The sequence below is a fragment of the Tamandua tetradactyla genome, chromosome 3 (genome assembly GCF_023851605.1).
Source record: "Tamandua tetradactyla isolate mTamTet1 chromosome 3, mTamTet1.pri, whole genome shotgun sequence".
NCBI classification, from domain to species: Eukaryota; Metazoa; Chordata; class Mammalia; order Pilosa; family Myrmecophagidae; genus Tamandua; species Tamandua tetradactyla.
In genome coordinates, this window is record NC_135329.1 from 85,271,925 (window position 1) to 85,393,820 (window position 121,896).

General features: G+C 37.1%; 2 protein-coding genes and 1 pseudogene across 6 annotated transcripts; 1 reads left to right on the plus strand and 2 right to left on the minus strand.

Moving 5' to 3' along the window:
* Window positions 1-7,029: 7,029 nt before the first annotated feature.
* On the plus strand, window positions 7,030-118,730 carry WDR33 (WD repeat domain 33). 5 transcript variants are annotated; one of them, XM_077153465.1, is made up of 22 exons: window positions 7,030-7,215; window positions 49,683-49,909; window positions 50,905-50,973; window positions 51,531-51,635; window positions 53,234-53,329; window positions 53,518-53,669; window positions 55,345-55,442; window positions 94,685-94,811; window positions 95,828-95,982; window positions 96,111-96,189; window positions 97,132-97,242; window positions 97,599-97,693; window positions 97,879-97,965; window positions 98,200-98,339; window positions 98,979-99,131; window positions 100,119-101,207; window positions 104,267-104,375; window positions 107,026-107,464; window positions 111,968-112,131; window positions 112,248-112,340; window positions 113,058-113,273; window positions 114,632-118,730. In XM_077153465.1, the coding sequence occupies exons 2-22, from the start codon at window positions 49,706-49,708 to the stop codon at window positions 114,859-114,861; spliced, it is 4,011 nt and encodes a 1,336-aa protein (XP_077009580.1). In that variant the 5' UTR covers window positions 7,030-7,215; window positions 49,683-49,705; the 3' UTR covers window positions 114,862-118,730. The 5 variants fall into 5 exon arrangements, with proteins under 5 accessions (XP_077009580.1, XP_077009581.1, XP_077009583.1 ...); XM_077153466.1 differs by lacking the exons at window positions 94,685-94,811; window positions 95,828-95,982; window positions 96,111-96,189; ... (10 more) ...; window positions 113,058-113,273; window positions 114,632-118,730 and adding an exon at window positions 76,374-77,175 and having other exon boundaries at window positions 7,034-7,215; XM_077153468.1 differs by lacking the exons at window positions 94,685-94,811; window positions 95,828-95,982; window positions 96,111-96,189; ... (10 more) ...; window positions 113,058-113,273; window positions 114,632-118,730 and adding an exon at window positions 74,861-76,361 and having other exon boundaries at window positions 7,035-7,215.
* LOC143675698 (N-myc-interactor pseudogene) lies at window positions 7,190-16,159 on the minus strand (annotated as a pseudogene).
* On the minus strand, window positions 115,170-119,838 carry SFT2D3 (SFT2 domain containing 3). The gene has a single exon (XM_077153470.1). The coding sequence runs from the start codon at window positions 119,372-119,374 to the stop codon at window positions 118,730-118,732; it is 645 nt and encodes a 214-aa protein (XP_077009585.1). The 5' UTR covers window positions 119,375-119,838; the 3' UTR covers window positions 115,170-118,729.
* Between the last annotated feature and the right edge of the window lie 2,058 nt (window positions 119,839-121,896).

Consider the following 121,896-nt stretch of genomic DNA (forward strand, 5'->3'; position numbering starts at 1 on the left):
TAGCAATATTTATCTTAAGCTTGCATAAGAGTAGCCTCCGGAATATCCTCTCAACTCTATTTGAAATCTCTTAGTCACTGACAGCTTATTTTGCTACATTTCTGTTTCCCCCTTTGGTCAGGAAAGCATTGTTGATCCCATGGTGTCAGGGCCAGTCTCATCCCTGGGGAGTCATGTCCCATGTTGCCAGGGAGACTTGCACCCCTGGACATCATGTCCCATGTAGTGGGGGAGGGTAATGATTTTACTTGCACAGTTGGGCTTAGAGAGAGAGAAGGATTACATCTGAACAACAAAGAGGTTTCCTGGAAGTAACTCTTAGGCATAATTATAGTTAGGCTTAGCTTCTCTGCTACAGAAATAAGTTTCATAAGAGCAAGTCTCAAGATCAAAGCCTTGGCCTACTGACTTGGGAGTTCCTAATGTTTGAGAGGGTAACTGAGGTTTCCATGTTGGGAAAGTTTAATAGTCACATATTTTTTCTCCAGTCCCTCAAGAGACTTTGCCAATACTTCTAAAAAAATTTTTTTATTGACAAATCTTCACACACATACAGTCCATACCTGGTATACAATCAGTGGCTCACAATATCATCACATAGTTGTGCATTCATCACCATGATCATTTTTAGAACATTCTTTGCCAATATTTTTTTAATTATCTGTCCAACATACTCTGGGATGTATCCAGGTATTATATTAAGCTATGTAGAATTACAAGCCCTTGTTCCCATTCTGGGCTCCATATGTTTGTGTTGTTTAAATGAACTGTCCAGACAGGTTGAGTTAAATTGTTTGTACATAAACTTTAGGTTTTGGATAAAATAAAGCTCTCCTTGATTAGGGCATGAGATTTTGTAAGTTTGTCCAGAGGAATGTCCAGATAAATCCCAGAGTGATACCCTGATAAATCCCAATGTAATTTGAACAGTGAATGAAAAAAGTATTTGCAGAGTCCCCTTGGGGGAATGGTGAGAAAGGGGGAAAATTCAACTTCCCCATTTGGAAAACACCTAATATTCTAGCAAGCAGTGGGACAACCAAATCAAGAGGCTGAGCCCTCAATCCTGGGGTTTGTTTCTTTGAAACTTATCCCCGTAAAGAGTAGACTAAGCCTACTTAAAGTTAGACATAAGAGTCACCCCAGAGAACCTCTTTTGTTGCTCAGATGTGGCCTATCTCTCCCTCAGCCAGCACGGCAAGCAAACTCACCACCCTACCCCTTTCTACATGGGACATGACTCTCAGATATAAACCACCCTGGCAAAGTGGGACAGAAATCCTAGAATGAGCTGGGACTCAGCATCAAGGGATTGAGAAAGCCTTCTTGATTGAAAGCGGGAAGAGAGAAATGAGACACAATAAAGTGTCAGTGGCTGAGAGATTTCAGAGTTGAGAGATTATCCTGGAGATTATTCTTACACATTATATAGATATCCCCTTTTTAGATTAAGGTGTATTAGGCCAGAGGGAAGTGCCTGAAACTGTAGAGCTGTGTTCCAGTAGCCATGTTTCTTGAAGATGACTGTATTATGATATAGCTTTCACAATGTGACTGTATGATTGTGAAAACCTTGTGTCTGATGCTCCTTTTATCTATGGTATGGACAGATGAGTAAAACATGTGGATTAAAAATAAATAAATAATGGTGGGACAAAAAAAAGAGAGGGAGAAAAAATAAAGTTCTCTTCCTTTGGTCTCATACATTAGGTGAAGTTCTAAAATAAAGACTAACTGTCATCCTTTATGTATTCTGATTCATCTTATTCCCAACCAGATCAGCTTTGTTTTACGTTTAATTGAAGCCTGATCTCTTTTTTGGTTTCTTTAACAGTTCTATGTAGCAGTGGTGACTTTTAGAGCTGCAGAACGCCAACTCAGAGTCTTAGGTGTTACACTGGCACCCAAAATTCCAGGGAAAAACCAGGTTATACATATATAGCACAACAGCTCAGAACCTAGAAATAATACTTAAAGTTCAGGAATAAATGTGACTGCTATAAGAACTTACAGTCTAGACCCCAAGTTTCTTTTAAGTATTTACTAAAGGGATACAATATTAATCCTTTTGTTTCTGGCTTATTTTGCACAACATAATGTCCTCAAGGTTTATTCACCTCGTTGCATGCCTCATGACTTCATTTCTTTCTGTAGCCGCACAATATTCCATCATATGTATACACTACAGTTTGCTTTACTGCTTCTCAGTCATTGTACTCTTTGGTCACCTCCATCCATTGGGCATTGTGAATAATGTCCAAAATAAACAATCCATGTCTCACAGTATCCTCACTTAGTTGTGCAATCATCATCACTCTCAATTTTAGGCAATTTTCATTTCTCCAAAGAGGAAAACTAATAAATAAACACACACTCACCAAACTCCCTTTAACTCTTGTCCCTCCCCACCCCACCCCCAATTATTTACCCCCGATATTGCTGTAGTACTGTTGATGTCTTTCTGTTAACTGTAGGCCATAGACTGCAATAGTGCTTTTTCCCTATACCCCTCCATTATTAACTCTTTGTACAAGATTCCATACTTTTGTAGTTCATACAAGAACTTGTTTATATTTGTAGTGTTAATTGGTGAGATACATGGCTCTATCCAACCCCCTTTCAATCATATTCATCTTCAATATGGCAATTCAATCATATTTGCCTTCAATATGGCAATATTATTTATAAATCCACTAATGAACTACCTCATGCCTATCCATTCTCATACATTTAAGTCCAATCTTATTAGGCAACCATTCACCAATCTCTAGCTTCTGTGTATCTCTAGGTCCCCTATATTCTACATTTTAACACTCTGCATTTACTTTTACCAAGGTCATATTAGAGAAATCGTACAGTGTCTATCCTTCTTTGTCTGGCTTATTTCTCTCAGCCTTATGTCCTCTAGGTTTATTTGTGTTGTCATATACTTCGGGACCTCATTTTGTCTACTGCTGCATAATATTTCATTGTATGTATATACCATATTTTGTTTACCCATTCATCTGTTGATGGACACTAGGATTGTTTCCATCTTTTGGAAATTGCGAATAATGTCGCTATGAACATTAATGTACAAATGTCTCTTAGTGTCATTGCTTTCAGCTCTTCTGGGTATACTGAGTAGGTATTGCCAGGTTGTAGGGCTACTCGATATTTAGTTTTCTGAGGAATCCCCAAGCTGTCTTTCACACTGGCTGTACCACTAGACATTCCCACCAGCTGTGAATAAGTATTGCAATTTCTCCACATCCTGTCCAACATTTTTAGTTTCCTGTTGGTTTAATGGTATCTGTTCTTGTAGGCATGAGATAATATTTCATTATGGTTTTGATTTGCATTTCCCTTATAGCTAATCAAAATTAACATCTCTTCATGTGTTTTTTAGCCATTTTTATTAGCTCTTTGGAAAACTATCTATTCATATCTTTTGCCCATTTTAGAATTGGGTTATTTGTTGTTTTGTTGTTGAGTTGCATGATTTCTTTATATATACATCAAGCCCTTATCTGAGATGTGGTTTCCAAATATTTTCTCCCACTGAGTTGGCTACCTCTTCACCTTTTTGACAAAGTCTTTTGAGTCACAGAAGCATTTGATTTTGAGGAGTTCTCTTTCCTCCATCTCCTAATCAATTTTAAAAACAATCTCCAGGCAGGGAGCCATGAGATTAGAGGTGTGACCAGTCTTTGCTTTGATAAGATCGCCCTTCCAATTCAGCACATTTTGAGGACTTTCAAGTATCAGGATACTCTCTATGCCTTAATGACTTTCACACAGCCACTTGTAGCTATAATTTCTAGAAACAGACCACTTGCTTATTCTTTTTTCTACCTTACCATCAGAACTCAACTTAAGGACTCCTTAGGGTCACCTTCCTGACCCCATTCAGGCACAAAAACTGGGTGACTTTCATCCTGGCCGTCCTATTCTATACTTACCACATGGCACCACAATTGTCTGTCTCTTCTCCTGGACAATGAATTTGAGATCCAGTTTATTTGGTGCCCAGAAGTTAGTAGAAATGCAAGGCTGTAGCCATTTGTTGCATCAATAAATGGTCTTTTATCTAAGTTATGGGTTCTTCCATATCAGCCATCCCAGCTCCCATGACCCACAGTATACGGGTTTTTTTTTTTGCATGGCAGCCACCAGGAGCCAAACACAATATACTTTCTTAGAAATACACACACTCACACTCTAGCCTGGAGTAAAATTTTTACTTCCCCAAGTCTTTGCTTGTTGCTTTCCAGTTTAATCATCCTTGACTTCCTGCAATAGAAGGCATGAAAACTAAACTCTTGACACCTGGGAAGGTGTGGGGTTCTGGCGGATTCCCAAATGATGTGTGATAAGATGTTAAATAATCAACAGGGAACAGTAAATTCTTACTGGTCCCAGAAGTGTTTAATAACATAAATATCATAGAACATTGGTATTCTGGTACTGCTTTAAAACAAACACCCTTTCCTGTGATTACAAAAATAAAACATCTGCATTTGAAGGAAACAGTCATCTCTAATCCCGCTACTTGGTACAAACATCTTAATATATTTCCTTGGATATTTCTAGGCACTATACACTTGTTTATATTCACATTCCACTAAAATTAGATTATAAGCATTCCCAATGTCATCATAAAAAATTCTTACAGAGTAAAGATACTCTGTATTGGCTGCATAATATTCTATTGTATGGATGTGGCAATATATAACCATTCTCTGCTATTTATGTAACATCTCAGTTGCTTCCCTTTTTTTTTTTTGCTATCATCAGTAATAACTCAATGAATGGTTCCGACGCAAGCCTTCGTCCCTTTTCTGAGACTATCCTTATAATAGATTTTTTTTAAATTAACTTTTAAAGTTTAAAAAAATACCAAAAAACACCAAATGCAAACATTCTTAAGTTTTGGTCATTCTGTTCTACACATATAATCAGTAATTCACAAAGTCACCACATAGTTGCATATTCATCATCATGATCATTTCTTGGAACATTTGCATCTATTCAGATAAAGAAATAAAAAGAAAACAGAAAAAAATTCATTCATACCATACCCCTTACCCCTTCCTTTCATTGATCACTAGCATTTCAATCTAAATTTACTTTAACATTTGTTCCCCCTATTATTTATTTTTATTCCATATGTTTTACTCATCTGTTGATAAGGTAGATAAAAGGAGCATCAGACCCAAGCTTTTCACAATCACACAGTCACGTTGGGAAAGCTCTGTCATTATACAATCGTCTTCAAGAAACATGGCTACTAGAACATAGCTCTACATTTTCAGGCAGTTTCCTCCAGCCTCTCCAGTTACATCTTGGCTAACAAGGTGATATCTACTTAATGGGTAAGAATAACCTCCAGGATAACCTCTGGACTCTGTTTGGAATCTCTCAGCCATTGACACTTTGTCTCATTTCACTCTTCCCCCTTTTGGTCTAGAAGGTTTTCTCAATTCCTTGATGCTGAGTTTCAGCTCATTCTACGGTTTTTCTCAATCCTTTTGATGCTGAGTCTCAGCTCATTCTAAGGGTTTTCTCAATCCCTTGATGCTGAGTCTCAGGTTATTCTAGGATTTCTGTCCCACGTTGCCAGGAAGGTCCACACCCCTGGGAGTCATGTCCCACATAGACAGGGGGAGGGTGGTGAGTTTGCTTGTTGCATTGGCTGGAGAGAGAGGCCACATCTGAGCAAGAAAAGAGGTTCTCTTGGGGGTGACTCTTAGGCCTAAATTTTAAGTAGACTTGACCTAGCCTTTGTGGGGTTAAGTTTCATATGAACAACCCCCAAGATTGGGGGCTCAACCTATAATTTTGGTTGTCCACATTGCTTGTGAGAATATCAAGAATTCAACTTCGGGAAGTTGAATTTTCCTCCTTTTTCACCACTCCCCGAAGGGGACTTTGCAAATACTTTTTTATTCACTGGTCAAATCACTCTGGGATTTATCAGGGCATCACTCTGGACAAACCAACAAAATCTCAGGTCCTATTCAAGGTTCCATGTACATACGGTGTTCAATTAGCCTGTCTACATAAGTTATTTTAGGAAATGCACTAGCAAAATACAAATTTTGTACCAAAGAAACATTTTTTGGTTTAGTCTCACACATAAGTTAAAATTTTAAAATATTAACTATCATCTATTTTCAGCACCCTGCAGTAATGACATTCCTTTGTTCTTCCCCATGCAAAAACATTTTAAAATTTTGTACATTTAGTCACTATACAATAGACTTTTTAGAAAAGGGATTATGGAGTCAAAATTTTAAAGTATTTTTAAGTTTCTTCACTCATATTGCCAAATTATTTTCTCAAAACCTGGAGGACAACTCTCTTGTTTTGATGCTGTATTCTAAATTTCATACAGGATATCCTCTTTTGTGTCTGGCTTATCACTGTAATATCCGAAATTCATCCAGGTTGTTATATTTGTCAGCACTTAATTATTTCCTATTGCTATGCTGTAGTCCATTCTATGACTGTGCTCCTCTCGGGGCAGACTAGACTTGCTGGGTCCTATGATGAGCCCTGAGGCAGTTTCCCTAAAAGTGGTTGTACTTTAGTGCTGTACCAGTTCTCGTAACTGGTCTGTAGAATAACCTGAAGGCTTGAACCCTTGTGGCGCGCTAGACTCTGCTGGGTGCTTTCATTTGAACACCCCAAAACCCGTGAGGTGGGACTCTCCCCGTTACACAGGTGAACAAATTCTCAGTGGAGTCCAAGAGCCCTGCCCACAGTTGGATTTTCCTCGGCTTGGCCACAGCCTGCTATAACAACCTCGCCGCTCGGGAACAAGTTTCTTATTCAAAGTTTGGAAAATGGGTGTTTTTGAGAATGTCAAGGTTAGCTCCCAATGTGAATAAACGCCCGCCGGGAAGTAGTCATACCCCCTCACAGCGGGAACAAAGAAAGCACTCAGCTGACCGCGCGGAACGGCCGCGCGAAGCCCAGCCCCTTACCTAGGAGCATGCGCGGCAGACGTATGGACGCCCTTGTCCCCGGGGCGCGTGACGTATCTTAGAGAACGCCGGTGCGTGGTGACGCAACGTCGTGCGCTCGGTGGCTCAGAGGGGAAGATGGCGGCTGCTTCCTCGGCGGAGAGGGATTGAGAAGGGCGAAGGAGTAGGCTAAAGAGGAGAGACATTCCTTAATAGAGTGAAGACGAGCACTTCTTTCGCCGTTAGGAGCTCTGCCCAGAGCCAAACGGTGAGTGGGACGGCAGCATGGGGCCAATCGCAGGCAGCAGGCGGCAACACTCTCCGCCATTTTCAGGCTCGGCCGTTGCGTGCTTTGGGGGCCTGGAGGGGCTCATGGGGACAGGTCGGAGGAGCAAGGAAAACCGACATTCAGGAGTGTTCGTTGAGGCAGGGTTGAGCCTCTGGGGAGGAGACTGGGATGAGGGAGGCCAGTAAAGGAGGGCAGGGTAGGACCAGGCCTGGCTGTGGACTGTTGGCGACCAAAAGACGGATTCTGGCAGGCCGCAAATAGGACGTGAAGTTTAGAGGAGAGAAGCGCTTTTAAACTGAGATTTGGGGCGGGAGTGAAAGGGGATGGGCCGAGAGGTGCGTGGCGTGTGGCTTTGAGTGGTTGGTTAAGGTGTTCACGGGAAGCTAAGCGAAACCTGTAAAACACCAGAAGATTTTGTTTTGACGTTAACGTGTCTTGAAATCGGTATTTGTAGCCGGGGTTAAGTCCACAGCTTGGTAAGCCTTCCTCTTTTGGAATAGTTAAATGCGCAGTGGTTTGCTTTAGGCCGTGATCCCTACAAGTGTGTTTAATAACTCCCTTCCTCCATGCCTCGAATTTTAAGTTTATCTCTGGTAGCTTGATATTTAGGATCTTAAAAGCATTGTTTTTTTTAAAGCAAAGAAAAAAAATGTTGGTAACTGCTTGTGATCCTTGGGGCTAGTGACCCTTCTGCAGAAATGAGGCAGCGGGTTGATAGGGAATTCCGAAACCGGATTTGTTTAAATCAAATAAAAGAGCATGCCTTACCTGTAGAATACCTGTCAGGAATGATTTGACGTAATCAGTACGCAGATGACATTAAGTTAACTGTTCGAATACTTTGGAACATATTAGAGCATGAATAAAAAAACCTTTGTTTAAAGGAACACCCTTTGGGAACTGAGTTGACTTTTAAATACCCTTTGGAGACCTAGTGTATGCGGTATTTTTGCCTGTCAAACGTGATACTGTGGTAGATCTACTTAATTCAAACAGTGAAACTTTTAAAAGGCTATTTGGTGAAGGAAAACATGTTAATTTCCCCCTGGTGGCATTTTTCTGCTTCAGATCTTAGTAATTGCTTTTTGACATCCATTTTTTAAGGTATTTTTTGCACTTTTTAATTGGTCTCCTTACATTGAAGGTAAAATATTGTATCGATTTGAGTTTGTGTTGAGGCTCTAAGTTCCTTAGTCTGTTTTCTTAACATTTATCTTTCCCAAAGATAGGAATAATTTTATCTTTCCTCGTGGTGAAAATTTTGGTAGAAAGTTGGTTTTACATCACAGATTTTTAGGGGAAGAATACAAATGTTATCTATGATGCCAGTGGCTTATTTTACGTTCTTTGTGAAAAATACTCAAAACAAATTTTGCCATCACAGATTTATCTTGATTAGGCCTTTAATTACATTTTTGGTGACTGCGTAAAGTGATTATTTAGAACTCTCCTTGTTAAGAAGTAAGTCCATCTATGTTTCACATTGTTTGGGGGGTGGATTTTATTTGTGGCTGAAGTTTTTAAATGGTTCCATACCTCAGATGAAGAGAGTGAGTGGAAAGCTTTATAATTGTGACAAATAAATTGACAAAGATATTAATGGAAGTTTTGCACTTGTGAAAGTATTTCTGTAATCCTTTCGAGATTATTAATCAAAAATTAGGAATTATATGAGTGCTTTAGAACTTGTAGATTAGAAATCTTCATTATCAATGTATGTTTACCTAAATGTTACTGGTACATTGTTGTTTAAGCAAGGATTCCAGATTGCCCTGATTTTCTACAAAACCTTATTCTGAGATTTCATTTGCATTGAAACTTTTGCTGGTAAGAGCTGTTAACTCTTTTTTTTTGCTATGATGAAATTCTCCCTGTTGTTCTCAGGGTTCTGTTAAGTCACTGGATTGTAGTGTCAGTAAGTAAAAGTATTTTGTATTTCGTCTTCGGCAGTTATTTAGGATCAAAGCTTTTCTATTTGAACACCCTTTTTTATTGGTAACCTTTTCCTCCCATTGTAAAAAACAAGGGGAACTAGCTACACTAGTTCTAGATTCACAGGGTCTTCTCTGTGCTAGAAAATCAAACCCACAGTACTTTCATAATTTCTGTCCCTTGAGCCTTTTATTAATTTCCTCGTGGAGCGACTGATTACATAAAGTTTTTTCTACCTTAGATTCATAATTTGCATGCTTATAAATCTCCAGAATTGGGAAGTATTGGAAAGGGCATGCATGGTTTTCATTAGCATTCAGATCCTAGGTTTGAATGCCCGCTGACCACTAACTAGCTTTTTTTATGTTGGATCATATAGTTTCAGTATATCTAAAAGTGTTAATTATAATACTTATCTTAAAGTTTGTCAGTAGTCAGCATTCAATAAATATTGACATTTTTCTTTTTCTGCTTTGAATTTACTTGGTGAAACTTTTTTCCATTTTTAAGGATGAATTCATGTCATCTTTTCTTTGTTAAAAACTAATACAGTGTCATTTCTCTTATAAATTGATCACTCCTTTCTCTGTTGTTATTAAAGGATTTTGTATTTATTATTGTAATATATTTTGACTCTATATTAAGCACTTTGTGAGCTCCTTGAAGGCAGATTCTTCAGTGCCTTATATTTTTTATTCCTAAAAGCTGGATGTTATAAAGATTGAGATATTATCTTCATGACTCTACTGGGATCTGTATTTCACACAGACCTTGTTTATTTCTCTCTCTTGTCTTTGCTCATGACCTCTTTGCCTGGATTTCTTTCTCACCTCTTTCAGCTATTCACGTATTGTCTATCCTCAAAATCCAGCCATATCTTACCACATTCATGAGGCCTTTACATGTAACTTGTCTCTCAGTTAACCTAAGGTCTATGTGACTCTGCTTTGTGTTGCTTTAGTCCCATGCAGTATCTGGCACTGCACCATAACCATTTTTAGCAGGAACTTAGCTGGGATAATAAATGCAGAGCTGTGCTTTAGGTTGAGTTCTGTTATAGGTACCTGCTCTCTACTCTATTTACTCTCCTTAATAGGATACTTTTAAGGAGTAATTTTTTTTTCTGGTAAGTTTTTTCTAACATTGTGTGTTACGAAAATTTCAGATATCCGTAAAGTTGAAAGAATAATACAGTGAACACCCATATACCTCTTAGATTTAACTGTTTGTAACATTTAACCATTTTGCATTAGCTCTCTGTATACATTTTTTCATGTGTTCGTCTAGAGATATGAATGAAGCTGATCTGTATAGGACTAACGTAAATCAGAATACCAGGTAAAGGGTGCTGTGGTCCATATTTTAAAACTTCAAACTCTTTCTTGTGCGAGACCAAAGAAAGAATGTTTATTTGGTGCAAAATTTATATTTTGGGTAGCATATTATCTAATTTAATTTGTATTGTCAGTTTACTTGAACACCATAATTACATGGAATCTTGAATAGGGTGTGAGATCTTGTTGGTTTCTACAGGTTAGCATGATTCCCCAGTATATCCCAGAGTAATTGGGGCAGAGAATAAAAAAGTATTTGTAAAGTCCCCGTGGGAGACTGGGGAGAAAGGAGGAAATATTCAACTTCCCCATCTGGGTAATTCCTGATATTCTCACAAGCAGAGGGGACAACCAGTTCAGTAGGCTGAGCCCTCAATATTGGGACTTGTTGCTATGAAGCTTATTCCTGCAAAGGAGATGCTAAGCATACTGGCAGTTATGCCTAAGAGTCAACCCCAGAGTACCTCTTTTGTTGCTCAAATGTGGTCTCTTTCTCTAAGCCAACTTGGCAGGTGAACTCAGACCCTCCCCCCTACATGGGATGTGACTCCTAGGGGTGTAAATCTCTTTGGCAATGTGGGATAGAACTCCTAAGGATGAGCTGGGGCCCAGCATCATGGAAATGAGAATGCTTTCTTGACCAAAAGAAGGAAGAGAGAGGTGAGACAAAATAGTCTAAGTTGCTGAGATTTCAAACAGCCGAGAGGTTATCTTGGAGGTTATTCTTATGCATTATATAGATATCCCTTTTTAGTTTATGGTGTATTGCAGTGGCTAGAGGGAAAAACCTGAAACTGTTGACATGTGTTCTAGTAGCCTTGATTCTTTTACTCTATTTATTTTTTTGGCATGGGAAGGCTTTGGGAATCGAACCTGGGTCTCTAGCTTGACAGGCGAGAATTCTTGCCACTAAGCCACCGTTGCACCATTCCCAGTAGCCTTGATTCTTGAAGAAGACTGTGTAACTATATTACTTTTATGATGTGACTATGATTGTGAAAACCTTGTGTTTGATGCTCCTTTTATCCAGAGTGTGGACAAATGAGTAAAAAAATAAGGATAAAAAAATAAATAATGGGGAAGAGAAAGGGTAAAAACTGGGTAGATTGTAATACTGTGGGTCAGTGAGAGGGAAAGGTAAGGACTATGGAATGTATGAGTTCTTTTTCTTTTTCTGGAGTGATGCAAATGTTCTAAAAATCGTCATGGTGAAGAATACGCAACTATGTGATGATATTGTTGATTGTATAATATGGTTGGACTGTATGTGTGTGGATATTTCTCAGTAAAAATACTAAGAAAAAAAAGTAAGTTGTAGCCGTCATGCTACTTCTCAGTTAAATACTTCAGGTTGCATTTCTTTAAAATAATGCCACTTTCCTACACCTTTTATTCATTTTAGTTTCAAACTGGGCTCCAACTAAGAATATACAAAACCCCAATATCATTATCATGGTTAGGTAATTAACATTGTGGCGTTGACTTTCTAAAGAACGTTCTGTAATTTGAAATTTTCTCATTGTGTGCTTTTAACTTATTTCTCTCTTCCGTTTATCTCCTATAAATTTGAGGTTAGGCCAGAGAGGTTTGATTAAATTTGGGTTAAAAAGTTTTGGCAAAATATTTCATAAGTTATGATATATGATTTGTATGGCATTACATCAGAAGGGACCAAATGGCTGGTTCTCCCCCTTCTGATAATGATTCCCTAATATGTTGGTGGTGACTGCTGGATGTTAGTTTGCCCCATTAGTACAGTGTTGTTTAGTTAGTGTGATGTTCACCAGTTTTCTCCAGTGAAGAAGTACACTTCCCTCTTTGAATTATTTTTTTTATCTGTGAGGCGATACCCATGTGAGTGTCTTGTTCTTCAGAAATCTTTCATGTAATGGTTTTGACATCCACTGATGCCTGTTGACCAAATCACTTCTTTAAGTGATGTATAAAGGTGGTTTTCTGATTCTGTTATTTATTTACATTTACGTTACTCGCTGGCTTCTGTTAAAAAAAAGTTTTTGCTTTTTCCCCTTTTTTTAAACTTTTAAATTTTGAAATAATTATGAACTTACCCAAGAGTTAGAAGAATAGTACAAAGAACTCCCATACACTTTTCATTCCAGTTTACCAGTTGTTAATATTTGTCGCATTTGCTTTATCCTTCACTCTCAGTTTTATTTTTCTGACCCCTTTAGAGTCATTGCTAGACATTGTGCCCTTTTTCTCTCTTAAAGCACTCACATGAACAAATTGTGGACATCTAACTTTCATACTGTATCTGATAAACAGTTCATACTCAAATTTCTCTCGTTTAAGCTGGCTCCCATGTTCTTTTTGACCCCCATTCATCTTTGAGTGCTTTTTGTTTTTTGTATTTTCCTGTTTCTCCAAGGAGCAAGGTTTCTTTTGATAGAAAATGGTATTTGTAAAGCAAGATTTAGGTGCTAGGTGGTAGGCATATTGCTACTGGGTTGTCTTTGCTTCTAGGGCCTTTTCAGTGGGCAGAGCTGTTTAAAAATATTAAAAAAATCTGAAGTTTATATTGCATTTTAAATTGCATTTTAAAGTTAACAGTGGCATTTCCTACAAATGGAATTGATTCAAATTTACAATACCAGTACTAACAAACCTACTCAGTATGATTGATTCCTTTTTTTCTCTCTTCGTAGAATATATCCCATTTAAGGTAAAGTCATAAAATTTATTTAAAATAACTTTTTTTGCTTAGTTATTTTATCAGTTTGAATTAAAGTTTGATTAGTTTTTATTTGTGCTCATCATTATGTTTGCTGTTTTCTTTTTTGATTGAAGTATGTATTTTTAATATGGTAAATACTTATATGATTTAAAATTTAGAAGTATTGAAAGAGTACTCAGGTTCTGTTTCCATTTCTAAACCCTATGTCCTTGTTCTCACTTACCCTATATATGTAAGTGGATGTGTATACACACTCGCACACATGAATTCATTCATATTTTCCCTTTCTAACAAAAATGGTGATGTACATTAAAACAAGTCTATAGAAATGTACATTAAAAGACATCCAAGAAAAGATTCCTTGGCTCAAGAAGGCCAGTGAAGTTCAGGGTCTCTCTCTCAAGTGAGAAGGCACATGGTGAACACAGTCACGGTTTCTCTCTCAGCTGGAAGAGCACGTGGCGAGCACAGCATCAAGTGCTCACTTTCTCTCCTGGCTTCCTGTTTCATGAAGGCATTTTCCTTCGTTTCCAAAGGTCTCTGGCTTGTGGATTCTCTGCTTCGTGGTGCTGCAGCATTCTTTGCTCTCTCCGAATCTTTTTCATTCTCCAAAATGTTTCCTTTCTTATAGGACTCCAGAAACTTATCAAGACCCACCCATATGGGTGGAGATATGTTGTCACCTGATCCAGTTTCACAACCACTCTTGATTCAATCACATCTCCAGGGAGATGATCTGATTACAGTTTCAAACATACAGTATTGAATAGGGATTATTCTGCCTTTATGAAATGGGATGTAGATTAAAACATGGCTTTTCTAGGGGACATACATCCTTTCAAACCAGCACAATCTCTTTAGTTGCTCTTTCCTTTTTTTTTAAATTGTGGGAACATTTATACATTCCCTCCCAAGCATATCATTCAGTGGAATAACTCCCATTCAGAATATTGCAATATGTTTGCCACCTTTCTTTACTACAGCTTTCACATCTCCCAAGACAAAAACCCTACATCCATTATGCATAACTCCTCATTCTCTCTACCTGCCCTTCCCCAACTTTAATTTTTGTCTCTGTGAGCTTGTACGTTCTCTGATACTCTTTGTAATTACCATGAGGATTAAATTTAGCATCCTAAATCTCTAAGTCTTTTTTACTTTGATACCAAGTTAACTTCAGTGGTATACACAAACTATGTTCCTATACTACCCCATCCTCCTACCTTTATGTAGTTGTCACAAATTACATTTTTATACGTTATGAGTCTAAACCACTGATTTGTCATTACATTTTATGCATTTGCCTTTTAGATCCTGTAGGAGGTAAAAAAAAAAAAAAAGTGACATTCTAAACCCAAAATACAGTGGTACTGGTATTTATAAAAAATTATCCATTGTCATTAACTTCACTGGAAATCTTTATTTCTTCATGTGGTTTTGATCTGTTATCTGTTGACCTGTTCCTTTTCAACCTGAAGAACTCCCTTTAGCATCTCTTGTAGGGCAGATCTAGTGGTGATGAACTCCCTTAGCTTTTGTTTATCTGGGAGCAGCTTAATCTCTCTTTTTTTTTTCCTTCCTCATTTTAAAAATATTTCTGCCAGTTCTTGCTGCTGTTCAGAGATTCTTTGGGGGATCTGGAGTCCTGAATTGTCTCACTCTACCATGCTGATCCTCATTTTAAAAAAATTGCGTATTAGTAAAATATGCAAATTTACTTTTGTAATCTACTAATAGTAATATTCTAGCACTACATGTATTCACTTTCAAATATTAGAAGCTCAAGGTTTTGCTAAAGTGTGCAAATGGTAGGTAGGGTTTTAAATGCATTAACCAGTTGGATGTGGATATAGTCTGTATATGGTCCTAATTATTTTTCAGTAGAAGGTAGGGAATTCCTTAAGTAATTTAAAAAGCTTTAAACAAAATTTTCAGTTTCATATACAGTAATAGAGTCTAAATTAAACTCATCTTGTATTGTGCCAAGTTAAATTTACAAAATAAGTTTTATGAATTCTTTGGTCCAAAAACAGAGACACAGAAGAACTGGGATAGCCGCTTTAAAAATTTTTTTTTAAGAAAAAGGATTTTTATTTTTGTTAAACATTTATAGTAATTTAGGCTAAGAAACTTTAATTTTCATAAGATTCACTCTGTTCTTCAAAATATGCTGTTTGTGGTTGACTTAGTGAACACTTGACTGTATCTACTTCTCCACCTTCCTTTTCTTCCATCGAAAATGAATGTTCACTAAATCCTGTGCAGTTTCTTTTGTATATCTCTGATTCTAGTTGGAAATACAGTCCTAAATTAGATATTCCTGGAAATTCCTGCAACATACCAAGTTGATTTATATTAAGAGGCTATTCTTTCTTTTTCATAATCTTGTCAGCAGCTCCAGTTTCCACAATTGTGATGACATTGCTTTGGGACTGTTGTACTCCACACTTTCTTTCTCTCCACATCTGCTTCAGGATTTGGAAAAGCTCAAAATAGCATCTCTAATCTGGTCTTCAGGCAGTTTGTCAGGAATTTCATTAACATTGATTTTTATCTTAGAAACTTCTACATGAACCCGAAATCTGACTCCTGAGTTTAGTGGAATTACCTTGGCCATAACCTCCACTACTTCGTCCTCTCTCTGCCCTTGATGTTTCCCCATTGTTAATGCATTTGGGGACGACTTCTTTTTTCAAAGGTGATGAGTGCTTTCCCATTTTGTAGTTCATAAAGAACTTGCAAGCTTACTTGAAATGAGCAGGAGACATTTAAAAATTGGCCGTCTTTCTCAGGATTTTCTGTGGATGATGGATTTCATCTTTGTTTCAGGAGTATCCTCTTTAATCTCGAATTCTGTGGATTCAGCTTCAGTCTCAGGCAGGCTCAGGAACTCAGCTTCAATTTGTGAATCTTTTTCTTTAGTTGAATATTTTCCTTTTGTGATTTCATTAATTAATCTCATGTTTTCATATTGCATGAATTGCTCATTTGAGCAACGCTCCTTAAGCGCTTGTTTTATATGTATATTTTTTATCAAGCTGTGTTGCTCCCCAGGCTGCTTCCCACACCCACATGCTCTCCACAATTAAACTTTTATTTTTTATTTCCAGGCAGTTGAATTTTAATGAAATAGAAGGCAGAACATAACTAGGCTGACCTTTTTGACACTGCACTGGTTAGCCTTTCTGGGCCTAGTGAGAAATTAGTCATTCTACTGCCCTTTAAATCCAAAATACTTTGGAATCTGATATGACTGCTAAGTATCTCATATTACGATCATGATGTTGATGTTTAGTTTTGTCAGAGATGTACTTTTGTAGATAGTTTTACAGTTTTTAAAGTAAAAGTTAAAATTTTTTGAACCTTCAAGTCATGTATTCCCTATAACCATTGTACTTTAGAAATCCAAACTGGCACGTTTGGAGAGAAATGGCAAACTGGGATAGTATGTGTCATAAGATAATTTAAAGGCACCATAAATTCCAGTTACTGAGCAGTTAGTTAGGCTTTCAGGCCAATTCAGATAATAGAACTATAAACTGAGAACCACTTCCAGAATCAGATCTCTCAGATCCTTAAATTTGTCATTTGATCTGTCTGACCTAAATAGGAATTCACAGATTTGAAATACGCAGGACCAACTCTTTAGGATTGTCCTTTTGAGTATGATCATTATTTTTCACAGATTTCTTGTGAAATCTTGAAATTTTAGAGTTTTTCTCCTGGAGATTGTCTAGATCCCTTAATTTGAAGATAGGAAACAGGACTGAAGAGATCAAGTTCTTTCCTAGTCACGTATTTAATTAGTAGCAGAATCCACGTCAGCTGAATTCTGGTTTAGTGTTCTTTTCTCCACTTTTACAAAGCAAAATGAAACATTACATAGCAGAATTATGGAAGGGTTTTTTTGGGGTTCATTGTCTTTTGGAAGGAGCTAACATTATACCTGTTATATAGCTAGCAAACTCTAAAATAAGAAAATATTCCATCAGGAATCAAGTGATAGCATAATATTATTTTGTGGTTTTAGAATTGTCGTGTCTAACTTTGTTCAAAATTGATTGCCAACTAGGGCTTTGGTTCATTTTTATTTTAGTAGTCTTAGATTTAATTACTTGCAATCTTTAACAATGCCAGGTAATCACGGAATTTAGCAGAATTTTTCTTTGTAGACTTGTAGGATTGTTTTAAGGATAAGTTTATCTACCAAGTGTCTAGCCCATTGTCTCTCTTACATGTATCAGGTACTGAGGTACTTGTACTTGGTATTATTAGAGAATTTTTCTTAACCACATTTTCTACCCGCAGTGTTTGTTTCCAACTCTGTTTTTTATATTTCTTCTGTGTAAACATTTCCAGTTCTGGTCTGAATGTGCGCTACATTTTTTTCCCTTAAGCCTTTTATTTTGAAATAATTCAAACTTGCAGGATAGTTGCGAAAATAAAATAAAACCCATACAGAGAACACCAACATATACCCCCTCCCCCGCACCAAATACTGAGATGCACCAATTTAAAATTTTTGAGTGGTGTTACTTTTTTTTGTTTGTTTTGAAGGTGAATGTATTTTTTTTTTTTTAGAAAATACTTTTATTGAGATATCTTTACACACATACAGTTCATCCAAGGAATACAATCAGTGATTCACAGTACCATCATATAGTTGTGTATTCATCACCATGATCATTTTTAGAACATTTGCATCACTTCAGAAAGAGAAATAAGAAAAAAAACTCATGCATTCCATACCCCTTAATACTCCGTCTCATTGACCACTAGTATTTCAGTCTACCCCCCCCCCCCCTTTTTTTTTACCCTGTATCCTGGCCTCTCTATTATTTATTTATTTTTGGTCTTTTTTTTTTTTAACTCATCTGTCCATACGCTGGATAAGGGGAGCATCAGACGCAAGGTTTTCACAATCACACAGTCATACTGTCTTCAAGAATCAAGGCTACTGGAATACAGTTCAGCAGTTTTAAGTACTTCCCTCTAGTCACTCCAATACACCATAAACTAAAAAGAGATATCTATATAATGCATATGAATGACCTCCAGGATAATCTCTTGATTGTGTTTGAAATCTCTCAGCCACTGAAACTTTATTTTGTTTTATTTCTCTCTTCCCCCTTTTGATGAAGAAGACTTTCTTAATCCCATGATGCTGGGTCCCAGCTCATCTCTGGGAGTTCTGTCCCACCTTGCCAGGGAAATTTGTACCACTGGGAGTCATGCTGTACGTAGTGGGGAGAGCAGAGAGTTCATCTGCCTCGTTGGCTTAGAGAGAGAGGCCACATCTGAGCAACAAGAGAGGTTCTCTGGGTGTGACTTAATTGTAAGTAGGTTTAGCTTCTCCTTTTCAGGAATAAGTTTCATAGGATTGAACCCCAAGATTGAGAGCTCAGCCTATTGAATTTGTTGTCCCCACTGCTTGTGAGAATTTCAGCAATTCCCCAGGTGGGGAAGTTTAGTATTTCCTTCTTTCTCCCCAGTCCTCCAAAGTTGCTTTGCAAATACTTTCTTATTCTCTGCCCCAATTACTCTGCGTGTATCCAGGCATCACACTAACCTAGTGGAAATCAACAAGATCTCATGCCCTATTTAAGATTCCATGTAAATAATCTTCAAATAAATCGACCATACAAGTTAAATTAGGTAATGTGCTAAACAAAAGACAAAATTTGCACCAAATAAGCATCTCTTCCTTTGGTCTTACACAGAAGTTGAAGTTTCTGAATATGGGCCATATCATCCTTTATCCTGTATTCTGATTTACCTTAATCCTATCCAGAACAGCTTCATTCATATTTCTGGTTGAAGTCTGATCACTTTTTCAACTTTTTTGACAGTTGCTTTATGAGGTAATGCTGACTTTCATAGCATCAGAGCTCTAACTCTTAGTTGCAGGTATCACATAAATACCTAAAGTTTTAGGGAAGGAAAGGTTATAAACAAATAGCTCAGTATATAAGAATTTAGAAGTAACAGTTACAACTCCAGAATAGCTGTGACTGCTGTAAAAGCTTACAATCTGAATGTATTTTTTTTTAAACAAGTATGTAGATACCATTTATTTGGTACATAAGTATAGTATAGTTGTATTTAAGTTTTACAAACATCAAGAATAAATAACCTGAAAATTGGTTTCTTACAGAGGCATACCAGTCAGTACAAGCTGAAAACTTGAGTAAATTGACATTGTTTTACAGTAATATACACTGAGTGGTGTTACTTTTTAGTTATTCATTCATTCATTTAAATAGGTACTGTATTTTTTAAAATGTAAAAGGTACAGTGATCTTTTTTCTTTCTGTCTGTGGCTTTCCTCCAGGCCTCCTTTTGTCCATCCAGTAGCCACTGTTAATCAGTTTCTTGTGAATTCTTCCAGAGAGATTTTGGGCTATTTTAGCAAATGTATATACTACAAATGTATATATATATATATCCATTTTGTGTGGCTTTTTACATAAATGGTAATATTCTGTATTTTGTTTTGCAGTTTACTTTTTTTACTTAGCAGATCTATGATCTTATATTTTATATCTTATGATCTTATCTAAGATTTATAATCTTAGAGATCATAAATAGAACAGCTTCCTATTTATAATGGTTCTGTAATATAGATTATATGAATATTTCATGTGTTTTAAGTAGTCTTCTGCTGATAGACATTGGGTGGTTTCCATCTTTTGTTACTACAGAGCAGATTCCTTTGAGTAATCTTACGTGTATGTGTTTATATGTAGGGATAAATTCATTTAAGTGTAACTGCAGGGTTGGAGTAGGTTTACTCAGTGTATGAATATGATTGTTTTTTCTCACACCTTATTGACACTGTTTCTACATTATTTGCTTTTTTGAGTAGTATTGCATCTTAGTATGTATTGAAATTGTTCTTTAGTGTTGAGTGACAAAGGAAATTTAAATTCATTTTGTCCCTTTTTGATAATTTTCATGTTATGCATTTCTGTGGAGTAAAATGCTATGCAGCTTGATGCATATATTATGTGAGGTAGCTTCTGAAAACTAGTAATTTAGAGCCTATTCTGTTTATAGATCAACATTTTATGAGGAAATACAGTTTTTAGTAAAAAAAGAAAGTTGCCCTTCTACCTGGATTATTGTAGTGGACGAAATAACTTTCTCGCTTATCCCTTCCCTATATTGCATACGATAATTTATCTTACTGAAATTTAAATTTTAATTTCACTTTCCTGGAAAAATTTGCCACTGCCTACAACAGTGGGTTTTTATACATGTTGGACCTCTTGGGAATCTCTTGAAAGCTGAGTATTTTTTCCCCAGAAAAAATGTAAATATCCATACGTGTGTAAAGTTTTACATGAAATTTTTCTAGGGCAGGATGGGTGTATGTATGCTTTCAATCTCCTTTTACCCATCTCTGTATCTGCAGACCCCAGTTGAGGTCTCCTGCTTTAATTGACAGAATTAAGCTCTAGCATGACAAGGTTGGCATGACAGGCATATTAGGTTCCAGCTCCAATGTATCAACCTAAGTTTCCAGCTTCATCCTCTGCTGCTCATTCTTCACCCCTCACAGTACATGAACCACTTAAAAAATTCAGCATTTCCCTTTTTTTCCTGCTTGCTATTTCCTCTACCTAGGATTGCCCCCCTTTCTGTTTTCCAACTGAAATACCCTTCTTTTGTCACATCTCAGCTGAAGGTTTTCCATTGTACATCCGTGTCCCCATCATATATAATACAAAGTTTGCCATTTAACCATTTTTAAATGTACGGTTCACTGGCAGTAATTATATTCACAATGTTGTGCTACTTTCACCACTACCCATTATCAAAACTTTTTCATTACCCAAAACAGAAAATCTGAACCCATTGAGTATTAACCCCATATTCGCTTCTCCCCCTAGCCCCTGTATTTTCTGCTTCTAATTCAGGTGTTTGTTGAAAGTAATAAAGAAAAATGCTTTAGGGAGATTAATCTGGTATAAATATCAGAGTGATTAGGAGAAACTGAGATGAGGCTTTTCTGTTAATCAGTTTCTTGTGAATTCTTCCAGAGAGAATTGCTTATTTGTTGCACTAGGTATTATTATTTTTTTTATAAAACAGTATAAAAACAAACCAGTGTTGGTAAATAGAACAGTAAAAAGAAGAGAAAGTTAAATTTTTTTATTTTGAAAATTTCAAATATACTTACAGAAGTAGAGAGAATACTATAATGATACTCCCATATACCTGTTACCCTCCTTTAACTCTCAGGGCAGATCTTCTGTCTATGCCCCTGCCCCCCCTCCGTTATTTTGAAGCAGATCTTACAATCATATCATTTCATCTGAAATGAGAAATTAATTTTAATGGTATTATCAAACAATTTAAGAAAAATGCACCCACCCCCATTGTAACAATGATGATTTAAAACATTTAGTGACTATAGAAAAATTGAAAGGGCTTAAAAAAAAAATAGAAGTCACCTATACTTCGACCTCCCTTCCCTTTTGTTATATATTTCCTTACAGTCCTTTTTGTGTACACATACTTTGTTCCAAACAGAAGTAGGAGATATATACTGTCTTACCCATTTTACTTACTATTTTACCATTTTCCAACATCATGAAGCACTTTTAAAACAACCAACTTTTGGTATTAAATTAGATATTAAAAATGTAAAAATTAAGCAAAGCTTTTTTCACAGATAAGTATCATCTGTGTATATTAGATGAGTGTTTACTAGAGAACAGGATATTCAGTCTGATTCTGATATTTACCTAAGTTATTTACCTTAAGGTATTACAAATTTTAGACAATCAGAAAAGTTAAAATGATAGTACATTCAACAACATGTACTTACCACTTAGGTTCAGTATTTGTAAAAATTTGCTGTATTTGCTTTCTCTTTTTATGTGCATACATATACATGTATGTACATACATATGCATGTGTATATATATGTATATATATGAACAATTTGAAGGCGAATTGGAGACATGACACATGTAATAGTACATCTAAAAATTTAGATTTCTAATAGTTAACATTTGCTTTATATGCAAAAGGTTTTTTAATAGCTGGTTTTGTCAAAGCAGGGTCTAATCAAGGCTCACATGTTTCATTTGGTTATATCTTTTTAAAATGGGACAATTTTCTTAACATTTTTGATTTTCATACTTTTGAGGAGTTTGGCCATTTGCCTTACAGAATATTCCATATTCTAGATATTTTAAATTGTTTCCTAGTGCTGTTTAGCCTTTCTCTATCCTGTTTTTCCTGTGAATTGAAGTTAAATTCAGATCAAACTTTTTGGCAAAAATATATCACAAGTGATGTGAATTTACTTCATACTGTTTCACATCAGGAGGCACATAAGGTTAGAATGCTTAGTGATGCAAAGTTTGGTCACTTGATAACAACCAGATCTCACCACTGTAGATTGAGAAGGATTATCACAGGTTGCCTTTTTGATAATACCTTAGAATTCTTGCTCAACAGCAGCCACTTATCCAGTGGGCATTGATGATGCTTACCTGAGAAAAAAGGAGTTGTGTGTGTTGCATTTTCAATTGGAAAGTGGCATTTAGAAAAATTGACATTTGGGAAAAATATTTTCCCTAAGCCCTTTTTTTAAACCTAGCTTTGATGAATTAGTCGAGCAATTCTACTTTGATCTTTTTCTTGGGAAATATAACAGTTTTCATTCTTTTTTTAAAATTTTTTTACACTCCCCCCCCCCCCCCAGTTGATTCAGACTTAAACTCTAGGTTTTCCCTAGAATTCTAGTCTCCTGACTCAAGAACAGTGCTACTCAAAATGTGATCCACAGACTTACCCTAGAAATACTAAGTCAAAATCTTGAGGGGTGGAGCCTAGGAGGCAGTGTTCCAACTAGTTTTTCAGGTGATTCTTTTGCATTTGAAATGCATTGCTCTATGTATCACTCCCCCACAACCCGCCCCATTTTATCTAGACTAAGTCTGAGAATCTGCTACATGTAATTAGCTAAATAAACTTTTTGTTGTTTATAAGAGACTATTTCCAAGCTAATTAGATGATAGAACACGTGTTTTTACAGAGTGATTCTTTTCTAAAAATTCAGGTTGTTACACAGAACTTCCCAGTTTTTATTAATACAGTGACTTCTTCCACTTTTTAGTTTCATAGTTATGGATTTTCATTTTGATGGTGTATCTAGATTCAGAAGTAGATTCATGGTTTATTTCTTTTTCTGCACAGTTTATTATTTATTTAAAACTAGCCAGCCTCTGGCCAATGTTTGGGTATGGGACTGTCTTTAAATAAATGAATTCCATTGCTTTTAACCTTGGGGCATTTTTACAGAGTTGCCCACAGGAGAAGTTTTTCAATAGGACATCAGGCCTGTTTGAAGTCATCATTTGCCTTCTCTGTCTTATACATAAACCATATCTTTTTTTTTTTTTGGCTTTTATAAAGGGAATTTATTAACTTACAAGTTTACAGTTCTAAGGCCATAAAAATGTCCAAGCTAAGGCATCCACAAAAAGATAGCTTAACTCAAGAAAGGCAGATCTGGGAAGGCACACAGCTTACGTACCCAGGTCCTTTGGCTCCTGGTTTCAGACAGCTTCCCTGGGGGACATTTTCTTTCTGCATCTCCATATGTCTCTCTCTGTATCGGTGCTAAAACTTTTTCCAAAATAGCTCTCTCTCTCTTTTTTTTTGTGATTATTTTTTGAATTTATGATACATAGCCACATACAAACACAAACTTTCTTACCATATGATCATTCCATTTTTGTTATATAATCAATAACTCACAATATCATCACATAGTTGTGTATTCATCATCATGATAATTTCTTAGAACATTTCCATCAATTCAGAAAAAGAAATAAAAAGAAAACAGAAAAAAATTCATACATACCATACTCCTTACCCTTCCCTTTCAATGATCACTAGCATTTCAGTTTACTAAATTTATTTTAACATTTTTCCCCCTATTATTTATTTATTTTTAATCCATATGTTTTACTTGTCTGTCAATAAGGTAGATAAAAGGAACATCAGACACAAGGTTTTCACAGTCACACAGTCACGTTGCAAAAGCTGTATATCATTGTACAATCATCTTCAAGAAATATGGCCATTGTAGCTCAGCTCTACATTATCAGGCAGTTCCCTTCAGCCTCTCCATTACACCTTAATTAAACAGATGATATCTATTTAATGCATAAGAATAACTTCCAGAATAACCTCTTGACTCTGTTTGGAATCTCTCAGCCATTGATACTTTATTTTGTCTCATTTCATTCTTCCCCCTTTTGGTCGAGAAGATTTTCTTAATCCCTTGATGCTGAGTTCCAGCCCATTCTAGGATTTCTGTCCCATGTTGCCAGGAAGGTCCACACCCCTGGGAGTCATGTCCCACGTAGAGAGGTGGAGGGCAGTGAATTTGCTTGTCTTTTTGACTGAGAGGGAGAGGCCACATCTGAGCAACAAAAGAGGTTCTCTTGGGGGGTGACTCTCAGGTCTAATTTTGAGTAGGCTTAGCCTATCCTTTGCAGGGTTAAGTTTCATATGAACGGCCCCCAAGATTGGGGGCTCAGCCTATTGCTTTGGTTGTCCCCACTGCCTGTGAGAATATCAAGACTTTTCCACTTAGGGAAGTTGAATTTTCCCCCTTACTCACCATTTCCCCGAGGGGACTTTGCGGATACTTTTTTATTCATTGTTCAAATCACTCTGGGATTTATCGGGGCATCACTCTGGACAAATGTACAAAATCTCATGTGGTACTCAAGGTTCCAAGTACTATGGTGCTCGATTAAACTGTCCACATAAGTTATATAAGGAAATGCACTAGTCAAAGTACAAATTTTGTCTCAAATAAACATTTTTTGCTTTAGTCTCACGCATAAGTTCAAGTTTTAAAATATTAATTACCATCTGTTTTCAACACCCTGCATTATTGACATTCCTTTGTTCTTCCTCATGCAAAAACATTTTTAAATTTGCACATTTAGTCACTATCATTATATACTCTAGACATTCCTAGATTATACCATCTCAGTCTTTATCGTCTATCTTTCCTTCTGATTTCATTTCTGCCCCCAGGCCTCCTCCGTCTATCATTCTCACATTCAGCTTCATTCAGTGTTCTAACATTATTGTGGGAAGTATTGTGTGATCCATTTCTGGATTTTTACAAACAGTCGTGTTACACAATCTGTATGCCTTCAGCTCCAGTTACCCAGTATCTACCCTATTTCTATCTCCTGATGATCTCTGTTAACAACTGAAATTCTCCAAGTTCATTAGTTAAAGCATATCTCTTGATGGACAGTTAAGAGGACTGTTATCTTCAGGTTGTTTTTTTTTGGTATAGCTGTTCTAGGAAGGACTGCATCTCCTAGTGAGTCTCATGGGTTGTTCTCCCACCCGAAAATGTTGATTTTAGTACATGCCACAAATATTCTGTATTTTAAGTTAGACTGTCACAAACATTTAAGCCTCCTCACATTTAAGCCTCTTAGTTCATTCCTTGTGATGCAGAAGCAGACAAATGTTGCTATTCTGTGAACAAATATTCTCATCGAATTTGCATAGATTACTCTTTTAAAAATTTTTTTATTGTGAAATACGACATGTGAAATATGGCATATATAAGAGCAATAAATTTGCAAGTACATTTTAACAAGTAGTTATAGAACAGATTTCAGAGTTTGGTATGGGTGGGTTCCAGTTCCACAATTTCAGGTTTTTCCTTCTGGTAGCTCCAAGACAGTGGAAACTAAATGAATGATTCAGTAGTCATTCTCATTTGCTAAATCCTGTCTTCTCTGTTATACTTCCCACTTCTCCTTTGATCTTTCTCCCAATTTTTAGGGATATTTGGGTTATGCCCATTTTAACTTCCTCATGTTGAAAGGGGTATTGACAGTATAGGATAGTGGAATAAAACTAGTTGATGTTCTTGGAGAGGCTGGCCTCTCTGTGTTTCAGGATTTACTTGGCCTAGGAAGCATCTGGAGGTTATAGGTTTCTGGAAAGTAAGGTTAGTGTGTGCAACTTTTTTAGAATCTCAGAGCCCTAGATGTTCTTCAAGGTTAACAGGAATGATGTTAGTTGGAGTTTGGTAAACTGGCAATTAGCAACATCTGTCTGAAGCTTGCATAGGAGTAACCTCCGGAATAGCCTCTTGACTATTTGAACTCTCTTAGCCACTGATACCTTATTTTGTTACATTTCTTTCCCACCTTTTGGTCAGGAAGGCATTGTTGATTCCATAGTGCCAGGGCCAGGCTCATCCCTGGGAGTCATGTCCCATGTTGCCAGTGAGACTTTCAACCCTGGATGTCATGTCCCCTTTAGGGGGGAGGGTAGGATTTTCCTTGCAGAGTTGGGCTTAGAAAGACAGAGGCTACATCTGAACAACAAAGAGGTTTTCTGGAAATAATTCTTAGGCATAATTATAGGCTTAGTTTTCCAATGCAGAAATAAGTTTCATAAGCGTAGATTACTGTTCTAGTTTGCTAGCTGCCGGAATGCAATATACCAGAAACAGAATGGCTTTTAAAAAGGGGAATTTAATAAGTTGGTAGTTTACAGTTCTAAGGCCGAGGAAATGTCCCAATTAAAACAAGTCTATAGAAATGTCCAATCTAAGGCATCCAGGGAAAGATACCTTGGTTCAAGAAGGTCGATGAAGTTCAGGGTTTCTCTCTCAGTTGGAAGGGCACATGGCGAACACAGTCGAGTTTCTCATCTCGAAAGGCACACGGTGAACACGGTCAGGGTTCCTTTCCTATCTGGAAGGGCACATGGCGAGCACAGTGTCATCTGCTAGCTTCTTCTCCTTGCTTCCTGTTTCATGAATTTCCCCTGGAGGCATTTTCCTTCTTCATCTCCAAAGGTCACTGCTTGGTGGACTCGGCTTCTTCTGGTTATGTCGTTCTGCTCTGCTCTCTTTGAATCTCTCCTTCTCCAAAATGTGTCCTCTTTTATAGGACTTGAGAAACTAATCAAGACCCATCCAGATGGGTGGAGACACATTTTCCCCAATCCAGCTTAACAACAACTCTTGATTGGGTTACATCTCCAGGAAGATGATCTAATTACAGATTCAAGCATACAGTATTGAATAGGGATTATTCTGCCTTTACAAAATGGGATTTAGATTAAAACATGGCTTTTCTAGAGTACACGCATCATTTCAAACCAGTATAATTACTTTTTAATTATTTTTTTATTTTGAAATAATTTTAGATTTACAGAAGGTTTGCAAAGTTAGTACAAAGTTCCTTTATACCTTCCATCCAGCTTTCGCTAATGTTAATGTTTTTACATAGCCAGAGTGCAGTTATCAAATCAAGGCATTAACATATGCACAATATTGCAGACTTTATTCAGAGTTCACGTTTTTTTCACTAATGTCCTTTTTCTGATCAAGGATCTAAACCATGATCCCCCACCGCATTTAAGATTTTCACCAGTAATAAACCTACTAATATCATGAGCTAGGAAGGGTGAGGAATTATCAGCAGTTAATGAAGCTAAATCTTTTTTTGTGTTTCATTATCTTGACACTTTTGGAGGATGCTACTTTGTAGAATATCCCTCAACTTGAAGCTGCCCTGTTTCCTTGGTTAGATTAAATTTATGCGTTTTTTGGCAGAAATATCACAGTAATGATAGGTCTTATTGTGATGGGAACCTTGATCACCTAGTTAAGATGATGTCTGCTAGGGTTCTCTTTTGAATAATTGCTAGTTTTTCTTTGTAATTAATAAATATCTTGGGAGAGATACTGCAAAAATAAATATCCTGTTTCTTCTCAAATGTTGGCACACCAATTTTAGCATCCGTAGATGGAGCCTGCCTGTGATATTCTAGTGGTGATTTTCAGTTAGCGTAATTTTAACATATATTTATTGCAATTTTCATATGTATCTGGCTCTGTATAGGCATTGGGAATATAGAGATTAAAAACATCCAGTCCTTTCTTACTGGAAGTTTGTAGTTTGAATAGAAGGAAAGACATATAGCTTTTACCAGTGCAGTATATGCTTTTCTGGGATTATATATAGTATTTTTAAGAAGTACAAAGACTGCTGATAAACAAGTATAAGCTTCCCAAAATAATGGAGAACATTGAATACCAATGAAGGTGGTGAGAGTACGTCACAATTGAAGTTACAGATTTCAGGTGAGCTTTTTAAAAAAAAAACACCACTCACACCTCATTGTAAAAGTAATCCGTATTTGTTGTGGACAACTTGGAAAATACCTAAACGTCTAAAGAAGGCAAGATTTTTACCATAATCCCTTGATTTCTTGTGTGTTGTCTTATTTTTTTTTTTTTTTTACTTTTGCGCACAATTACGCAGTTCTTTTAAAATAATTATAATTACTTTGAAATCTGATTTTTACCATTTAATGTTAGGTTCTGTAATTTCTAGTTTATTAAAAATTTTTAAACTTTTTTTTAACATTGAGAATTAAAATTTATTTCTTTGTAGAAAATTTATCAAGAGTGTTTTAACAGTGCTTGCCTTCTCATCATATATCTTATGATATGGTACTACCATCTTTTCTATGACGTGGTAAATTGTCATACTCCTAAGTTTGGATGAACATCCAAAATTTTATCCCTTGCACTTTCAGTGTCATCAAGAATTCCTTTAATATGAAGCTTCTTGCCAGAATCACTTCCTCTGAGACATCTTCAACCTTTTTTAGCACAACCACTTTCCTCATTTTTGTTGATGTCACCTCCATTCCATTTGAATCCTGCAAAAATTTTTGTGTAGTACTACCCTGCATTACTATGTAAAACAAGGACCAACTGTAATTCTTGGAATCTGGGGATGAACTTCATCACAGCATCTTTTTCTGAACAGCTTCACCAGATAATTTAATATTAATCAATTCATGCTGACTTCTGAAACAATGAACCCAGCCTACTAACAGTAAAGTGTTCTTTTTCAGTTTCCTTGTAATAAAACATTTTCTTTCTATGTCGCAACTAACTTCAGCGCTTTAACCTGAATGCTAGTCAGACTGATTGGGAGTTTTTTTTTTTTTTTTACTGCAGTCTTTAGTCTAAAGTTGAAGTAAACCAAGAGGCTTCCTGTTCATAGTGCAATTTGTGTTAAAAGATGTTAAGGTTGCTTTACCTTGTTTTTTGTATTTATCAGACTTTTTCGTTGTGGTTTGTATTGTAGCTTCATGCAGGCCTAGGTCTCATCCTATCTTGGCTCTGCTGTCACATTTTCAAATCTTCTAATCACATACAATTTCACTTCTAGCATTATTACTTTGCATTTTTCTTCACTGCCCCATCATCTTTATTGACCAATTCCCTGTTTCTTTATCCATTTTTGTAAAATGTCACATGAAAAATCCCTGGGAAACAATGAGGCTACACACTTTGTTGTTTGTACATGAGCTGGGTAACAGATGCTTGGTGACCAAAACAGACTTTGAAGGAATTATTTGATTCATGATGCTCATTTGTTATTTGCATAATGATTTATGGACAAAAGAGCTAGCAGCAAAGTCTGTACTTTATGCAACTGTTCATAGCACTGTGGTAACTGAAATTTTGACTGCGTTTTTGGCAGGCTAGTGTTATTTAACCTAACTGTAGCAACTGATGTTCATGCATGTTGGAACTGTGCAAAGCAAGGACTCCCTTCTTAAGTAAATCTTCAAATTCTTGGTCAGATAAATCTGACAAATGATAGTTTTCTAAGAAAAGTACCTTTCAGTTTTATTCCTTCACTTAAGAAAGGCCGATGAAGTTTCTCTCTCAACTAGAAAGGCACATGGCAGACATGATGACCTCTGTTAGCTCTCTCTCCAGCCTCTTTGATTCATGAAACTCCCCTAGGCATTTTCCTTCTTCATCTCCAAAGGTCTCTGGCTGCATGGTTCACGTGGCTCTCTGGATTCTGCAGCTTTTTCCAAAATGGTTCCTCTTTTAAGGATTCCAAACTAATCACTGATCAAGACCTACCTTCGTATGGATCTTTTTGGTTGGAATCTTAACCCCTCAATTCCATTGCAGCAAAGTGTCTTGGTGAAAAGAGTCCATGTATCTTCATATTAGAATTTCAAACTCCTCTGAGGTCACATACCTTTGGTCAGCCTTACTGAAATCTCCATTATCTCCACATCAGAGAGTGTCTGCTTCACATTCTTAGCTTTGGCCTCGAAACAGGGTGGGTGGCATTGGGTTGAGCCAGGACAGCTGAAAGCAAAGCGTGAACTCTCAAACATTTTTAATGATTCTATCAAAATCCATTATTTAGATGTGCCAGGGTAATTTGCTTAGTCATTCTCATAGTTCATATTATGACCCTTTTTTAAAACAAAAAATTTTTTGGCTGCCTACATGGATCTCTATGAAATCATAGAATGGCATTTTGAAATTTAGAGATATATTAAAGATCCTTCTGGAAATCATAACAGTTTTCACATGGTTTAAAAGCAGCAAATGGGTTCTTGAATGTTAAATACAAGATTTTAAGTTATAATCACCATCTGTGATTTACAACTTTTAAACATTGGGTGATATTGAAAGGTCTTTAATCTTGTTCCTTCATTTTAGAGATTGAGTAAAGAAAGACCCAGAGATGTCAAAAGATCACTCCAAAGTAGGGAAATATGAATAGTCTCAGACTCTGTGGTGTATTCTGTGCACTCCAGTTGTGTCTATACTGCTTTTCTGTTCCAGATTTAAGGGTTCTGTGAAAGGGATCATGAGTAGTAGTGAGAATGTCACAGCTTTGCTGTGTACCTTGAACTTGCTTCTGAGATGTAACTTGAAGGAGTTCTACAGCTGAAGGAGATTAAAAAGAGACAATCTTTGCACTGTCCCATTCAGTTCTGTTATTCTCCTTGTGAATACTAAGTGCTGTCTACTATTTTGAGCACATGGAAAGAATAAACAGGTTTTAAGCTTGTTTTGGTTGTTAACTTCAGGGGTATAGGAAGTATTCCTTTTAACTCACAATGCAAGCAACCAAAATGTGTATAATTTGATTTCAAATTGAAATCAGTGCAATTTGAATTTTAGTAGGATATATAAAAACAATTCAAAATGTCTGACTGGAAGACATTTTATGAAATCATGGCATACCCACTTAATGGAATATTAGGAAGCTAGTAATAAACTTAACCAAGGACATAAAATTCCTGAACATAGAAACTACAAAATTGCTAAAATAAATCAAGAAGACCTAAATACGTGGAAAGACATTCTGTGTTCATGGATAGGAAGGCTAAATGTCGTTGTGTTAGTTTGCAATCTACTGGAATGTGATATACCAGTACTGGGATGGCTTTTAAAAAGGGGAATTTAATAAGTTATAAGTTTACAGTTCTAAGAGAGTGAAAGTGTCCAATTTAAGGCACCAATAGGAGGTTATCTTACACTCAAGAAAAGGCCAATGGATCAGGAACACCTGTGTCAGCTGGGTAGTCAAGTGGCTGGCATCTGCCTGCCCTTTGTTTCTGGGCTTCCTTGCTTTCAGCCTTTGTTCCTGTGGAGGTTTCTCATTTTACTTCTCCAGTGCTGTCTTTCGTCTCTAGGCTTCTCTTGGATCTCTCCATGTTGTGGTTTGCTTAACATCTCATGGCAACGTCTGCTGGGCTCCAAACATCTCCTAATATCCGTCTGTTTTCCACGTGTCACCACTGTGTCAGCTCTGTTGTGAAGTTTCTGTCATCTCTGAGGCTTCTGTCATTTCTCTAGGCTCTGTCTGCTCTGAGTGCTCGCAAATGTTTCCCCTTTTAAAGGACTTTAATAAACTAATCAAGACCCACCCGAAATGTTTGGAGTCACATCTCTGTGGAACTATTAAACCTTACCATAGGAGAATCCCCTGATACTGTGTCAAACTTTAGGGACACCCAAATCAACAGGCCATGCCCTTGATCCTGAGGCTTACTCTTGTGAAGCTTATGTTGGTAGTGAAGAAGTTTAGACTACCTCTAGGTATGCCTAAGAGTTACTTTTGGAGGACCTCTTTTGTTGCTCAGATGTGGTCTCACTGAGCCCAACTCTGCAAATGAAATCATTGCCCTACCCCTACGTGGAACATGACATCCAAGGGTAAAAGTCTCCCTGGTGACGTGGGAGAGGACACCCAGGAATGAATCTGGCTCTGGCACTGTGGGATCAACAATTCCATCCTGACAAAAAGGGGGAAAAGAAGTGTAACTAATAAAGTAACAGTGGCAGAAAGAGTTCAAATAGAATCAAGAGGCTACTTTGGAGGTTACTCTTATGCGAGCTTCAGTTAGACATTGCTGCCTATCGTAACCTGTCAAACCCCAATCAGGACCATTCCAGACAATCCTAAAGAACACCTAGGGCAATATATAAGATTCCACATGGGTTCCAAGCACTAGAGCAACTTTCCAGAAACATACAACCTCCACATGGGTTCCTGGACTAGATAAATTCTGAAACCTGAGGGCCCAACCTCTCCAAAACATCAGCTAGTTCCATCTACCTACCCCATATTATTGATAGATCCTTCCAACATGAAAAAGTTAGAATGGCCATAGCCCAAACACCCCTAAAGAGAGGGATGGAAAGATCAGTGGTGGTGGTGCAGTTATACAGAGAAGATAGGATTAACAAATGAATATGAATGTTGAATCATTAAATTGATATCTCTTTTATACTCCAGTATCTTAGAGCAACTGTAAGTATAAACCTAAAATTGTGGAATTGTAGTCCAAGTCAAACTCTGAAATATGTTCTACAACTAATTGTGGTGCTGTGCTTTGAAATTTATTGGGCTTTTTTGTATATGTGTTATTTTTCACAAAAAAAGGAAAGAAAGTTGATTGTGATGATAAAAAATATATATTTATTCCTTCTAGCCTCTTATATTCTGGAGTAGCTAGAAGGAAAAATGTGAGAGTATTGTATGGTAACCCATGACAGACTCTGGGCTCTGTCCTGTAACCACTTGTTGAAGAGTGCTTTGAAAACGATTGCTTTTTTCTTTCTTTGCTTTGTATATATGTTATACTATATAATAAAAAAATTAATTAAAAAAAGTTAACACCCATGGTTGGGCACGCCACATCTTATGGAAATAATCTAATTAAAAGATTCCAGCTTGCATTAAATCAGGATTAAAAGAAACCACTGCCTCCAAAAGATGGAATCAGAATTAAAACACAGCTTTTCTAGGGTACGTAATACTTTCAAACCAGCACAATGTTAAGATGTCAGTTCTACACAAATTGATCTACAGATTCAATGCAATACCAATCAAAATTCCATCAAGCGACTTTGCAGATTGAAAAATTAGCTATCAAATTTATTTGGAAGGGAAAGGAGTCTCACATATCCAAAAACAACATGATAAAGAAGAATCAAGTGGTAGGACTCACACTCATTTTAAAGCTTATTATAGAGTAACAGTGGTCAAAACAGCATGGTATTGACTTAAAGATGGACATGTTGATCAATGAAAATCGAATTGAGAGTTCAGAAATGGATGCTTAGACCTGTGGTCAATTGATTTTTCACAAGGTCTCCAGATCCACTAAACTAGAACAGAGTAATCTATTCAATAAATGGTTTTGGTAGAGCTGTATATGCTTATCCACAAGAAAAAAAGAGGACCCTTCCCTCACACACGACACAAATGAACTCAAAATGCTTGAAAGACCTGACTATAAAAGCCAGGACTTAGAATAAAATATAGGGAAACGTCTTCAAGGTATTTTGGTTGGTGGTGATTTCTTAGACTTTATACCCGAAACACAAGGAACGAAAGAAAAAAATAGACAAATGGGACCTCCTCAAAGCCGAAGTTATTTTGTCAAAAAGGTTAAAAGTCAGCCCCCTCAGCGGGATAAAATATTTAGAAACCACATGTTCGATAATATCCAGAATACATTAAAAAATCCTACAACTCAACAATAAAAAGATGAACAACCCAATTATAAAATGAGCAAAAGACATGAATAGACATTTCTCCTAAGAGGAATACAAATGGAGGAGAGAGAAATGAGACAAAATGAAGTTACAGTGGCTGAGAAATTTCAAACAACCGAGAGGTTACCCTGGAGTTTATTCTTACACATTATATAAATATCCCTTTTCAGTTTATGATATATTGGAGTGACTAGAGGGAAGTATCTGAAGCAGTTGAGCTGTGTTCAGTAGCCTTGATTCTTGAAGACGATTATATGATGACATAGCTTTTGTAGTTTGACTGTATGATTGTGAAAACCTTGTGTCTCATATTCTTTTTGAACATTTGTATCACTCCAGAAAAAGTAAAAAAGGAGAAACTCATACATACCATACACTTCACCCCTCCCTCTCATTGACCGCTAGGTATTTCCATCTACCTAATTTATTTTAACCTTTGTTCTCCCCTCTTGTTTATTTTTTTATCCATGTATTTTTTTTCTCATCTGTACATACTCTAGTTTAAAGGAGCCACAAGGTTTTCATGATCACACAGTCACGATGTAAAAGCTGTATCATTACAATCATCTTGAAGAAACGAGGCTATTGGAACACAGCTCTACAGTTCAGGTGCTTCCATCCAACCACTCTAATACACCATAAATTAAAAAGGGGATATCTATATAGTGCATAAGAATAACCTCCAGGATAACCTCTCAGTTCTGTTTGAAATCAGTTCTCTCAGCCACTGGCACTTTATTTTGTCTCGTTTCTCTCTTCCCCCTTTGGCCAAGAAGATTTTCTCAATCTCTTGATGCCTGGTCCCATCTTATCCCAGGATTTCTGTCCCACTTTGCCAGGGAGGTTTACTCCTCTGGGAGTCATATTCCACGTAAAGGGGGAGGGCAATGAATTCACTTGCTGTGTCGGCTCAGAGAGAGAGAGCCCATATCTGAGCAACAAGATAGGTTCTCTGGGGGTGACTCTTAGGCATAATTTTAAGTGGGCTTAGCCTATCTTTTGAAAGAATAAGTTTCATTGGGGCGACCCTCATGATTGAGGGCTCAGCCTATTGATTTGGTTGTCCCCATTGCTTGCCAGAATACCAGAAATTCTCCAGATGGGGACGTTGAATATTGCCCCCATTCTTGGCGTTCCCCTAAGGGAACTGTACAAATACTTCTTTATTCACTGTCTACATCTCTCTGTGATTTATCAGGGCATCACACTAACCTGGACAAACCAACAAAATCTCCTGCACTATTCAAGTTTCCATGTACTTACGGTGCTAACTAAACTGACCATACAGGTTAAATTAGGAAATGCACTACCTAAATTATACATTTTTTACCAAATAAACATCTCTCCTTTTAATCTTACACAGAAGTTGAAGTTTTAAAACCTGGATGATATCATCCTTTACCCAGTCTTCTGATATACCTTACTCCTTTCTAGATCAGTTTCATTCATGCCTCTACTTGATGACTGATCATTTTTTCAGCTTTTAAAATGGTTCCTCTGTGGGGTAGTGCTGACTTTCATAGCTTTAGAGCTCTAACTCTAAGTCTTAGGTGTCACATAAATACCCACAGTTTTTGGGAAAGACCATGTTATGTACAAACAGCTCAGTATCTCAGAATTTAGAATTAACAGTTACATCTCTTGAATATATGTAACTGCTATAAGAGCTTACAATCTAGGACCCTTTACAGTAAGCCCCAACCTGATAATCCATGCTCTTGACTTTAATTTACGAATTTTTATATTATAGTTAGTTCATATAATTGAGGCATGATGGTAGTTGTCTTTTTGTTTCTGCCATTTCATTCGACATAGGCTCTTAAGGTTCATTCATCTAGTTGCATGCCTGCCAACTTCTTTCCTTCTTGTGGCCACTCTGCAATCCATTGTATATATATATGCCATAGTTCCCCTTGATGTTCTTTTTATCTAGGGTGTGGACAGATGAGTAAAAAATATGGATAAAAAATAAATAGTAGGGGGGACAAAGGTTAAAATAAATTGGGTAGATGGAAATACTAGTGGTCAGTGAGAGGGAGGGGTAAGGGGTATGGGATGTATGAATTTTTTTTCTTTTATTTTTCTGGAGTGATGCAACTGTTGTAAAAATGATCATAGTGATGAATACACAACTATATGATGATATTGAGAGCCATTGATTGTACACCATATATGGAATATTTGTATAAGATTTATCAATAAAAATATTGTTTAAAAAAAGCACATGAGGGCGGGCCATGGTGACTCAGCAGGCAGAGTTCTCGCCTGCCATGCTGGAGACCTGGGTTTGATTCCCAGTACCTGCCCATGTAGAAAAAATGAAAATGCACATGAAAAGATGCTCAACTTCTCCAGCTATTAGGGAAATACAGACTCAAACCACAATGATGTATCATCACATGCCTATTAGAATGGCCTCTATAAACAAACAGTAAACTACAAGTACTGGAGAGGAATGTGGAGAAATTGGGACACTTATTCACTGCTGGTGGGGATGTAAATTGGCACAGCTGCTGTGGAAGACAGTTTGGCAGTTCCTCAGAAAACAAAATATTGAGTTGCCCTATAACCTGGCAGTTCCACTACAGGGCATATACCCAAAAGATCTGAAAGCAGGGAAACAATCAGACATTTCACACCAATGTTCATAGCAGCATTATTCACAGCTACATACATATGACGGAGTATTACTCAGCAGTAAGAAGGAATGAAGTCCTGAACCATGTGACAGTATGGATGCACCTTGAGGACATGATGCTGTGTGAAATAAGTCAGACATAAAAGGACAAATGTTGTATGATTTCACTAATATGAACGAACTATAGAATATGTAAGCTCATATTATAAAACTTTGAATATAAGTTATCAAGAGAGAATGAGGCTAAAGAATAGGGTGTGGTTGCCTAATTGTGCAGTTGTTTTTTTTTTTTAGATTATACCATCTCAGTCTTTATTGTCTATATTTCCTTCTGATTTCATTTGTGCCCCCAGGCCTCCTCCCTCTGTCATTCTCACATTCAGCTTCATTCAGTGTTCTGTCTAACATTATTGTATTTATGTGCAGAATTTTTAAGGTTGACCTTAAATGTGTGGGAAGTGGATAGAGAAGAGGTTATCTTGTTATTGGGACTATAAGTAATAGTTATTAAACAAAATCAGAATACACATCATGCATAGAGTCCAGAGTTGTACAGATAGTTAACTTACGGTGGTATACTTCCTTCCTTCACCTTCTCTTTACTTTCTTCTTTTTCCAGAGATTCTATCATGTGTTGCTTTTACAATGGACCAAGGCTTTAAAAATATGCAAATTATGAATAGGCAATACAAATTGGGCTCATAGTGTATACAATATGTGATAATCAGTGTCCGTAATATTGTAACACTGAGATAAAACAGTCTTCAGTACTTTCTAGCAGAGAGACTAAATTATATACAGCATGTTTTTCACTTACTCAGCAAATATTTTGGTATTTACTGTGGACTGGTCACAAAATGAACAGTCCTTGCTTATATTCAAGCGTGAATATAAGCCGGAAGTGTTTGAGAAGTGCTATACGAGTGAAAAAGGGGGTTACCTACTTGGTGGTCCTGAAAGGGATAGTTAACAGAGACCTAAGGATGAGAGTGAGCCATTAAAAGAACCTAGCCTTTTGAAGGTGGGACAGGTGATAGCTTGATAATGGGTTTAAGGAAAGGAAAAGGGTGCCTGTTTGAGTGGAGCATGGTGAGCAACGAAGGGTAACACAAAATGAAGCTGGAGAGATTGAATTTTATTGTAAATAAGTTTTATTTTGTTTCCATATCTTGAAGACTAGTGGTATATATGGGTTTTCAGTCCAATTATTTACTTAACCAGAATACTTCATTATATAATTTTCATCTAGCTTTAGGATAAAAGTTTTCAAAAACACAGAAAAAATGAGAGAGTGCTATAGTATAGTGAACGCCTATATACTCTTCACCTACTAACATTCTGCCTTAATTGTGTTATATGTATGTCTATTTTTTTCTGATCTGTTTAAAAGGTGTAGACTCCTAAAAATGTCATTGTGCATCTCTAAGAATAGACATTTTCTTAAATACTCAAAATGCCATTATCACATACATATGAGGAAATTAACAATAATTATCGGATATTAACTAATATTTATTCTGTATTACCTAATTGTTCAAAATTATCTTGATAATTAAAAAAAAAATTAGGATTCCATCAAGTCTGGTTCTCTGTTTAGTCTCTTAATCTAATTGTCCCACCTCCATAGCTTTTCATTCAATTGACTTTTTGAATTTTCTAGGCTAATTTTTTAATAGAATGTCTTCTGTGTATGCTGTGGGTTTGTTGACTTGTTCTGTGTCTTCTCTAATTTCTTTAAACTGAAGGGTAGTACTAGTGACCCGACTAATTTTTTACATTTTTATGGATTAAGGAATGTATTACAAGTTTGCCTCCCTGATAGGTCGATACCCTTGTTTTAGAAATTGGACTCTCTGAGTATCAGAGCCCAATGGGTGTTAAAAGACCTCATTATATAACTAACTCCTTTGGTACTGATACCATATTCGCCATCATTCTCCAGAGGATTCTGAATTATTAGTAGTGTACATTTTGGAAATGGAAATATTTGCTTAAGTACATGTGAAAGGACAGCTATCCTGTGGTAGTTTTATATTTGCCATTTAAAATTGCTTGTGGTTCAGAGTATTTCAAATAGACCCTAAATATTACACTTTTTTTGTTTTGTTGTTTTTTTCCCCAGACAGTGCAGTAGTGAACCTGATTTTCAGTTAGTCTCTACAAATGTACTGGACTAATTTCTCCATTTGACCTGTATGCTGTTTTTCAGGCTTACAGAGCACCCAGATAGAAACTGTTCCAGGTTTTTGGTTGACAGCTTAATCCACTGTAGGATTAGCAACTAAATTTCTCTTTTAACCAGTTATGAATTAATATTACCTAATCATTAAAGGATATTTATTAGGTCCCCAGTTACTTTAGGAAGACCACAAATATTCTGTATATGTGAATGGAAAAATATTTTCTTTAAAAAAAACTTCTGATTCTGCCTTCTATATCCCAAAGTGATTGAAAGGGTGAAATTTCAGTATTTCAGTTGGGTTTTTAATACCCAAAATCATTAACTACTATTTGTGAAACACATTTCATTTGTTTTTATAATATGTGTATAAAATTCCAAAGGTATGCAATTAAATTTCTTTTTCCCACCCTAAGTTATCCATTTTCTTTCTCAGCAGCAGTAGCTGGTACTATTTGTGGTTTATCTTATCTTTTTTGGAAATTTTGTAAACATATACAACCATGTCTGTGTTTACAGCATACCACTGACTGGCCTGTTTACTTGCTTTCTTCCTTCCTTCTTCCCTTTTCTCCATTCCTTCAGTTGTTTGATCATAACCAAGGTATTTTTTTTTTCCAGGTTCCATCTAAGATTTAGATTTATAAAGTGAAAAGCATGGCCTGACCATTTTCAGCCGTGAATTTGGAAAGTTTGGGAATGATCAAGCTTTAATTTGTGAATAATTTTTAATACTTCCTTCCTGGAGTTTGTAACATTTTTTTTTGTGCTAATTATAAGAACTTAACTGTTTAAGGAAGCAGTTCTCAAAATGAGGTCAGAACTATTTTCATATTAATACCAAAACACAGCCATTTTTATTGCATTTGCATTTATACTTTAAAAAAACAATTGATACACCTTCATGCATTGCTGGTGAGAATATAAAAAACTTCAGAGGTTCTGGACAAGTTTGGTGGTTCCTCAAAAAGATAAACATGGAATTACCATATGACCTGGCAGTTCCACTCCTAAGTATGTACCGTAAATATATGAAAACAAGGACTCAAACATATACTTTTACATCAGTGTTTGTAGCCAGCAGCATTCACAAAAACCACAACGTAGAAACAACCCAGGTGTCCACGGATAGATCAGTGGATTAACAAAATATCATATGTCCACACAGTGGGACATTATTCGGTCATAAAAAGGAATGCAATTCTGGTACATGCTACAGTGTGGATGATCTTTGAAAACATTATAGTAACTGAAAAAGCCAGTCAATAAGGATAAATGTTGCATAATTCCATTTATATGCAATACCTAGAATAAGCAAATTTGAAGAAGCAGAAGGTAGGTTATAGTCTACCAGGACTGGGGGAGAAGGGAATGGGGAGTTGTTGCTTAATGAATATATAGTTTCTATTTGTCATATATAAAATGTTTTAGTAATGGATGGTAGTGATGGTAGCACAACATTGTAATTAATGTCACAGGATGGTATTCTTAAAAAAATGGTTAAAATGTCAAATATTTTGTTATGTTACCACAAAATAAAATAAAGGAAGAAGAATGAACTGAAACTGGAGTTCTAAAAGCTGAAGGTGGAAATAAGGGTCTCAACAAAAAAACAAAGTAAAAAAAAAGCAGACAAAGTAGTAATGGGTAAAACTACTGCCTCCTTTACATGATTTGGGGCAGCGGCACTGAACTGTATCGGTTGTCATTTTGTTTTACTACCTTAATGCAGTAGTAGTTGTATAAAAATGCAGCTAAAACCAGTTTCACTTAATGCCTTTGGTGAAGTGGTAAAAATAGTTTTACTAGATGTCAGCCTTTGAGTACATGTTTTTTTAATATAATGTGTGACAAATTGGGAAGCATGGATAAAGCACTTCTGCTATGTACAGAAGTATGGCAGTTCACTTGAGGAAAAGCACTTAAGTAATTGAATTGTGAGTTGGATTAGGTAATTTTTACATGGAACTTGATTTTTATTTGGAAGAATAGGGCTGGCTTTTTCTTAAAAAGAGAAAAAACCTAAGTTAACATCGGGAACATAAAAAGGAATATCACTACAGAGTCTACAGCCATTAAAATGATGATAAAATATCATGAAGAACTCTAAATAAATTTGACAACATGGGTGAAATTGATCAGTTCCTTCAAAGATACTATAAAAACGTGCTCAAGAAGAAATAGATAACCTGAATAGTCATGTAAATCTTTAAGGAAATTGGATTCATAGGTATAAATTTCCCTACAAAGGAAACTTGAGAAACAGATAGTTTCACTGGTTAATCCTATGAAACATTTAAGAAGAATAATACTACATCCACACGATCTTTTCCAGAAAATATTAGAAGGGGGCACAATTCTCAACTTTCATGATGCCCAATACAAAACCACATAGAGATATTACAGAAAACTACAGACCCGTATCCCTCATGTGTCTAGATGCAAATATCTCAGCAAAATAACTGTAACTCAAATTCAGCTATATATATATATAAAACGCAATTCCATTTATGACTTTACAACTTAGAATTTAAAAGATTTTATGCATGCATCACATTTTATCAACTTATTAGTTAATATACAAGATTTTTATTAGGTTCCACAGAGAGTCATCACATAGTCTTTCCCATCAAGACACTGCAGTGTTCCGCTCTTTGCAGCTGGAGCTCAGTTTGTTTCCTCTTATTCAAATGGGTATTTCCCAAAATTTCACAGCCGTGAATCTCCGTGTTTATTTGCTAGCCTGTAGCACCCTTTCCTTTTTGGTCTCTCAGAGTCACTTTCCCACAAGCTGCGTGATGTTCACTTGTACTTCGCTCCTTTGACCAAGTAGGAGGTAATGAAGCTCAGCAATATTTTAAAAAGATCATGACCAGTTGAAGTTTATCCTCGGGATTCATGGGTAGTTCAATATTTGAAAAATCAGTTAGGGTAATTTTCCAGGTTAAAGAACTAAATTAAAAAAAACTGTATGATCATCTCTGTAAATGGAGAAGAAACATTTGACAAAATTCAACATGCTTTTTTCATGATAAAATTTCTTAGAAATTAGTAATAGAATGGATTTTCTTAAACCTGATAAAGGACATTTACAAAAATTTACAGCTAATATACTTAATAGTGCAAGATTGAATGCTTTCTATAGGGAATGGCACAATAAAGCAAGGAAAAGAAAAGGCTTTCAGAATAGAAAGGGTGTGATAAAACTGTCCCTATTTGCAGATGACATGATTTTGTAGAAAATCCTAAGCAATCTATGAGAAAGCTCCTGGAACTAATGAGCTATTAGCAAGGTTCCAGGATGTTGTCTTTAGGCAATATATGAAAATCAGTTGTATTTCTGTATACTAACACTGAAGAATTGGAAATGGCAAGGGAAACACAGTACCATTTAAATAGCACCAAAGCTAAAATGCTGAGGTATAAATTTACAAAGTGTGTGTAGGATCTGTGTGCTGAAAACTACAAAACACTGATGAGAGGAATCAAAGACCTAAATAATTGGAGAGATACACTGTGTTCATAGTTTTGAAGACTCAGTATTGTTAAGGTGTCAGTGCTCCTGAAGCTGATTCATGCCAACCACACTACAGGCAGCATTTTTGGAAATAATGATAAACTGATTTTAAAAATTATATGGAATGACAAAGGAACAAGAACAGCCAAAACACTTTCGGTAAAGAAAAACAAAGTTGAGGAGTTCACACTACTTGATTTCAAGAACTTCTATAAGCTTAAAATTTTAAGACAGTGTGGCATTGGTGAGATAGATAGAGACACATAGATGAATGAAAATGGAATAGTCTGGAGACACACCCATGCAAGTATAGTCAACCAACTTTTGACAGAGGTCTTAAGGCAATTTAGTAGAAAACAGGTAGTATTTTTCAACAAATGATGCTGGTACCACTGGATACCATGTGCAGAAAAAAACAATGAAAAAAATGTATATATATATGAACTTCAGCTCATACTGTAAATCTATATAGAAATCAATTCAAAATGGATCATAGACCTAAATGTAAAATGTGCAACGATATACTAAAAAATCTTTTGAACTTAGTTTAGAGGTAAAGATTTCTTAAATATGACCCAAAGCACAAGATAACAAACTTATAAGCTCTATTTCATTAAATTGAAAACTCAACTCTTTGAAAGAGGGGTATACAGCAGATATTTTTCTTGAAAATGAATGAAGGGAGTCTGTTGCTTCAAGAAAATTGTCAGTGTTGTCAGTGATAAAAGTCAGAATTTTCAGGCAGAAATTAGAATTTTGAGACACTCATATCTGCCACCGTGAGGTTAACAGTTTCTCGATTCTTAATAACTTTTATAAGATCAATGGTGATATTATGAAAGTGATTGTTTTATATTGTGTAATGAAATGTGACACAATTGGATGATATGCACAATTCTGTAGAATCTATTTTCCAAATGATCAATGCATGATGTTACAAAATCATGCATGGGTAAAAGGTAAACCGATGGACTCTCTGTGTGCCCCCTATTTTAACCATTTTCATGTGTACAGTTTAGTGATACAAATGAATTGAGCTACCATCATCACTATCCACTGCCACAACTTTTTCATAACCCCGAATAAACTGTACCTATTAACAACTCACCATTCAAACCAGTTTTTTAAAAAATATTTTTATTGTCAAATCTTCACACACATACAGTCCATACATGATATAATCAGTGGCTTATGATATCATCACATAGTTGTATGTTCATCACCATGATCATTTTTAGAACATTTGTATCACTCCAGAAAAAGAAATAAAAAGAAAAAAGAAAAAACTCATATATTCCATACCCCTTACCCCTCCCTTTCATTGACCACTAGTGTTTCAGTCTACCCAGTTTATTTTATCCCATATCCCCCCTATTATTTATTTATTTTTTGTCCTTATTTTTTCTATTCATCTGTCCATATCCTGGATAGAAGGAGCATCAGACATAAGGTCTTCACAATCACAGTCACATTGTAAAAGTTATATTGTTATACAATTGTCTTCAAGAGTCAAGGCTACTGGAACACAGCTCAACAGTTTCAGGTACTTCTAGCCCTCCAATACATCAACTAAAAAATGTTGTCTATATAATGCATAAGGATAATCTTTCGACTCTACGTGAAATCTTTCAGTATTGAAACTTTATTTTGTTTCTTTTCTCTCTTCCCCCTTTTGGTCAAGAAGACTTTCTCGGTCCCATGATGCCACGTCCTGGCTTATCCCGGGAGTTCTGTCCCACATTGCCAGGGAGATTTACACCCCTGGGAATCATGTCCCATGTAGGGGGTGGGAATGGCAGTGAGTTTACCTGCTGAATTGGCTTAGAGAGGGAGGCTGCATCTGAGTAACAAGAGAGGTTCTCTGGGGGTGACTTAGGCATAATTTATAAGTAGGCTTGGCCTATCCTTTACAGGAATAAGTTCCATAGGTATGAGCCCCAATATTGAGAGCTCAGCCTAATGATTTGGTTGTCCCCACCAAACCAGTCGATTTTAACATAGCAGAGTACAGAAAGTTTATTGACATAATTTGTAATGGATATCACATTGCAGTTAACCTTTAATAAATTACTACTTGTCACGTTTTGTTGTAGCATCAAAGAAGAATATACATAATTATCTGAAAGGTGTTCCCTTTTCTAAATATATATTTGTGCAAGTCTGTATATTTTCATTAATTTCAACCACAAAAACATATAGCAACAGATAAGTCACCTAGTCCATTAATGATGTGTTCTTAGCATGGGTGGTTTGTTTTACCAACTAGTGAATTGTTCATGTTAACTTTTTTTAACTGAAATTTTTATTGAAATGATTGTAGAACCAGAAGCACTTGTAAGAAATAATACAAAGAGATCCCTTGTACTTACCTACTTGCAAAACTGTAATACAGTCTAGGCATACTTTACTTTATTGGGTTGTACAGATACTGTTTTATTTATTTTTTACAAACTGAAGATTTGTGGCAACACTGTGTCAAGCAAGTCTGTGGGTGCTGTTTTTTCCAGCAGCATGTGCTCTTGAGTCTTTGTGTCATATTTTGATAGTTTTCCTAATATTTCAAATATTTTCATTATTACTATATCTTTTATGGTGGTCTGTGATCTCTGCTGTTACTGTTGTAATGTAATTGTTTGGGGGTACCACGAACTGCACCTATATAAGTTGGCGGGCTTAATTGATAAATGTGTGTGTTCTGACTGCTCCACAGACTGGGTATTTCCCATCTTTCTCTCTCTCTCCTTAGGCCTTCCTATTCCCAGAGACACAGCAGTGTTGAAATTAGGCCACTTAATAGCCCTTTAATGACCTCTAAGTATTTAAGTAAAAGGGAGAATCATACTTCTTTTACTTGAAATTAAAAGCTAGAAATGATTAAGCTTAGTTAAGGAAGGCATAATGAAAGCCAAGATAGGCCAAAAGCTAGGCTTCTTGCACCAAACAGTTCTCCAGGTCAAGGAGCAAAAGAAAAGTTCTTGAAGGAAATTAAAGTGCTACTCCAGTGAACATACAAATGGTAAGAAATTGAAAACAGCCTTATTGCTAATGTGGAAGAAAAGTCTTAGTGGTCTGGATAAAAGATCAAATCAGCCACAGTATTCCCTTAAGTCAAATCTAGAGAAAGGCCTTAACTCTTTGCCTCTCTGAGGGATAAGACAGGTGAAGAAACTGCAGAAGAAAAGTTTGACTCTAGCAGAGGTTAGTTCATGAGGTTAGTTCATGATGGTTAAGCAAAGAAACCATCTCTATATCATAAAAGTGGAAGGTGAAGCAGCAAGTGCTGATGGAGAATATGCAGCAACTTATCCAAAGGATCTTAACTAAGATAACTGTGAGGAGGTTTCACTAAACAACAGATTTTCAATGTAAACGAAACTGTAGCCTTCTTTTACAAGAAGAGGCTTTCTAGGACTTTCCCAGCTAGACCAGAGAAGTCATTACCTGGCTTCAAAATGTCAAAGGATAGGCTGACTCTTGTTAGGGACTGCATTAGTTACGTTAACTGGTTGTGACTTTAAGTTGAAGCCATGCTCATGTACCATTCTGAAAATCCTAGGGCCCTTAGGAATTTGTGATAAATCTACCGTGTCTGGGTTCTGTAAATGAAACAAAAAAACCTTGATAACAGCACATCTGTTTATGATGTGGTTTAGTGAATATTTTAAGCCCACTGTTGACACCTACTGCTCAGAAAAAATTTTTTTTTCAAAATATTAGTGCTCTTTGACAGTGAGCTTATTGAATGGTCACCCAGGAGCTCTGTAGGAGATACACACTGAGGTTAATGTTTTCATGCCCGCTAACACAGCATTTATTCTACAGTCCCTGGATCCAAGAGTCTTTTGACCTTCAGGTGTTATTATTTAGGAAACACATTTTGTAAGTGTATAGCCGTCATAGATAGTGATTCTTCTGATGGATCTGCGCAAAGTCAGTTGAAAACCTTCTGGAAAGGGTTCACCATTCTTGATGCTGTTAAGAACATTTCATGATTCATGGGAGGAGATCAAATATCAACATTTATAGGAGTTTGGAAGAAGTTGGTACAACCCTCATGGATGACCTTGAGGGGTTCAAGACTTCAGTGGAGGAAGTAACTGCAGATGTGGAAATAGCAAGAGAAGAAGAGTTGGTAGTGGGGCCTGAAGAATTGACTGACATGCTGCAGTCTCATGATAAAACTTGAACAGATGAGGAGTTGCTTCTTAACAATGAGCAAAGAAAGTGGTTTCTTGAGATGGAATCTATCTATTCTTGGTGTAGGTGCTGTGAACATTGTTGAAATGACAACAAAGGATTTAGAATATTACATTAACTTAGTTAATAAAGCAGTAGCAATGTTTGAGAGAATTGACTCCAACTTTCGATGAAGTTCTGTGGGTAAAATGTTATCAAGCAGCATCACATAAGAGAAATTTCATATGAAAGAAAGAGTCAATTGATATTTCACTGTTGACTTTAAGAAATTGGCACAGCCATCCTGTCCTTCAGCAATCACCACTCTGATCAGTCAGCAGCCGTCAACATCCAGGGAAGACCCTCCACCAGCAAAAAAGTTTACAACATGCTGAAGGCTTAGATGGTGATTAGCATTTCTTTTTTTTTGCATGGTCAAGCACCGGGAATTGAACCGGGGTCTCTGGCATCGCAGGCGAGAACTCTGCCAGCTGAGCCACCGTGGCCTGCCCTTGATTAGTATTTTTAGCAGTAAATTATTTTTTAAAGTATGTACATTGTGTTTTTAGACAATGCTATTGCATGTTTTTTTATTAATTAAAAAAATTAACAAACAAAACATTTAAATATCATTCCATTCTACATATACAATCAGTAATTCTTCATATATCACATAGTTGCATATTCATCATTTCTTAGTACATTTGCATCGATTTGGTTTATTGCATGTTTAATAATACACCGTAGTATAATTTATGCATAACTTTTATATGTACTAAGAAACAAAAAAATCATGTGACTTGCTTTATTGCTCTGGTCTGGAGCTGAACCTATTTATTGTCCTACATTAATCTTTGCTTTTATTTTCCAATTTAAGTCTTTCTTTCCTAGTGAATCACTTCCTGTTCATTCTATGGTTTTTGTTACTTTTCTTTAAGAGAAATATTTATATATTTTCTATCCACTATTTTATCTTCAACTGTAATTAATTTCACATGACTAAGATTATAAAAGAAATTGTGTGTGAGCAATTGGGACAAGTAGAATTATATAAATATAACAGTTTTCTAATACTGGTATGGACTTGCACACACAAACAATGGACAAATAAGGCTGGGTATTTCAGTTCGTTCAACAGGCTAATCACTAGATTCGTTAAAGGAATAATAATATTTCACAGCATATATGAGCAAAAAGGATCTTCATTATTATGTATTCTAACGTCATTACAGGTTGAGAAAACATGCCTTGCCTAAGTTTTCCTCGAAGGCGAAGGGCATGCTCCAAACTTTTGTGTGCTCAGGAATCTTGGTATTTGCTAAAAATAGAGATGGGGTCCAGGCATACCAAAGTTTGAATTCTACTTTTTATGAACTTAGAAGTTACAGTCTCTAAATTGGAATGAAATGCAGTTACCTCATGCAGTATATTGTGTAAAGGAGACACTTGACAAAAGTGTATTAATTACTTGAAACGTAAGTGTGTGTCTAAGAGAAAGGCATAATCAATTCATATTTCAGGTGGACTTTCATCCTTGGCAATTTGGGTCTGTTAGTATGTATTGAATATATAGGCAAATTACGTCTTCTCTGTACTTCAGTTTCTCTCTCTTCCCTGAGTTTCTCTTCAGACCCTCCATTTCCCTCCCATGCCTTCCAGCCCAGAAAAGAGATGAACATCCTTTGTAGGCACACCTGAATTCTAGCTTAAATGGTAGTGTTCTCTTACTGTACCTTAAGTGAATATTGCAGCAAGTAGCAATCCAACGGTTATTTCTAGAAAGGATAAAGCTATTCTTTTTTTGGCTAAGCTGTTTTTTAAAGCAGTTGTAAGGTTTACAGAAAAATTGCACAGAAAGTACTCTCTTCCCTTCCTTATAGTTCATTTTCCCTATTATTACCATTCTGCATTAGTGTGTGGTACATTTGTTATAATTGATGAACCAATATTACTATAGTTATATTAGCTGTAGTTCTTAGTTTGCATTTAAGGTGCTCTCTCTCTCTCTCTGTCTCCCTCCCTCCCTCCCTCCCTCCCTCCCTCCTCCCTTCTTTACTTCCTCCTCCTCATTATTATGGTTTTTCAGGAGAGACTAAACTGACAAGGATGAATGAATTAGTGCTAAGAATATTTCTGCCCAAAGAAAATTATGCATTTTTTTCAGGCCCTTTATTTAGTACCTTGAGAGTAGATGTAACAATACAGAAAAATAGTGGGGAATGCAATCTTCCTGCTTTTAGAATAAAAATAATTGTGGAAATTCTTCTAACTTCTGTGAACCTTTCTGTATTTTTAATGGTCTGATTAAAAAAATATATGCTTTAAAATCTTTAGAAAAGCATGTACATTTGTATTATTGGAATACAAGTTTAATTATAGTGTTGAAATTGAATAAACAATAAGCTTTTAGTATTTTTCTGTTTGAATGTTAGCTTAATTAGTCTTCCATAAACATACACATACACATGCCAAAAATGGGATTTTTTTGTGTTGGTACTTTGAGCCTAAAATTAGATATGGGAGTTTTTGCCTTTGCTATAAATACGAAATGGTGTAGTTTTTCCCTCTTTCTACACGTCCTAAGAAATGTAAATGGAGAAAAATAAAGTAAAAAAATAAAATTCTCAATTTTTTATTATATAGGGTCATAGGATAAACTTAAAAATTATTCGTTTTGCTGTCAAACATCTAAATGAAAATTTCATTTAAAAAATGTGGAGTTCCCAGTAATTTTATTTTCCTTTTCTTTCCCCCAAATATCCACATATGCATACACATATATAATCACAATATTAAACCCAAGCTGTTATAAATTGTTTTTCCTTCCAACAGTCTGAATTTTACAGCAAATGCTTATCAGTACTTAATTCTGTTGTTTTTAAAACATGTAATTGATCCCTGACATTAATCATTTATTTCCTAAGGAGGCTGCTCGGAAGGTAGAAATGATGCTTATTAGAAAAGAGAAGTGTAAGAAGTATTCATTTAAAAATAGTTTTAGATAGTTTTGCATTGCTGATAATTGTAATAAAATTATTTTTTTCCACCCCAGTGCCCTAGAAAGAAAACTTCACCATGGCTACAGAAATTGGTTCTCCTCCACGATTTTTCCATATGCCAAGGTTCCAACACCAGGCACCTCGACAGCTGTTTTATAAGCGACCTGATTTTGCACAACAGCAAGCAATGCAACAGCTTACCTTTGATGGAAAACGAATGAGAAAAGCTGTAAACCGAAAAACCATAGACTACAATCCATCTGTAATTAAATATTTGGAGGTAAGTCAAATTAATATGCTTCAGAAGACCAACTTTTGATTTATAAAGAAGAATATCTTCTCAAAGCAGGGTGATAAGTATTCTTGTGTTGCTTGGGATGAAGTGGAATTTCAAATAAGGGTACTTAAGGAGGGATTCAAGTCACCAGTACTTTTTTTTCTTTCTTTCTGTGCATAAATCTTCTCAAAATTATTAGATTTCAATTTAGAAATTGGCTTTGTTTTAAAAGTTCACAACAAATCTCAAAATAGGATACTTACATTCCTAGATCAGCATTAAAATACTTGTTGAACGCACAGTGTATATGAAATAATAAGAGACAACATTCCTCTGTTGTCTCCTACATAAATAAGCTTCACAAGAGCAAGCCTCAGGGTCAGGGACTTTGGCCTCGTAAATTGGGTGTCCCTAATGTTTGGCACAGTACCAGGGGTTTCTCCGATGGTAAAATTTAATAGTTCCAAATTTTTACACCCCCATTCCTCAGAGAACTTTGCCAGTCCTTTTTTATTATCTGCTTAATATACTCTCTTCATTAGTTTTTAATCTTCCCTGGCCTCCTGTGAAAAATTTTCTGGTTTTATAACCTTAGACCTGTTGTTAAAGACCTATTTGTATTATGGGCATAATTGGTATATTTCAGGCACACAGAGGAGGAAAAGAGTCATTCAGCAGTAAAAACTGATTTAGGCATTTCTGGTATTTTAGTTGGGAAACTGGACTAGTAATAGTATTGGGTTTGTGAGGAATTAAGAAAACCGAGGGCAAGATAAAGAAGAATGGTGCTGTGCTAAAGATTTTGGAGGAATTGGGAATGGCCTGTGTATCTCTACCCTCTTTACTTTCATTATAGGACTTTGTGATATTTAATGAGCATTGTTGAAGTCTGTTTTCTCCCCATTTCATAAGCTTACATTTTGTTAATAATTAATTTCAAGTTGAATATAATTAGGCCTTATGTTAATTAATCAATTTATTCCTTTGTTTTTTAACAGAATAGAATATGGCAAAGAGACCAGAGAGATATGCGGGCAATTCAGCCTGATGCTGGTTATTATAATGATGTAAGTATGTGTCATATCAGCTTAATGAAAACCTCTGTCTTTGACACTTAACCTTAAACTTATGTGAATTTAAATTCAAATGTAGACTTTTCTTTTTATTTTTTATAGTTAAAACATTCTGAAAGGGGATAATATGACATATCTGGGTTAGGTTTTATCTCAATTAAAATTTTCCTTTTAAGCTAAATTTTGATGAACTTTGATTTAAGAATTAAAACAGTGTCAAATAAATGGTTGAACTTCAAAATCTGCAATATAGAAAAGCTTATTTCACCTTGGCTTACCATTATTATGTTAATTGTTGGCTTTTGAAACACATTCAGTACTTGATTTTGCTGTTTGTTTAGTAATAATGGGTATTTAACTTCCCTGTCTCACCTTTCTTCATTTAATTGACAGACTAATAGTACTCTATTATAATAATTTTTAATTATACTATTTTTTGAAAATCCCTTATAGTCCTGAATTTGCTTTTAAATGTTTAAATCTCGCATTTCACTTGTTTTTGCTTTGTGTTAAATAAGGAGCTCTATAAACTCTATTTTCTTTTTTTGTAGTTGGTCCCACCTATAGGCATGTTGAATAATCCTATGAATGCAGTAACGACAAAATTTGTTCGAACGTCAACAAATAAAGTAAAGTGTCCAGTATTTGTTGTTAGGGTAAGTATTCTGTTGAATATTTATTGAAAGTAATGTTAATCCTGAGTTAGTCTGCAAATGTATTTGACAGGTAAGAGGAAATTAAGCATTTGAAATGATATCTGGGATAAAACGTAGTATTATTAATAACTTTATTATGAAATTCCCAGTCATTTATCCACTTTATCCACATTTAGTCAGAGATTAACTTTGGTTTGTTTTTCTTCATGTTGCAATTTCCATAAATTTCTCTCTGAGTTGGCCGCACACGCATATTTCAGTGGATCTCAGACTTTGCCTTTGAGTAGGAATGCTTTTTTTTTATCTTGAATGCTGTGTGGTGGGGTCACATTTCATTATTTTTCCATGTGAGTATCCTGTTATTGCAGCACCATTTGTTGAATTTTTTGTATTGCGTGTTTGTTTTTTGTTTTTTTTTTTGAGAAGTGCATGGACCAGGAATTGAACCTGGGTCTCCTGCATGGCTAGGAATATCTTTGTATCTCGTTGTCATTCTGTGGCCTCAGCTGTTTAGAAAGAAGAATGTTATATGTATAGATGAATGAAAGGCTGCCAGGTGGTATCTGTGTGACAACATATTTGTCAGCTCAGTGAAGGCATGTAGTGGACCCTCAATATGTTCATTGAAATTTTTCAAATTTATTTTTCAAATAAATAGGACATTCACAAAGTTCAGAATTTTTTAATTTGAAAGGTCTTCAAACCCTTGATTCCGGCATCTTGTTAAATTTCCATAGATATTAGTCTTATCATTTTCTGTGTGCTAAGAATGCACGCATTGATGAATAGAATCTAGAAGAGTGAGAGTTAAGAAATGAAGACTTTTAGTCCTCTTCAGTTTGGCTGTCTGCAGTTTTTACTAGGTTGCGTTCCATCACAGATAATAGAATCTAGAAAATTAGGAGGAGGCTTTTAGTCGTAATAATCAAAGTGATGATCTGTAGGTAAGCAATAAAAAGCCATATTGACACATAAATGTATAATTTGCCAAGTAGTCCTCATTTTAAGTTTCTTATCTTGGTGTTCCTATTGTACTTTTCAACTGGGTGTCACAGTTTTTCTTTTGGGAAATAGCATTGTTATGTTAACATTTTGTGTATTTACATCTTCAAAGGAAAATGAGTGTTTTGTGTTTTTTAATTGACCAGGTAACCTGATAGTTCTTAAATTGGTTCTTACTATTAAATTGCTTTTTCATGAAATTCTGATAACTTTTTGCCCAAATTGATCTGTGAGAAACTGGTGCCTGACCACCTTACTTACGTTAGTCTACCTTATATTCTAAGAATATGAATTCTTTGCATACCTTGTTTTAAAATGCTCATAAGAGTGTTTTTCACTACTATGTTTTCATAATTGCACTGTTTATTCTTAATCTGGTCAGTGAGCTAAAGTGTTAGAATTTTCTTTGTACCATGTTAATATAAGCTCTTTTTTGACAAAAGTACTTGCTTACAAGCCTGAGTGACACTTAAGCAAAAGCTAGTTAATGCTGATTACTGGATTGTTTTAGAAGTAAAGACCTTCCAAATGTTTTTAAAATTAGTTGTGTTTGAGAATTTGTCACCTTGTACAAGCTGTCTTTTTACCTCCTCTAGTGGACTCCGGAAGGAAGACGGTTGGTTACCGGAGCTTCTAGTGGAGAGTTCACCTTGTGGAATGGACTCACTTTCAATTTTGAAACAATATTGCAGGTAACAGTAATCTTCAGATGGTAGCATCATCCTGTGGCTCTGTAGAGAACCTCAGATATATTCATTTTATTGGCATTGTTAAACTCCTAATTGGACGTATCATTGCTGTGAGTTCATTTATGCTCATGTAAGACTTCTGTCATACATTCTTTGAAGCTGTACCTTACAGATGTTTATTGTTTTCACAGGCTCACGATAGCCCAGTGAGGGCCATGACTTGGTCACATAATGACATGTGGATGTTGACAGCAGACCATGGAGGATATGTGAAATATTGGCAGTCGAATATGAACAACGTCAAGATGTTCCAGGCACATAAGGAGGCGATTAGAGAGGCCAGGTTTATACACAATATACCATTTTCTGTAGTCCCTATTGTCATGGTTAAACTATTCTCTAAGTGTATTTTGGGTGCAGAGATGCATGGGATTCTGGGAAACTTTCTGCACCCTATAAACACAATATTTTTCTTTGTTTTCACATATTCACCATTTTGCTGGCACTTTTCTGAAGTAGTGTTGTTTGGTATCAGCCTTTGCAATATGTTAGAGATGTATTGTCTGCCGCATTTTGCACTGGTTTTCTCTTTTCATATATGGTTAATAATGTGTATACGCTATTCCTTTTTATTACTACTGTGTAAGACAAGAATATTTCATTCTAAATAAAGAATTCAGTCTTTAATTATATAACTGAATAAAATCTAAAGCCTACAGAAACACCTCAGAGTTCACACAAAATACAAGAAAAAGGGCTTAAGTGAAGAACTGGTTGGCTTGGTTGTGCCACAACTTCAAAAGGAAAGCATAGTAGAACTATAAACTCTCACAGGTAACTCTCTGGATGTGGCAAACATTAATGGATTAATGAATGGGTTCTTCAAACTTTGACGCTGTAAGACCATTGTCAAGAAGACTCTAGGACATTTCTGATTCACTGTTGCTAACATCAGTTATGCAAATGTATAATAAGGAGAGTTAAAAATACTTGCAGTGAGTTGTATATCTTTGTATACCAGTGAGATATGTATAGAAAAATTGCAAAATAAGTTTCCTGAAGAATTGCTGCAGCCTCAGAATAAAGCGAAGCAGCATTCTTGAAGGTCATGATGCTACCCGTGTGTGGGAGGAGGTTCACATCTTTATGGAAACATCACCCACCACAGTCACTTTTTTCCACTTTGAGACTCTTAACAAAAAATGTTGGACAAACATGCTTGCGCTTTGTGGACTTTGCTCTAGTGTCATGCTCATACGTTGAGTTCCCACGTTTGGTGTTTTCTTAGTCATACTATTGAAAAGTTTGAGGTAGTTCTTAGAATTAGCTGGGACACTTGATGATCCTGTACAACACGGAGGAGAAAATGACTCCCTCCGTTGCAGCAGATGCTTTGTCTTTAAACACAAGTCTGAACATCACTATCTTAGAGTTTTCTTCAGAAGGAGCAACGTTCGTGAATAGCTTGCCAGGAAGAAGGTGTGAATGTTTTCCACAGACCTTTTAAATAAATGAGAAACATCATAGGTAGTTTTTTTAGCAACCAGTCTTTTAGTCTGCCTGAATTTTTTCAGCTGGGTTTCATAAAGTATCGGAGGCAGAAGGTGATGCTAATTTTTTGAGCAGTATTCCTATGTAATTTTTGAAAGACTGTTTGCAGGAATATTGCAAAATTTGAGTTATTTAGTTTGAACACTACAATCAACTCCATGTGTTATGCTGGCCCGGCAGGAAATACTCTACTGGGGAAGCGTGGGTAGTATTAGTCCTGGAATACATTGGCAAAACTCTCTGAATTGTGATGATTGAAAACTAAAAATCAACGACTTTACTGAATTCTTTTGATGAGATGTGTTATGTTAGCTGACACCATTCTCTTTTAAGGGCTTCTTCATGGTTGGATACTTCCCCCTCCTGTTTATAACGCAGCACAGTGTTTTTTTTTTTCCCTGTCTGAGAAGCACAGATAATCTGTTAAATGCTGACTTCTTTCCCCGCTGTGTGTCTTCATGTAACAGTTTCTCACCCACGGATAATAAATTTGCTACATGCTCTGATGACGGCACTGTTAGAATCTGGGACTTTCTTCGTTGCCATGAGGAAAGAATTCTCCGAGGTATGTGTACTAACAGTACTGGTTGGAATATTTAAATAGGGAAGGCATTTGTGGTGCAATCATCCTAATACCACAATGCCAGCTTTTTATCTCCATTCAATTTTTTTACATAATCCCTGACTCAGTTAGGCTCTTTAAAGAAACCCAGACAGTCATTACTTGGATTTTTACTACTAATACTGTCTTTGAATACTTCTAGCTAAAAAATAAATATGTACCTATCCCCCCCTTGTATTCCCAATTATCTGCCTATTTGTATGCATCTTTAGGGCTGTAGTCAGATACCTTTCCCCAGATATTGACACAATAGTTTTGCACATGGCCTGCTTGCTGCTAAATTTGGAAGGGATTGCTCCTTTACTAGTATTGATTTCACAGTTATAAATTAACCTCTATGAATTATTCCATCCTACTAAAGAAATCTGTATTTTCACTTGGATCCAGCTTAGTTTTAGATTTCATAAAATGGAGATGTTCAAGCATTAACAGTGTACCGACACTCATTTAAATGAATTCAGTGGTGTTAGAATGAGGGGACTAATTAGGTCTTAAACACATATGCAGCACAAATACTGAAACAGAAACGTACATTTCCAACTAAATCTCATTAGTTTGTCATTAATTAGGAAGTTAGTTTTCTCAAGTGCTTAAGTTGAACCTGTACTGAATTAACAGAACAGTGCATTCAGCCCCGTGCTCTTAATTCTAAACATAAAATCTTCTACAAAAGTAAGATCTTACTCTGACATATAAGTACTGGATAAGAAAGTGGACTACAGATACTGGATTTCAAGAAATTATTATTCAGAAATTTCCCTTTCTCTTCAAGTATCAGCAGAATTAGTTGTCTTGGTTGAATTGTGCCTTACAGTTTTTTTGTAGCTTTATGAAAAACTGAGATACAGCACCAATATTTCAAGCCAGTGTCTTTGATCGCGGTTGCTTTAACATTCCTGGTTTTGCACATTTTATATGGGTTTCACTTTTCACTTCCGATGCTGTGGGACTGTAGCTGGCATGGACTCCTCTTGTCTTGCCTAGGGGAGAGGGGCACGTGCGTACACCTCTGGAACTCGGAGTAGCCTGACATCATCTGGTCTAAGTCACTTATGGGTGAGCATGATGCCTCAGAAGGCTGGAGTGACACATTTAAGCTGTGGAATAGATTCAGAGCTAGGACTAGACTCTTACTCTTTGACTCTCAGCCCAGTGCCATCCTGATCTTACATTTTGCCATGCTAATCTTAACATTTTTTCTTCTCTACTAGTTGAAACTTCGCTGTTTAGCAGAGATAAGATAAACAACCGTCACTAGGCTTTAAAAAGCCTTATAAATATATAGAGGAGAAAACAATTTATTAAAATTCTAAGCTGTCGAAACAGTTTATTTTTACAAAGGACTTTAATTGCAGTTTGATATAAAACCACTATGCATTTTGGATTAAAAAAAAAGAGAAAACCTGCTACCTGATAACATTTTTTAGTTCCAAGTTCCAATTGAATTTGATAATCAAACTGTTTGTAAATAGTGCTTTAGAACTTTTCCTGTGAAATTGAGTGTACTTGAATTATTAACTAGCAGTTAAACATTTCCATATTTGAATCTAAGTGAATTTGGATAAAGTTCAGTTGATGCTGAATTATTACCTGTTCTTCCTATAGCTTTGAAAACACTCCAGTATCATCATGTCTATATTAAATTGAGAATTGAATTTATTTTTTACGTGGTTTCTTTTTATTGAAAATTTTAACTATGAAATTTCCAGACATACACAAAAGTGTAATGAACCTCCATCTACAGACAGGGTTTGCATTTTGCCCTATGTCTTTTGCTGCTATTAAAAAATAACTTTGCTTGTTCAATAGTTACCATTCTTTCTTAGTACCTCTTTCAATATTTGGAACAAATATGAATATATTAACCTAATTTAATTATACCATCCAAGCAGTAGTTCCCATAACAAGTTTCTGTTAATAGACTATAACTATTTAGTAAAGTTATTAGATTCCAATTATCCACTTCCTGTCATTCCTTACTTCTCTCAATTTCTATGAATTTGAGATGACTGTAATAAAACAAAACTATTCGTGGCTATAATATCCAATCTTCCACTTGGTAGGTTAGGAATTAGGGGAGTGGTATATCTTCAGTTTTCTCAATGGATGATGTGAAAGTCTTCAAATAAAATTTGAAGTGAAATCAATTCATTTAGCTCTGTGTATAAAGAGCAGATTGGATCAGAAAGTCAAACAGATAGAGTTAGGAGGGCTTACCCTCTAAAATGACAGTTCCTCTGTTAAGAGGCAATGTTCACACTGCCCAATAGCTATGTAGTATTTGACAAGTAAACTTACACCTACCACAGTGGTAGCATTCTGCAGCAGGCCGTCATTTGGGGGATTAAGTATTAAGAAAATCTGAAAACATTTTAATTGAAGAGGAGCTTGTGATCATATAGTCTGCTCTATTAGGAGCTTACTTTTCCTACATCATTTCTGAAAGTCAGTCTGCTACTCATCAGCATTTTTAGCAGTATAGTGTTCATTGCCCCATGCAAATTAGGCTGCTTTAATTTTCAGTGGGTCCCTTCCTCAAGGCAGAATTCTGTTTCTCTAAAACTTGTCTTGCCTTTGGGATCACCAAATATTAAATTGGTTCTGTCTTCTACATAGACCACCTTCGTGTGTTTTCAACCTAGTTGCTCAACTTTAAGTATTCTGAGTCCTTGCACGTGCCAGAAGCCATGATACTATATATATATTTTTTATGTTTAAATATTTATATATTAATGTTTAAAATACTTTTATTTAAAGATGACTTTAAAATAGCAATAAAAATTCAATGTCAGCATAAATATTTTTATGAAAAATAATTGTTTTCCAAAACAAAAGGATTAGTGGCAAGAACGGCATTGTTTGACCATTTTTGTAACTTTTTTAAAAGCAGTTTTATTAAGATATAGTCATATACCATACGTCCATCTAAAGTGTAAAATCAGTGGTTTGCAGTGTAATCATACAGTTGTTTTGTAACTCTTTTTAATATCTGGCTTACTAGAAGACAGCTGGGTTCTCATATCTGCATTCATTATATTACGTTTTGGTTGCAGTATGTGAAGAACATTCTGCCTCACTCATATGTAGTTGGAAAAGAGAGGAGTACTAGTTTTTCATGTAATTGTGGATATTCTTCTTTGATGTTACACCAAAACTCTGAGAGTGGCTATTTCTTAAAATTTAGCTATGATGTGGGATCTGAAACTATATCAATTAATTTTTTTGAATTTTGTGACATAAAATCCACGGGTCTACCTTGCAGTTTGAATGGTTCTTTCACTCATGCAACTTTGGAGCATGATACATGGATCATTTGGAAAATATTGGTTCACTGAACCGTGCAGAACTTTGCAAATGTTGACAGTATAAAAAAAATCACACTAATGTAGATCACCACTGATTTCAACAGAAAATTCTTTAAGTGTTAGAAAAGAAGCTCATGGTGGTGGATACAAGTTTTCCAAAATTCTAATTTTCCTTTGAAAGCTTGACTTTTTAACTTTGGCAACAAGTGCTGTCAATTTTTCTTTTCTTCTTTTTTTTTACCCCCCCCAAACATTTTTTATTGTAAAATATAACATACGTACAAAAAAAGGATAAATTTCAAAGTGCATTTTTTTTTGGTATTGAAGAGAGCAACTTATTTGGTTTTTTTAGTTTTTTTTTATTGTATAACATATATAAAAGCAAAGAAATAAAAAAGCAATAGTTTTCAAAGCGCTCTTCAACAAGTAGTTACAGGAGAGATCCTGGAGTTTGTCATGGGCTACTATACAGTCCTCTCAGATTTTTCCTTCTAGCTGCTCCAGAATATAGGAGGCTAAAAGGCATAAATATTTTTTTATCATCATGATCACTTTCTTTTTTCTTTTTTGTGAAAAATGACATATTCAAAGTACATTTTAACGAGTAGTTGTAGAACAAATTTCAAAGTGTGGTATGGGTTACAGTTTCACCATATCACTGGAAATATCAATATAATGATTCAGTAGTCATACTCATTTGTTAAATCCTGTCTTCTCTGATACAGCTTTTATCCTTCTCCCACTCTTCAAGGATATTTGTCACCCTTTTTTTTACTGCAGTGCGATTTTATATAATCCATCCATAGTATGCAATCATTGGTTCACAGTATCATCATACAGTTGTGCACTCATCACCACAATCAATTTTAGAACATTTTCATTACTCAAAAAAATAAAAATAAAGAAATCATCCAAGACAACCCATCTCCCCACCCCATTATTTATTCATTTATTTATTTTATTGCTCATCTGCCCATTGGGTAATGGGAATGTGTTAGTCACGAGTTTTTCACAGTCACATGGTCACACCATAAAAGCTATGTAGTTATACAATCATGTTACCATATTTTTGACTGTAGAATTAGTTGTCTTCTGCCTCTTGAAAAAGGAAGACGTTGTTACACAAGAGAAACCTAATCAATATTTTTAAGGTTTAAAATGGGCACAGAGGAGAGTTGCTTTGGCAAGGGTTATATTGTAGAACAATACGTAGGTAGAAAAGTAAACATCATAAAATTAAATACACTGCAGTGTTGGGAAATACCCTGTAATAATATGTCCATCCATTACAAGAGAATGTGTGAATCAGCATCATTTTACATATGTCCCTTTTTTTATCTAGCATTGATTAGAGCACTCAGTTTATGGGCTGGAATGAAAATAACATTTTAAATGTCAGGAGTTTATGAATTTGAGTCAGCCACTAGGTTATTGATGTCTATGCAGCTTACTCCAAGTGAAATTGACCCATTAAAATAATTTATTGGGCGGGCCGCGGTGGCTCAGCGGGCAAGAGTGCTTGCCTGCCGTGCCGGAGGACCCCGGTTCGATTCCCGGCCCCAGCCCATGTAAAAAACAAACAAACAAACAAAATATAATAAAACAAGAAAATGTTTAAAAATGTTTCCTTTTCTTCCTCCCTTCCTTCCTTCCATCCTTCCTTCCTTCTCTGTCTTTAAAAAAAAAAAATAATAATAATTTATTCAGGGTGGTATGACGGTGGCTCAGTGGCAGAATTCTTGCCTGTCATGCCGGAGACCTGGGTTTAATTCCCAGTGCCTGCACATGCCAAGAAATACAAAAATTTCAGTAAATACTGAACATAAACTATATGCATGTAAATATAGGTAGAAGCATTTCTTAAAACGTGTGACCCCTATCTTTATGCTTCTTAAAGTTGGGTAAGGAAGATAACATGTTTACCCAAACTTTGTGAGGCTTTAGATAATAAGAGAGAAGAGGCATGTGGGTGGCAAAAGTATAGTTTTACTGGCCTAGTATTAGGAGATCACTTGCAACTGGCTAGTAAGTGGGAAAGGTTAAATAAAAGGAATCTATAAGAATACTGAAATAACTTTTTTTTTTTTTTTTTTTTTAAAGGAAAGACAGAGAGAAGGAAGGAAGGAAGGAAGAAAGGGAAACATTTTTAAACATTTTCTTGTTTTATTGTATTCTGTTTCTCCGTTTTTGTTACATGGGCTGGGGCCGGGAATCGAACCGAGGTCCTCCGGCATAGCAGGCAAGCACTTTGCCCGCTGAGCCACCGCGGCCCGCCCCTGAAATAACTTTTAGTGTGTGAGGTATATTATACTTTAAATGAATCGAGTTTGCAAGTGTCAGCATGTTTCAATTTTGTTTTACCGTCTTGAATTTAACAATATTGTTTATCTGATATGTCCTAAGTACTGTATTTACTCTTTCCCATTATCCTTTGAGATAAGTGCTGTTTATTCTCCATTTCACAAGTAAACCACTGTGGCAGAAATTTAACCACTGCACCAAAAAGTTAAATAAAGTTGTGAGTTGAGTGTTCCACAAACTCTGACCCTTTTAATTGGAAATAACTTGTACTATTAAAGGTAAAATCCACTATTCACATAGCTTATAATAATGCATCTAATTTATTTCTACAGAGTTTCGCAAAACATTACACAGAATCCTGTCCCCCCGAAAGCAAAAAATGAAAGCAGTCAGCTTCCTTTTAAGCCTGTAGCAGAATAATGCTTTCCACTAACGGCATGTTTTAATATTAAAAGCATTTCAGGAACATCTCATTTAATCATCCAAACAACCACGTGGCTGCATTTTATATATGAATACCTATTTTCTCTATTTGTCACTCTCTGTTTTAAGGAACAGTGTAAGACTCTTTTCATTGTGCTATCTTGGAAAGACTAGTTCATATAGATTCAATGATAATTTCTCCTATGTAAATAATTACCTGTTTATTATCAGAGAGGGGAAAAACTTAATACTTTATTTCTAAGGCATGTTATATGAAGAAATTAATGGAGTAGGACCCTGAGATACTCATTTTACCTAACGTATTTTTACAGGAATTGTTTTTATTCTTAAACTGGACTTCGTGCTTTCCATCTCTATGCTTATTTAAAATATTGAACATAATGTGGCAAAAACTGGCCAAAAATAAATCTGTAGCTTTCAATGGTGAGAGAGACTCTGCTGCTATCTTTTTTCTTTTTTTTTTACTTTTTATTGTAACATGTATGCTGGTGTCATTTTTAATGCTTTGAGTAAAAGTCAAGAAGTTTCCAAATACTCTTTGTATTTAAAGATTCCAGTTTTTGACAATGTCAAATCCCTATAATTAATAATTTAGGCTGTCAATTTTCAGAAGAAGCCTTCATGTCTTTGCATTTATAAATGCTCTTAAAAATTACTTTTTTCAGGAATTCTTTATAATGAATTGTGAAGACTATTGACCCTGTCTTATGGTAATATTAAAAATGATGCATTTACCTGCTTGATGAACTTTTGTGTTTCAATTTATTTTGAACAAGGCTTAGATCTCCATTTAGTTGATAAATTAGTTAACTTGTTATATTATTGCAGAGCTTCCTGTCTAAGAAAGTCTTTGATAGTTTTTAGAGTTAAAATTTTGAGTTTTGGAAAGGGCTGATGGAATTAGATAAATATATATAATATGCATGTGACTTTTTCTTCAACTGTACATTTTTAGCTGGTAGACTCTTTAATAAGATATGATTAAAGTTTGTATTCTTAAAGATAAAATTAGTTATTTGGCAACAGGGGAATAAATTATCAAAACAATTACTGTTTTTTTTTTTCACAAGTCATCCTTGTGCATTAACTCTCTTTTTAAAAATAGTCCAGAAATCACTTTAAAGTTTGACTTAAATCATGTCTCAGGCATTGTTAAGGAGTATCTAAAGTACATTTTGTTTTACTAAACAATTTTGTTTTACTAAAGCAGCATGATCTGCTGCTGCTTTATTGTAGGCCTTCTGTCACTCATGCTTGTCACTCATGCTTGCTCACCGAGAATACCTTAAACTGGTGAAAGTGTGGATATCATTTAGAAACCAGCTTAGGGTGCATACCTTAAAAGTGGTTAAGTTGCTGTTTTCAGGTTCTGTACATGTTTTTTTATGTTTTTTTCCTATTTTTATTGTCTGATTAAAGGTTGAGCTCGAATTATCCTCTGTACTAGCGTCACCATCTCTCTTTGCCGTCAGAGTTTGTGGGAGTCTCCATTCATTTTCCAAGTTTATTTCTCAAAAGTGGAAACTAAGTATGCTACCATATTAAAGCAGCTAGGAAGTAATGAGGGAAAGCAATAAGAATGCAAGACCAATGATTACAAATTTTTAAAAATTTTGGTAAAATGTAACAAAATTTGCCATTTTAACAGTTTTTAAGTTTACAATTCGGAGACATTAATTACATTCAGTGTTCAGCTGTCACGACTATTTATTTCCAAAATTTTCTTCACTTCAAATAGAAGCTCTGCATGGAATCCATACCTCTTTACTTCTGGTTTCATATGTGTCCCAGCCCTTCTCCCCCAACCATACTCATATTCAGCTTCATTTATTGTATTTGTATTATTGTGCTACTGTCAGGTAGTAAGTATTGTGCTACCCATCTGTGAATTTTTACCATCAATCCTGTGGCCTAATCTGTATTCCTTCAGCAGCAAATACTCAATCTTGACACTCTTTTTCTCCTGATAACTTGTGTTCTTAACTTTAACTCTCAAAGTTCACTCATTAATAGTTCATATTAGTGAGACCATAAAGTATTTGTCTTTTTGTTTCTGGCTAATATTACTCAACATAATGTTTTCAAGGCTCTTCTCTGTTTCAGCATATATCAGAACTAAATTACTTAAACATTTTTTTAAATACATATATTTTTTGTTAGGGAAGTTGTAAGGTTTGCAGAAAAATCATGCAGAAAATACAGAGTTCTCATATTATCCCCACCCTCAGTGATAACACTTTGCATTAGAGTACTTTTGTTACCATTGATTAAAGAATATTATTATAGTTATACTATTATTGTCCATAGTTATACAGTCCTATTATTTTTATATTTTTATTATAGTAACATATAAACAACTTAAAATTTTCCCTTTCAGCCACATTAAAATATATAATTCAGTGATGTTAAAGATTCCCAATCACCACCATCCGTTACTAAAAGTTTTCTAACACCCCAAATGGAAGCTACCAATTAAACATTAACTCTTCAGACCTTACCCCTCCCCAGCTCCTGATAAACTTTATCCTAGTTTATGACTCTGTTTACTTTATTTCATATCAGTGAGATCATACAATATTTGTCCTTTTGTGTCTGACATATCTCATTCAGCATGTCTATGTTATCAAGTATATCCAGACTTCATTCATTTTTAGGGCTGAATAATATTCCAGCGTGTGTATGCACCACATTTTGTTTATCCATTCATCAGTTTATAGGACACTTGGGTTGCTTCCATCCCTTGGCAGTTGTGAAGAATAACACATTAGTGTTCCAATATCTGTTCGAGTCCCTGCTTTCAATTCTTTTGGGTATATACCGAAGTGGGGTTGCTGGGCCATATTGTAATTCAATGTCTAACTTTTGAAAAACCTCCAATAGAACATTCTGTAATCAGATTTCCAACCTCAGTTCTTAAGTGCATTATATTGGACTATTAGAATTTGTTAAAAAGTGATGCTGGGCTTAGATGATTAGTGTGAAGTGTTAAGTTGTTGTGTGCTCCCTCAGTAAATTGAGATAGTGGTTCAGAATGGTGGAGCATCATTGTTGTGTTAAAATCAGTTGTGAGTAACAATAAAGGAAAGAGTTGTGTTCAATTCGGATAAAAGAGACTTCAGAGCAGGTTATGGTCATTTTTAAAGATTTAAGGCATTTTGAAAAAGGTGTGATTGTATTTATTTTATAGGTCTAGAATATAGGGAGTGAGAAAGATATATGACATCTATTGGATTTAATTTGGGAAAATTTTTCGTGTAGTTTAAGCTGTTAATGAATAACAGAATGGGCTATTGTGTGAGATTTTGGGCTTCCTTCATTGAAATTGTCAAGTTGAGCTTACTGTCAGGGAAATTATAGGTAACTTTTCCTTTTTAGGTGGGTGGTTTGTTAACCCAAGTTTCATGTTTTAGAGCAGACCCAAAAGCCTGAAAGTCAAGTTTGTGGATTCATTCTTTAAGAAGGAATAGAATATCCCATGAGGTAGATCAGCCTCTGCTCTATGATTTTTTCGAGGCATTAATCATTAAATGAAGGTTAATATTAGTACTGACATTATTGCATAATTGTGAGATTAAATGAGTTAATTCTTGGGAAGCACTGAACTGGGGTGCCTGACAAAAGGAACCTCCAGTCAGTATCAGCCATGCTTCTGCATTTTTTACTATTTCCATAGCTAATTTCACAGTCTGCCTCCATATCTCTGGCCTACTTAAGGGTAAAAATGCTTATTTCAAAAGTGCATTTATTTTTTCTTGTTCAGATGTTTTTCAGTAGTTCCTACTTATTCTAGTAGTACAAGCTTTTTGTTTTCAGGTAATCCACACTTATATATTATTTGTCTAACTAAAGTTGTCACATTTTCCTGATTTTTCAAATGTACAAAATTCAGATAAGAGTTTAGAATTGGCCCTTTTTTAAGGTCTTTTATGGAAGCATTTAACAATTCTGTTTTAAGTGTTAGATGAATCAAATATTTAATAATTGCCCACATTGATCAACGTGCTGTTCTTGGGTCTTTGGCTGATACAAACTTACAAGATCTGGCCTCTTCCATTAAGCCCCGTTCCCAACGTTGTCATCATTCTTTCACTTCTTCAAATGTGCTTTATTAGAGAACAGGAAGGCGGAATACCCTGAAAATGGTTAGACCCCACAGTCCCTCACCTTTCAGCAGAGTGTGGTCTTTGGTGTCCAGATTATTTCATCATGATAACATTTATTTTTCTTCAGGGGGAAGAACAGGTGTTTTCCTGTTGACTAAATTTAATCACAGGAATTAATTTCAAGCCCCATTTAATAATAAGAAAGATGGATGAGCAAGTCCTAGCTCTGGTAAAATGTCATTTCTCTCAGCCTTCTTAGATGAGTATTGTGATCAGTTAAGTTAGGAATTGGGGAAAGTGTTTTCTACATTTTTTTTTTTTTGTAGCAGTAGATAAGATTTAAAGACAGAATCCCATGCCATCTCCTTTGGCCTTTGGCTCACCTTCTGCATTCTGCAGCACTGGCTGTGGTATAACCTGTTCTCTTCCCAAAAGCTTTGGTGGAGTTTGTGCAGGGAGCTAAATCCTTACCCAAAATAAGGCAACTAATGGATCTGACCGATTGAGTCTAAGAGTAAGTGGAATAATACTAAAGGAGCCCTCAGAAACTAAAGAGCCTAGGAACTTTAGAGCTTTCTGACTTGAATCCTGCCTCACTTGGGATTGACTTCTAATTGGGCAGCCCCAGCTTTAATGTTCTTTTTTTTGGCATGGACAGGCTTCGGGAACTGAACCTGGGTCTCTAGCTTGGCAGGTGAGAATTCTTGCCACTGAGCCACCGTTGTACCACCCCTTAATGTTCTTTTGTAGGTCCTAAATGATGAGTATATCAGAAGTTTGGAGTTATTAATATATTACCTGTGACACTAAATTCTCTTTATTAAAATAACGAGGACTTTGTTAGCAGCAGTGAGGTTCACCTTGCACAAAGCACACTGGTAGCACTCAGGGCCGCATATTTGGAAACAGTTTTCCATTAATCTGTTGGTCAGGAATCCAATTTAGAGAGGTCCAGATTAGCAGTTTTTAAAAAGAAATAGAATACAATGAGTTAGAAAATATCAAGAATGCATTAGATGGTAGAAATAAGTACTCTTTAATGAATATATCGTTACTATCCTTGGTCACAGCATAGCATGCCTTTCTTAGTGTCGGTCTTGGTCAGCAAGACTGCTATAGCCCCCCAAAATCCCCATACATCACTCTGGGCAGCATGTTCCACAGTAGACCAACTCATCTGGGTGTGCAAAAGGAGAAATAAATATATGCCACATATATGTTTTTATAGTTCATGAGTAATGCTCATCGTTATATGAATATTTATCAAGCACCCATTAGATCTCAAACACTATTTTAGGTGGTGTTATTAATGTTTTATATATTGTTTTCAAGTCAGTTCATTTCCTTTTCTAGAAATTTATGGAAATTTCCATTTACATCTTTTTCAAGTGTATGATCAAGCTGAGTTTTGAGAACAATTTTAGTTTTACAGATTTAATGTGCTGTGCATATGTATATAAACTACAGTCTTGAGGGTAAAATAAAATGTTATGAAAACAAAAATTCTTGAAGAGCATTTACTAGTCTGCGCTGAGGCTTTTGGTTTATTAGACTCTTACAGAGAAATAATTAAATTAGTTATAAAATTTCTTAGTTTTGAAAATGCGCCTATATATTTTCTTTTTCTTTATGTTTTGGACTTTTTTGGTGCACATCTGCTGTTCATCCTCAGTGAGAAAAGAAGGGAATGTTAAGGATTATTCTAAGAAAAAAAGGCATTTCTAATTTAGGTATCAGATATTAAAAATTAAACATGAAATGATAGATATTTGAAAGACTTAGTGTGAGAGAGGAGAATTTCAGTCCATGATGAGAAGACGTGCTATGGACTGATCCTTGTAAAGAACAAGGTTTGGCATTGTTCTTGGAGTCTGTACTTTTGAAGAGAGAGTGGTCAATGTTGTGTGTGGTCTTTTCTTGATCATTAGTTTAGAATCACATTGGAGAATTGAACATGCACTAAAATTCACCTGGCAAAAAAATTCGGAACAAAGCTAGTATAGTAGTAGATGGTTTTTAGTGGGAAGGTCAGCCTGGCTGTTGAAAAATATATAGGTGAAAGTGCATAAACCCTGTATAGTGGAGCTTATGAAAATGTAACACATTATATAATAACACCTCATTCACCATATGAGCTCAGGTGGACCATGGACCTCATTTTCTACTATGAGTTTCACAGGTATTACATGATTTAATTTATCTTGTTTGAGTAAGCCTTTAAAGATACTTTAAAAAAAATGGTTCTCATTTTTAAGTTGAAGTCATGGTTTAGAACTGCATGTTTATGTCACAAGATGGGTTTAAATTACTGCTCCTTGTCAAGAAACTGTTTTCATCATCCATAAAAAGTAAGTGTTAGTACCTGTCTAGTGTGAGATCGGTTTCTAATTATGTATGCATCACTTCAGTGTACAATACAGACATAGGAGAGTGGTGGTGAAAATTTTCTGTTTCTCAACTCAAACTCTTAAACGATGCAGATTCCTAAGAAATGATGCGCTTCTGAGGAAGAATGACATTTATGTTTGGAATTTCAGACTATAGCTCCAAACTTTTATCTTCCAGGGCTAAACAAAAAACAATAGGAACTTAAAGAATTGAAGTTAACTTACACCACCCTTACCCCCATAGACAGTAGAATCTTCCAGTTTTGTCTGGAAGGTAGATAATGGGTGATTTTTCTTTCCTATGATTTTCTTAAACATTTTTTATGAAATATAACAAAATAACAAATTTTGAAGTACATTGTAACAAGTAGTTATAGAACAGATTTCAGAGTTTGGTATGTGTTATTGTTCTACAAATTGAGGTTTTTCCATCTAGCTGTTCGAAGACACTTGAGGCTAAAAGAAATATCAGTATAATGATTCAGCAGTCATACTCATTTGTTAAATCTTGTCTTCTCTGTTATAACTCCTTCTTCTTCGCTCCTCCCAATTTTTAGGGAGTATTTGGGCTCTGCTCTTTCTCACATTTTCATGTTGGAAAGGGGTGTTGATAATAGGGGATGGAAGGTGGAACTAGTTAATGTTCTTGGCGAGGCTGGCCCCTATGTGTTTCAAGAATTAATCTGTACTAGGAACCCATCTGGAGGCTATAGGTTTCTGGAAAGTTGTCTTAGTTTGTGAAACTTTTGGAGAATCTCAGATAAAGCCTAGGTGTTCTCTAGGGTTGATAAGAATGGTTTTGGTTGGGTTTTGGCAAACCCTGGTAATTAGTAATATTTAGCTGAAGCTAGCCTAAGAGTAGCCTCCAGAATAGCTTCTCGACCCTATTTGAATTCTCTTAGCCACTAATACTGTTTTTTTATTTTTGGTGTATGGTCCGGAAATTGAACTGGGTTTCTCGCTTAGAAGGTGAGCATTCTACCACTGAACCGTCCGTGTACCTAAATAAACAATGTACTTTTTAATTTATTTTTCTTTTTTGGCATGAGCAGGCACCAGGAATTGAACTCAGGTCTCCGGCATGGCAGGCAAGAATTCTGCCGCTGAGCCACCATCGCACCACCCCCAACATCTTTTTTTGTTACATTTCTTTTCCCCATTTTGGTTAGGAAGGCATTGTTGATTCCATGGTGCCAGGGCCACATTCATCCCTGGAAGTCATGTCCCATTTTGCCAGGGGGACTTTTACCCCTAGATGTCATGTCCCATGTAGGGGAAGGGTAATAATTTTTCTTGCAGTGTTAGGCTTAGAAAGAGAGAGACTACAACTGAGCAATAAAAGAGGTTTTCTGGAAGTAACTCTTAGGCATAACTGTAGGTAGACTTAGCTGCTTCGCTGCAAAGATAGCCTTCACAAGAGCAAACCTCAAGATCAAACCTATTGACTTGGGAGTCCCCACTGTTTGGGACAATGTAAGGGATTTTCCCTGTTGGTAAAGCTTAATTGTTCCATATTTTTTTCTCCCATCCCTCAAGGGACTTTGCCAGTACATTTTCATTATCTGCTCAGCGTACTCTGGGATATGTCCAGGTATTAACTTAAACTATACAGAGTTATTGGCCCTCATTCCCATTCTGAGCTCCATGTGTTTGGGTTGTTTAAACGAGCTATCCAGGCAGGTTAAGTTAGATGATGTGCTACGGAAAATTTGGGTTTTAGACAAAATAAACCTCTCTTTTTTCAGTCTCATACAGTAGGTGACGTTCTAAAATATAGCAATGTCATCCTTACCCTTGTATTCTGATTCACCTTAGGCCTGACCCAGTCGACTTTGTTCTTATCTCTAATCAAAGCCTGTTCTCTTTTTTCGGTTTCTTTACCAGTTGTTGTATCTAGCAGTGCTGACTTTCAGAGCTGCAGAACCCCAACTCTGAGTCTTAGGTAGTTAAATTTCTAGGGAGATGTTGGTATCTCAAACTCTAGAAATAACATTAACAGCTCTGGACTAAATGTAACTAGTATAAGAGCTTACAGTCTAGACCCTAATTTTCTTATAGGTATTTTCCAAAAGAAACCATACAATATTTATTCTTTTGTTTCTGGCTTAGTATTATTTTAAATATTTTTTCTTGTTCAATATAACATATTTATAAACAAAAGAGCAAAAAAGTAGTGATTTTCAAAGTACACTTCAGTAAGTACATACCTAACAAATTTCACAGTTTATTATGTGTTACCATTCCACTATTTCAGATTTTTCCTTCTAGCTGCTCCAAAACACAGGCTGGGAAAAACTTTTTTTTCTTTTTTTCTGAAAAATTAGTGTATTAAAAAGCAGTACCTTTCAGAGCACATTGCAACATTTAGTTGTAGAACTGATTTCAGAGTTTGATACGGCTTCCAGTTCCACCATTTTAGGTATTTACTGTATCTTAGCTGCTCTAAGGTCCTGGAGACTAAAGGAAATATCAAGGTAATGATTCAGCAGTCATACTTGTTTGTTAAACCCTACCTTCTTTGAATAATTCCACCATCACCTTGGTGTTTCTCCCACTCTTTAGGGATATTTGGGCTATGGCCATTCTAACTTTTTCATGTTAGATGTTGGGGATGGAACTAGTTGATGTTCTGGAGTGGCTGGCCCCTCTACATTTCAGGACTTAATCGGGTCCAGGGACCCATCTGGAATTTGTAGGTTTTGGAGAGTTGCCCTAGTACGTGGAGCCTTTGTAGAATCCTTTATAATGCCCTAGGTGTTCTTTAAGATTGGCAGAATTGGTTTTGGTTGGGGTTGGCTTTTTTTTTTTAATGTGAAGTTTTTAATTATATATACAAAGCAGAGAAAAAAGCCATAATTTTCAAAGCACACTTCAAGAAGTAGTTACATAACAGATCCCAGAAGTTGTCATTGGGTACTACTCCACCATCTCAAATATTTCTTTTTAGCTGCTCCTAAACACTTGAGGCTGGAAGGAGTATTAATATAGTGATTCGACAGTCATAGTCATTTGCCAAATTCTGTTCTGTCTGTTATACTGCCTCCTCCCCTTTGGTCCTTCTTCTGATCTATAGGGATCTTTGGGTAATGCCCATTCTGACTGTTTCATGTTGAGAAGGGGTGTCAACAGTAAAGGATAGGGGTTATAATTAATTGATACTCTTGGAGAGGCTGGTCCTTCTGGGTTTCAGAATTCATCTGACCTAGGAACCCTCCAGGAATTACAGGTTCCAGGAAAGCAAACTTAGTGCATGAAACCTTTGTAGAGGCTCAGTTCAAGCCCTAGGTATTCTCAAGAGTCAACAGGAGTGATGTTTTTGAGGGTTAGCAAATTATGGCAAAAGGCACTATCTAACTGAAACTTGCATAAAAGTCATGTTTCTGGCTTATTTTGCAACACATAATGTCCCCACGGTTCGTTTATTCACTTTGTTGTGTGTCTCATGACTTCATTTTTTTCTGTAGCAGCACAATATTCCATCACATATACTCACAGTTTGCTGTTCTACTTCTCAGTCAGTGTATCCTTCAGCCAGCTCCATCCATTGGGCATCATGTACAATGTCCAGTGTCAACAACCCATGTTTTACATTATCCTCACTTGGTTGTACAGTCTTCAACGCTCTCATTTTTAGACAATTTTCATTGCTCCAGAGAGCAAAAAATAACCTATAAACACATCCTCACCAAATAGAAAGTTCAAACCTCCCCTTAACTCTTGCCCGCCCCCCCAATTATTTACCCGTTATCGTTGTGGCACTGTTGGTGTCTTCCTGTTAAATATAGACGATAGCCTGCAGTAGTACTTCTCCCCATGCCCCCCTATTATTGACTCTTTGTAAGAATTCATACTTTTTAAGTAGTTCATGCAAAAATGATGTTTATGTTTGGGATTTTAGACTGTAGCTCCAAACTTCTCTTTTCCAGGACTAAGTAAGAAACAATAGAAACTTACAGAACTGGAGTTTATTTACCCCCACAAACAGTAAAATCTACCCGTTTTATCTGGAAGGTAGGTAATGGGTGATTTTTCTTTCCTGTGATATTTAAAATATATATATTTTTAAAACCTGTAGTTGACAATTTAAAAAGGTGTATTCTGGCCTTTTTTTGGGTGGCAGGAGTGGCAGAGAGAACCTTTTAATTATTATTATTCCCCTGAAATTCTGAAAGAGATTTCTAGTTTTTTACTTTTGTGTTAACCATATGATTATGACTAGATTAGCTTTAAAAAATATTTTTTGAGAAAATACTTGCTTAGTGTCTATAGTAAATATGTTAGTGCTACAGAAACTTATTTTGTGCTGTTGATTTTCCTACCTCTGAATATGATTAATGGTTACAAAAGCAATATTCAGTTGCAAAGTGGAGGTATTACTAAAAGAAATCATTCAGTGAAAGAGTATATGTGAAAAAGGTGCTTCATATTTTCTTCTCATAGTTAACTTATTTCCAAATTTTACAGTAGTTTAACGTGAGCACTTCTGTTTCAAAAGTTACCTTTTGCCACTTTTTCTTTGCAGCCTCTGCTTTTTTATTGTGTGGTTTTTTCCTGCAGTCTTTGTTTGAAAGTGACCTCTGAACCTGGGTATCACTCAGATACTTGGGCCTCTTTCTGATTGAAATAACCCTTGATAAATTCCTGTTTATTCTCCTAATCAGCTTGGCCAGATGGGCTTTTCTATACCTTAAAAGTTCTCAATACGATGGTCAGTAATACTTTGTACTTTATCTGAACCCCTAAGGACATTTTAGCATGGTCTTGGCATTGACAAAAAAATGGAAGTCTTATTCCAAAATACTATTGTTGTTCCAATGAAACTGCCCTCTCTTCGTGGTTTAGAATCATCTTATAACTCTAGAACATTTACTCTGGTTTCATTCCATAATCAGTTATTCACAAGTGTCAGTGCCCTTCAGACAGTGATTACCAAGAACACACTTGAACACATTGGATTTATAACTCATGTTCTTGAAGAAAAATGCACACCCACGGGACCACGGACTACTTCATAAGAGGGTGTTAAAAAGAACCTTATTGTAGAATTTGGGCTTTGGCTGGGCAATTCTGGGGGAGGGGAGGTCTAAAGAAGTGGGGTCTTTCTGTGGATTCGGTGTTATCACAAACAGTAATAATTCCACTGATTAGGTATCTCAGTGACTTTTAAAAGGAGGGCAGCCTGCTGTAATTGGTAAAAAATTACATCACTCATTTAGAAAAAGAGAAGGATGCTTTCTATTTTGTGGGTCCTGCAGTGACCTTGTTTTTGTCTCAGTTTAACATGGTCTCAGTGACTTGTTTAATACACATTTTCAATGAGATTATTTATGTTCAACGGAAGAAGAAAATGGTTTCGCTCTAAGTGTCAGATTAGGTGGTAATGACATTACTGTGGGCATCAGGTTAGTTCTTGGAGGTCAGGGGATTTTTTTTTTTCCTTCTTACAAACATTTAAAGCCATCTGGCCTTGTTCTCACTGTGCAGGGATCACTGGGGGAGATGAGAATTTAGTAGCAGTGACATTTTGGTTATGAATACTTGAGAAGAAATCTCAGTGAAGTTTAGTTAGATTTTTGCAAAATTGAGAGCAATTGGGAAGGTTGTGGTGACATATTAACCAGCACATGCCATTTCTCAGCTAATTAGAAAAAGCAGTCAGTAGGTAAAATATGAACATGTTCTTGTTTTTCTTTCTTTTTTTAAATAATTTTTTAATTTTATTTTTTTAAATAACATAAAAACACCAAAAAAATGCAAACATTCCTGCTTTGATCATTCCATTCTACATATATAATCAGTAATTCACATCATCATCACATAGTTGCATATTCATCATCATGAACATTTGCATCTATTCAGAAAAAGAAATAAAACGAAAACAGAAAAAACATTTATACATACCATACCCCCTTAACCCCCCCTTTCATTGATCACTAGATTTCAAACTAAATTTATTTTAACATTTGTTCCCCTATTATTTATTTTTATTCCATATGTTCTCATCTGTTGACAAGGTAGATAAAAGGAGCATCAGACACAAGGTTTTCACGATCACACAGCCACATTGTGAAAGCTATATCATTATACAATCATCTTCAAGAAGCATGGCTACTGGAACACAGCTCTACATTTTCAGGCGGTTCCCTCCAGCCTCCATTACATCTTGAATGACAAGGTGATATCTACTGAACATGTGCTTTTTGAGCTATAAGTTAAGTGACTTTTTCTGCATTAATCTCAGGAATCCAAGGGTTTTCCCACTAGGTTTTCATATCTAAGAATATGTTTTTAGTGCCTCAAGAGTTGTTTCTTTATAGATGGAAAGAGTCAACTTCATTTTCTGTATGGTCTATGTTAGTACACATAATAAATATCAAAGGGATTTTCAAAGTTAAAACTGAAGAACTTTACATACCTCATAATAGTATAATTATAAGATTCCTTATATATGTTAGGTTGACCTTAGACAAAGAAAAGACCATGTTGTCACAGTTTCACTGCCTAGCTTAGTTATATGCATCAAAGATTAATGAAAGGAACTTTGTACTTTTATTTACATTTATTCACATAATTACTGTATGTCCATGTATGACAAGGTGCCAGGCACTGGGGGTGAGGACCAAGCAGTCATTCCTATCTTCATAAGCAGTGTTGATGATGACTGAAGACTGGGTTTGGAAGCAAAACTTTTAATGGTATCTGAATCTCACATAGCGTATACTCTGAAATAACCACTGCATTAAAAAAATCCCTATGATAGTGAGGTAATTTTCATAAATGACTTTAAAAACTAACATTAAAAAATTTTTTTTCTTTATTAGAGAAGTTGTAAGTTTCCAGAACAATTACGCATAAGATACTGGATTCCCATGCACCACCCTACCACCAACACCTTACATTGATAAAAGCATGTTGTTATAATTGTACTATTAACTATAGTTCATGGTTTAACCTAAGGTCCACTGTTTGTGTATTGTAGTTCCATGGATTATTTTATTTTTATTTTTATTATTTTACCATATATGCAATGCAACATTTCCCCTTTTTAATCACATTCAGATGTGTATTTCAGTGCTGTTAAATATGTTCACAGTGTTCTGCTACCACCACCACCACCAAATAAAAACAGTAATTTTTAAAACTGAGATATTTGTTGAGTCTGCTAAATGCAAATGTAGAAATACCTCTAAAACATGGTAGTCTTCAGAACAGAATTTCTCCTAGTCAATGGCAAGGTAGGCTTCTTTTGTTCCTTCATGCTTTTATGAAGGGTATTATCCTTAATGCTGAATCCTTTTATTGTTTGGCAAAAATTGAGTAAGTTTTAACGCTATAGAAGAGTTAGGTTAACAGTTAATACTTTACCTTGAATATTTATTAGGTATCTAAAACACACAGTAGTATCACATAATTAGAGAATTCAAGATGTGTAGCTTCATTATACAAGCAAGGTATTCTAGGCAGAACCAGCCTTTATAGGTGGTACATTATTTCTACCATTGGTTGACAGAATTTTCCTCTAGAAATAAAAGAAAACGAATCACATTTTGTCATTAAAATCTTCAAAGCTTCTTTCCTAATAATTTTGAATACTTAGGAGATCTTCAAAAGCTTCTAAGAAAGGAGTTAGATGGCAGATGTTTTCATAGCTTGGTGCTTTCTAGAGCAGTAGTAGCTTTAGATTATTGTTGATTTGTCAAACTAAGGATGAAAACTTTTCAGAACAAAAAGTCAATCCACATTAAAACTTGTTCATTTTAAATTTTAAACAACCATATAATGAATCCACACAAATTTTATTTGCTAAGTACACTGCATAATTTTACATTGTAGACGGTATTAACATATTCCATGGTTCCCACAGATTTCAGTTTTGGGAGGGAAATAATTATATAATCATTTGTATGTATGTCTAAAGGATATGTACATGACAAAATACATCTTCATATGATTTAGGTAGCCAGCTCATAGGTTTGTGGTACATTCTTGGCTAAAGTGCCACCAAAGTTCTGTAATTATCTATTTTAAGACAAAACCTGCTTGAGTATAGGAACAATCTTCTCTGATCTACACAAAATTCACTGTCATATACTACAATTTATACATTTACATTATGTCTTCTATATAAATTGTCCAAAAAAATGTAGAAGAGTACCAGTTTGTCTCTTTTGATAGTAGAGTGAAAGTCTGTAATGTCAAATTTTTCCTATGACTAATAGTCTCTCCCATTTGAGTATTGTTACCTTTAGAATTTAATAGTTGGGGAATATAGTGTAAAGTGTAAGGAAGGAGAGATTATTATTGAACCTCTTTTCCTCTGCCCCCAAATTCTAGGTACTGTCATAGTTTATCCTTGTGTCACCCTTGGTTCTTCCTCTGCAGTACTTGAAACATACCTCCAGGGTACTTGGAACTGGGGTTGAGAGTGATTGAGAACCAGCAAGTCTGGCTTTGAAACTTGGTGCTGCCATTGGGCAAGTCAGTCTTTCTTGTAAAATGGAATGATGACACCTACCTCACAGGGTTGTTGTGAGGGTCAAAGTAAGAAGCAGGTGTGAAATAAATGCTGTTTGTTAATTCTTATATAGGTGCAAGGAAAGCTGCTTGCACTTTTGGAGCAAAAAAAGTAACAATTTGTTTTTTAGAAAGAAGTTGGAATTGAGTAGGAAGGCTGTTGAAGGGTTTTTTTTAAGGGAAGAGATTATTGGGTCAAGAGTTGGGATTGGATATCATGATTATTATATCTTCAGAGGTAATTCTTAGTTTTAGAAGTGTCATTAATAAAATTATATTGTAAGCCATATTTAAATAAATAACATTATATTGAAATGGAACTATGACTTTTACAGCATTATTTCTAGAAGTCTTTATATTTCCTCTCCTGTTTCCAAGCCTCAGTATTGCCTCAAGGAAATGCTTCACCCCTACCATTCCCGGTGCACCAACCCCCATTCTTTTCTTTTTTGTTTGTTTGCTCCTTTGTTTTTTGAGTAGGCAATATATTTGAGTCTTTCTAGAGAACCGCTTAGGCTACTTTTTGAGTTCTAGTTAGGTCAATTTTATTTGATGAATGTAAGGTATACAATGTCTTTCTGTAGGTTTATAGCAGAATATTCTTTCCATTGCTTTTTTTTTTTTTTTTACTACGTTTACAATATTTTGAAAAATGTAACCAAAAAAAGCAGAGTTGTTTATTTAACCATTTTAATAGATATTTTAAGTTAGGTCAAAATTGGATACTTTAATTGTTAAAAATATTTCCATGACTAGAACTATAGGCACATGATGACTCCTCTTTTATTTTTTCTATTTTTCTTCAGCTTTGATTTTCTTCCTTTATTTTTGACTTTTCAAAAAATAAGTGATGAAGGAACATTCATTCTTCAAGCACAGTTAAGGGTGAGAAATCTGCACTCTGGCACAATGCTTTCATTTTGTGTTATAAGATTCCATTAGTTTGCTGCAGTTGATGGCAGAAGATGAGTTCAAGACCAGAAAATGGGAACTTCCTGGTCCATGTTACCCTCCCACACACACCCTTTTTTAGGTCTTCCTAATCTCACACTGCTCCCATAGAGCACAGGGAGATGGTGCTCCTGCAGATGTCTTGTTAACCAGGGTACATATATTATTGATTGGTAGTGCGAGTAAGTAATTTATTTGTTGACGGGCAAAGAAAATTTGTAAGTTGTGGTCCTACATTAACATAATTGTCTTCTTCAGAATAAAACAATGCGACTGAACCCCATTACCAGTATGTATTTTTAAGAAGTGTTCCCACTAATTAAAATGGGTTTACCTTGATTCTTCCAAATTTTGTCCTGTCCCTGACCAGGAAGATGACAAGTGATAAATACAAGGCAGGCTGTCTACATAACAATCTCCAACCTATGTGGGCTCTAACCTGCAATCTTGGCTTCATTAGCAGTGCCATACATACCCTAACCAACTAGGCTGAAGATCATATGCCATGTTGCGATGCATTTTCCTCGTCAGCCGTGCATAGCAACAAGTGTATTTTGTGTCTCTCATGGAAGTAAGGATGGGAGTGGCTTGAAAGGTCTGGATTCACAGATTCACACCATGTGCCATTGGGAAGGTGGAGACGTGTGGTGCAACAAGTGTTGGGAGGAGGAAGGGGTGGAAAGGTAAGACAAGAACTGGGTTGCATTAATGGGGAAGTGGTTTTTCTTGAGAATTTTCCATTTGTTACAAATGTAATAAATATTAATAAAAAGTTCAAAAAATTAGAAGCAAGAAGTCAGTCTTCCCCTTCCCTTTCTCAGTCTCACATCCAAAGATAAGCATTATTCTGTTCATAGTTTGGTATGTATTTTTCCCAGAATTCCTATACATATTACAAAATGTTATTTTTTTTTTAATTATTTGAAATGGGATTAGACTGTGCTATTCCTTTGCAATTTATCTTCTTCACTACACAATATATTATGGTCACCGTATCGTTATTACCCCCCTCTTTTTAGCTGCTTTATAGTATTCCAGAGTATGTGTCTGCCAGAATTTATTTAACCACTCATTGATAGACATTTAGGATTTGCAGAACATGTTGTACACTTAGCTTCATTGTATCTTTAAATTTTTGTCCACTTATACAAATTTTTCATGAGTAGATTTCTAATAATAAATTTATGGATCAAAGAGTATGAACATTTAAACTTCTGGAAGATACTTTTGAGTTGTCCTCAATTTCCTTGAAGTCATTAATGATGTTTAAGAATGTCATGTGGTCTCATCAGATTCTAAAGATAATACAGAAATTTTGGAAAATCGCTACCAATTAAATTTTTTGCCTTATTTTTAAAAAATTATAAATATACACATGGTAAAATCTTTTCTCCAATACAGAAGAGAGATGAAATTTGAAATGTAAAAATTTGCCAATTCTTTACCACTTTCCAGAGATAATTTTTAAACAGTTTGTTTTTAATTATTCTTTTGGTTACTGTCATAATTTTAAATAGTACATTTCTTGGCATAGCTGCCTGACACAGTATCTCTTTATTTTTCTGCCGTGGAAGATGAGAAATTTGGTGTAATTATGCCACCAGCGATGTCTGCCTCCTTGTTTTTGTTATAATGAATGATAGTTGTTTTAATGGTTTTCTTTATAATTTTAAATGTTCAAAGCCTTTTATTTTGGGGGCCACCAACTTGAGGCAGTATCTCTTGAGTTGCCATTGTTACGAAAGGAAATCTGTGTCACTCAATGTCTTTGCACTTCTCTTCCTTTTATCTCCTTTTACTTGAATATTGTCAAGAATTTTTAATCATTTTCTTTTTCTTCTTCACCTACAATTGACTTTTTTCTTTGCCTATAGTATGGTTGATTCTAAAAATGAAAACCAGTAAATAGCATTTATACTATGAATGATACTTTTGATTGCAGAACAGAGTAGCATAATTAGGCCCTAGAGAAGGAATGATAGTCCTGTTGCTGTTAAACCAAAAAGTTGGTTTGTTTGAAGAATGTCAAGATCAAATGAGATTCTTTTTTTCTAAACCTGTCATCCTGTCAGCTGTTAATGCTACATTTTAGTTTACTTTATTTTTTCTAGCAATTTCTAATTATGTTTCCTTTTTCTTAATGTCATTAAAACGTTTTTCATATCGATTTTGTAAGGTTTTTAATTTGGCAATTTGAGTAAATGGATTTCTTTTTTTTCCTAAACATGTGCGTCACCAACTTCTGTTATCATTTGGATTATTCGTTTTCTGTGCCTGTCCTGGTACCATAGTTATAGGGGATTGGTTTGATCTCCTTTCTTAGGGCCACTCATTTTCTTTTCTTTTTCCTTTTTTTAGCTCATGAGCAGGCTCTGGGAATTGAACCCAGGTCTCTGGCATGGCAGGCTAGAATTCTGCCACCGAGCTAGTTGCACCACCCCCATTCATCTTCTTTTGGTTGAAAATATGTTTTCAAAAATTTTTTCCAGAAATTGTACTTAGGAGAGAAATTTCAAAATTTGTGCCTGGAAATGTCTTTGCTGTCATAATTGACTTACAGTTTGTCTGGGTTGTGAGTTCTTGGTTTCAATTCCTTTTCCCTCAGAATTTTGAAAACCTCCATTATCTTCCAATATCAGTTTTGCTGATGAGATGTAGAACGCTATTCTCATTCTCATTATTATTTTATGTATGTAACCTGGTTTTCCTGTCTGAAAGTTCTTTCTTTGTAAACTTTTATTATTCTAGGTATGATTTAGAAACTTAAAATCTCATCTTTCTAGGCACACTTTAATCTGCAGTCTCAGGACTATTCACTTATGAAAATTTTTCTTCTGTTCTTTGCTTACTGTTTCTCATTGTTTCTGCTTGTTTCGTGGAATTCTTATAGATGAATGTTGGACCTCTTGGATCTACCTATCTTTTATTTTTCTTTCCTATTTTCTGGTTCTGTCCTTTTCTCTAAGTATTGGGGAGATCACTTCAACTTTACCTCACAGAATATTAGTTTCATTTTCAATATGCCCAATCTGTTATTCAGCCCTTCTGATGAAATTTTTTTTTCTAATTTCCAAGAACTCCTAATAGTTCGCTGGTCTTTCCATTTTTCATAGTGGCCTGCCGTTGTCTGTTTTTAATGAATGCACCCCTTAAAACTTTTAGCAATGTAATTTTGGTTTCTTTGTCTGCTTTGGTCTATTGTTCCTTTTTGTTTTTCCTAGGGTTGCTTATTCTATTTCTTTTTCCTAGTCTTTCCCTTTCTTGCTGTTTCATTTTTCTCAAATGTCCAGTGATCTTGATTGGCTGTATATTTTAATTGCAGTTTTTATTGCCCAGTGTAAGAAGCTCTGCTGGGTTTCTTCTGCAGTTGAGCAAGTCCATTTATCCGAAAGGTTTCTTCGCTGAAAGGGAGGCCTCACTGTGGTTGTGCACATGTTTAGGGGCTGGAGTAAACAGTACCTGCCACAATTTTCAAAGTAAGTCGAATGTCCTCTGAGTTCTAGTGCTTTCATTTAGTTCTTAGGTGTGCTTGCCATTCCTCCTTCTCCCTCCCTTCCCACTCTGCCCCCCATTCCCTCTCTCTCTCTTACCCTTCTCTCCTTTTTTTTAATTCTCTTCCTGTTTCACTCTTTCCTTCCCCTCTCTTTCATATTCCTATTCCTCCGCCCCCTGCTTATCCTTTGGTCTTTTAGGGTCTTAATAATGGCATTTCCACAAACTTTTTGCCATTTAACTCTCCATCCTCAGTTCTTGCTCTGTGGTTCCTTCCAGACTTAGTTTTGCTTGGTTTAGAAAGCACTTATCTGCCTTTAGCTGAGAGCAGCTCTTCTACATAATGGAGAAGTCAGGAGGGGCCACCTGAACTATAGACTGTTCAGTTACCCTCATTACTGCTTTATAGCCTTTGTCACTGAGCTCAGAGCCTTTCTGAGGCTCTAATAACTGCAGCCTCCTGTGTACTTTGATTTCATTTTTTTCTGTGCCAGTTTATTCATCGGTATGATTCCATTTATTTTGAGAGAATGCCCACATTTGGGTTGAAGCTTTTTAAAATTCTCATAAAATTTGTGTTTGTGGTATATTAGTCTTGGGAAAGAATTGCATTATCTACAAACCTTTAAAAATAATTTAGTAAGGGCTTCTAATACCAGTATTTCACTTAGTACTAAACTATGATTTGAGTCCATGGTACATTTCCTTTTTCACATTAATGACCTTGAAACTATTTCCCTCACTTCCCTCCTGGTATCCTCGTTACTTCATCATTTCTCCATTTCTCAAGAAATCTGACATATTTAAATTTTTATTGTATTTTTGCAATTTTAAGATAATCCATGCCACTAGGGGATTTAGAGGTAAGTGATCACTGAAAGTCACTTGAGTTAATCTTAATATTTTTACTGCAGTTTTTTTCCCCTCTAGAAATGAGCTAATATCTGTTAAAAGTAGAGAAAATGTGGAAAGAATCATCAAATCCTTCCTTAATACCAAAAATATGGAGGGTGGTGGTGGCTGGTATCACCTCAGAAGTTGACACTACATTAGTGGGATCAGTTACATCAAAATAATTACCTGTCTGTCTTAGTTATTTAAAAGATAGAGTCAAAATAAGAATGATAATGGTAGTTTTCCATTTTAGGTTTTCTAATTCTGACAGATAAATGGCATTGATATATATGGTTTGGGTCTTTTAAATTAGAACTCAAGGTTCTTTTTTCAGGGGTCGTTTGAAAACTGAAATCTAGCAAAGTCTTCTGGAAGTATCTTTTGGGGGAAATACTCCCACGTGCACTGCTTACCCCTACTCTGTTCATACTGATCATAGCTTTTACTCTAGAGAAAGCCTGGAGATAGAAATATCCCCTTGGTGAGCTTTTTCAGGCCAGAGATTGGATCAAAATAAGAGCTTTTATTTATTGAGTGTTCAAAATATGTACCTGGCCTGACGCTAAGTGCTTCACATATTTCATTCATTCCTGAAACTACTCAGTAATTGAGTAATTATCCCATTTTTTAATATATGAAAATATTAAGGCATAATGAGGGTTAAGTAAATTATGCAACGACATAACTTGTGACATCTGGTGTTTAAACAGATCTATCTGTTTTACTCTACATTCTTTTACCTTTAACTATTATGTAGCTTGAGCACTGAACAGAATACCTATTTGAATTAAATTGCATTTTAGCATGTCCTTTCCTTGATTACAAATAAAATTGTTTTGGTGCTATACTTGTCCTTCTACTGGGCAATACTAATTTCATCGCTTGAGTATTCCCTTTCAATGAGAAGAAAAAATAGTGGATTGTAAGAGGAAATGAGGATTCTTATGTTTCACACTGACATTGCTTAGAGAAGAGGGCTGAATTAAACATTAATCTACTTTCCCCAAGAACAGAGTTTTGGTTTTGAATACACTATATATGGATTTTTTTATTGTTGTTCCCTTGGCTTTTCATCATTCTTTCATTCATTCATTCCTCAGTAAAGTACAAAATGGCAAATTTTAAACTTGTACATGGGAAAATCTGGTTTTGTTTAATAGCATATTAAGTTTAACTTGATCTCGTTTGGATTTTTACAGAAAATTATAGAATGTTAAGATTTTTTTACCCCTCTGAGATTTATGGGAGTAATTTTTAAATTTTTTTCTGTGTGTTTATTCTGTGATTGCATTTATAATGAGGCTTTGGCTAGATGGAGAATTCTAGAGTCAAGTTTTCTGCCCCCATTATTGCTATGAAGATTTTGTTCCACTGTCATTTCCGGCCAGTGTGTTGATAAGAAATCTGATGGTATTTTTTTTGAATGCCTGTCAATTGGAATTTGTCTGATTTTATTCCCATGGTTAGACTGGGGTTACAGGTTTTGAGGTGAAAGGCCACAGAGGTAATATACCATTTAATCACATTCTCTCAAGGTTATATACTGTCAACATGACTTATCACTGTTCATATTGAACTTGATCACTATCAAGGTTATGGCCAAAGCTGTGTTTGTCAGGTATCTATAGACTTACTTGTATTTTCCCTCTTTCCACACTACTCTTTGGAAGAAAGCCAGTATGCACAACCCACACTTAAGGGTTGATTGGGAACTTACGTTCCACTTCACTGAAGGGACAATAAGTTATTTGGAATCCTTGAGCATGGGAGATTTGTCTGTTGCCACCTATTTATTTATTCTATCATTTATATAATATAGACTCAGGAGTGTTATGTTATTGGAATATATTTTTAATATTATGGAAATTAGGTAAAGAACCAAACATTCCAAAAGAGATTTTCTCACTTATCTTATTTGTACACTGAAACAGAAATGGAAATAGATACCAGGACCCAACTGTAGGGTTTGTCATCTCAGATCATTTATTTATAGAAAAAACCTTAGTAATAACTAGAAATTACAAAATCTGCTGGGGGTCATGAGATAGGCAGTGACCTCCAGCCATTTTTAGGGTTCATGTAGCACTCCCATTCTGGTATAGAATACATTTTTATAACTTTGCCATTGTTTTCCTTTTTCTTCCAAGATGTGAGGGAGAAGTAGGTGGACAGGATTACAGGGAGCCATGTTGTACCCCAAACGTGCACGTGTGCCCAGGAGGATTCTGGCAATAACTAATGCCAGGTTGTGATTCCTGTGGGGGTGATGAGCTAGTTGGTGCTTTCTGGCATCTTAAAGTGGCAGCCTTTAAAACTGAGGGATCAATTCACCTTTCCATCTTTCTTTCAGAAGAAGGCCGACCTAGAAGTGCCCTGAAGCATCATTTCAAACCTTTTGTTTTCCTTCTGGGTTCTTCCTTTTCTTTGTTATTGGGGTTTCCAACTTAGCTTTTCTTCTCTATCTGCTGTCACTATTCATTCCCTTATTTATGTGGCATCGATGTTCTTTCTGGTGGTCTGGGAATTGCCAGGCCCTTTTTAATCTTTTAAGTGTTTCTTGCCTTTCTCATTTTCTTTCTACTTTCTTCAAGTGATGACATTTTTTTTTCTTGACCTTTTAAAAGAATATTATGCTGTCTGTATATTGCTATTGAATTCTGAATACCTGCAGAAATGTTTACCAGAGAACCTTTGACTATCTAGGTATACACACCCCTTTCTTAGAAAGAACTTGGTTGCTATCCACTGCGTTGTATGTGTGTCACCAGTATCTACTCAGACAGATGGCTGAGGTGCTTTCTGATACTGGAGGTAACTCCAAGCAATGGGAAGAGTACAACAGCAAAGAGGTTGAAAGAATATTTGGCTCTATACCCCTTCTCTCTTAGCTTCTTTGGTGTGTACTTTCCAAAATAGCCTTGTGTTCTTTTGAAAACTTACAAAGAAAAAAAGAAAAAAGCTCACAAAGGGAAATTAACCAGTTGGCCCCCTATAGGTTGCAGAATTGCTTCTTTCAGGTTACCATAACTGAAGAATATAGAGGATTGGTGTATACTCTACTACATCCTCAGGAGGATGTTTTAAGGGAAATATGTGGATTTTTACCTGATTATTTTCCTCCATTTCATAAACCTCAAGATTTTTCTAAATACATCCTTTAAACTTGAGCTAAAATGGAAATTATGCTCTCCCTACTTAAATCCTTCTCTCATGTTATTATATAAAAGTTTAATAGCAGTCTTACATGTAAATTTCAACAAATTAAGCCTGTATATGTTGTTATTAGAATCAAAAACTATATATTTGGTTAGGACTTCATAAGAATTTTTTTGCTTTGATGCCAGAAATAGATACATGGCATTAATCTTAGGGGAGTTGTAGGCTTAATTAAAATTTCTAATACACATGACAATTTCTTGTCTAGTCTTCCATGTAAATACATAATTGGTAGCAATAATAAAAACTGTTTATCTGCATATGCTAATTAAATATGTAATTTAAATAGGGGTTAGTAAATTTATATGGATTTACCTCCTTACTCCATTTGAATTTTATGTTTGTACATTGGTTGCTTTTCTGACAACATACATTTTCAAAATTGTTATAATGTGAAAAACACTCCTCTGCTTCCACTCGGCTCTATCAGACCTTACATTTTGCCAAGAAATAAAACATTGGAGATAAAGGTTTAAGGCCCCTTTGTGGGCCCCTCCCCAATTTCTTCCTTCTCCAGAGGTTTCCACTCTGCTGAATTCAGGCCCAGTCTTTGCCAGGCAACATAGGCTAGCACTGCAACATTTCCCAAATTGGTCTCCTCTGGGATTAAAGTGACCTGAAAAAAGAAGACTCATGGTCAAACACTCCTCACCTTGAAATTTATAATATATGTTGAAGGCACTGAAGGCTCTCAGACATACTCCTGGAAAGAAATTTATACTTTTTAGATATTCAGCCTTACCCAGCTTATTTTATCACAGAATCCTTTCACTCCAGATTCTGAACACTGTCGTTGCTTGGGACATACTTTGTGAAAACACCATCTTGAATTACTACCATTCCGGAACTCACTTTCCAGTTTTCACTAATGTAACTTTCTAGATTTGGGTGACTAAGGTACTAATAGTAATCACTCTGAGTTGATGTTGACTATTAGATTGTGGTTAAAATCACATTTTACAAAATAGGAAGGCAAAATGTTAATAAATTGCATATTCACTGACCAGTGCACAAGTTACTTCAGCCGCTTTATTTTTTTGATTCTCGACTCATCCAGTCTCCTGAAGAGTCTGACTATAGACCATGGCTTCACACAACCTTGGTCTTAAACTCATCTGTTACAGTTCATGTTCTTGTGGCTGGAAGTAGCCTGAGTTTGTTAATGTTTCACACATTCTCGTGATAACAGTTTCTCAACTGTTAATATTGTACAAGATGGTACTTGAATTCTTTGTTTGCTTTTTTCCTTCCTGTATCATGTAAGAAGTTATGTATAAAGAAGTGACATTTTTCTTAAAATTTGTTCATATAGTGGTTTGATCCAGGAAAAATAAAATGGGAAAATGGACACTATTTCTGACTTTCAAATAAAACTCATTATGTATTGGTTTTCAGACTGTTCACCGAGCCTTGGGTCATACACATTATCTTTAAAGCAAGGCTTTGTTTGTGTCTATCGACAGATTCCCTAGAATCTGATGACGTTGTGGAGGATGGGTGAGGTCCTGAGAAAAATTCACAAAGTTTATATGCAATTTCATGGAACAGACCTTCCCGTACTGGCTTATAGCCTTCACTGCACCACACTTTACAGTTCTAAGATGGAAAATAATGAACCAAAGGGCTCCACTGTCTACAAAAGCATAGGCTAGAACATGTGTTAACTAAATATTGAAATTCTGAACCATCTACACTGTTATTCTTAGAATTTTAAGGTTTCTTAGGAAGTCTCTTCATTGCTCTTCTAGAACCTCCTTTAAAAACAAAAAAAATTTTTTTTTGTTAGAAAGATTTTCTTTTTGGATTCTGTATATTACTACTTCAGGCATATTTCTATACCATTTATCTGGAAGAGTGATTTTTCTGTTTTTATTTTGTGGAGAAAGGTCTCTTAGCTACTTCAGTTTTGTTTTTTAGCTTAATTTTGCTATTACAACTTTTTATTCTAAGTTTCAACTTTCTTGAAAATGATTACTAGGATAATACTATTTTTACACATACTCCCTCCCAACGTGCAAGCCATGTTTCATTTGGTTATCACATGTATCAGAGATTGAGCATCCCTTGGAAGACCCCAATAAATGATGGTGCTGTGCACATTTATTCTGAATTAATGAGCAAGGGTAAAGAGTTTATGAACAAATGTGTGAATGATCAAGTGGAATAAATGAAGTTTTTTGCCCCCTGTTAGGTGTAAATTTTAATGCACGATTAACGGTTGTTTTTTGCAGATAACTATTATAAAGTAATATATTAATCAATTTCTGACATGTCAGATACAGGTCAGTCTAGAAAGCAGCGTACTTGTCACAGGTGCTACGTTTATCGCTTTCATTTAGTTAGGAACCTGAGAGAATGCTTAGCTAATATCTTTCTGTTTTTCTGATGAATTTATAGGTCGACTAAGAAGCAATGCAGAATTCACTGCCTACAGAACTTGACCTCTAAGAATAACCCAATATGGTTAGATTAACTTAGAATTTCTTTTGTGGAGCTAAATTATCAGTGCCACTTTAATAATTCTTAATAAGACCCTGGTCTTCAAAGTCAATACCTTACACATAATTAAAAGAAGTAATTCTTAATTATTTGCTTTTAGATTTTATTCTAAACTCTTTTCTAGTACAGCTCTGAGAAATGGAAAGGGAGAAAAAGTTATCTAGTAATCCTTCTTAACAGCTGGGAAAGTGAAAGCTGATTTATAAATGAAGGAAGCTAAAGGAACTATTCTGCCACTTCTTTTGGATGTTATATCAGTAAGGTAACAGGTACCGGACAGGAAAGAGAATGACTTGGGCTGTCTCAGTCCACTGGCCTCTTTTAAAGCCTCAGTTTTCTGATATGTGAAAAAACAGGCCTTGGTAATTTTGCTGGTCTGCCTTAGCTCTAGCCTCAATTATAGATAATTTTTGTTTGTCTGTCATTGTTTAGTGAAGATAGTGAATAAAAACAGTATGATTATGAAAGTTTGAGAACCTTTCTTTGCTATTGTTTAGCGAAGATAGTGAGTAAAAACAATATGATTATGAAAGTTTAAGGAGATCCGCATTATCTAATAGAGCATTTTGCAGTGATGGGAGATGTTCTATATCTGCTCTGATAGACACATGGTATCACATGAGCACTTGAAATGTGGCTGGCATGACTTGAGGGACTACAATTTTAACATTAAAGTTAATAGCTACTGTATTGGCCAATGCTAATTGAATTCTTAATTCTTTGTTTCCCAAGGGAATTACACACATAGATTTATGACAGTCTTGTTCTTTATGTAAAGATTCGCAACTGGAATCTCTTTAGTTTTAGAATTTGGTAAGTGTACCTCAAGTCTCCTTACTGAAATCTCTCTTCAAGAATATCTTCTATTTCCAGTGGCAGTCAAGCATGGATAAGGTCTTAAACGAAATTTTCCCAGGCACCCTAGAGTGTTTTTGTTGTTAAGCACATGCCTCTGCCCATGACTTTTTGAAACTCTGCCCTCCTGTGGCTGGGACAACTTTACCAAAGCCTGCGGAGCCCCCTGCCAGCCCCAGCAGTGCTTAGCATTGCTCGGCATTGTTCTTGCGCTAGACCTCCTGGTATCTTGAGCAGGTTGGGAGTCGTCAAGATTCTTCTCTTCATTTTGTTTTAGAAGCTAGATTTTAGGAAGTTTAATTGCTAAAATTACTTGAGAAAATTTTTGGTTTTTTGTTGACAAAGTATTATTCCAAAAATTTAGACATTAACATGATGGTTATAGTACTAAAATATCTAGGTCAGTAGGTTATAACAGTTGCCATGTGAATGAATTTCCCATTAAAATCTGTTCTAATTGCTTCAGCATTGGATTTACCATGCTTAGGGATCAAAAAGAGCCTTGAATGATTGTGTCCTGAGATTCTGGGCCTCTAGAAATGAAATTATCAAAATTAGTGTAGAGGCATTCTTTATGTATAATGATTGAAACTGGTAAGCTTCCTGTTTGAAACTCAATTTTCTGTGAAAGAGCTTACATAAGACTAAATTTGCATTACGGCATGCCACTCACAAAACTCACAGCATCCTTTAAACTTAATCCAGCCACACCAGGTCAGTGAGCTGTGGGTGAAAACATGGATTCCCACTGAGGATCCCCAGCACACATCTTCCCGTGAACACAGGCCCTAGGTAACTCTGTTGGCAAATAAAGGCACTGGTTATCAGTCATTCCCTTGAAAAGTAAATAGAGAAAAACCAAAGGCAGTGTTAGGAAACTTCAAGTGACACAGAACAGTAAATGCCTTCTTTCCATTCCCATGCCCTTTCTTCCCCCAAACTGGTTAGCTTAAGTTTTCTTTTATACAGACTGGACTATATCATGTTTTTAAACACATGCTTCCTTTTTTTGTTTTTTGTTTTTTTGCTTTAACTCTTTTTACTGTATACTGTAACATATATACAAAGCAAAGAAATAAAAAAGCAGTAGTTTCAAAGCACTCTTTGAAAAGTAGTTAGTTACAGGGTAGATCCCAGAGTTTGTCATGGGCAACAATCCTCTCCTATTTTCCTTCTAGCTGTGCCAGAATATAGGAGGCTAGAGGGCTTAAATGCTATTTTATCATCACAATTGACTTTTTTTTCCATTTTGTGAACACTAACATATATACAAAAAGCTATAAATTTCAAAGCACAGCACCACAATTAGTTGTAGAACATATTTCAGACTTAGACATAAGTTACAATTTCACAATTTTAGGTTTTTGCTTCTAGCTGCTCAAAAATACTGGAGACTAAAAGAGGTAATCAATTTAATGATTCAGCATTCATATTCATTTGTTAAGTCCTATCTTCTATGTATAATAACAACATCACCTTTGATCTTTCCATACCTCTTTGGGGTTCTTTGAACTATGGCAATTCTAAATTTTTGCTATTGGGACGGTCTGTCACTAATATGGGGTAGGGAGATGGAACTACCTGATGTTCTGGAGAGGTTGAGCTAGGTTTCAGGATTTATCCGGACCAGAGATCCATCTGGAGGTTGTAGGTTTCTGAAAAGTTACTCTAGTGCCTGGAACACTTGTGGAATCTTATATATTTCCCTACATGTTTTTTAGGATTGACTGGAATGGTCCTGGTTGGAGGTTGGCAGGTTGTGACAGGTAACGAAGTCTACCTGAAGCTTGCATAAGATCAACCTCCAGAGTAGCCTCTCAAAGTGTCTCTGCCGCTGATACTTTATTAATTACACTTCTTTTCCCCCTTTTGGTGAGGATGTAATTGTTGATCTCACAGTGCCAGGTCTAGATTCATCCCTGGGAGTCATCTCCCACATCGCCAGGGAGACTTTCACCCCTGGATGTCATGTCCCACGTAGGGGGGAGGGCAATGGTTTCACTTGCAGAGTTGGGCTTAGAGAGACTGAATGCCTTTTTTTTTTCTTTATTCAACATAACACTATACAAAAGCAAACATTCTTACCATATGATCTGAATGCCTATGTTTTTTAAAAGTCTTGTTTACTGATCTGTAACATCTGTAAGGTAATAGTCACACTATTAGGGCTACAGTTCTATGAATTTTAACAAGTGCATGCACCACAATCAAGATAGAGAATTTTTTGATACCCCTAAAGCGTTCCTTCTTTCTGCCTTATTTTTGTAATCACCACCATAATCAAGTTGTAAAATATGTCCATCATCCCAAAAAGGGCCCCCCTCTGTGGTTCGGTTTTAACAGTTGTATTACATTAAACTATATGGATTTAACTTAATTTTCCTAAATATCCCCTCACTGATTTATGTTTAGGATGATTCCAGTCTTGGAACTCAAGCAAGGTCCAGTAAATGTCTTTGTATATTAATCTTGCTTTCGCAATTACAGACAAAGGGTAAATTCCTTCCAGAAGAATTGCAAGATCAAAAAGTATGTGCATATAAATTTTTGATAAAATATTGCCAGATAGTTTACCAAAAGAATTATACCTATTTACTTTCCAACCAATTATGATTGAGAGTGGCTACTACTTTCACTGTCACTAATTCTGGGTGTCACTAAATTTGATTTTTATTAATTTGATAGAGAAAATGGTATCTAGCAAAGTTACTTGCATTAAGTGGTGTATTTCTCATTTAAAAATCAGATTAAATAGTTTTCATGCAAAAAAAATCTAGCCCGTTAATTTGTTAAAACTACCCAGTAACGTTAGAGAAAACATGAATAGAAAAAAATTTGCCTTTGTTTCCATTATCCCAACATAGTTTTCATTTCCAGTTAATCCATGCAAGTACAGTTTTGTGAATCAAAGTACATTTTAAAATCATATGTGCAGTATATGCTTTGTTTTTTTGCTTTATAGTTCACATTATTTCATCTGCATTTAAATTTTATAAGGATAATTTCCTACTAGCTTTGGAAGGATAGAATTTTATCGCTTAAAGTGTGTCAGTTTGATGGGAATTTGGTAACTTTTTCCTCAAGGGAAGCCGTTACATATCAATTTATTTTTAGGTCAGTTTAATATATTTTTCATTTTTAAAAATTATTAAAGTGATATATATTGCATGTAAGTATTTCAAATCCACTGTTATTTAGTAAATTAAATTTTTTAAATTCGTTTTTTGTTCTCAGTAGGTACATTGATACGTTTCAAAACTGAAAAGTCAGAAACTGCATACAATAAAAAGTCTCCTTAGCCTGGTCCCCCAGCTACCCAGCTGCCCCTCTTGGAGGACGTTACTCTGATCAGAGATTCTTGTATATTCCTTCAGGCATATTTTATGCATTTTGAGCAAACGCGTGTGTGTCCCCATCTAAGCAGCAAATGTTAGCATAGTGCACATACCTTAGTCACATATTTTTTTAGGTAACTATATTTTATTCATTTGAAGAGTCTCTCCCATTCATGTTCCCTATCTGATAGGTACCAACCATCAATGCATATTTATGCCTATATAAATGAATAGGAAGGTACATATTCTGATTTTTTTCTTTCCCTTATTGAAACTAACCTTTTTGTGCTAAGAAGGCAGTATAGCTCGTCGTTAAGCGTAGAGGCAGCAGAGCCAGAGTCAGGCTCCCTGTGTTCAGATCTCTGTCCTGCCACACAACACGTGTGATGATTGACAGGGCATCTGAGACCCCCATACCTTGGAATCTTCATACGTAAAAAGGGGGGTCAGTACATGCACTGCACTTGGAATAATATCATGCAGAGGAAGTATTATGTACGTGTTTGCTGCTACTGTTGTTATTAAGAACAAAGACCAATAAAAGCAAATTCTAGAATCAGTCATTTTGAGTTGTATTAGTGATATGTATGGATATGGGTAAAATCGCTTAGAACAGAATGGATGGATTCCTTATTTGCTTGGGTTCTACTTAAATGCATTTTAGGAAGCTTCAGAAAACAGAATTAAAGCAGTTGAAATGTATTTTGTTCCTTTTTTATGGTTGATTTTTATTGTTTTACTTGCTTGCATATACTTCTTTAAATCAAACAAACATATCTTTAAACTAAATGGCTGTATTTTATGAAGTAAAAATATTCCAGAGAAGGCGAGGGAAGAAATGATGTCAGAATATGAACTTTTTTTTGCATAGTATAATTTAAAAGTGCTTTTTCAGGCATTGTTCAGAAACTCAAATTTGATTTGTTAAAAATTCACATGTATCTATATATTATAGTTATTGTCAGGTGACAGTGACCTACAAAGTTCCAAAATTCCTTGTCCAAATCTTCTTAGGGTCAAATAGTTAATAAAAATTCTGGAGGCAGCTAAAAGGCTATGGAGACTGAGTTGTATTTCATTATAATTTTCCATGTTTAGTTCTTTCTTTCCTTGATAAACAAAACAACACAAAACCTCCCTTCTCTCTCATTCCCCACCTGTATATCCTAGTTACAAAATAATATATGTACAGTATAGAAAATATTAAAAAACACACAAAAAGGAAGAATTGCCTTAATACCACCACCAAGCTTAACAGTTTCTCTGTTTCGATATGTGCACACGATTATGTCACTATTACTGATTTGTTTACCTTTTACAATGATGGTATGGCAGATACTATACATACTACTTTTTGTGATAGTATTTTTTTAAATAAACCTCATAAAACTTTAATCACGTCATTAAATAATTCATAAGGTAATTTATAATATGTACCTCATATTCCATTGAGTATATATGACATACTATAATTTACTTTGTAATTTACATATGTCCTGTTTAAGAACATTTAATACTAAGCTGCATCAGTAAAGATAAAAAACAACTTTTTAAGTTTGCACATCCCTTATTTCGTTATGATAACTTCGGAGATGTAGAATTGAGTATAGGATATGCACCTTTCCTTATCGCATACATGTTACCACACTGTTATCTTTGTTCACAAATGTGTAAAACAGTATACATTTTTGATACACATAACCAAACTCTTTTCCAGATAGTTGGTATCTTCCTTCATGCTTGCTGGATGGAGTATTATTTTGTATAAATGTATACCTATTTAAGATGAAACTTGCTTCCTTTTGGATTTAGTGCAACTCTCTTCATTTCATGCCCTAGAACTATCTCTTATTTCTTACTTCTTTCCCTTTTTCTTTATTCTTCTCCATTCTTCTTCTGTCCCACCTCAAAACTTGATTTCAAAGAAGCTAGATTTCAAATCCTCTTTACCTCACTCTTCACCTGTTTTGTAGTGCATTTGTTGTATTAAATATTTTTGAAACTCTTTTCTTGTACAGCACCCACCAAATTTTTGTAAAAAAATCATACCTATTCCTGCCCTGATTTTCAGTTTGTGATTTTTGGTAGCAGCTAACCCACTGCATTTGTCAAGTGGTCTTATACTCTAGCACAGAGGCTAAGAGGACCAGGACCAAATCCTGGTGCCTGTTCTAACTTGGGAATCTAGGCTTTAATACTTCCTGTCCTTGCATTTCTTCATTTATAAATAGAGAAAATACTAGTGCTTTCCTCATTTTGTGAGATTTTGTGAGAACTTAAAGAGGTGATGCTTAAAAGTCCTCAACATACTGCCTGATATGTAGTAAGCACTCAAAAGGGTAACTTTTATTATTATCATCTCATAATTGTCACAGTGTATGTGTGAATTAGGCAGAGATGATTTTTCTCATCCCGTATTTCAAGTAAGCAGAATCAGGGAGATGGAATACTCTTTGTGTCTTCACATCTTGAAAGTATTTTTGTCTAAACCCCAAGTCAGGAATTTTGATCCGTAAGGACTACCACAAAGTGGAGAAACTAAAGTGAGTGGCAAGAATACTGCCTAACAGGATAATCCTGGAACAGTATGAAGAGTTTGAGAAACTATGTACAGGTGCTTGAGAGGTACATGTTCCCCTCACAGCAAGTAGGAAGGAAGATGTTTTGTTCCTGGAGAAGAGGACTGATTCACATGGATGCTGACAGAGATTAAGAGTTTACTTCATCCAGAACACTTCCAGATACATAGCAAAGAGTCTCCTAAAAAGTTTACTGAGTACTAAAATCAAGACAGTTAAAAGGTTTCTCTATTTTCATTTAAATTAAAATGAAGTCCTGCTTTAACTACATATGACTGACAAGGTTTTTATCTTAACTTATTTCCGACAGGGCATGGTGCTGATGTGAAATGTGTAGACTGGCATCCAACAAAAGGGTTAGTTGTTTCAGGAAGTAAAGATAGTCAACAGCCAATCAAGTTCTGGGATCCCAAGACTGGGCAGAGTCTTGCAACACTGTAAGTGATAGGAACCCCACCTATCAAACAAAATCGAACAAAGCAGCCCATATTCTTTCATTTTTAGCTTTCTCTTCTTCATGTATTCCTGAAAATTAGGATTTGGATCTTACTGAATTCTTACTAATTAATTATGATTTATCTCTAAATTTCTAATGAAACAGGGCTTGATTTTTGTTTTATCACCTACCTAAATTTAATTTGGTTCTCACAGAAGGCAAGGAGGTAAATTTGTAAGAGGTAGTTATTATTGTAGCTTCCTGTCTCTTATCAAAATACCATCTAGCACTATTTGAAGTTTGTGTTTATGTGACACTTACTAGATGCAGCCAAACTTTCTCCATCTCACTAACTCTCTTTGTCAAGGTTTTCCCTTCAGTTTTTAGTCAGTTCTCATATTTTCTCTGAGGTACTCATTTTTGATGAAGCCACACATACATGAATATGTCCTTAATGGTTTTTCTTTTGACCAATCACAGCTGTATTCGGGTCCTTTTGATTGGGAAGTGAACCATATTAAGAGTGAACTAGTTGGAGCAAGGCTGACTTGTTGCCCACGTCCAGTGACCACACCCAAAGTAGAGTATGGGTGGATGGTGCCCCGTGGAGGCTTGGGGTTGTGATAGTGTCTTTAGTTCCCAGTTAACCCTCAAACTATCCACTGCCCTTTTTTAAGCTCCACTGGATTTTTAAAATTTAATGATCTTTACTGAGTGTTGATTTATGAATTCAAGGGCTTCCTCTGCCTTATATATAAATTTTTCTATCCAAATTGAAGCTCTGCTGCTGTTTTAACTGACTAATGAGAACTGTGCTTATGTAGTGGATATTATTTCTGTCATTGACCTGTTTCTCTCAAGTGTATGTTTGACACCACGTAAAGTTACATGTTTTATTACTTCTAGGCCCAACCACTTGCCATCTTGATCCATGTACTTTCAAATGAAAATGGTCATCTGTTGATCTGTACTTGCTTTGAATTCTGACAGATTATTTTCTTGATGCTTTGTTTCTAGTCATGCTCATAAAAATACAGTAATGGAAGTGAAATTAAATCTCAATGGCAATTGGCTACTCACAGCATCACGTGACCATCTCTGTAAACTTTTTGACATCCGGAATCTGAAAGAGGAGCTTCAAGTCTTTCGAGGTCATAAGAAAGAAGCCACAGGTTAGTGGCTAGGATGCGCCCCACACCTCATTGACTATGATCTGTAGCCTTTGCAAATCCTAAGTACTTTTGTCTTCTCCCACATTTCACGGTTCAAACTGTGTTTTGTCTTCCCCCACTGTTCACAGCTGTGGCCTGGCATCCTGTTCATGAAGGACTTTTTGCCAGTGGAGGGTCTGATGGTTCTTTGTTATTCTGGCATGTTGGGTATGTAACATCTATTATATAAAGAAGAATATTTTATAAAGCAGTCATCTGAATGTGTAAAAACGTGGTTTATTAGCTCGGGTTCTCTAGAGAAACAATCAGCAGGAGATATCCATAAATATAAAATGTATAAAAATGTATCATGTAACCATGGGGATGTAGAGTCCAAGGTCTGTAGGGCAGGCCATAAACTGGCAGCTCCAATGAAGGTCCTCAGCGATCTCTCAGGAGAGGCTGGCTGGCTGAAGCAGGTAGACAAGTGACTATCTCTTCTGAATCCTTAAAAGTCTTCTGGTGATTAAATTAAGCATCACTCATTGCAGAAGTCACTCCTCTTAGTTGATTATACATACAATCGGCTATGGATGCAGCCAGCGTGATCATGATTTAAGTCCATGAAATGTCCTTAAAGCAGCAGTCCAGCTTTTGCCCGACCAGACAACTGGGCACCACCTGGTTAAGTTGACACATGAACCTGATTATGACACATGGCAAAGTTTTGCACATTTTCTGAATGTTCATCTCTTATATATCAGAGACTACCTATAGTTTCCTATTCTAAAAATCTGGGTGGGATAGAACAGTTTACAATTCTATTTTTGGATGTGGAAGTCATTTAGGGGGAATAAGAAAATAGATTTCCTAGTATCTTATTAGATAAATTGTTTTTAAAACATTTTCCCCTCTTAAGTGCTTTTTTTTTGTTTACATGGGCAGGCACCGGAAAGTGAACCCGAGTCTCCGACATGGCAGGCGAGAACTCTGCCTGCTAAGCCACCGTGGCCTGCCCTCTTAAGTGCTTTTTGAATGAAAGAATATGTTTTTGACAACAAAACAATACCTCTAGAACAGTCTTTGAGTAGCTTTGTGTTGAAAGCTTTTTTTTCTTTTCATTGTTTTCATACCTTGTGTGAAAGACTCCTTTGTGTGATACTGTTGCAGGGTGGAGAAGGAAGTGGGTGGGATGGAGATGGCCCACGAGGGAATGATCTGGAGTCTGGCTTGGCATCCTCTTGGACATATTCTCTGCTCAGGCTCAAATGACCATACCAGGTAAGTTTTATATAAAAAATTAGAAGGAATTACTGTACTCATAAAGCAGCAGGAAATAAATACTGTATATGTTTATTTTTATTTATTGACTGATGTATTCATAGTCCAACTTGTTCTTATAAATATAGTGGTTTATAAATGCATATTATACAATAAGGAGATTGTTATTAATTATGATTTTGGTTATTTGAATTTAGTTTTGTCTTCTGGTTAAAAAATCTTTCCATATTTTAAAGGCATTATAAAAATGTGTTGTACTTACCACAGGACTGCTTAGTACTTAATTAATAAGTACCAGAAAAACACTGACACTGTGCTCTGCACACCCCCCCCCCCTCCGATTTTTATTTGGATAGCAAATTCTGGACCCGAAACCGACCAGGTGATAAAATGCGAGATCGATATAATCTTAATCTATTACCCGGAATGTCTGAAGATGGAGTAGAATATGGTGAGGCTGTTACACATTTATTTTTCTTTGGAATCTGATGTTCTGTTATAGTTTATTGACATACAGATCACCAATGATATGAATTAGTGTTATAAAGTATTAATTTTAGCAGGCCATTATTAAATAAAATCTTATATTTACATTATTATATAAAATTATTTACAGTGGTTAATTATTATTTATAGATGACCTTGAACCTAATAGCTTGGCAGTAATTCCAGGGATGGGAATACCAGAACAACTGAAGTTAGCTATGGAACAAGAACAGATGGGTAAGAGAAGTTGTACCTGCAAATTTTACTTTTATAAAATTTTTGTTAATTCCTTTCTTATCATCATGTTCTCAAATTATGTTTAAAATGCTGAAACAATTTATATTGAGAAAGGTTGATGAAAGGTATATCAATCACCTAATATTTATAATCATTCTTCCAAAACTATGTTCATTGATGAAATGGCCAATTTCTTCCATTTCCTTGTTTAATTACTTCTTTTTGTGCTTATAGGGAAAGATGAGTCAAATGAAATTGAAATGACAATTCCAGGTTTGGATTGGGGAATGGAGGAGGTGATGCAAAAGGATCAAAAAAAAGTACCTCAAAAGAAAGTTCCTTATGCGAAACCTATCCCAGCTCAGTTCCAGCAGGTAAGTACCCTAAAAGTGAGCCCACCTTATCACAGATCAGGAGGTTCTAGTTGCTGAGTCTAATTGCAGTTCAGTAATATGTTTCTGTTGGATTACCTCACTTGTTAAAGATATTCCTGGACAATTGATTCTTTTTGGAGCATTATTCATATAATTCATGCCTTCCTAGAAATAGCTTCCATCTACTGTATTGCAGTTAGTACTGAATTTTTCCTCGATCCTCTCTACTTTTACTGTCTCTTGCACATTAACATCTGAGCTATTAGAAGAAGGAACAAAAAGAAACATGGAGAAGAGAAACTATCTTGGTTTCCTTCATCGTTGTTTGTTTGTCTTCTGCTTTAATTGTCCTCAATGCAAAGCACATACATCCTTTTGAAGAGGCAGGCAGCTTTGCATTCTTAATAACATTCAAGATCTTGCATCTTTTTCAAGTTAGTAATTTATATCTAGTAATGTCCTTGTCTAATTTCATTTTGTTGTCACATAAGAATTAGTATTAGAAGAAATATAATTCACCAGATGAATCAACTTGTTCAGCATGTTTGAATGGTAGGTGACAGTATAGAATGGTTTTTTCATTCTGTCATTATAATTTATATACTTATAGCATATTTTAATATTGTCTTCTTTCCTGAGGCTTGGATGCAAAATAAAGTTCCAATTCCTGCTCCAAACGAGGTACTGAATGACAGAAAAGAGGACATTAAATTGGAAGAGAAGAAAAAAACACAAGCAGAAATTGAGCAAGAAATGGCCACGTTACAGTATACTAACCCACAACTTTTGGAGGTGTGTGCAGCTTTTGAGGGGGATTCAAGGTCATCATTTTTCTTGATATAAAGAAAAGAAGGGACCCCCAGATAGATCAGATGAGCACTACCATAGGAAACAAGTTTCTGAAAGAATCAATATACTTTTTTTTTTTTGCATGAGCAGGCACTGGGAGTCGAATCCAGGTCTCTGGCATGGCAGGCAAGAACTCTACTGCTAAGCCACCATGGCCCGCTGTAGATTCTTTTAATTGTATAATGTAACATATATATAAAGCAAAGGAAGAAAAAAAGCAATAGTTTTCAAAGCACTCTTCCACAAATAGTTATAGGACAGATCCCAGAGTTTGTCATGGGCTACCCATACCATCATCTCAGATTTTTCCTTCTAGCTGCTCCACTATCACCTTTGATCTTTCCATCCCTCTCTTTAGGGGTATTTGGGCTATGGCCATTCTAACTTTTTCATGTTGGAAGGGGCTGTCAATAATATAGGGTAGGGAGATAGAACTACCTGATCAGTTCAAGAATCAGTATACATTTTTTCATAGAAAATATAAAGCCAAAGTAGTTTTAACTTGGGTTTACTTATTTATCCAAAGGTGAAAGAAGTTTTTTCCCCATCAGTGCAGCGAGCAGGTAGTTACTTCTTATTTTCCCCACCTTTGACAGTTGCCAAGAATGATAAAATTCTGGAGTTACTATTTACTGGTAAATTGTTGGGCTTTCCTGATCAAGATGAACAATGGTCATAAAGAATCCTGGCTGCTGTCTCCCATGCCTCAGAAGCAGGTTAAAGCAAGAATGGAAGCCTGAGTGCTCTGAAAGTCAGGGAGGCCTGCAGAATGGTCTCTGTTAAGACCTAATTGCTGTTGAGGCATTAAGAGGTTGAACAATTTTTATGTTTGTTTTGAGGCACCCCCAAAGTAATAAGTGATACGACGTTGTCATCCTCCAGGGCTCTGTTTTGTTAATTCAGCGTGCTTTTTTCTTTCTTTCATTCTAGCAACTTAAAATTGAAAGACTTGCACAGAAACAGGCTGAGCAAATTCAGCCTCCTCCCTCCTCTGGCACCCCTCTCCTTGGACCCCAGCCCTTTCCAGGACAAGGTCCAATGTCTCAGATTCCTCAAGGTTTTCAACAGCCACATCCATCTCAGCAGATGCCAATGAACATGGCTCAGATGGGGCCACCCGGTCCACAGGGTCAGTTTCGACCACCTGGGCCTCAGGGACAAATGGGACCACAAGGTCCTCCACTGCATCAGGGAGGTGGGGGGCCGCAAGGATTCATGGGACCACAGGGGCCCCAGGGCCCGCCCCAGGGCTTGCCCAGGCCTCAGGACATGCACGGGCCCCAAGGAATGCAGAGGCATCCTGGACCTCATGGCCCTCTGGGACCGCAAGGGCCACCTGGACCTCAAGGCAGCTCTGGTCCTCAGGGTCACATGGGCCCTCAGGGCCCCCCTGGCCCCCAGGGTCACATGGGCCCCCAAGGTCCACCAGGTCCCCAGGGTCACTTGGGCCCTCAGGGGCCACCTGGTAATCAAGGTATGCCGGGACCACCTGGTCCCAGAGGGATGCAAGGACCTCCTCATCCTCACGGGATACAAGGTGGACCAGGGTCTCAAGGGATCCAAGGTCCTGTGTCTCAGGGACCTCTGATGGGACTGAATCCAAGAGGAATGCAGGGCCCTCCAGGACCCCGGGATAATCAGGGTCCTGCTCCCCAAGGGATGATGATGGGTCACCCACCTCAAGAGATGAGAGGACCTCACCCTCCAAGTGGACTGTTGGGACATGGGCCTCAGGAAATGCGAGGTCCTCAAGAGATGCGAGGCATCCAGGGGCCTCTGCCGCAAGGTTCCATGCTGGGGCCTCCCCAGGAATTGCGGGGGCCTCCAGGCTCACAAGGTCAGCAGGGGCCACCCCAAGGCTCTTTGGGACCTCCACCCCAGGGTGGCATGCAAGGGCCCCCTGGACCTCAGGGACAGCAGAACCCGGCAAGAGGGCCACATCCATCTCAAGGGCCAATACCATTCCAGCAGCAGAAAACAGCTCTGCTAGGTGATGGGCCCCGGGCCCCCTTCAATCAGGTATTATTTATTTCCTACTTGTAGCTTTTAGCACTTTGGGGAAATGCCCTTTTGCCCTGAAGCACACTTCTGAATGTTGTATAAAGTACTCACAACTGGACATAAATGTTTCTTAGTGATGGCTTGGGACAATAAATAGCTTCAAGGCTGAAGAAGGAAATAAGAATGATGAGTTTGGTTATGCCACTGTTAACTAAATCTCTGTATGAATCTATTTCTCACCTTATCTTTTTAAAAAATACAGGTTCTTTCAGAGAAAATCAGCTCCTGGTTAAATACAGTTTACAATGATCCCAGTGTTCCAAAAAGGCTATGGCCCTGAGAAGGAAATAGACATGTGCTGCCTTGTGGGCAGCTTTGTGTCTGTTGTGCTCCCTTTCCTGGGCCCTTTACTTAGTAACTCAGAGGTCCATGGCAGGCCCGTGGACCTTTTTTTTTCTTTTTTTAAATATTATTGAGATATCATCATGCACCTGCAGTACAACCTAAGTTACAATCAGTGGCTCACAATATCATCATATTCATCACCATGATCTTTTTTAGAATGTTTGCATCACCCCAGAAAAAGAAATAAGAAAAGAAAAACTCGTATATCCCGTACTGCCTACCCCTCCCTCTCATTGACCACTGGTATTTCAATCTACCCACTTTTTTATTACCCCCTTATTCCCCCCCCCGTTATTTATTTATTTTTTTACTCATCTGCCAATAACGTGAATAAAGGGCAGCTCTGCCTTTACGACCATGTAGGGTATTTTATTCACAGGATGCTGGAGAGGCTGCACCTCACTGTTTTCATTTCATTGCATGGCTTCACAGCCCTCTCATTCTAGAAATGATCATTGTAAAATGGTGACCTTCTTGATAAAATTTTGTCCAAGTTGTTGTCAGCTAATACAAATATTTGCAGGAGAATATTTGTGTAAAAATGTGCTTGGTCCTCATTCGAAGAATCTGTTTTTGTCAGCCAAATTTTATTACCCATTCGTTGATTTTTGTGCTTGAGAGCTGGTGTTAAGAGGAGTCCATCTTGCTTGGAGTGAATTACAAAAGGATTGCTACATAGTTTTTATGTTTTTGTGAAGTTCTTTAGTCTAGAGACATTATTTGGGCATGAGCAGCTGGGTTTGTGTACCTGTATTCAGTCACAGACCAAACGTAGGTGAGTGAGCTAATGTTGCCTGTTGGGTAGGTATCTACTGAGAGGTAATCGGATTACTTGATGAGGGGTGTGGCAGATGCTGCATACAGAAATCACAGTCTGTTTTGTTTTTAAAACACCAAAGAAAATCTCTAATATAAAGGTAACAATTGGATTTACTGAACTAAAATAATATATATAAGTAAGTTATGTTATTCTTCAGTAGCTCTTCCAGAACATAAAAACATTCTTCATAGCAGTGAAGAATCTCCTGGCATTTGAGGTTCTTTTCAGATTTTATTGAACTCATCCTAAATTTTGTACCTCTGGGTTTACCTTGCTCTAAAACTTGAAGCATTGTATATTTTATTAATTCAGTGTGTGTGTGTGTTCATAAATTTATTTACTACAAGTTATCTTCCTAACTTTGTGGTAGTGAATTAACTGTTTTCATTTTTTGAGAATTAAAAAATAAAGAACCCTACCACATAATGACCAAAGTTCTAAATATGTTAGATGTAAGGGGATAGGTTCATGTTTCTGAGATAATTTAGTGAGCTTTTATTATACCATATTAGTAAAAGATTTTATACTTGAGTGGCTTAATGGCTCTAAAAAATTAATTGACCTTATGAAAGAAAGTGTTGGTGGAACTGAGTCTGAAGATTGATACATTAGATGCACTTCAAATCTGAAAGTTGTCTGATGCAAATCTTTGTTTATATTTCTTTTAAGCTGAACTGTGACTTCACTTATACCAGGCCAGTTATCAAACCAAAATTTTGACTTGTGGAATTGCTTTCAGGTGTTAAAGTAGCAGTGTAAAAGATGCTTATAAGAGCTGTCCTTGGGTAAAGGGGAAGGGCAGCAAAACAGTATAAAAATGACAGAGATTGTGTTCGTCAGTGATGCCACTTATGACTGCTGCTGCTGGACCTCCTGTCAAGACTGCTCTCTATCTGGCTAGTTCGGGAGTGAAAGCAGTTTGCCAGTTGTAAAGTCTGGATGTTTTGGACTGTACTATTCTCGTAGTAGTTCCACTCACTAAACGTGTTTTTTGTATGAAGGAATTTATCTCTTGACAAATAAATATGGGCATTTATTTAATTGTCAAACCTAATTTAGGGTGTTTCATAATTTATAAATGTATAAATAAGTTGATTTGTAATAAGCTTATGTGCTTATTATTATTTGTCAAGAGACCTGACCCAAGGACAGTGTGGAGAATCTGAATTTAGATATGGCTAGAAAAAATACAGATTATTAAGACTACACTCAAGCTGGGGTTGAGTTCCGGGGTCCCAGGAAATGAAGAGGATCAGAGCAACAGGTTTGTATTAGAAGCTGCAAGAACCTAATGAATTCATCAAAATCAATCTACTTAACTGGGCATGGAAGGGTTTGGAAAGGGAAAATTAGAAAGTAGAGACAGAAGTGAACAGAGAAATGTAGTAGGAGCATCTTGTTCCCTAGGACATCTTCTTTTGCCCTTATTGAGAAGATTGATTCTCTCTATTGCTGGAAAGGTTGTGGGTGTGACTGCAGGGTTTACCTGTCCTACAGGTTTCTAGAAGTTCACTTTTGCCAGAAGTTCCTACTCTGGATAGTACTGCTGTTAACTACATTACGATTTTTTTTTTTTTTTTGAGTTTGAAATTCTTGCTTGGCATTCCAAGGAAAATCTAGATTTACCTAAAACCTGTCATCAGCTTTAAAATACACATGTTCCTGTTTAATATGGTAAGAGAGGTATCTCTTCTCCAATGTAAGGATGATTTCCTCTCATGTTATTAGCTAAATATTTGCTTCTGGATGTTTAGGGCAATCTGGTGTTTTATGTTGTCACATTCTAATAAAATTGCTATTCACAAACTACTAGCCTATCATTTCACACTGCACTTTACAAACATCTTTTCAGGAAGGACAAAACGCAGGTCCCCCACCCCTGATACCAGGCCTGGGGCAGCAGGGAGCACAAGGTCGTATCCCCCCTCTTAATCCTGGACAAGGACCTGGCCCTAATAAAGGTAAATATCTGCTCAGCTCAATAGAAGATCATGTTTTCCCACTTTATAGATATATTAAAATATATAGTTTGGTAAGGAATGATAGACTGGTCATTTAACCTCTAGGAAAAATAAGAGGACAGCCATTTCATGTGATAGTGTGTCTAGTGTTGTTTTCATGGATTTGCTTAGGTAGCAAGAAGTTCTGCTGGAAGAACTTGGGTCTTTACTGTCAGGAGCCAGCCCTGAGCTCCTTGGATGACCCATAGCAGTTGTTTTCATGCTACAGGGCTGGCTGGACCACCCAGTGGAGCTTGAAGTGGCTCCTTTGCCCATTCCATGCAATGCATATTTCATCCTGAGTGGCTGAATTGTTTTGGTTTAAGCTTTTTGATGGGATAAGGAATTCAGGGATTTTCATTGTGTTTTTTAATATCACTTCCTTTCTCCCAAAATTCACATATTGAATTCTTTAGCTGGTTACATTGCTCTATACCATATGTCAGGCTTCAGGTTATTGACATTATGAAAAACAGAGAGATGAGAGTTTTAGTATTTAGATGTTAGGCTCTTTGGAAGTAAAGAGTTGAAAGAGACCCACAGTTACTCATTCCCTGAAGTGCTAAGTCGTCTGGCAGGTGCATGCACAAATATAGCAGGAGGGAAGTAGGCAGGTGTGTGGTTTTATGGAGCATTGCGGGAAATGGACTCTGGTATGTGAATGGAGGGGCATTTAGGAGATGGAATCGTTGTGTTCAACCCATCTTTCCATATGTTGACAAGCCAAATCATTGCAAGTCCCATGTGATGGTGCCACAAAGAAGTTCACTCTTTCTTCATTTTCAGTTGGTTCAACTCACAGCACTCTGTGGTGCATGTTAGGTTTCTTGCCCCCCTTTTGATCAGATTGGACAAATCCTTTTCAGCATTCACAGCCTTAGGACTTTGGGAATTGAAAGTTCCGTCTTGGATTTATACCAGTCATTAGAGGACTTCCTTTCCCTTCCCTGTGTCTGTCTTCATTGGTTACCTCTAATTCTTGTCCACCCTTTCTGTTTCACCTCTCCTTCTCTCTCTCGCTTCCTTTTTCTCCCATGGACCAAAGGGAGAAGGGAAAACTGAGAAAGAAACCCTGCCCCCCGCCCCCGCCTGGATTAACCGCACTGCAGACCTCATCACTGGTTGCCACATCCCTTTTAGTTTATGGTGGTGGGTTTCTTTCCTTGGAGGAGCAGGGTACTTTAAGCAGGTAGAAGGGATGGGAGGATTAATATTTATAGGTAAGTTCAAATGCAGTGGGTTGAGCCTTCTCAGGTCTAAGGTCTGCTCTGCCTGAGGTCACACCAAATTCAAGCTACCTAAAGTTAGAGAGGAAGCCATTTGCTGGGAAATGAGGGGCCTGTCTACCAGGTAGAAATGTTCTAGAATATTTCCAGTCAGGTTGAATGAAGAGGCAGGCTTAGAAGGTGCTTACCTCAGCTTGGAGAGGACTGGTTTAAGAAAGGGAAAGGAGGCAGAAGGTACAGTGGAAGCTTAAGAGAAGAGAGAATCCCTGTACTGGTATATTTTTATACTGAGATTTCCAAACTTTCTATACATGTCCAGGGGTAAGGAAGAATTAAAGTGGCCAAGAGAAATAAGCAGAAGCCATGTAGAAAGACATTAGGAGGGTAAGAAATGTGGCTGGCCAGGGCAGCAAGAATGGGGTCTTTACTTCAGTGCCAGGGAAAAGCAATAAAAGGCAAAGGTAGGAGGCAAGTGGAAGAAATACATTTTAAAAGCTTAGTGTTTTTAGAAGCAAGAAATAAGCAGCATTTACCGTGACTGCAGTGGTTCAGGAGCCAGGACAATAGTCTGCTCAGAGTTAGGAGGCAGACCAAGTCATCCTACCATTATAACTGACCTTTTTCCGTTTTATTCAGTACTTTCATGAATTATGTATATTCAAATATATTTTGAGAATTTTAGTAGGTTTCCAAACACTATCTGCAAAGAATGACATTAATATAGCAAGGCTGTTTGATCACTGAGCAGTTAGCAAAGAGGACTGTGGTTCCATAGATCTTTTAAAGAAATTTGTAATTTATCTTTGTTACACCTATATGAGTTAAGAATCAAAGTGAATTAATGAGTCACGTTAAACGAGCTAGGGGTTAAAGGGGCAGGTGCATTGATGGCAGCAGCTTAGACAGGTTGGTGGGCATTGTAGCCCTTGCAAATGCAGAGGTGGCCTCCTAGAGCTGCCTGACCTGTAGCACTGATTGATGTTTGATGTTCTTTGTGGCCTCTTCTTTTGTGAAATCTTTGAAAGAAGAGGAGTAGGGTAGGGAAGCACAGGCTTAGGCCCACAAGGCTTTCTTATGTTTTCTAAATCAATCTTCACAGCGGCCATCCTAGGAGGTGGGCTTTATCAGCTCATTTGCCAAGAGAAATTTGCCTTCAGACAAGCAACTTAGCTGGAGGGTGACGAAGTTGAAATCTGCCTCCCAAAGCCTGGGTTCTTTCCGTTACATACTGCCTCATGGATCTCTTTCTTCTAAGGATGCTTACAGAGCCAAAGAGGGAAAATGTTCTAAATAAAAGCGTGCATGTTGAAGCTTGAGATACTGAAGACCACACCTGTGTTGTGCTTGCTGGGGACATTGGTAAAGCTCAGCTTTCTTTCCTGTAGGTGACGCCCGTGGCCCTCCCAGCCACCACATGGGCCCCATGTCGGAGAGGCGGCACGACCAGGGCGGCGGCCCTGACCATGGCCCTGATAGGGGCCCTTTCCGGGGTGGCCAGGACTGCAGGGGCCCCCCTGATCGGCGAGGCCCACACCCCGAGTTCCCTGATGATTTCAGCAGGCCCGATGACTTCCACCCTGACAAGCGCTTTGGCCATCGTTTACGTGAATTTGAGGGGCGAGGAGGACCTTTACCCCAGGAGGAGAAGTGGAGGCGAGGGGGCCCTGGACCTCAGTTTCCTCCTGATCACCGGGAATTCAGCGAAGGGGATGGTCGAGGTGCAGCCCGAGGCCCTCCAGGGGCATGGGAAAGCCGAAGGCCTGGAGACGAAAGGTTCCCCCGGGATCCTGAGGACCCACGTTTTCGAGGGCGCAGAGAAGAAAGGTGGGACGGGTGTTTCTGGGTCCATTTCTTCAGAGCTTTTTCTGTTCTCCACACTAAGATCTCTTTCCTCTTTGCTTGGGCAAAGACAGTTCTACATTGCTTACCAGCCCTATCCTCTCATGGTTTTGCATTTGGACTTTTTTTAAAAAAAATGGTGTCTTTTATCCTCTGTGTGTTCTTTCTGTCTTTATAACTTACGAGTGTTTCTTTTTGCTTAATTATTTTTAATTGAAATGATGAAATATGAGACAAATATCTAAATTGGGAGCAAAGAGATTATTAAATAGATACAGTGTTTGTGTAATTGCCTAAAAGCTAAACAAACTGAAAAATAATTTTCCTGCTCTATCAGGTTGAGGGCAGACTTGAACTCTCAGCTGACTTGAGATAAAAAATAATGAACAGAAGGAAATGAAGGAAAAAAATTGGTGAAATAATCAAGTGCAACTCAGAATAATCCATGATAACACTACTTGAAGGTTTACTGTGTGCTAGATATTGTTCCCTCTTGATTCTTAGATTTAATTTGTGAGGTAGGTGTGATTGTCAGCATTTCACAGATAGGGGGTCAGAGAGTTGGAATGACTCCCTAACTTGCTAGTCTCTGACAGGAGTCTGCCTCAGAGCCAGGTTCGGGGCCCTGGCTGTCATACACCTTTGCCCTCAGAGCCCATCCATTCCCTGAGCCCCCGTAACTCCTCTCATTCCTATTGCTACAGGTCATGGAGGGGAGATTTGACATCAGCTATTCACAGGGCCTGTGTTGGAGAAAAACATCCAAAAGGAGAGAACTAGCAGGGCCTAAGGAAAGCAGCCCTCAGAGGAGATTTTCCTATAAGGATGTTTAAGCTTCCAGTTTTCTCAAGGGCCTCTCTCAGTGATATCCAAGCATTGGGCAGGCCCCGGGAACTGAACCCAGGTCTCTGGCATGGCAGGCAAGAACTCTGCCTGCTGAGATACTGTGGCCCTGAAATGGTTTTTTATGTCTACAAGAGCCTCAGTGCTTTCATTGATTTCTGAATCTGCATCTTGTCACAGTTTGGCATTTTCACTCTGCCTTGATTGGTGCTGTATTTCATCTGTCAGGACAGACTCCCAGCCCACATGCTGCCATGCGAGGAGGCCACATGGCTCCTTACTGTTCCTCAGAAAGGCTCCCACTATCTGTGTTCCTTTCCCCTCTATTTGGAGGCCTGGAGCCTTCCTCCCAGATATTTATGTGGCCTACTTCAGGTTGAGCTCTCCTGGCCCAGCCCCTTCCTTTACCCTGCTTTATTTTCCTTCACAGCACTTAGCACTTCTTGGCAGAAAGTAAGATATTTATTTTCTCATCACCTGTGTCCCCTGCACAAGGGTAGATGCCATGTGGGCAGTTTGTCTTCTGGACTACGGGTGGTTGGGGCTGACACATGGCTCATGCGGGATCTGTTGGTCAAATAAATGAGCTATGCTCTGTGTACATGAGAGGTTTCGGGTGGTTAGGAGGTAGTTTCTAATAGGGCTGCCCATCATAAAGTGGATCCCATTGAGGCAGGCATGGAAAAAAGAGTCCTACTGTGTTTTGGGAGTCTTCCTTAAACCTATCTCAAGGAAGTGGTACCATCCTGCTGGTACCCCCTGTTCCCCTTGTCCCTCTTCTTGGCTGATTCACCCTTCCTGTCCTTCCTGTAACTTAGTTCAGCCACTGCCCTTGGCTTACCCACTTTACTTGCAGGAAGCATTTTGTCAAGTTCTTCAGGACCAAGAAGGTTATTAACGATAGGTGAAATTCTTTTGCATTCTTGCTTGTAAAGTTTTTTGCTTAAAATCAGTGTAATGAGGGTCTCATGTGATGAATTAGGAAATGTATTCTCCCTTTCGATATGCCAAAAAAATGTGTAGAGTTGTTACTATTTATTCCTTAAATGTTTCATTTTATCAAGAATCCATATGGGCCTAACCGTATGGGTTACTTTTATTCTAGATGGTTTTGAAACTTGTTAGTTTTCTTTAATAGCTAGATGACTATTCACCTTATCTATTTATTTATAAATCATTTTATTATAGCGGTATAATTGATACAGGTTTTTAAAAAATGTGTATATATTCTTGAACCATCATCACAGTCAAGAAATTGTGCACATCCATATCTCCCAGAGTTTTCTCATGCCTCATTAATTCCTCACTTCTAGTTTTCCCTGGTCACTCCTGTATTTGTCCTTTATCACTAAAGATTGGTTTTTACTTTTCTAAGATTTTAAATGAATACAATCATACCATGTTTAGTCTTTTTTGGTTTGGCTTCTTACACAAACCACAATTTTTTTCAAATTTAGCCATGCTGGTTTGTGTAGTTATATTTCATTTATTTTATTGCTAAGTAGAATTGCATTTAAAAAAAAATTTTATTAATTTTTAAATTTAAAAAAAATGACAAGAAAGAAACACAAACATTCTTAACATATCATTCTGTTCTACGTATATAATCAGTATAGAATTGCATTTTATGAATGTATCACAATTTTTTATGCATCAACATTTGGGTTGTTTTCAGTTTGGGGCTATTACAAATAAGCTGCTTTGAGCATGTACTTAAAAAAATATGATAGGTAGAATAGAAAAGAGAAAACTTTTCGTAATAAAGCTTCAAGTAATAAATGTAGCAAGTATGATGAAATTAGGAAATCACCTTTTTTTGTAATCAACCAATATGTAATGGTTCAGGGAGGGATCATAAGTGGGTGTGAAAACCATTGTAAAAAAAGTCATGTTGAGGTGGGTTATTCTCACAGTGCTGAAGTATTGCCCCACATATTACTTATTAATTGCAAAGGAGAAAGTGCACCTATTGCAATGGTGAGATCTGGTCACAGCACCATCACCTTTACCTCATAAACAATGAGACAAACCAGTATCCCCGAGAAGGCCATATTCCCTAGGCAGCATTCTTGCCAAAAATGTTTAATATGAAATGAGGAAAGAATCAGATACATTTAAATTCTGGACATTCTATTAGACAACTGGCTGGACTCTTAATAAAAGACAAAAATACAGAGGCGAACTGTTCCAGATTAAAGGATACTAAACAGTCATTACCCTTAAATAGCCATGTGTGGTTATATGATAGATTTGTGGCAATCGGGCAAATGTGAATTGGGCTGGATATTAACTAATTTTGTGAAGTATTGAGAGAGATGATGATGTGGTTATGTAGGAGAAAGTCCTTGTTCTTAGAGAAATGTACTAAAGTATTTATGGCTGAAACATCATGTGTCTGCACTAATTTTCAAATGGTTCAAGACATTTATAAAATAGATGATAAAAAATAAAGCAGATGTGACAAAATGTTAACAACCGGTGAATCTAGATGAAGGATATACTGTTGTTCATTATGCTATTCTTTCAACTTTACTGTAACTTTGAATTTTTAAAAAATGAGATGTTGGGGTAGAAAGATGACTTAATGAAACTCAGGAAAAAGCAGAAACCCTGTCTTCAGGCCCCAGGGGAGGCCAGAGGCAAGTCCTCTATTGTGGACTGGCCCATTCCTTGCTCCCTTCTGACCCTTCCGCCAGCCTTTCTTGGGCTTCCATAGTCTTTCCTGCTTGCTTCCCTCTGGCACCAGCTATAGAACTGATCCTGCTGTGTGAGCTCTCTGCTGCAGCACCCCTCCCAGCTGCTGTCGTTTCCCCATTCCAGACTATCAGAGTTGCCCACCAGCTAGGGCATCACCTGTCCAGTGCATAGGCTTCTGCAAGCCTGATGTCTCTCCTGCTCCCCTGCCCCCCCGCCCACCCCAGGCAGCTATGAAGCAGGGCCACTGGTGAACCCATGGCCACTCAGGCCTTCTCCCATGCAGGGGCTGTGGACCAGGCAGATGGCAGAGCAGGTTCCTCAAAGCATGTCTAGTATAGTTGGCAAGCAGGAATCTTCTCCCCGCCCCTTTTTTCTGAGTATATAGTTTATAAGTAATAAATGTTCATTGTTAAAAACATAGATGATAATGAAATGTCTTTAGGAGCCAGCAATCAGAAGCCTGGGCTGGGAGGGATCCAGATTGGCCGAATTCACATCCCAGTTAAACACCCACTGTGTTTCCTTTTTGAAGAAGTGACTTAACCTCTCCGTGCCTCTGTTTACTCATTAGTAAACCAGCGTCACTAACAGGCCCAGTTCTTCACATGGTGGTTGAGAGGATGAAATGAAACTATACATTAAGGAGTAAATGTATATTAAGCACTTGGCATAATATAAATACTTTGAAAGTTTTTGCTGCTGTTATTCATAATGGAAAATTAAGGTAACTTACCATATCCTGGTATATTTCCTTCCTATCTGTTTTTGCCTGTAATTTTGGGATTGCAAAATTTATATATTTTAAAAGTATGTAATTTTTTTCTCCTGTTTACCATGTCATGTTTCAAAGAAACATATGTTATTTTCTCCTCATTGAACCTCTTTGAAACATGACTTTAGCATTGCATGGCTCCGTTATATAGACATTGTACTGTGTTTACTTTCCAGCTTCAGAAGGGGAGCCCCCCCAAGACATGAAGGGCGTGCTCCTCCTAGAGGAAGGGACGGTTTTCCTGGTCCTGAAGACTTTGGTCCTGAGGAAAATTTTGATTCTTCTGAGGAAGCAGCCAGAGGAAGAGATCTCAGGGGTCGTGGTCGGGGTACCCCACGAGGTGAGGAGTTGGTGCTGAGGCACAGGCTTCTTGAAGGACAGGGATGGCAGAGGCAGCTTGTGGTGAACATACCAGAAACAGGCTGTGAGTCCACCGTTGTTTCTTCTGTTGTGTAGGAGGAAGGAAGGGCTTACTCCCTACTCCTGATGAGTTTCCCCGCTTCGAAGGAGGCCGGAAACCAGACTCCTGGGATGGAAACAGAGAGCCAGGTAAGAAGAAAGACCTGCTTGTTAGGTGGCTTATGGGGCGATTCTAGGCTGGCAGTTTGCAAAGGTTGTCCGAGGGTATCTGGGAACCCTGTGGTCCTTCAGGGGTCCAGTGCGCATCTCCACATGGGGCTGGACTTTGTTCATCTACGTCAGCCAAAGTATTTTATTGCCATAGATGGAACACAGAAGCAGACAGAAGAATCTGGCTTTCTTTGATTAAGCCAGGCATTGAAGAGATTTGTCTGAATATAAAACAATGCCATTCTTTTCAGTGAATTGCTTTGGCTTTGGAAAATATAATTAAATGAATTTAAAATGTCTAAATTTTAATTACTAATATGGTAAACAGTAATAGATAAAGTCTTTATAAACAAAACAATTTTAGAGTCCTCAATTTTTCTGAATGTAAAAAGTCTGAAGCCTTTCAGAAAGGTTTGAGAGCTGCTTCTTTAGACTCTTAGCTACCACCTGCTTCTTATTTTGGGAGGCACACTGATTTCTAATCCTGGCTTTTTTATGCATTCATGACATGACTTCTGAACTTCAGGGCCGGCCAGTATAGGTATTTGGCAGCTACTTCTTGCATGAGTGAATATTAATTCTCAAGTTCCTTCTTACTCCCAGCAGTATGATTGCCATCTGCTTTTGGTCACACTGTACTTCAGTGGGAGTACCCTTGCCTTGCCTGACCTCTTGGGTCCCTGTGTCTTATTACAGGGCCTGGTCATGAACATTTCCGTGATGCTCCCCGTCCTGATCATCCGCCTCACGACGGTCACTCCCCAGCCAGCAGGGAACGTTCTTCCTCCCTCCAAGGCATGGACATGGCATCACTGCCTCCCCGAAAGCGCCCCTGGCATGATGGTCCAGGGACCTCTGAGCACAGAGAAATGGAAGCCCCTGGAGGGCCAGCTGAGGATCGGGGAGGCAAAGGTAAGTGGAGGCCAGTGGTTCTGATTCCAGAAACTGTGGTTGCCAGAACCCTGGCAACAAGACTTGCAAGGGCCATAGGCAGCCTCATTTCCAGGTACCCCATCTCCTAGGTGCCTGTTTCACCTGTCTCCAGAAAAAAAGTCACCAGTATCCTTTCCCCTTTCTGCTCTCCTAGGGCCAAGGCTGAGCAGCAAGCACATCCTTCCAGAGAAAGACCAGTGCAGGGATTTTGTGCCCACTCTCAGCCAGGCAGAACTCTCACCTGGCTGGCTGCAAAAGTTCAGTTCCCACACAGGTCTCCTTCAGCGGTCACAGGAGTTCCTGGTTCATTTCATATATTCCACCTGAGCTTTTGGTCATGGTGCCTCACTATTCTCTGCTGGACTCACTTCCTCTGAGGTTCCTGCTGCACCAACTGATAGCTGCTTTGGGCTCTCAGGCTGTCCTCAGTGGGAAGGTGTTTTAGTTTCTTTGGCTGTTTAAACGAATAGCATGCAATGGGTTGGCATAAACAATGGGAATTTTTTAGCTCACAGTTTTGAGGCTGGGAAAAATGCAAATCAAGGCACCATCCAGGTGATGCTTGCTCCCCAAGACTGCCGCTCTGGGGCTGTCTACTGGTGATCCTTGATCCTGGAACTCATCTGTCACATGGCAATGCCCAAGGCCTGTTCTGGCCTGTCCCTTCTCTTTCCTGGTTCCATTGACCGTCAGTTTGTTTCTTCCCATGGCTTTCTCTCTATCCATCTGAATTTTATTCTGCTTATAAAGACTCATCCCTGAGCCACACCTTGACTAAAGTAGTCTCAACAAAAAGTCCTACTTAACAATGGGTTCATACCAACAGGAATGGATGAAGTTTAAGAACATGTTTTTCTGGGATACATACAGCTCCAAACCACCACAGTGTGTATATATAATTTATGAATGGCTGTATCCTGATAGTTCTGGTTCTCTGTTAGAATCCTGACTGATAGAACTTCCCCATTTCCTCAAGCTGTGAGGTACTTACAAAGATGTCTTTAAACTTTTAGAGTAAATTTTCACACATTAGAATATTGATGTTTGATTATGAAACATCTGGAAGTAATAGTACTATGTATGGAAACAAACTATGAAGAATTTAGATTATGGAAAAAATTTTATAATCAGAAAAGATGAGATTTGGGTTATGTACAGTTCCAAGTCAATACAGAGGAGAGTTGTCTTCTCCCAGTTCTGAATGCTGTAGCTAATTAATGTCCTCCAGAGAGAGACCCAGAAGACCCTCATTGTCACCATAGTCAGAGCTTCCCAGGAGGTGTTGATAGAGTGACAGGTATGAAACAGTCACATGTGAAATCAATCTGTTATTTCAGGTCGAGGGGGCCCAGGACCTTCCCAGAGAGTACCAAAGTCCGGGCGTTCCAGCTCCTTGGATGGGGATCATCATGATGGATACCACAGAGATGAACCTTTTGGGGGTCCTCCAGGCAGTGGTACCCCTTCTCGCGGGGGCAGGAGTGGCAGTAACTGGGGTAGAGGGAGCAATATGAACTCTGGCCCACCCAGGCGAGGAGCTTCAAGGGGCGGTGGGAGGGGTCGGTAGAAGTCGGGGTGGGCACCCATGCCTCTCTGGACAGTATTTAAGAACTTTCCAAGACTTTTCAAGAGAAACAAAAGGAATTTTGCACCATTGTACCCTGAACTCTTCTGCAGCAGCTGAATCCTAGGAGCCCCCAAGGAGGTCTTCCAGATGGAGAGACTGCTGCTGGCTGCCTCAGCAGCTGGCTTTGTTTTGTCCTGTCCTCTCTCATTGCTCTAACCCTGCCTTGTTTTGTGAAGGTAAAAGCTGGAATATCTTTCCAGTGTCATGAGACATGGAGCACCTCCACAAATTTAAGTTTCTGTCCAATTGGAAAATTGTTTCTATATGTACAGTTTGTCAGAGAAAAAACGTTAAGTTGTTTTTGTATGAATACAGAATGTGATTTATGCAAGAATTAAGAGAAATCATCTAGTTGTGACATGCTTGCTTTAAGGAAGCCCCAAGTTTTCACTGACTAGCCTGCTGAGTGGCGTACATTAGTGCTGATACACTGAGTATACTTGTTCAAGCTGCTAAAGCATCTCAACTTTCATCTGTGAGCTTTTTTTTTAAATATTTTAATTGACAAATCTTCACACACATGCAGTTCATGCATGGTGTACAATCAGTGACTCACAATATCATTACATAGTTCTGTATTCATCACCATGATCATTTTTAGAACATTTGCATCACTCCAGAAAAAGAAATTAAAAAAAAACAAAACTTATACATCCCATACCCCTTACCTCTCCCCCCCCACTGACCACCAGCATTTCAATCTACCCAATTTTTACCCTTTAACCCCCCCCATTATTTATTTTTTATCCTTATTTTTTTACTTATCTGTCCATACATACCCTGGATAAAAGAAGCATAAGACACAAGGTTTTCCCAGTCGCACAGTCACATAGTAAAAGCTGTATCATTTTATACAGTCGTCTTCAAGAATCAAGGCTACTGGAACACAGCTCTACAGTTTCAGCCACTCTAATACACCATGAACTAAAAAGGGATATCCATATAAGGCATAAGAATAGCCTCCAGGATACCTTCTCGATTCTGTTTGAAATCTCTCAGCCACTGAAACTTTATTTTGTCTCATTTTTCTCTTCCCCCTTTTGATCAAGAAGGCTTTCTCAATCCCATGATGCTGGGTCCTGGCTTATCCCAGGAGTCGTGTCCCACGTTGCGAGGAGAGTTACACCCCTGGAGTCATGTCCCACAAAGGGGAGAGGGCACTGCCGAGTTGGCTTAGAGTGGCCACATCTGAGCAACAAAAGAGGGTCTCTGGGGGTGACTCTAAGTATAAGTAGGCTTAGCTTCTTTGCAGGATTAGTTTTCATCTTATGGCCATTCTGTTACACAATTTTTAAATCAAAGAATGAGAAACACTTTGAAATTATTTGACATGCTCTGGCAGATAGAAAACCAGAACCTGGGAAAAATTTACATCTTCTGGCTTTCAAGTAGAAGTTCTCCCAGTAAGTGCACTTTGTACTTGAACTGCCTTGTTTGTGCTGGGTAGAGAAATTTGATGTCAGAAATTCATTCCATATGGCCTTTTGAGGCACATATATCATTTCACATATTACTTGAGTTGAAAAAGAATGAACCAGAATACTTCCTGAAATAATTATGCAGAACTTCTTTATAGTATAATAGCTATGTGGAAATACCAATGTTTAAGGCAGAGGACAATTCTGACTTTACAGAATACACCTCATGTATCAGCATCTATACCCTAACTAAACCATTAGCAAGCTCAAGGTGGCTTTAGATTTGGGATATTTGCCCTTCAGAGTGAAATTCTCACAAGCTAAAGGATCCAGAGAACTAACCCCTATCTAAATTAGGCTCCTCTTTTGAGATTCATATGGTAAGAACTTTTTAATTAGAGATATTTTAAATTTTAGGAATTTATTATATTAACATTTTAGACTTTGAAAACAGACTCTCAGTAAGCAGATAACCAGATCACACTTTTTTTTTCAGATCACATTTTGAGAACAAATTCATTGAGTTAAAAAAAAAATGAATCTCTACATTATACATTATTTAAATAACTAGGAGATACATGACGTTTTAAAATATCAACATCAAAATACATGAAATTGTGCTTTGAATTCTATAGTAACTAAATTTTCAGTGTTTGAATTCTTTAGGGAATGCTGAGAAAATAATTTTTAAGACCTTGACTTAAAAATATTATAGCATTAACATTAAAATGTATTAAGCATGGCATACTCTTCAGTTATGTAAATCATGGCCATTCCAGAGAAACTACTAGAACAGAAACGTAAGTAGCAAACTACAAAGAATTCCTTCTACCCAGCTCCACACAGAGTATGTTAGCCTTAACAGCAGCTAGTGGCACAAGTCTTTCCGATTCAAAATCCAAACATACTATGTGGTAAAGTCAGTATGTTTGCTCTTACAGCACTCTCTTGGTTGTTCCTCTTGAGGTAGGTAACCCTATTCATTGATAGGGAAATGAGGCAGTATTTTTGTTAAATACAGGGGTAGGTTGATTGAGCCTGTGGATGTGGGTCCATGAATCCTGTTAAAGAATTCCAGGAATCTAGCCCCAGAAAACAATTATTTTCCAGTTGTGCAAACAACTGCAAGACAAGTAGTTCTCAGTCTAGGCTGAACATGGAACCACTGAGGAGCTTTAGAAAAATTCTGCTTCCTGGGTTCCAGCATCTGATTCTGATTTGATTGGTCTGATGTGTGCGGCTCCTCAAGTGATTCTGATATACACCCAAGACTGAAAACCAAGAAAATTTTAAAATTCTAAATACATTTGACTTAGTAGGTAATACATAGTTACTGACAACACAGATAGAAACGTCTTCTGGACTCATCAGAATACTGGGCTCCTATTTTCTCACAATAAACTTTTTTTGCGATAGTGAGTCTTGAACCTAAAACAAGTAATCTGACAGTGAGATATAAAAGCCATCCTACCTACGATGCATAATTTGATGCTTCCAGGAACCAGTTTGGAAAGCTCATCAAGTTAGGAATAATTGGGGCTTGCAGAAATCCAGGTTTCGATCGAATAAAGAGCTCAGAAAGGTCCCAATGCCTGCAGAGGCTTCTCTGCCTCTGCAGAGTTCTAGGAAACCACTGCTTACAGGTAGTTACTAGATACCGTGCTTCTGGAGCCAGAACATTTCCCCTTTGGGTCTTCGCTTTAGTCCCTAATAACTAATTTTCCTTTAAGATTATAAGGCACCATATTGAAAACTTTTGTAATACAACAAAAAAAAAGGCAAACCATCTTAAAATAAGCACTTTCAAAAATCCAGTGGCAAAGTTTAGTCTTTGATGTCTAAGTGCTTTTGAAAACTTGATGGATCCATTCATACTGACGAATAAGGAAATAATTTCCAAGCAAACACACATACATACACAAAACGGAGGGGGGTTATACTTGTAAACTACCACAATCTACCACTGGATTTTTTTAAGCGACAAGAAAAAGTACAAAAAATGCTCATTTAAACCGAAGAGCCATTCTTTTTTGCTGGGCCCGTCCTATGATCCAGGTTGCCAATAGCGGCTGACTCACAGCCGTCACCACCAATGCAATGCCAAAATCTCGTATTTTCAAAGCACAAAGACACTGAGGAGCTGACGATACTGCTTATATTTCAGTACATAAAAGTCGCTCAAAGTCTGCGGATTCGCCGCTAGCCCTACAGTCAAGACTGGCCTTTCCCTGCACGGTCCGTGGGTGTCGCTGCGGTGCGTCGCGGTGGCAGTCCCGGGTCCCGGGGGTATTCACGGGCTGAAGTGGGGCTCCGCGTTCCTACGGCGGTCACACGGGCTGCGGTGCTCGGTTGGGGCCCAGGGGAGCAGTCTGTACGCGTCCCTGCGGTATTCACACGGGCAGCGCCTTGGCTAGGCCGGCGCGCGAGCCCAGGCGCCCGAGGGCGAGGCGCAGAGCGGAGACACCGCCCCAAGGCAGCAGGCCGAGCAGCACGGCCAGCAGCGCGGCCACCTGCGCGCAGGCCCCGAGTACAGTGAGCAGCGCGCTGCGCAACCCCAGCGCCGCGTACAGCGTGACACCCAGTGCGGTCACGTACAGCAGCGCTGGCCGCGACGGCGCCTCCTCGCAGCGCAGCAGCCGCCCGCAGGCCGAGCCGCCCCGCATTAGCGCGCCGCCAGCCAGCGCCAGCGCCGAACCTAACGACCAGAGCAACGCGAACTTGCGGGCTCGCAGCAGCAGCACAGGCGTGTAGAGCGCGGCCAGGCCGAAGCAGAGCGCGGCCAACAGCAGGCAGACACCGCCCGCTGCCAGGCGCTGCGTGCGGGTCATGCTCGGCACGCACGCCGGGCCAGCCGCGGGCTCTGGCTTCGCGGGGCCCCGCGCCCACATCCAACTCAAGCCCGAGCGGCCTGGCGCCGGCGCCGTCCCCTCGGGCTCTTCTTCCTGCTCCGCGGCGAGCAGGGGCACTGCGGCCGTCGACCCGCCAGCTTTCGCTTGCGCCAGATATTCCTGGAGTTGGCGGTGGAGGTCCGCCATCTTGGACTGAGTGGCCCTAGTTCCAGGCCTCCTCAGGTTGCTGACGGAAGCCGCTGGGGCCTGGGCGGCAATTGGTCAGTCGTGGAGCGTGGGGCGGAAGTGTCCGGGCAGCAGCCGTGCCTCCGATGGTTCCTCGCTGGGATGAGATCGTGAATGGGTCACTTTCCGTCCTTTACGCTTTTCCTTTCCCCGGTGCCTGACCCTGTTCTTTGTTGAGTAGGAGTGTTACCATCCGGATAAATTATTTCAGCGTTAAGTATTTACTGAGGGGAGGTAGTTTCGAGCCGTGTATGAAAGGGCGCCATGAGGGACCCTCAGGGTGCCGGACCTGGTCTGTAATGGTGACCGCATCCAAGTAGTATGCTGGTTGTGTACTGCAGCTGTGCAAGCTCTTACCACTGGGGACACTGTAAAGGGAATAGGCATCTCTATCACTTCTGTTAAAATATTAGACAAGCTGTTATTTGGATGAGTTTATTTTAGTAGTTACGATTAATTCCAGGAGCTTAAAACAGACATCTTTCATATTTTTTGCTGATGACCTGTATGACTGCTCTTTCAGAGTTCATGCATGCAATGCAGTTAGAATAAAGCTCCAGGCCAAAGTGTAGGGGCCGCCCTGATCATTTGTGCAGGTGTCTTGTTTTGAGCATGCATTCGTGACTCTAGAAATTACCCCATTTAGGTGGATAGGAATGTCCCTTCTTCCCTAGGGAACCGCTTCCTCGCAGACCCAGGCACTGTCCTATATGACTTCCAGCCAGCAAGCTCTTACCCCAGGCGGCCGTGACATGACTGCTCTCCCATGGTGTTCTGAAGGAGGGTGCTGTGAGCTGCCTGCTATACACAGGGCATGCTTTGGGATGGCAAGCCTGCAATGAGTATCCTGGTTGAGTCCCTCAGGTTGCCTAGAAAGATTGAGCTAGACACCTGTGCTCCTGGTATATTCGCAAGTGTTACTCTGTTGTTTCTGGAACCAGGACTCTTAACCCACGTTGGGACTGAGGGCTGACTCTAGGCTGAACTGATGAGGGGATGGAGGAGGGGTCGGCCAGGGTCCCTTTAGGTCCTCCCACTTTATTTTTTTTCTTTTTTAAATTCAATTTTATTGAGATATATTCACACCATAAAATCCATCCAAAGTATACATTCAGTGTTTCACAGTATCATTACATACATGTGCAGTCATCACCACAATCAATTTTAGAACACTTTTATTACTCGAGTAAAGAAAAAAAAAGAGAAAACCCAAAACATCCCATACCCCTCATCTGTCTCCCATCATTGTCCCTAGCGTTGGTGGTGTGCATTTGTTACTGTTGATGAAAGAATATTAAGATATTACTGTTAACTATAGTCCATAGTTTGCAATAGGTGTGTTTTTCCCCATGTCCCACTACATTATTAACTCATAATAGTTTCTTATGTTTGTTCCAGGTTTTTAGATTTATGCTGTTAATTACAGTCATTGTCTACCACAAGAATCACTGTGTTATACATTCCCATGTTTAAACCTTTGGCTTTCTTTCTGATGACAGATATGACTCTAAACTTCACCTTATCAACCATATTCACACATCATTCAGTACTGTTACTTATTCTCCCAATAACATGCTACCACCCCCTTGATCCATTTCCACCCATTTTAGTTCAACCTGGTTAAACATTCTGCACATCTTAAACAACCACTCCCCATTATCTGACTTATTCTATCTCCTGGTAACCTATGTTCTAAATTCTATGTCTATGAATTTACATTTATAATTAGTTCTTATTAGTGAGAGCATACAATAGTTATCCTTTTGTGTCTGGCTTATTTCACTCAACATAATGTCCTTAAGGTTAATCCATGTTGTGTGCTTCAGGACTTCATTCCTTCTTATTGTTGAATACTATTCCATTGTATGTATATACCATGTTTTCTTTATCCATTCCTTGGTTGACAGACACAGGTTGTTTCCATCTTTTGGCAATTATAAGTAATGCCACTATGAACATCACTGTGCCAATGTCTATTCACATTCCTACTTTCGGTTCTGGATATATTCCAAGTAGCAGAGTGCCAGATCATAGGGCAACCTATACTTAGCTTTCTAAGGAACTGTCAAACCATCCTCTACAGTGGCTATATCATTTTACATTTCCAGCAGCAGTGAATAAGTGTTCCTATTTCTCCACATCCTCTCCAACACTTGTAATTTCCTGTTTGTTTAATAGTGGCCGTTCTAATAGGCATGAAATGATATCTCATTTTGGTTTTGATTTGCATTTCCCTGATGGCTAATGAAGTTGAGCATCTTTTCATGTGCTTTCTGGCCACTTGTATATCTTTTTTTTTTTTTTTTTTGAGAGATGTCTGTTCAAGTCTTTTGCCCATTTTAAAATTGGGTGTAAGGTTTAGAAAACTACTGCATATCACTAGATCCTGAAGATGTTTCCCAACCTTTCTTCCAGGAGTTTTATGGTACTGGCTCTTATATTTAGGTCTTTAATCCATTTTGAGTTAATATTTGTTATAGGAG

Coding starts and splice junctions, on each gene's coding strand:
- SFT2D3 (XM_077153470.1), bottom strand. CDS start 119,374: ATGGCGGACCTCCACCGCCAACTCCAGGAATATCTGGCGCAAGCGAAA.
- WDR33 (XM_077153465.1), top strand. CDS start 49,706: ATGGCTACAGAAATTGGTTCTCCTCCACGATTTTTCCATATGCCAAGG. Junction 49,910..50,904: donor CTGTAATTAAATATTTGGAG/GTAAGTCAAATT, acceptor GTTTTTTAACAG/AATAGAATATGGCAAAGAGA. Junction 97,694..97,878: donor TGAAGATGGAGTAGAATATG/GTGAGGCTGTTA, acceptor TATTATTTATAG/ATGACCTTGAACCTAATAGC.